This window comes from Camelus bactrianus, chromosome 6, assembly GCF_048773025.1.
Source record: "Camelus bactrianus isolate YW-2024 breed Bactrian camel chromosome 6, ASM4877302v1, whole genome shotgun sequence".
NCBI classification, from domain to species: Eukaryota; Metazoa; Chordata; class Mammalia; order Artiodactyla; family Camelidae; genus Camelus; species Camelus bactrianus.
Genome location: NC_133544.1, coordinates 1,144,914 through 1,265,651, shown reverse-complemented (window position 1 = coordinate 1,265,651; position 120,738 = coordinate 1,144,914). Strand labels below are relative to the sequence as shown.

The 120,738-nt window shown below is 61.8% G+C and overlaps 5 protein-coding genes across 11 annotated transcripts in view; 4 read left to right on the top strand and 1 right to left on the bottom strand.

The window, feature by feature from the left end:
* The first annotated feature begins 1,087 nt into the window (after positions 1 to 1,087).
* On the top strand, positions 1,088 to 19,130 carry ADSS1 (adenylosuccinate synthase 1). 2 transcript variants are annotated; one of them, XM_074364891.1, is made up of 13 exons: positions 1,088 to 1,374; positions 8,191 to 8,293; positions 10,833 to 10,895; positions 11,475 to 11,525; positions 11,769 to 11,835; positions 12,821 to 12,928; positions 13,029 to 13,110; positions 13,725 to 13,851; positions 14,380 to 14,534; positions 15,289 to 15,413; positions 17,098 to 17,195; positions 18,494 to 18,614; positions 18,713 to 19,130. In XM_074364891.1, the coding sequence occupies exons 1-13, from the start codon at positions 1,183 to 1,185 to the stop codon at positions 18,816 to 18,818; spliced, it is 1,398 nt and encodes a 465-aa protein (XP_074220992.1). In that variant the 5' UTR covers positions 1,088 to 1,182; the 3' UTR covers positions 18,819 to 19,130. The 2 variants fall into 2 exon arrangements, with proteins under 2 accessions (XP_074220992.1, XP_074220994.1); XM_074364893.1 differs by having other exon boundaries at positions 1,089 to 1,374; positions 18,494 to 18,643.
* Positions 19,131 to 24,417: 5,287 nt separating this feature from the next.
* Positions 24,418 to 29,555, top strand: SIVA1 (SIVA1 apoptosis inducing factor). Of its 2 annotated transcripts, none has more exons than XM_045505731.2 (4): positions 24,418 to 24,610; positions 26,621 to 26,815; positions 27,514 to 27,661; positions 29,217 to 29,393. In XM_045505731.2, the coding sequence occupies exons 1-4, from the start codon at positions 24,493 to 24,495 to the stop codon at positions 29,296 to 29,298; spliced, it is 543 nt and encodes a 180-aa protein (XP_045361687.2). In that variant the 5' UTR covers positions 24,418 to 24,492; the 3' UTR covers positions 29,299 to 29,393. The 2 variants fall into 2 exon arrangements, with proteins under 2 accessions (XP_045361687.2, XP_010967142.2); XM_010968840.3 differs by lacking the exon at positions 29,217 to 29,393 and adding an exon at positions 29,400 to 29,555 and having other exon boundaries at positions 24,422 to 24,610.
* A 4,837-nt stretch (positions 29,556 to 34,392) lies between these two features.
* On the bottom strand, positions 34,393 to 58,214 carry AKT1 (AKT serine/threonine kinase 1). Of its 2 annotated transcripts, none has more exons than XM_074364895.1 (14): positions 58,018 to 58,214; positions 55,188 to 55,326; positions 43,294 to 43,422; positions 40,515 to 40,626; positions 40,170 to 40,317; positions 39,716 to 39,847; positions 39,578 to 39,643; positions 38,544 to 38,612; positions 38,116 to 38,241; positions 37,915 to 38,043; positions 37,589 to 37,704; positions 37,180 to 37,267; positions 35,623 to 35,725; positions 34,393 to 35,359 (listed from the first exon to the last, which is right to left on the bottom strand). In XM_074364895.1, exons 2-14 carry the CDS (start codon positions 55,231 to 55,233, stop codon positions 35,280 to 35,282), a joined length of 1,344 nt encoding a protein of 447 aa, XP_074220996.1. In that variant the 5' UTR covers positions 55,234 to 55,326; positions 58,018 to 58,214; the 3' UTR covers positions 34,393 to 35,279. The 2 variants fall into 2 exon arrangements, with proteins under 2 accessions (XP_074220996.1, XP_074220995.1); XM_074364894.1 differs by having other exon boundaries at positions 37,589 to 37,803; positions 58,018 to 58,207.
* A 4,560-nt stretch (positions 58,215 to 62,774) lies between these two features.
* On the top strand, positions 62,775 to 67,329 carry ZBTB42 (zinc finger and BTB domain containing 42). The gene is made up of 2 exons (XM_074364882.1): positions 62,775 to 63,327; positions 63,838 to 67,329. Exons 1-2 carry the CDS (start codon positions 62,919 to 62,921, stop codon positions 65,124 to 65,126), a joined length of 1,698 nt encoding a protein of 565 aa, XP_074220983.1. The 5' UTR covers positions 62,775 to 62,918; the 3' UTR covers positions 65,127 to 67,329.
* Positions 67,330 to 97,180: 29,851 nt separating this feature from the next.
* The window catches only part of CEP170B (centrosomal protein 170B), a 25,755-nt gene continuing 2,197 nt past the window's right edge, over positions 97,181 to 120,738 (top strand). Inside the window, exons 1-17 of one of the 4 annotated variants that reach the window (XM_074364878.1) lie at positions 97,181 to 97,356; positions 100,079 to 100,210; positions 106,861 to 106,950; positions 108,900 to 108,980; positions 109,742 to 109,798; positions 110,635 to 110,773; positions 111,614 to 111,715; positions 111,834 to 112,316; positions 112,492 to 113,213; positions 113,295 to 113,465; positions 113,969 to 114,059; positions 114,219 to 115,922; positions 117,370 to 117,607; positions 119,483 to 119,642; positions 119,884 to 120,027; positions 120,143 to 120,231; positions 120,616 to 120,709. In XM_074364878.1, coding sequence (XP_074220979.1) covers positions 100,106 to 100,210; positions 106,861 to 106,950; positions 108,900 to 108,980; positions 109,742 to 109,798; positions 110,635 to 110,773; positions 111,614 to 111,715; positions 111,834 to 112,316; positions 112,492 to 113,213; positions 113,295 to 113,465; positions 113,969 to 114,059; positions 114,219 to 115,922; positions 117,370 to 117,607; positions 119,483 to 119,642; positions 119,884 to 120,027; positions 120,143 to 120,231; positions 120,616 to 120,709 — 4,470 coding nt within the window. In that variant the 5' untranslated portion in view covers positions 97,181 to 97,356; positions 100,079 to 100,105. Of the gene's footprint in view, positions 97,357 to 100,078; positions 100,211 to 106,860; positions 106,951 to 108,899; positions 108,981 to 109,741; positions 109,799 to 110,634; positions 110,774 to 111,613; positions 111,716 to 111,833; positions 112,317 to 112,491; positions 113,214 to 113,294; positions 113,466 to 113,968; positions 114,060 to 114,218; positions 115,923 to 117,369; positions 117,608 to 119,482; positions 119,643 to 119,883; positions 120,028 to 120,142; positions 120,232 to 120,615; positions 120,710 to 120,738 lie in introns of those variants that run through there. The other 3 variants (XM_074364880.1, XM_074364879.1, XM_074364881.1) reach the window with 3 other exon arrangements.

Sequence of the window (120,738 nt, the reverse complement as noted above, 5' to 3'; positions counted from 1 at the left end):
GCTGGGGCTTGATTCAGTCACACACACGAGTATGTGACAAGACCACTGTCCACCCCCTCCCTCCCAGGGAGGGTCTGGTCTCCCTGTGTCTGGCCTGGGAGCCCAAGCAGCTCAGCAGCTCTCTGAGCCTGGGTTGGAAGTCAGCGGGCAGGCACCGGGACCTTCTGCACTGAGAGACCCCCTAGGGAGGGAACAAGGGGCACCGACTCCCAGCCCTGGGGCGGGACCTAATGGGGCACGCCCACCCGGAGGGCTCATCCCTGGTCCCTTCTCCGACCAGTAGGGCTAGCCAAGTCCACACCCAAGTGTACTTAGGTTGTGTCTGGCAGGGTGGGCCAGGCAGTGCACTCAGCTGGGAACTGCAGAGTCCAGCAGACCGCGATACCCCCTCTCTGGGCACCCAGTCCCTCCACAGGCTGGGGCAGGAAAGGTCTGGTATGGGGCCTCTTGGAGACCCCGGCCCTTTGTGGCTGGTGAGCATCCTTGGCTGCTCCCCTGCCCGGCCAGGTGACAGCACTGGTTCCTTCTCCCTGGACTCAGCCCTGAGAACCCGGATGGAACCCTTCTGCTGGGAACCGGCGTGCCCCAGTGCCAGACACTGCCCCAGTGTGTGCGTGAGGGGAGGGAGCAGTGCGAGGTGGGGAGCTGTCCTTTCTGCGGCCACCAGAGGGCGTGCGCGCCAGTCCCGGGGTTCCGCGCGGGGCAGGTGCGCACCCCGAGCCACTGTGCAGACCCTCGCGGCTGGGCGCACAGACGCAGCTCCCCTTTGCCCAACAGCACTCCCGCCAAGAAGGAGACCCCCTCAGCTTCTGGGACCCTGAGGTCCTGGGCGTGGCGGGGCCCGGCGGGGCGGGTTCGCGGCGCCCAGGCCGCGCCTTGGGAAGGGCGAGCGCGGAAGCCCCCATGAGGCTTCCCCGAGCGCCCCGGGTCTGGCCCCGCGGAGGGACCCCGGAGCGCGCCAGCGTCCCGTGCGCCCCGCGGCAGGGCTCGCAGCCCCACTCTGCTCCCGGGTGGCGGCAGGAGGCGGGACCCAGCGGCCCGGAGGTCACCGCGGCGCGTCACGGCGCCCGAGAGCCCGCCCCCGGCCCCGCCCCCCGCCCCGGGCCGGCTCCTTTTAATGGCGCGGCGCGCGGGTGCGGCGGGCTCTCGGGCGGCCCAGCGCAGCGGACGAGCCGAGCCAGCATGTCGGGGACCCGAGCCTCCAACGACCGGCCCCCCGGCGCGGGCGGTGTCAAGCGGGGGCGGCTGCAGCACGAGGCGGCGACGACCGGCTCCCGGGTGACTGTGGTGCTCGGCGCGCAGTGGGGGGACGAGGGCAAAGGCAAGGTGGTGGACCTGCTGGCCACGGACGCCGACATCATCAGCCGCTGCCAGGTGCGGGCCGGGCGCCGGGTCCCTCCCCAACCCGCCCAGCGAGCCCCCGTCCCCTCCCTTCGTACCCAGACGGACCCTGTCCTCCCTGTCCTCCGGCCCTCCCCGTCCTCCGGCCCTCCCCGTCCTCCGGCCCTCCCCGGACACGCCTCCTGGACTCCTTCCCACCCCGACACCCTTCCCAGCCGCCTCCCCCACCCCCTCACCCGCACACACCACCCACTCACACAAGCCCCTGCCACTCAGGGGCGCACACGCTTCCCTCCCCCACTGCCCCCCAGGGACCCGCCTTTCCCAGCAGCCCCACCCCCGGGGCAGTGGGCCAGGGGCAGAGCTATGAATACAAGTCGCTGAGTTGGAGACACCCGATCCTCAGGGGGTGGGGTGTGCCATGCCTGTGACTTTGGGCCCTCCACAGTTCGGGGGGCAGGGACCCGGGCTCCTGGGTGGTTTGAGGGCCCCCAGTTCCTCATTCTGTCTGGTCTGGGATAGAGCTGGCTGATTGCATGGGGTCCGTGCATGCTGAGGAGGCTGAGTGCCCGAGAGCCTAGGGGACGGTGGCCCTGGTGGGGGGGGGGGGGTCAGCCAAGAGGAGGCAGAGGCCGGGGCAGAACAGCAGGCCAGGACCTGAAGGCAGCCGGGCCAGGGACAAGGAGGAGAGGGAGGGGCCTCGGACTTCTGGCCAGGGTGACCCAGTGCCTGGCAGTGCCACCTAGGAAGCCAGACACAGGCTTTGTCCCCTGAGGGCCTGGGGCGGGGCTTCTGCCAGCTGTGGCTGCTCTCAGCACCCCGTCTGTTTTGACCGCCACTGGGTACTCCCTCCGGGGCACTGCCCCCACACGGGCCCCAGGCCACGCTTGCTCCTGTGGGCTGACTTACAGCTCAGAGCACAGAGTGGCCAGCTGTGGGGCGCATGCATTGGGGTCTGCAGCCACACACAGGAATGTTGCCAAAAATGTGGAAGGGATGCCCTCTGAGCTCCTCCTCCCTGGCTCTGTGGCCTCATTCCTGAGCTCCCGCCAGGCGAGCTGGGGCTCCAGCACTCCCAGAGGAGCCCAACGCACTGGGCTCAAGGAAGGTCCACCTGGCCCACTCCTGCCCGACACAGACGGTGGATTCCTAGAAGATGCTTTCTGGGCTGGTGGGAGGTCTCCCATCCTCTCTCTGCCCTAAGCCACAACAAGCCAGCCCGCTCGTCTCCCTGGACCCTGCAGCTGGGCGCATGCTCCATGCCCACTCCTCTCCCTCCCCGGTAGAGGGCGTCCCCTCCTCAGGCCTGTCTGCTCCGGGGACACCCACGGCCCTCCCTCCGTGCAGCCAGCCAGTTCTGGCCAGCCTCGCATGCCCGTCTGTGGCCATCTCGATAACCCTCATCTTGAAGATGCCAGTCTCCCCTGGCTATGGAGATGGTTCTAGAACTAGGCCCTCCCTGCTCTGCCACCTGGACCTGCAGGCCAGGCCCTGGCCACTCCCATAGCTTGTAAGAACCTTTGATGGGAGGAACCAAGGACAGAGCTGGTTGGAACCCCCTCACCAACCACGGGGCCTCCCGGGCACCCTCTCCTCCATACGACTTCTCTAACTGCAATCAGATACAGCTCCACCTTCAGGCCGCAGCTCTCCAGGGTGGTGGGAGGAACTCCAGGCTGCCTTGGGGGCCCACAGTGCCTTCCCTCCTCCAGCCTTTGAACAAACAGGTGAGGCAGGGAAGCAGGCCCAGAGAAGGTGAGGAATTGGGATAAGCAACATGCATGGGCCCTGACATGGGCTGCACCACCTTGTGTCAGCACTGGACATCGAGGGCTGGGCCAGGGAGGGTCCGGCCCTGTGGCCCAGGGAAGGCTGCTTTTAGAATGCCTGTGCTTGAAGCCCACAGTCAGGGCCTTCACACCACGGCCCCAGGAGCTGGGCAGGGCTCGGGACCCAGGCGCTGAGGGAAGCCAGCAGCCAAGTCACGTGCAGTGGACCCAGTGGTGGGGGAGCTGGAGTCCCATCTGGGTGGCTGCCTAGAAAGCTGAAGCCAGCCAGCCCCAGTGACCGGAAGGGTCACCTGGGCCTGGGGCCATCCCGAGTGGCAGCTGTGACCCCCCTCTGGCTGTCCTGGTCCCTACCTGTGGTTTTGCCCCACTGACCCTCCACCACCAACAGGCCTGTCTCTTCCGGTCCCAGCGTCCATACACCGATGAAGCCCCCTCGTGGCCTTCGGCCACCTTGCTGACTGGGACTCACTGCCCACCTGCCCAGGAGTGGTCTGCAGACCCGCCTGCCCATCCAGCAGCGTCCTCGTGGCTTTCCCATCTCAGTGGTTTGGGGCTCGTGGTCAGCGTGCACCCCAGCAGCCGCCCGAGACCTTTCTCACCATCCAGAGATGTCTCAGACCTTGAGTCTCTCCTGCTGTTTTCTGTGCCTCGAGGGCCCATCCCCCGGGCAGCGCCCCCTACAGCCGCTCCCTGAGCGGGTACTGCGCCCGCGCCCTCTCCGCCAGCCCTCCCTCCGCCCCAGGCCTGTCCTCTCTCCCAGGCCACGGCCCTGCTGCGGCTTCACGGCAGGACCCCCGAGACCGTCCTCTTTGCTGCCTTGTGTGGACCCGCGGCCCTCAGGCCGGGGGCTCTGCCCGCCCTTCTGGGAGTCCCTGCACCTCGGCCGGGCTCCCTTCTGTGTCTGCTGAGCGTCCTTCCTGCTCCCCGTGGCCCAGATAGGAGCCTAAGAGCCCACTCACCTGGCCAGGCCATCGTGGCCTCGGGCTCCCCTGCCGCAGGGCCCGCAGTGCCAGCCCTCCCTCTGTGTCCAGGGTTCCTTCGTCAGGCTTTGGGCCCCTGCCCAGGATCCCGAGGCCTCAGCACACACTGGTTAGGATTTAAGGTCCCCCTCCTTCCATCGGCAGTGAGGCGGCTCAGCACAAGGGCGCCGGGCCGGGTTCCCCTCCATATGCAGCATCTGCTCCTGTGTCTCGTCTCCCGCGGCGGCCTCCCTGCAAGAAGGGCCGTGCCCTGTGGCTTGTTGGTGCTCTGGGACCTCTTCTTGGGGCGAAGAGGACCAGGAAATGCCTCACCTTGAACCCCAGGCTGGCCCAGGGGCCTCTGGGGTGGGGAGACCGGAAGTGCTGGGAGTTGCTTCCAGAAGCAGTCTCCCCTCCACGTCTGCACCCTCTGACGGTCACCCAGCAGTGGCTCCAGGGGCAGGGCCCCCTGAGGTTGGCGGCCCCTTGTGGCTGTGGGCGCGTCTGCCCGGGGCAGGAGAGACCTGTGTGCCAGCCTGGGGTGCACGCCCTGCTTCCTCCAGGCCTCACGCCAGTGCCTCAGAGGGCAGAGCAGCTCTGCTTGGGGTGGATGACTGAATGAATGAATGACAGGAACCTGCCGGCTGACATGTAGGAGGTGAGGGCTGCATAGGTGGACTTCGAGGTTTCGCCTGGACCCTGGGCGAGGGTGGGGGTGTGGTCAGAAGCATCTCCGCCCTGAGAGCCAGGCCCCTGGCCGTGTGTTGTGTGAGATCCTGATAAAACCCGCTGCTGCCGCTGCCACTGCCACTGCCGCCCAGAGGCCTCCTACCCCAGCCAGGACCACACCGGGGGCCGGAGCGGCTTCACAGCCTCTGAGACGCTGTGGCCCCGCACTCAGCCTCTCTGCTTGCTACATCCACTCTTCTCTGGTCCCCAGCAGGCTGGGCTGGCCAGACACCTGCGGGAAGGTCCAGGGCTGGTCAGATTCCCAAGTGGGCAAGCCTTGGCCTTGGCCCCGTTCCCATGTCTGTCCACTTTCTTAGATCTCGGCTGTCAGGGAGGCAGCTGACAAGAGCATCCAAGGGGACTTTGAGTGACCGGCCAGGCCGCGGCAGGTGGCTTCAGTGTCCCTGGGGGCTCGGAACTGTGCCCGGCTCCAGGTTCCATCACGGTGGGGAGAAACTGCAGGCAGGCAGAGCCTCAAGAGGCTGACACCCAGGACACCTCTGGGCCCAGTTCCTGCCACCTTGGCCAGTCCCCCACTGGCACAGAAGTGGGATGAGGCCGGCGACAGCTCATTCTGACAGGGTCTGGGATACGGAGCCTCCAGAACCTTCCCACCTGGGGATAGGGAAGCTGAGCGCGGCCCTGGAGCAAAGGCCCTGCAGAGGCAGCCAGGCTGGGCCCGGGGCCCTGGACAAACTTCCCCTCCAAGTAGTTCTCCAAACCAGGTCAAGCCCTGCATGGACTGCTGGCAGAGCTGCTCACCCACCTGACAGCCGCTCACGCAGCTCTCCCTGGGCCCTCAGACAGCAGGCGGCAGCAGGTCTGAGGCTTAGGAGGCCAGGGGAGTGTTCTGCCCCGACTTCAGCGCCTGCCCGCATGTGGCCTGTGGGAGGGCAGTCGAGGGTCTCTCTGGGTCACCTGGACCTCAGCAGAGCTGCTGGGAGGCGTGCCCTGCAGGTCAGCAGGCCCTGGGCTCAGTGTCCAGGGCTGGCTCACACCCCTGGGAGTGGACTGTGGCCTGCTGCCTGGGCCCTGCTACTGGCAGGGGTCATCTGCCACCCACTGGCCCACAACGGCCTGCCTGTGTCTGTTCCTGGGTGCCTGTGTTTACCCCAAACAGAGGCGGGGGTGCGCTCGGGCCAGCTGACTTGGCACTGGGCACTTGGAGGGCAGGGGGGAGGGAGGCGGGGTGTCTGGGCTGTTTGGTCTCTGGCCAGGGCAAGCAGGACACAGCTGTGGGGTGATGCCTGGCATATGGGGAGAGCGTCTGCAGGGAGGCAGTCGGCCTGCCACCCAGTCTAGCCTGGGCTCTGCTGCAGATTCCCTTCTCAGGACCTGTGTTCCGGGCTGTCAGAGGAGGCCGTGCCCCCGGGGCCGCCCCTCCTGCAGTAGCTGTGATTCGGTGTGAGCATAACAGAGGATGGGGTGGGGGGACACACTGCACCTGTACAGAGTTGAGGTCTGAACAAAGACGGGGGTCTCCCAGGGAGCATCGTGACCCCCAAACCCAAGGCCTGTCCGTCATGGCAATTCCTGAGCCCACAGCCTCTCCTCCCCACCACTTCGTCAGCTCCCTTCGCCCCCTTCCCTCCCGCAGCCCCTGTGTCTCCCTCAGCGGCAGCCCACCTGGCCCCCCCAGCACCGCCTCCATCCTGAGCCGCCCCTGACCCAGCTCGTGGGGCACTCCCTCCTTGGCTCCCAGTCCCCTCCACCATCCCCTTTGTCCTGCTCCCCTGTCATTTACTCAGAGCTTGTGGGTCGGTCAGTTCCAACAGCCAGCCACCTGGCTCAGGGCACCTGGGGAGGCAGCAGGCCCGCTGTCGGAGATGGTTGAGCTGTGGGGACAGCACGGTCATGCAGCCGGGCTGCCCAGCAGGATCGTGGTGACCCCAGGAGTCTATTAGAGGCAAAGCTGCCTCAGCCCTGCAGGCCCCCACATCAGGCCAGACAGACCTGCAGATGTGCATTTTATTAGCGGCTCGCTTGGGTGGCTCATGGAATTGGTTTCCAGCAGGGCCATCCGGGGCCTGGGTACAGATCGCAGGGGCTGAGCCCTGGTGAAGGGGAAGTCCAACTCCAGCCCCACTTCTTAGTTTACCCCTGTGTGAAGTGAGGTCCAGGAGGGAGAGCGCCTGGGCCCCCAGCCCCGACCCACCGCCTAGCTTATTTCCATGGAGGAACTGGGAGATGTAAATCTTGTCCAGACCCAGCGTAAGGGGCAGTGCTCCCTGCCGGGAGGAGGCCGCCCTCGTTCAGCCTGCCTGGGTGGGGCAAGGAGAGGCCACGTGTGTAGGGAGACTCACCCTGCCAGGCCCTGTGCAGAGGGGTGAGGCCTTCTGAGCCAGCAGCCCATCACCCCCTCTGCAAGGCAGGAGGACCGTGGGGTGTGGAGGGCAGAAGCCCAGCCATGGAGAGGCCTCACAGATAAGCTTGGGTTTCTGTAGGAGGTTCAAGCCAGAAGCGGGGCTGGCTGGGCTCCAGGACTCTGGGGACGGGGCAGGCCCAGGCACTGGGGTCCAGCCAGCCCACCTCCCAGCCCTACCTCCACCCGGCCCTGGGGCCCACAGTGCCCTCTAGTGGCCAGAACTGGGACTGGAAGGTGGGACCTTTCCCGGGCTCCCCTGACTCACCCCAACCGGCCTCCACCCACGGCAAGTAGTTCAGAAAAAAGGGAAGCTTGTCATCTGGGCATCCCCCAGAACAGTACCGACCTCAGAATGGCTTTTTTTTTTTATTCTTAGATGGTGTGGGGCTGCACAGGACCAGCCCAAGAGGAAGGTGCTGATGGCCCGTGCCGGCACCCTGGCTCCTTACCTGGCCCCAAAACAGTGGTGCTGCCTGGCCCACCCTCTGCCTCCATGGAGCTCAGGCTGTGTGGCAGCTGGGGCCGTGGGGTCCTGAGTTTGTTTCCCAGAGGATTGGGCCCCCTCATTCTTGCATCAGAGGAGGGACACCCCAAGAGGGACTCATGGGCGGGGCAGGGCTTTGAGCGAGTCTGCAGCTTCGGGCCACACTGAACCAGCCTCCCTGGAGAATCAGCACATGCCCCCGAGACAGTCCTGGGCACTGGGACCAGCTTGGGCCAGCCCCAATCTCAGATTCAGTCCCCTGCACCCCACCCAAGAAGCAGGGCCCTGGCCCAGCACCCCAGGCATGCATCAGAGTCAACCACTGGCCCAGACTCCCCAAGTCCAAGCGTGGATGGCATCTCGTGCTCCCTGGGCACAGAACTGCCGCTCCAGGCAGCCTAGAGGCAGCTCCTGAGCGCCTGCCATTAGAGCTGCCTGCAGTGAGGCTGGGCACCTGGCAGGCCCTCCCAGGCAGGGTCCAAGTCCTGGAGCTCCTGGCACTCAGCCAGTCTCTGTTCCCAGGGGGGCAACAACGCTGGCCACACGGTGGTGGTGGACGGCAAGGAGTATGACTTCCACCTGCTGCCCAGTGGCATCATCAACACCAAGGCCGTGTCCTTCATCGGTGAGTGTGCCCCGCCCGGCCCCAGGTCCCAGCGTGTGGGTGGGAAAGGCCTAGGGCGATGTCCATCCTGGGCCCACGTGCGGGCTGGGCCCTGGGCCCTGCCCTGCCCAAGTGCTTGTGTGGGAGTAACCTGCTCACCTGGGGCCTCGGCCCTGGGCCGGGAGGCTCGAGGTACCAGCCCTGAGTCAGGGCCCTGGCAGAGGTGTCTGATCCCCAAGCCCGTCCTCAGAGCCGTGCAGGGCTGGGCCCCAGACGGAGGGAAGGTGCAGGAGGCTCTGCTGAGCTCTCGCACTCCCCGAGCGTGTGGGTGTGCAAGTGTGCACGCGTGCATGTGCCGCGTGAGTGCATCTGGTGAGTGGGTGAGTGTGCGTGTGTATGAGTCCGTACGATGTGTGTAGGTGTCTGCATGCGTGCCTGCCCTGAGTGTGTGTGTGTGGGACGGGCCTGGCTTCCAGCCTCGTGGATGGAGGCGGAGTCTGTGTGGGGAAGCTCTGCTTTTCCTGGCCCCCCCAGATCCCTCTGCAGTCTCCTGCCCCCTGCCCCTTCCCACTGCCCTTCCGCTGCCCCGCCCCCTCTCCAATGTCTCCGTGCCCAGAGAGGTGAGGCCTCCAGAACTGTGGGGATCTCTCCCTCCGTCTCCTCTTTTCTGTCTCCTCTGTCTCTGTCTCTGTCTCCTCCTCTCCCCCCGCTGCCCCCCTCCCTCACTCTCTCCCTGTCTCTGTCAGTCTCTGTCTCTCTCTGTGGCGGGCCCGACGCCCATCCTGCCCCCAGCTCTCGCTCCCAGGCTCCCAGGAGCTCTTCCTGGGCCCCAGGCCTGGCCAGGCCCCGTGGACACGCTCATGGGGCTTCTAGTGCTGTTCTCTCCCATTCTTTCCACGGCCGAGCGGGGCCACACTCATGGCTTTCTGCCCGCGCCCCCTCCTCGGCCGGGAGTAGGGGTGGCCTGGCAGGTGTGTGCCCAGCGGAGGCCCAGTGTGGCCAGCCGTGCGTGAGCAGAGGAAGGAGCGTGTTGGCAGAGAGGCCGTGGGGCTGTGCAGTCAGGCTGAGCGGGAGGAGAGGGTGGCCCAGAGCCTTCTCCGTGGGGGCAGACGTGGCCCGGCAGTGGCTGAGGACAGAGCAGTTCCCCGGGAACCTGTGGCCCAGCTGCTGCGGGAAGCTTCTGAGCACAAGGCTTTTCTGCTGGGTCTGGGGCCCCACTCGGTGGGAAGTGAGGCCAAGGAGGCACTGTTTGACCTGTGCCCTGCCTTGTCTCCAAAGAGGTGGGGTGGGTTGGGGGTGGCGGCCAGAGCCCAGGCTGGCAGTCACCAGCTTGGCCAGATGGCGCCCAGGCAGCCCACTTAGCAAGGGGCAGGACGCGCCGGCGCTCACGTAGCTGCCCCTCAGCCTGCGTCACCCCCCAGGCCTGCCTCGCAGTCATTTCAGGACTCGTGGCATTTAGGTGACCTTTTGTGCTCCGTGTGGCTTGCGTAGTCTCTGAGTCACTCCCATCTGGACCAATGTCCGGTCTCCTTTGGCCAACCCTAGCTGGGCAGCACAGGGGTCAGGCTCCCCAGGAAGGTGGTGGTGGCCCCCAGCCGTCTGCTTTTGGTAGAAGAGGAAGGGGCTAGCGTCGGCTTTAGCCTGGGCCACAGACGCGTGCCTGAGACCTTGAGGAGGTGCCTCCCTTCTCTGGCCTGTGTCTCTGCCTGTGCAGGACATCTCTGCAAACCTCCTTCCGTTTCACGTGGTGCTTGGGTCCTGGGAGCTGGTGGAGGCTGCATTTCCCTGCACCTCCTGCTTTCCCATTTCCACGCCACTTAAATAAAACATAACAGCTTCTTTGAGGTGTAATTTACAAACCATGAAAGTCACTCACGGTGAAGGCACGACTGTACCTCCATCACCACAATTCAGTTCTAGAATATTCCATCCTGAGACGTTCCCCCGGGTCACTTGTTGGTAATCCTCCTTCCCTCCCCAACCCAGCAACTGCTGATCTGCCTTCTGTAAATGCTTCATGGTGGTTTTTGTTTTGTTTTCAACATTTTTTCTTGTGATCAAATCTCCATTACATAAATTCAGCCATTTTTAACTGTACAGTTCCGCAGCCATAAGCACATCCCAGCCGTCACCGCCATCCATCTCCAGAACCTTCTCATCTCCCTAAACAGAAACCCCGTCTGCATTGAGTACTCACTGCCCCTTTCCCTCCCTCAGCCCCTGGCCCCAGCATCCTGCTTTCTGTGTCCGGGAATCCGCCACCTCTAGGGCCTCATGTGAGTGGGAGGAACAGACCCTGTCCTTCAGCGTCTGGCTTATTTCACTTTATATGATGTCCTCAAGCTTCCTGCAGGCTGCAGCCTGTGTCAGCATGTCCTTCCTCGCTAAGGCCGAGTAGCATCCTGCCACGCGGCTGGACTGCGTCTGCTTTGTCCCTTCACGTTGACGGGTGCCTGGGCTGCTTCCCGTCTTAGCCACTGAGCGCTGTGCCATTCCACGCTGTTCTAAACCTAAGTCCCTAAAGTCCATGATCCAGTCCAGTCTCCTGTCTGTGTTGCAGGCAACGGGGTGGTTGTCCACTTACCAGGCTTGTTCGAAGAAGCAGAAAAAAACGAGAAGAAAGGTGTGTCCCCTGGAGACCCACCCGGTCCAGGACGAGCGAGTGTCCCCAGCAGCCGTGCTGGCCAGCGCCTTGCTGTGTGGTCCCTCCCTAGGGCAGCATCAGATGGGCAGACGAGGCGGTTTCCCGCTGGCTCTACCTGTGCAGGAAGCCGGGTCCTTGCTCAGAAGCAGAGAGCGGGCTCTAAACTCTGGCTTCGGGCCACAGCCTCAGTGTTACGGGGGAGTTCTCATGACCCTGGGGACAGCTGGCACTGGGAGATGTAGACTCAGGCAATCCAGGAAGAACCCCTGGACCCTGGAATTTGACAAGGCTCCCAGGGGACCCCAAGGTCCAGCTGACATGGGGGACCAGTGGACCGACCAAGCCTTCAGGGAAGGATGTGGCTCCTGGGGGTTCCTCGGGGGGTGGCGGTGGCAGGCAAGGCAGTGACCGAGGCTACTGGCCAGGTGCCAGGGTCTATGTCCCCCAGGGGAGAGGGCCCAGGACCCTGGCAAAAGGAGAGGCCACAAGGTGAGGGGTGGCGCTGTGCACCTGAAGTGACTGTGTGGCCTGTGGTGACCACGGGCTGTGTGTCCACAGGCCTGAAAGACTGGGAGAAGAGACTCATTATCTCTGACCGCGCCCACCTCGGTGAGTTTCAGGCTGGCCTGCCTGCTGGTGGATGAGTGGCCCTCGCTGTGGCCTGTGGCTCCACCAGGCCCGCTCCAAGGGCTCCCGGGGGCGCTGGGCCGGGCTCACTGCCTCCACTGGCAGATGGGGAACCTGAGTCCCGGGGGGGAGGCCAGCTTGTCCCCAGAGGCCCCAGTGTGTGGTGGGCGAGTCCCTGTGACTGGCCTGTCTCTCCCACTCGCGGCACCCTCCCCTGCTGGGCAGTGTTCGATTTTCACCAGGCAGTGGACGGGCTCCAGGAGGTGCAGCGGCAGGCCCAGGAGGGGAAGAAGTGAGTATCTTCTCCGCTGGCTCGCAGTCTGCCCACCAGGGCACTGGGCGTGTCGGGTGGGGCAGGTGCGTCCTCTCAGAGCCCCTGAGAACGGCGTCTGTTGGTCCACCCCGGGCCTCCCCAGGCCTGAAGCCCAAGTGAGCCGCCTGTCCCGGGACTGCACCGTCGTCCCCAGCTGCCGCCCCAGGAGTACCCGGCTGTCACTTGCCACGTCCACCGCCACTGCTGGAATCGCAGGCCAGCCTTGACCACATGCGCGGCCACAGCGCGGCCACAGTGCCACATCCTGCCCACCAGCACTCAGTGGCCTTTCCCTGGTTCTCCAGAGATACTTATTAGGATGTGCCAGGAACAGGTTCTCACGGAGGGACAGGAGTGAAGCGGACAAGCATCCTCTCACACATGTGTGCACACACGTGTACGCACACGCCCGTGTGCCTGCACCGCACGATTCACACCCCTGCATGTTCATACACGGGTACACACACGCTCACGCGCGTGCGTACACGCACTGCTCGGCCACAGGCAGGTGGCCATGCTGAGCTTCCCCATTCGCTGAGCCTGGGCTGGGCTGCAGGGGGCAGTGGCTACAGGTTGGGCACTGTGGGTGCCAGTCCCAGGGGAGGCAGCGGGCAGCCAGAGCAGTGGCCTCAGTGCCAGGTAAGGGGGAGCCTGGCAGATGGGACAAGGAGGGCACCACCGGGCACTGGGCCTCAGAGTGGGGCCAGGGGGTGGGGGAGGGGTGGGGCTGGGACTAAGAGCATGTGCCACCACGCGGCCCCCGGCCCTGAGCGCTGGCTGTTAGAGGAGTCCGGCGGCTCTCAGGGCCGTCCCAGACTCCTGGGCACTGGTGCTGGGAGGGCGCCTCAGATGTCACCCAGCTCAGCCTCTGATCATAGGGGTGAAAACTGAGGCGCGAGGCGGCTCAGGGTGCCCAGGGCTGGCCAGGGCGTCCCGTGCTGACGGCCCCGCGGCTGTCTTTCAGCATCGGCACCACCAGGAAGGGGATCGGCCCAGCTTACTCATCCAAAGCGGCCCGCACAGGCCTCCGCATCTGCGACCTCCTATCGGACTTTGACGAATTTTCCAGCCGGTACCTGAAACGCCCGCGGCCCAAGGGGGAGACTGGCTCGTGAGGAGGGCGCAGGGATCCAGGCGGGGACGAGGGGTCACAGTCATTGTCACTTCCACAGATTCAAGAACTTGGCCCATCAGCACCAGTGCATGTTCCCCACTTTGGAGATAGACGTGGAAGGTCAACTCAAAAGGCTGAAGGTAGAGTGGGGGCGCCGCGAGGGGGCGGGGCGCCGCAGTGGGCAGGGAGGTCAGGGAGCTGGGGCCCAGTGCCATAGGGCTGTGGGGGAGGGCCGGGGGCGCGGAGCATCTCATCTGATGTCCGTGAACGCTCATGGACCACACTCGTTTCGGGCATTATTATGGGGTGTTCAAGCTTGGGGGTCACGGGCCTCCTGTGTGAGCCCCTGACCAGCCGTGGTCAGGGTGGTCTTCTAGGAGGCCCGGGCTCACCTGCTCGGTCTGACCCTTCCCGTCCTTTCTGGGGAAACAGCCCAGGACTTGCAGGGTGGGACAGAGGCCTACCCCATCTGTCTGGGGCAGGAGGTAAAGCTGGCCCAGCTCACTCTTACGGGGACAGGACAGGCAGGAGACGGGAGGGTGTCACTGCAGAGCCCTTCTGGAAGTTTCCAAAGGTGGGACCTAGCTCCTCCAGCCCTTGTCTGGGGCTGTGAATGTGGACAGGGATGGACGGCTAGCGATAGTTACAGACCAGGCGCCTTGATGGGCAGGAATTTGCTGGAAGGAGGGGCAGTGGGGAGGAGGCCAGAAGTGGGTGGACGCCCGGGTTCCCGCATCCTCACCCCTTCTCCCAGGGCTTTGCCGAGCGGATCCGACCCATGGTCCGAGACGGTGTTTACTTTATGTACGAGGCGCTCCACGGCCCCCCCAAGAAAATTCTCGTGGAAGGTGCCAATGCAGCCCTCCTAGACATTGACTTTGGTATGTCCAGGGCCCAATCCCCATGGACCCTCTCTTTCATGTGTGCTGGGGAGACAGGTGTGGTAGGGCCACCTCCCACAGCCACACTGTCATCCGCACCCAGGAAATGGTCGTACTGCCCTCATTTTCCTAACTTCCAGGAGGGGAAGAGAGAGGCTGAGCTCAAGATGAGGGATGGAGGTTTAGAGGGAACAGCCCGGGGCTGAGGAGCCCCAACTGCCCCATGTGGGCTTTTGTCCATCTGGTCCCCGACCTGGGGACACACCAGCATTGGGGTCACATGGTGGCCACAGGCCAGAAAGATTCCCCCCAACCTTGTCCAAGCCCAAGTGACCTTCTTCCTCCCCTAACCCCCCAGCCTGTACACATAGCACCTTGTGCCAGCTACACCCCCAGGGTGGTCCCTCAGACTGCTGGCCCTGGAAACCCATGGAGGGGACATGGTGGGCTGAACCGCCCTCTGCCGAGAGGCTCCCCTGGGCTGGGGTGATCTGCAGGGATGGTGGCCTGACCAATTCTGTCTCGCAGGGACCTACCCCTTTGTGACGTCATCCAACTGCACAGTGGGAGGCGTGTGCACCGGTCTGGGCATCCCCCCCCAGAACATAGGCGAAGTCTACGGTGTGGTGAAGGCCTACACCACTCGCGTGGGCATCGGGGCCTTCCCCACCGAGCAGATCAACGTGAGTCCCCAGCCCTGGTGGGATCCTGTGGGGCCCACGGCGGGGAGCGGGCAGGCGGGCATCCAGTGGTGGAGCCAGGGGAGATGCCAGAGGCTGCAGGCTCCAGTGGCACCGCATGAGTGTCCATGTCGGGCTCCTCGGCTCAGGGAGGACACGGAGAGCCTCCTCTCGGCCTCATCCTTGGGGGCACAGGCCACCTCTGCCCTTGGGGGGCTTTGGCTGGTCTGGGTTTCAGTCCCAGCCGATACAGCAGGGCTAGAAACAGCCTCATCCAGCAAGCATGCTCTCCAGCCTCACAGGTGTTTCTGGAAGCTCAGGACACCACTGGCCTTCCTCCTTACCTGGCCTTGTGCCCTTGTGTCTGGAGAGGTGTGTGAGGGCTGGAGAGGGAAAGGAAGTGCCTGGAGGCTTTAATGGGGCAGGGTGTACAAGGATAGGGACCCTGAGAAATGAACACACACCTTGCCCAAGGCTGCAGTGCAAGGCCGGGCCCCTCTGCCCTCACCTGCCTGCACGTGTGTGAGCCAGGCTGTGCCTCGTCCTCCAGGCCCAGGAGGAGGCGCTGGTCAGCAAGGCCCTGCCCGGGGGAGAGGCTGCTGGGGCAGCTGCTCCAGGGACGAGGGAGCAGAGAAGCAGGCACGGGGCTCCGCAGGGATGTGGGGGCGGGGGGGGCCGCAGAGAAGCGCTGAGAGTTGGTTGGGCCGGGCACAGGCTCCCTTCCGTGCAGCATCGGGCCTGCTCTGTCTCCACGCAGGAGATCGGGGACCTGCTGCAGAGCCGCGGCCACGAGTGGGGCGTGACCACTGGCCGGAAGAGGCGCTGCGGCTGGTTGGACCTGATGATCCTGAGATACGCCCACATGGTCAACGGATTCACCGCGTAAGCCGCCACTCTGGCACACGTGCTACTGCGCACCCATCTGGGGTCCGTCCACCCCGGGGTCCCGCCCTGACTCCCCGGACCCTGCAGAAGCAAGCAGGGCTGGGCATCAGGCTCAGTGCCACCATCTCCCCACGCAGGGGGCTGTCACCAGAGGTAGACCCTTCCACACTGCGGGGCCACAGTGGGGGTGACGTGGGGGCCCAACCAGGGCACATCAAAGCCAGCCCTGTGGCCTGGCACCATGTCTGGTCCTGAGCACAGGCAGGGAAGGTGACTTCATGAAAGCCAGAGGGTGTCTTGGCACCTGTAGGACGTTAAAATAGTTCATCTGGACCCAGGGTTCAGTGCCCAAAGCAGAGGGCCTACACTTGTCCTCACGGGCCCAACGCCCTCTGCTGAGTGGGCCTCTGGTCTGTTAGGGTGCAGGTCTGGGCCCACAGGGAGGGGAGGGGAGATGCTGTCCCAACACAGCGGGTGACCAAGTGCTAAAGGAGGCCACTCTGAGCTCTGAGACCCCAACAGGCCCACTGGCTGGGGGCACCATCTCCCCGCTGTGCCAGCGCCAAATGCCATCATTCCATTTCCCCTGAACCACCAGGTGACACTGGGCTCGGAAGACAGGTACAACACACACCCCCAGCAGGAAAGGCCGCCCCTGAAGCCCTGAGACCCCTCAGGGTGGCCGCAGTGGGGGCGCGGCTCGGGCTGGACCCAGAGAACAGCCAGCCTGGTTTACAGCCCCACAGCGGGAGCTCCACAGGCCGCCCCCCTCTGCAGCCCTGGTCTGCATGGCTGCGGACAGGATGACCCTGAGGGCCCCGGGAGTGGGAGCGCCCCTCCTCATGTCAGCGGGAATCCCGAAAGTGGTGTCCCAGCTGGGGAGGCGGGGGGCCCCCACGCTGCTTCTGGGACTGACTGGGTAGCCGGGCTTCCTCCTGGTGATGGTCACGGGTCAGGCAACTCAGACCTTCTCATGGGGAGCTTGCTGCTTCCCCCTCATAAAGACGGGCCATGGTTCCAGGTGCACATTTGTTACCAAAATTGTGTGGCACGCAGATAAGCCACAGCCATGCTCAGTGCGTGCAGAGCTGTCCCTCCACAGGAGGCAGAGGGATGAAGTGGCTGAGGACACAGTGTCTGAGGTCCTTGACCCTCAGTCCTTGTGTGCAAAACAGAGAATGCAGCCTCAGGAGGCCACAAGGCCATGGGCGAGCTCCGGACCGGGCAAGGGCACCATGTACACCGGCCCCCATGGGCCGGGAAGCACAGGGACCCCTCCAGAGGTGGCTTTCAGGCCTTGCCGAGCGGCGGGGAGGGGAGGGAAGAAAAGGAACGTACATGACCCCAGCTTCTCCCGGGTGCTGGGTGGATGGCGCGCGGAAGATCCTGCCGTGGGCACCTGTGGTCTGTGCACAGTCACGGGGTCTCCATGGGGCGGAGGGGCATGAATGGGCACTGAGACCCTACACGTGGCCGTGAGGAGGGCAGAAAGGCCAAGGTCATGGGATCAGAGTCCCCATGGGGCGTGAGGTGAGGAGGGCAGGGATGCCTGGCTGTCGGCGGCCTTTTTAACCTTCCTTTTCTGTTCTTGGCAAATAGAGGAGAAGCGAGGGGTGGAGACCAGGCAGAGGAAGCAGCTGCATAGCTGACCACATCTCGGCTTCTCTTTGATTTTGGACAGGCTGGCCTTAACGAAGCTGGACATCCTGGATGCCCTGGACGAGATCAAAGTCGGCATCTCATACAAGCTGAGCGGGAAGCGCATCCCCTACTTCCCAGGTCCGTGCCTGGGCGGCTCTGCTGCCCCTGGGTCGCCTCGCCGCTGGGCTTGGGAGCACACATGGCCCGTGGTTTCTGGTGGCGAGGGGAAGGGTCTGCACGTTGATTCCGAGGGCAGGAGCAGGTCTGGAAGACGTTTGTCACAGGCTCTCGCCCGACGGGAGGCCTGGCCCAGGGCAGCTGCAGGGCTTCCCACAGTTTGGAAAGGGCTCAGAGGGACTTGGAGGGCCACGCCTGACCCCGGGGACTCTGCGAGGCCTTCCGGCACCTGGGGGTCAAGGCCCCCCTCCCGGGAGCCCTGGGGGCTCACCTGAGACAGCAGATGTGGGCTATGGACAATCAGAGCTCTGGGCAAGTGGGAAGATGACTTCTGATTTAAGAAAACATGCGTTTTTTTGGTGAGACTGTTTACAATCTAACTAGAGTTCTACCACCTACACTGTAACTAGATTCCTGTTTCAGGGGGTGGGTAATTAGGTTTATCTATTTATTTTTAGAGGCAGTACTGGGGATTGAACCCAGCACTTTGTGCATGCTAAGCATGCACTCTGCCACTTGAGCTATACCCTCCCCAAAAAGCAAACTTCTTTTAAAAAGCATAAAGGCAGTGCTGTTTTCCTGGATTTCATAGTGACTTGTGCATCTGGACAGGGGTCATATTTTGACCCCACCTCCGTGGGCGGCCATGGGCGAGCTGCCCTTCACCTGCCGCCCCCGCACGTGTGTGGACACCCACCAGCACCACATGGCTGTGGGAGCCCGGTGTGTCCTTTTGGCCGGTGTCCTGCAGCCCAACTGACCCTGACCTTTGAGGGGGCGCAGCAGGAGTGTGGTGTGACCCCAGGGGCGCGTTCAGACTTGGAACACGTCCAGGATTCTTGCAGTGGACAGCTCATTGTGGCATCTTTTGACAACGATGGGTTGTTGGTCTCTGCTGTGAGCCCTGGGGTCCCGGCCAAGTGGCGTCCTGCCCTGGGGAGGAGGGCATAGACCCTTCAGGGTCCTAGATCCCTTAGAACTTCCAAGCAGAGTCCTCAGAGCTCCTTAGCTCAGTCACCCATGGACACCCTAGCAAAGCACGTAGTGAGTCCATGTCCAGGGTGGCTGTGTCCCCTGGTCTTGAAGGGCTGCAGCCAGTGACTGAGAACCACCCCTTGGCCAGCGAGAACCAAGCAGGGCAGCTTGCCTTGCTCGCCACTGACCCCCGGGGCAAGCCAACCCCAGGCAGGGGTCCCGAGGCCGTGACCGAGCGGACGTGTGCAGGACACTGTTCACCCCCACCCCGTGTGCTCCCCCAGCTAACCAGGAGATACTGCAGAAGGTGGAGGTGGAATATGAAACACTGCCTGGGTGGAAGGCAGACACCACGGGCGCCAGGAAGTGGGAAGACCTCCCCCCGCAGGCCCAGAGCTACATCCGGTTCGTGGAGAACCATGTCGGAGTGGCAGGTGGGTGCACCCCGGCCGCCCTCCCTCTCCCCGCCGCGCCCTGGTCTGAACCTCTGCTTTCCCTTTCAGTGAAATGGGTTGGTGTCGGCAAGTCAAGAGATTCGATGATCCAGCTGTTTTAGACGAAGACAGAGCTGAATCCAGCAGGACACAGCAGGTCCCCATTCCCACATAGATGGCCACACTGGTGCCCCTTCCTCGGCTGGCAGAACCAACGCCATAAACAAGGAAACATGAAAATAACATTCTGTACTTTTCTAATTCTCTTTAAGCCTTCAGCTCCACCGCTGCTTTCTACTCTAAGCATCTGAGAGCCAGCATTGTCTACATTTTTAAAAACCCTCCTATTTAAAGTGAGACAGAGGGCTCTGAACAGAGAGCTTTTACGGCACCTGAGTTGTCATGTGGTTGTGTGTCCGACTGGAGGCGTCTGGCAATAAACAAACCCAACAGCCGCTGACAGTAGCGGTCAGTGCCTGTTTTGTTCTGACTGTGTCCTTGTTGTTTCGGCTTTTAAACACTGAAGGGCGCCCCTGACACCTTGCTGCCTCAGCAGCCTGGGCGACACACGGTCTTGGTGCTCCGAAGCCGGGCCGTTGTGTGCTCAGACAACTAAGTGGCACCAGCCCCGGGGAAGAGGGATCACGGGCGTCAAACACGTTTCCCCAAACTGAACACTTCAGCAGATTAGCTCTAGGGGCCTGAGCCCAGACAGCCGCCCTGTCCGTGTTACCAGGACACAGTCTGCCCTCAGCCCTCCAAGTCCCCTGGACTGAGAAGCCACTTCTTCGCTGGCCGAAGCCGCTGAGAACCAGCTGGGGTCTGCTCTCTCCCAGCAACTGTGTAGCTGCCTTCAGCAGCTCTGCCTTCAACAGCAGAGTTTGGAGTAAGTTCAGCAAAGTAACTGGTTTTTTGATGCCAGTTCAGAGAGAGAAGGAATTAGACACACAGAGAGACCCAGCATCCACCAGGCTTAAATCCTCGCTTTTTGGAGCTGAGAACGTCAGCTGGGCTCACTGCAGTCACACAAGGTCCGACTTGGCTTGCTTCCCATTAACTCCGCTGGCCCCAGAAGGTTCCATAGGGTCTGATCTCACCGGCTCACACCGTGGAGTCCTGAACCCATGTGACAGTGTATTGGGTCAGCAGGCCACATACTGGGTGCGTCACTTCACACACACTAGCAAAATTTTCCAAACAGTGCCCAGAACAGCCTTCAGCCCTTTGAAAGAAGTCAGGAGAACACAACGTGGACCAGCTGTGTTGGGTGAGAAACACGAGCAGAAACTGATCTTTGGGTTTCCCGAGAATTCCTTCCTCCCATGATAGAGCAGGAGAGACTGAAGGAGAGAGCCCCAAGGCAGGTGAGTTCCTAGGCAAAGAGCAGCCACCCTCGCAGTGCCACTGGGCCCCAGCTGTCCTCCCTGCCTCCCGGCGGCCTGTGCTTCACCTGGGACCACCAGCTGGACCAGTCTTGCTGCCACAGGAAGATGCAGGCTTTGGGCAGCAAATTAGAGTGTGCATTTTTCAAAAGAGAAACCATTTCATTCTGCATAAAAAGCTACACGCCTGGCTTTGCAAGGTAGACCCACAATTTAAACTAGAAAGCTGCAAAAGAAAAAAAGCCGCTGTGTTTTGTGGAACCTGCTGCATCTCCCACTCAGATGCCCATTGCCTTTACCTTCCGTCTCTGGATGAAAGCTCGGGGAGGCGACCCCAGGCAATGTCTCTGAGTATCTGCTGGTGTTCTATAGGGTGAAAAGACACCAGCGTAGAGGAGAAATAGTTCTCCCCTGCCACCAGCTTCCTCACTCTCCTGTGGCTCAGGGACAGGAGGCTCTGTCCTCTGTGGGGCGGGTTAGGGCAGACAGCCCCCTTGGCCGGAGCGCCAGAGTTGTGAGAGTCTGCGTAATGATAATCAGGGGCTCTCTCTGCTTGGGCCCAGTGACACGGCCCCTGTGCAGATGGAGCATGTTTTCTTCCAAGCACTTTGGAGAGCTGCCAGTTTCCTTAGAAGTTCGCTGTCCACCTACCCTCCCACCAAGCCATTTTACTCCGAGGCACCGATCCAAAACAAATGAGCACAGAAGTCCAGGAAAAGCCTTATGCAAGGCTGCTCAGAGCAGGTGCCTTCACCACAGCAGTGTCCAGTGGCAGGTAAAGAAACTGTGGTCCATCCTCACATGGAATACGTTCAGTAACAGAATGAACGGACCGCTGAGGGGTGCCAGGCGATGGACGGTCTCAGAGTTGGCGTGTGGAGAGGCACAGATGCCGAGGTGCACGTGCAGGATGAGCTGAGCACATGAGGCTCCAGGACAGCAAGGAGGGACACAGGGATGTAAAGCAGAGCAAGTGATGGTCCGTCTGCGAGGGGGGGGGTGCGGTGAAGGGGGGCCCCCCCGCGCAGCTGGGACACAGCGGCAGCGGGTAGGACTTACACTTCGACGACCGTCTGGGCATTCCTCTGGGCTAAATACTCACACCTTCACTCTAAGTAAATTCTACCCCAAGCTAAAAGTTACAAGAAGCAATACAACCACATTCCACAACGGTGGAACAGCTGAGACCATGATTAACCAAAGGTTCACAGCCCTGAGGCAGCTGTGATGGAACACCTTGATGAAGACGTTTCCTGCCAGCGTCTCCTTAAGCATTTGCCGGAAGGGAAGTTTGCTGAGCTTCTCGCTGGAAAACAAAGTGTGTTCCTTCCTCACCCAATGTATATTCACTTCTAGAATGTCCATCTTTCTAAGGTCAAATGATGTTATAACGCAGAAGCTTTCCATGAGTTTGGTGCCTGCCAGCCAGTTTTCCTGGGGATCCCCCCCAGCCCCAGGCAGGGCAGGTCTCCTTACTTTGCTTCCATAGCCCCCTAAACGTCCCCTTTTGTGACATTTGTCTCACCAGAGGGCGAGGACCCTGTTGGCTCTGCTCAACACCATCCCTACGGGCCTAGTGCAGAGCTTTGCACCTACTAAGGCTCAACTGTGTCCCCTTAAAATCGGTATGTTGAAGTCTCAACTCCCAGTACCTCCGAACGTGACTGTATTTGGAGGTAGGGTCTTTAAGGAGGTAATTAACTTTTCCCCAAGGTTTAGTGAGATATAACTGACATAAACATATTGAGAGAGAGTTTACATACAACATAATTGACATAAGATGTACACTTTCATTGTAACTTGTTGGCCTGAAACAGTAAAACAGACCAGCAAAATGGATTTATTTGGGAATAGCAAAGAATTGTAATTTGAGACATGCCATCTAGGGTGAACCACAGCAAGCCTGGAGAACAAAGAGGAAACTCCTTTATAGAGAGAAGGGGGGTGGTTGGGAGGGGCTGTTATAAGCCGAGTCTGTTGGTGGAAACTGGGAGTTAGATGTGGTCTTTCATTGGCGGAGTTGTGGCCGTCTCTCATTGGCTGGGCTGTTGCCAGGCGGAGAGAAATCCCTCCTCCCGCTGGGCAGTGAAGCAACAACCTTCTCTCCGAGATGCAAGGTGCTCTCTTCCTGCTGGGTCTGCAGTTAACTTAGAGGGGTGGGGCCTGATTGCTCCCTCTCCTGGTCTCTTGGCTCCATTTTAAAGGAGGTTTCTGTTTCTTAATGTTTGCAACACTCTGGTGTACAATGTGATGATTTCAAACACACATACATTGCAAAAATGTTTAGCGCAGTCAGGTTAGATAATCTTTGTCTCATATAATCACTATTTTGTTATGGTGAGAGCATTTAAGATCCACTCTTAGCAACTTTCAAGTACACAATACAGGGTTAACTATGGTCACCTATAATGCTGTGCTATAATTAGCTCCCCAGAAGGTATCCACCTTCGCACTGGAAGTTTGTACCCTTTACCAACATCTCCTCATTTCCCCCACCCCCAACCTCTGATAATCACCATCTCTTCTGCTTCTGTGAGTCTGATGACTTTTTTTTTTGTAAGTACTAATCTTTTTCTTTGCAAAGTCAATTTTTATGTTTATTTTTTATTAGTTTTTTTGTTTGACTTCTTTGGTGATAATTAGGTTTATTTATTTATTTATTTTAATATAGGCACTGGGGATTGAACCCAGGACCCTGGACATGCTAGGCATGCACTCTACCACTGGGCTATACCCCCCCCCCCTTATTTTTAAACACCTTTATTGTGGTTTGATTCCTGTACAGTAAACCACGTATTTCAGACGTACAATTTGATGAATTTTGACAGATGTATACATGAGTCTGATGATTTTAGATTGCACATGTAAGTGAGATCATACAGTACTGTATTTGTCTTTCTTTGACTTATTTCACTTAGCATGTCTTCCAGGGTGTCACTGCAATTGGCGGGATGTCCTTTTTTATGGCTGATTGATATCCTATTATGTATTCCATGATATATGTATTCCAAATACATTTTCTTTACCCATTCATCCAGAGATGAACACTTAGGTTATTGTAAACAACGCTGCAGTGAACATTGGGGTGCAGATAGCTCTCCAAGACAATGATTTCCTCTGCACACCCAGAAGCGGGATTGCTAGATCAGATGGTAGTTTTATTTTCAACTGTTTGATGAACAGGGAGGTAGTTAAGTTTTAAAGAGGTCAAATGGGTTTGCCTTAATCCAGTCTGATTGGTGTCCTTACCAGAGGAGGATGTGAGGACAGACTCGCACAGGAACGACCGCGGGAGGACCTGGGGAGGAGGGTGTCTGCAAGCCTAGAGGGGTCCTCTGGAGAAACCAGCCCTGCGGACGCCTCGATCTTGGACTCCCGGCCTCCAGAGCTGCAGCAGAGTAAGTGTCTGGTGTCTGGGCCCCCAGCCTAAGCGCAGTTATGGCAACTCTACAAAACTAACCAACACTTAATGGGCCCTCAACAGACATTTCTTAAATTAAAATTAGATTGAAACAGAAGAGCGGACAAGGGTCTCTTTTAATCATGATGTTTAATTCACTATTTACTGTGTCTTAAAAAGCCCATGGCAGTTTCAAATCTGAACGCAAAGAAATCTTTTAAAACCTCCAACCAAGACCTGTAAGACGAAAACCAGCAGCCCCGAGAGCTTCATCTATTCCCAGGATAAGCACAAATGGCCGCAGAGCCCTAACAGAAGGCCTCGTGCTGGACCGCGCGGGCCTGGCCTCCGGGCCCGGACCCCACGCAGGCGGCGGCGGCGGCGGCGGCGGCGGCGGCGGGCAGGGGCCGAGGAGCGGCCAAGGAGGTGCCGGCGCGCCGTGGCGCCCGGGCCCGGCCTTGGGTCAGGCCCGCCCCGATGACGCAATGGGCCCGGGACTTGTGCCCACGCTCACACGTCACTCCCCGCTTCCTGCGGGCGGGCAACTCCTCCAAGTTAAGAATCACACAAGAGCGAGCCATCCTCCAACCGGGAACGTAACCACCCTCAGGAGCTGTTTGGGGCGCTGAGTCGCCGGCCCCTTCCTTGCCGCCACGCCAAGCCCCGCCCCCAACTCGCCCCCGCCTATCAGACGCCGCGCCTCACACGAGTCCCGCCCCCGACGTCGCCCCCGGCCTATACCGCGGCGCCTGCGCCCCGCCCCGCCCACCCTCTTCCTCCGCCCCGCCCTCTTCCTCCGCCCCCGGCGCTCCCGCTCCGACCCTTGACCTCTCCTGGACTTTCCCGCGCTGCCGAGTCCCGCCTCCCGGCTCGCGAGCCCCGCCCCGCCCTCGGCCTATCCCGTGTCTCCCCGGGCACGAGCCCCGCCCTTCCCTCGCCCTCGGCCTATCCCGCGCCGCGCCGCGCACGAGCCCCGCCTCCGCCCCGCGCGGGGCTAGACGCGCGGCCCTGACGTCACGCGCGACCGAGGCGCGGCGAGGGAGCTGCGCCGCTCTGGGCCAGCGGCCATGCCCAAGCGGGGCTGCCCGTTCGCGGACGCGGCCCCGCTGCAGCTCAAGGTGCGTGTGGGTCCGCGGGAGCTGAGTCGCGGCGTGTGCGCCGAGCGCCTCTCGCGGGAGATCTTCGGTGAGTGCGAGGTTGGGCTTCCTCGCTGCGAAGCGGGGCCTGGGCGGGCGGTCTCCTCAAGCCGCGCCCCCGGCGCCGTCCGGCCGGTTTGGGAGCGGTGAGTAGGGCGTCGGGAGTGCCCCCACCTCCCCTGCGGGGATGTTTGACGAGCTCTAAGAGCCTCCGGGCCCAGTGAGAGGCCAGGGGGTGGGATGTCCCGGGCGGGATAAGCCGCGGAAGTGCCCGTTGTCACCCGAGAGGCGTTTGTGGAGCGCGCCTTCCCTGCGTGGCCCTGCTGCTGCGCGGGAGACCCTGCCTCCGGTCCAGTGGGGGACCCGCAGGAGGAGGGGTCTCCAGAGGTCACCAGAGCAGGCACCGGTCGCCGCAGGACCACTTGCCAGTGCCAGGTCGCGGGGAGGAGCAGTCTAAGCCGAATCCTACAGCGTTAGGCAGGCAGAGAGGGAGCGGAAGGGAACTCCTGGTGGAGGCAGTAGCCTGTGTGAAAACCAGAAAGCCGGAGAGTGCAGTAGGACTCAGGGTGGCTGGATGCCAGGGCCTTCTCATCTGGCTTTGTCATGCAGATTCTAGGTGCACTGATATTACAGGTCGTCATTTTGAGGTGGTTAATACCCCTGAGTGGGGCTTACCTCACCTAGTGGTTGGGGCACAAGGTTTGTGCCCGTGCAGTGGTTAGACAGTGACTTGGGTGTTTGTAATGGAGTGTGCCGCCGTGCAGTGGGGACCTGGGGGAGAGCCCAGCCTGGGGAGACCCTGCTTCTCTTCGTCCTGCTGTTCCTGCACTCCCCACCCCCCGCCCCCAGCTCCCCCCATCAGCACTGCTCAGCCCTTTCTTTTCTCGGACACTCCGGTTGCAAATGCTGATGCTTTCCGAGACCATGCAGGTGATAAAAATGAGTGAAGCCACTTCGTTGGTACATTTCATTGATACTATGGCAAAAGTGCACATGCTCTCCCCCACCAGGAGATTCAAAAAATGTAAACACTGTGCAGACAGAGAGAAGAATTAGTAACAAATGAAGATGGAGTCAGTCCAGCCCTTGGCCTTCTTCCTTGACCATGATGTCCTAGAGCACTTGCCAAGGCTCATCACTTGCAGGACCCCCTCAGGGGGTGGCTGCTGGGCATCTGGAAGGAGGGCCGATGGAATGAGGCCAGTGTGAACTCCTGTAACAAATTCTAAGCCAGAAGCCTGGCCTCTTTATCTTGAAAGAACTGCAAGCCCTTGAAGACAAGCGTTAACCTCACCACATGACCCCCCATTCCTGTCCTACCACGGGGGGTGGGGGAGGGGCTGGGGGAGGTGGGGCTGTCATCAGTTCCCTGGTACCTGTTGCTTCTGTCAATTGCACATAGCGCCAACAGCTCCTAACGTCACCACCCTGGCTCTGTCGGGACAAGGCAGAAAACCGCAATTTCTGGGGCTGGCGCCCAGCATTGACCTTGTGGAAGCCCCAGTTCCCTGATGGAAAGGCACTGTTCTGGGTGCTGAGAAACCGCCTCAGCTCTGGGGTTGGGGTGTTCAGGGCCCACAGAGGTCTGGAAAGTTCTAGGGTACTTTGTCGGGTGCCAGTTGCTGCCATGTCTTTTGCCGGCTGCTCTGCGGTAGGTGAAGGGGTGCATGCTGGCCTGAGGCTTAGCTCCGAGTCTCTGGCTGTGAACTGGTGCACCACAGCGCGGGGGCTTTGCCTGCTGAACAAAGCCAGATTGTGGGTGCTGGGGCGGAGAGCGGCAGCAAGGAGGTGAGGCCACACGGATGGAAAATGAGCAGAGTGACAGGAGAGGGAGCTCAGGTGGGGCTGCAGGGTCCAGAACCTTCTTGGAGTGGGTAGCCACCGAGTCCCGGCAAGGAAGAGCAAGAGGGCAGAGGGAGTGGGACCCAGCTCGCTAGGGAGCAGCCGGTTGGGGTGACGGGATGACGGCTGAGAGGGGACTGAGCACAGCTGGCAGGATGAAGTGCAGGAGCTTCCACGTGGCGGATCTGTAAACGGAGGAACCATCTGTCTTCCCCAGAGAAAACCACACAGCTCCTCTTCCGCGGGGCCCAGACCTACATGGACCACACATGGGAGGAGGTCTGTGCCATCGTCGACACGCCGGAGTCCCCAAAGCCTGGCCCCATGGAAGCCCCTCGCGCTGCACGTGGGCAGATGCTGATCGGACCCGACGGCCGGCTGACCAGGAGCCGAGCCCCGGCCTCTGAAGCCGGTGAGTGAGGCCGACAGCGTACCCTTCCCGGCTGTGTGCGGAGGAGGGGGGCGGCACGCAGGCTTCCCTTTATTCTATGGATCTCTTCCTCCTTGACCAGGCAGGAGCTCTGCCCAGTCTGCCGAACCAGGCAGACGCCAGAAGAGCCAATGTTAGGAGGCTCTGCCCCTACTGACACCCATGCCGGGAGGTGGTGACCGGCTTCTGACTGTTGGGTCAGAAAGAGCAGACCCCTCGGGGTGACCCCCTGTGTGTCCTGCCGGCTTTCCCCCTGCAGCTCCTCAAAAGGGCCCTGTCTGTGGGGAGTGCCTGTTTGGGTCCCTGTGCAGTGTGGCGTGCTTCTCGAACTGTCGCCCATGTCCTGGTTAAAAGCTCTCCCACTCTGGGTCTGGGCGGGGCCCAGGGTGCGGGGATCAGACTTTGAGGTGCAGATGTGAGGCACAGGGGACGAGGGCCTGGAGGGCTCTGGTGCGGACAGTCAGGGGAGCCTGGTCCTTCCAGGACCGGCATCTAGGTGGCGGGAGAAATGGGAGGAGCAGTCAGCGTGGAGTCGCGGAAACCACCTGGGGTCTCCTGTTGAAGCGGGCCTGGGTGCTGTGTGACTCACCCAGTGTCCGGAGGACCCAGTGAGGTGTGGGGAGGCAGTGGCCCCCAGCACTCAGGTCCCCTTTGGGCTGACAGGTGTTTCCTCCTCGCAGACCTGGCCGGGGCAGCCTGCTCGTCGTGCGTGCGAGCTGCAGACGGGAGGGCGGCATGCGGCCAGTGTGAGCGCGCCCTGTGCGGGCGCTGTGTGCGCTCCTGTTGTGGCTGTGGCACCGTGGCCTGCGCCCTGTGCGCCCTCGTGGAGTAAGTGTGGGCCCCACAGGGGGGCGGGAGAGCAGGCCTGTCCAGCGTTGCCCGTGGCCACAGTGATGGCAGTAAATACTTGGCCCTGCTTGAGTTTCTTCTGAAGTCCTCGGGTTGTTTCTGGAGGAAACCCAGGCCTTGCAGATCGCCAGCTCTGTACTGGGCTGTGGTCTGTCCTGGGTGATTCCTGCTCTGGTCCGTTAAGCCCTCGGGTCAGGGAGTCTCATGTGGTGCTTCTGTGTGCTGTGCTCCTTAGCAGAGGATATCTGACGGGGGAGGGCAGGAGACTCGAGCGGGTGCAGCCGCGGGCAGGGGGTCCCGTGTCCCTGCCCAGGAGCCCTTGGCCTGTCCCAGGGGCCACTCTTGGCTGTCGGTGGGACTGGGCCGTGCCCTGTAGGAAAGGGTCTGCAGACCTCAAACTGGCCTAGTCCCAACAGTCCTTAAGACCCGCTGTGGAAAGTTAACATCTGCCAGGAGTGCCTCACTGGCAGCGGGGGGCGTGGGACTCTGGTCTGGGGATTACTTTTCGGGCTACTTACAGACGTGGAATCCTTTCTTTTGTCTTTGCCAGCTTAATTCTTCTTCTTCTCCTGTTTATATGTAAACTGAAAAACGCAGGGCCCTTCCAGCGGCCAGTGCCTTTTCCCTGGAGGGCCACTGACCACACAGAAGGGCAGGCCATGGGGAGAGGTGGGCGCCCGGCAGGTCCTGGGTAGCGGGGAGCTGCCCAGATCCCTCAGCCCGACCCACTGCCGTCCGCGGGGAGTCCCTAGCTGGTCTCTTCCCGCCTCTGCTTTCTATGTCCTCATCCCCAGACGCCCTCAGAGCTCACGCGGAGGTGCCTAGGCAGCCTGCTCTCACCGCGCACGCATTTCTCTGGGCCACGGCCAGGGCAGGGGCTCTGCCCCTTTGATAAACAGATGGCTTGCCTTGGTCACAAGGCTGCAGTGGCACCCCCTTCCCCCCGAAGCCAGGCCTCGGCCTGCTGCACCCACAGCCCCTGCCCGCCCCCTGCCGCCTCAGCCCACACCCAGTCATCCTTCTGGCTCTCAGTATGGCCACGGGCAGGCGGTGCTGGTGGGAGCCGGCCCGGGCTTCTGGTCCACACACCAGGGGGCACGCGGCTCCAACTCCATGCTGATGTGTGTCAGACAGGCAGCATGTTGCCAGTTTCCTGTCCCTTCAGGGTCTCTCCTGGTGAATCAGTTTCCCCGTGATTCACTGAATTGCCTCGTCCTCACCCTGTTTGATGTGCTTCCCATGGGAACCATCAGGGGCCAGTAAACCCTCACCGACCACTTGGAAGGTTTCTGTGGGGGCTTCGGGCCCACTTGAGACCTGGGCTGAGCCACAGGTGGGCTCCTCTGCTGTGTCCGTTGGCGGGGGCGGCCTGAATACAGACACACATCCCACACGGAGCCTGGCTGTCAAGGAGCGGGGCTGACACCCCCAGGGGCTGAAGGAGGTGGTGCTCTGGGCCCAGGGCGCTAGCACACTTGGCCTTCTCTCGAGGTCCTTGGGCCGCCTTCCCTCCACGTGTGTGTCTTTATCTAAGGACACCATCCATGTGGGATTGGGATCCCCACTGCCCGGGACCTCATCCTGATTGCATCTGCAGTGAACGGCCTGTCTCCTGATACAGCCAAGGGCCTGGGGGCAGCACCTCACCCTGTAGCTCCAGGAGCACGACCCTGCCTAATGCCAGCTCCTCTCTCTCCCTGCCCCCGCCGTGTCGCAGCGGCAGTGACGTTCATGAGGAAGTGCTCTGTGCCAGCTGTGCCATGTTCGAGGCCTGAGGGCGGGAGTGGACGCCAGCCCTGCCCGGATGACCTGGTGGTGTCCACGCTGAGGAACTGTGGGGTGGGCGGGGGGGGGGTTCTATTTTGTATTTTGTATTTTGTGCTCCTGACAACAGAAGTGAATAAACCCTTTATATTTGGACGAGGGGACTCACTTGTCAGCAGCCTCTAGGGCGTGTGGCCTGCCCGGCCCTGGAGGGAGCCCAAGGTGGCGGGGGGCAGGCCTGCGCGCCCGCTGTCACCTGGCAGCTCAGTCAGCGCCCTGAGCTCTGGGTAAGGAGCTGCCCCATCACCCTGTTTACAGGTGGGGAAACAAGCCCAGCGTGTGCGGGCCCAGGTTGTCTGACTCCAGTGCACCGTGGGGTGGGGCCGTGTCCCAGGCTGTCCCTGAAATGCCACCGTACACCGTTGTCTGGGTGGCTGAGGTGCTGGGTGACCTGCCCCCAGGAGTGCTGGCCGGCAGGGGTGATGGCCTGGCTCCCTTTGGGGCGGTCTGTGTGGCCTGAAGGGAGGGGAGTGGATGGGAGAGGTGGTGGGGTGGCCTGGAGGACAGCCGAGGGTGAAGGCAGAGTTGCAGGCTACAGGGCCTCCTCACCCGGTGCTGGGGCCCCAGTTCCCACACACCAGGGTCTCTGCAGGGCCCCAGCCTCCCTGAGGAACCGTGGATGAGTGGAGAGGTTCTTTGGGGCGGGGAGCAGGCGGGGCCAGCACGGCATCCCGGGGGCAGTGGGGTCTCTGGACTGTGTGGGAGGGCAGGTGACCTGGGTTCCTAGAGAAAGCTGGGTGGTGGGTGGAGCCGGGCGGGGGTGGGGTTTGCTGCTGCGGGCTGAGTGTGAAGCCACTGAGGCAGGGGCGGGGCTGAGGAGGCCACAGGGGAGCTGGGTCTTGGGAGGGTTGCAAGGGAGAACTTGAGGTCTTCCTGAACTGAGAACTTCCAGAGGCCACCCTGGCCCAGCTGGCGTGAGGGCCTGGCCGTCGGGCCATCTGTGCTCTGGACACGGGCAACAGCGCTCCATTAGCTGTCCTCATCGTGGGGTCTCCTCCTGTCACCTGGCTTCCCGCGGGGGCCTGGCCCTCCTTCCAGCGTTCCCTGCAGACTGCAGCCCCAGTGAGCGCGTGACAAGGTCGATGCTCAGCGTCACCAGGGGACGCAGGTCAGCGTCACAGGGAGGGGCCGCCTCACACCCATCAGGGTGGCTACTTGCTAAAAACAACAGAAAACAAGTGGTGGCAAGGGTGTGGAGCCACTGGAACCGTGTGCGCTGCTGGTGGGGACGGGAAATGGTGCAGCCGCTGTGGAAAACGGCATGGCAGTTCCTCAGAAAGGTAAGCAGAGCTACCCCGTGACCCAGCAGCCCCACTCCTGGGAGAATACCCAGCAGGGATTCAGACACCTGTGTACTGTGTTCGCAGCAATATTATTCACAGTAGTAAAAATGCTCAAACAGACCAAGTGTCCACTGAGGGATGGATGGATAAGCAAAACGTCGTCCATCCACACAATGGATTATTACCCGGCCTTAAAAAAGGAAGGAAATCCTGCCACCTTCTCCAGCATGGCTGGGCCTTGTGTGCGTCATGCTGAGTGAGACAAGACAGTCGCAGGAGGACAAGTTCTGTGTCGTCCCGTTCATGTGAGGTCCCTGGAGCAGCCGGGTTCATAGAGGCCAGGGAGGGGGTGCCAGGGCTGGGGGAGGCAGGAGGAATTCGTGTTTAATGGGAACAGGTCCACTTTGTGAAGATGCAAAGGTCTGGGGACCGATGGTGGTGACGGTGGCACAACCACACAAATGTACTTAGTGCCGCTGAACTGGTCACTTAAAAGTGGTTGAAGGGGTAAATTTGACAGATTTTACCAGTTAAAATATTTTACAGGTTAAAAAGACAATTGACTGTTCAAAGCAAAAATAATAATGTTCTTTGGGGGTTTTGAACTTGTGGAAACAAAAGTTACGACAGTGGCATCGAGACCAGAGATGGAGGTGTCGCTCGCTGCCCTAGGGGTTCACGTGGGAAGCGCTGTCGTTTCAGCTGCCGGTAGACTGACTAAAAGACCGGCACTGAAGCCCTAAAGCAGCCAGGCCGGAGCACAGTCATCCATTCAGCAGAGATTTATTCTAAGTTCTGCACGGAGGGCAGGGTGCAGCTCCCTGGTAGGGCATGTGCTTAGCATGCATGAGGTCCTGGGCTCAATCCGCGGTACGTCAGTTTAAGAAAATACATAAATAAAACAAAAAAACTTCTTAGAATTTTTAAATAAATAAATCCCACACAGAACCCTGGATTGGATCCTGGAACAGAAAAGGAACATCAGTGGAAAAACCGATGAAATCGAAATAAGTCAATAAAAGGGAGAAAATGGGATGTTAAAAAATACTCATTCAGTCCAAAATGAGGCTGACAGAGAAGAAAGAAGGCACAAAGAGCCAGCGGGACACGCAGAACAGCAGGAGGCTGTTGCATCTCCGCCCAGTCTACCTGCGGCCCCACTGGCGGCACCAGGACGGAGGTCCGTCGGAGAGCCCAGGCAGCAGCGCAGAGCACGCCCCCCGCGTCTGCTGTCCGCAGAAGTTCACCTTCCGACTAAAGGCACATAAGAAGTGAAAGGATGGACTACGTAGCTACCGAGAGATGAACCCGCCTGTGAGCAGGCAGCCACTGGGTGGCGGCGTCCTGACCCCAGCGCGAAGCACCCAGCTGCACCCCCCTTGCTGGCTCCTCACCCAGAGCTGCTGACCGGCCCACAGCCCCCAGGGCCTCGTCTGCAGCATGCAGTGCGGTCAGCGCCTCGTTTACGCACACCTGCCGAAATGCGGGCACTCCATGTGCTGAAGGCTCCTCTGTTCCTGACTTCCTGTCCCTCTGGAGGCCGGCCCAGGGCTCAGAAGAGCAGGGTGGGACACGGAAAGGCACCACAGCCTCCCTGCAGCCCAGCTGGTCCTCACTGCCCAGGCCCCTCCCTGTCTGCTCTGGTCTTTTCTCCCCCAGGTGCCCGTCTCCTTGCACCCCCACTGCTCTGCCTGGAAGGTCAGGGTGTTCTCAGGGAGTCCCCCTTCCCTCTTTTCCTCGTGGCCACACCCACCTGGCTGGGACACACAAGATTGTGCTTGTGTCCAGGTCATGACCTTGAAGCCTGTCCGGGGCCACAGGAACGGTCCCTAAGGCCATCACCCAGTCACTCCCACAGCCCAGTCATCCCCCCATCAGCTAAGGGGTCCCGAGGGAAGGAGCAGCTCATGCCCCTCCACCTGGCCAGCTGGGCCCCCCGACGCCCAGCTTCAGCTCCGTTTTCCACAGCACGCCTGCCACGTCAGGGTACCACTTGCTCCAAGTTTGAGGATACACTGCTGTGTTTCCTGGTTTCTACAATACCCTTTTCTTTACTGTGTTAAAACACACGTGACATAAAAGCCCCTGAACCTCTTTCAAGAGCACATTTCTGTAGCGTTGAGTGCATTCACATGGTTGTGCATCCGTCACCACCATCTGTCCCCAGAACCTTCTCATCTTCCCAGACAGAAGCTCTGTCCCTGCTGAACACCACTCCCCTCCCCCAGCCCCGGCCCCCCCACCCTACTTTCTGTCTAAGAATCTGACGGCTCTGGGACCTCAAGTAGGTGGAGTCGCACAGTTTCTGCTCCTTTGTGGCTTCCTCTTCACTCAGCGTGACGTCCGCAGGGCCCATCCGTGTTGGGCAGGTGTCGGAATTTCCTTCTTTCCCCAAGGCCGGATGACATTGCGTCGTGTGGCTGGACCACGTCTTGGTAGCCCCTTCGTGGTCCACGGGCAGTTGGGCTGCATCCACGTTTTGAGGCTACGGTGAAGGGTGCTGCTAGAGGTGCAGGGTTACCTCCTCCAGACCTGCCTGCTCGCGACTCTTCGTGGTGCGTATCCAGAGTGGAATTGTGGGGTCACTGCAAACTCGTTTCTCAAGGACCCTCCCTGCTGTTCTCCATTCCCTCCAGCAGTGCCCAGGGCTCCAACTTGACGCGTATGTTTATGTATCTGAAACCTGAATCCAAAGCATCACTTAATAGGTAACATTTGGTGTGTTTGTGGTTTCCAAAAAAACTGTGTACTGGAGTGAAACCACCAGTTCTGTAAAGGACTGCCCAGAGGAGAACTGGGCTGCTCTGGACACCGCCCCCAGCCGGACTGACCCCCACGACCCCATGCTCCTTGCCGGCACCCCCTCCAGCAGAAGAGGGGTGGCCACCCACCACAAGGAGTGCCTTTTTGTCAGGGCCAACAGTCCAGGAGCCTGGAGAGGCAGGCAGCTCCTGCCCCCTCCCCTAGGCCTGGCTGCCAGGTCCTGTGAACGTCTGGTAGTCGCATCCCTGGCCGCACCCCAGGACAGATGCGGCAGCTGGGGCTCCGCCCACCCCTCCGCGGGCACCTGGGCTGGAGCTGGGCAGCTGACTCCTCTCCACGCCCACAAGGTGGCGCCCGTCTCATGTCCCGCTGGGCTGCTCGGGCTCAGGGCGGGTCCCCCTGTCCATGTGGTCACTGTCCCAGGCTTGCTGTGCCACCCCCAGCAGGTGGCTCTTTGGGGCCTCCTTGGGGCCCAGGGCCTGGCTGTGGTGAGTCTCCACCTTGACCAGCTCTGGGTCCTGCAGGGTCCCACTCCTTCCTGTGGTCAGAGTCTGCCGGGTGGACAGAGCTGGTGGGTAGATGGCCGTGCAGTCTGGGTGGCCTCCTCAGGGGCATGAGGGTGGGGTGAAGCCAGGTGGGGACAGGGATGGCCAGGGTATCTCCCCTCCAGCGAGCCTGGCCGGAGCTGGGTCGCGGGACATCTTCCCTCAAAGGCCATCCCTGAGGCCGCGGGGTGGGCCGACCCCAGCACAGGCCAGGCAGGAAGGATAGGGCGCTCCCCCACAAGCAGGCCAGCCACACGCTCCTTCACCCTTCACCTAGCAAATCAAGCCACAAAGCTGAAAAGCAATTTTTTTATTGAAGAATTTAGGGGGAAGGCTCATAATAGTAAAAATACTAAAGTTGAATATAAAAAAACGCCATGGTGCAGTGCAGCGTCTGGCCGGGAGGCACGGGGGATGCAGCAATGGCCCCTCCAGAGGGCGCTGGGGCGGGGCTGGGGTGACAGCGGGAGAGTGAAGCTTCTACAGGACAAGTGCTACCGGGGAAGCCATCGGGGAGGGCGGTCCCGACAGGACGGGGTGGACAGAGGGCTTTCTTCTAAGATGAACAACCCCCAATATGCACGTGAACAGCATGAGACACAGCAACAGATTCCACCTGGCTCCTCTCATGGGCAAGCCCCAGCCTGACCCCGTCTCAGGGCCGCCTTCCTCCAGGCTCAGCACCAGGGGCTGCCGCGCGGCCCACCCTGAGGGAGAAGGGGCCAGGCCAGCACAGCACGCCCAGGTTGCTTCTGGGGCCCCCAGGTCGGGCCCAGACAGATGCAGCCGGGGACAGCTGGCGAGGGGGACGGAGGGACTGTGGGCAGGGGGCCCACCCTGACCCCGACTGCCCGTGGCTGCAGAAGTCCTCAACAGTTCCCCACATGAATCTAATCTCTCTGAAGGTCGAGGCCACGTCTGGAGAACCGGATGAAATAAATTAAGAAAAACTGCCGACCATTCTCCCCTGGCCCTGGCTGGCCAGGGGGGACGCCGCCCAAGGCAGGCAGCCCTACCCACAGCACGCAACCGGAGCGGCATGGTTCCGCCCAGACGCATCCAGAAATAAAGGGCATTAAATACAGATCACCCCCAGCGAGGCTTCCTCCCGATCCTCGGAAGCCGTCTTCCGGAGCACATGGCTGCCCATGGCAGTGTCCTGAGCGCACCCGGCTGGCCCCCTCAGGCCGTGCCGCTGGCTGAGTAGGAGAACTGGGGGAAGTGAGGCCTCCGCTCACTGTCCATGCCCTCCATGCTGTCATCTGTGGGAGGGCAGGCAGAAAGGGGGGCTCGGAACCTGGGCACCAGGGAATCCGAGGCCGACCCCAGAAGGCTAGCCTCCCCGACGCCACACAGGCTTCAGTGACCCCACGCTCGCAATGCCGGGGCAGGGGGACTGCGGCCTTCCCACCCTGATCACCACCCTCCAAAGGGAACCTTTCCACTAAAACCCTGAACACGGCAGGCTTCCCTGCGGGGAGCAGCCTCTGAGTCCTGTGGCCGGGAGAGGAGGGCCCACCCTCACCTTGGTCAGGCGGCGTGATGGTGATCATCTGGGCTGTGAACTCCTCATCAAAATACCTAGTGTCCGTCTCTGATGTGACCTGCGGCTTGAAGGGCGGACTGAGCTGCAGGAAGGGGGCCTGGGTTAGGCACCTGAGCACCTGGCCCTGGACCGGGCCCCCAGGGAGCCGAGCCCCGGGCTTGGGCCATGCGTCCCGTCTCCAGTGGAGTGTCCCCAGCCAGTACTGACGCCCCGAGAAAAGGGCAAGCAGTCACCTGCCCACAGACAGCGTTCTGGGAAGAGACTTGTGGAGGAAAGGGCAGCGGTCGGGGACCCATGCCCACGTGCCCCTGGCGAAGGGCAGGGCTGGCCGTGCTCACAGCCCCTGCAGGTGACAGGAGTTAGTGCAGCCCGGCTGCGAAGGCCCCCCACCCCAACCCCACACCCTCAGGCAGAAGGGGACAAGCCCACTTTTCTTTCTTTCTACCTTTCTTGTTTTTCTTTCTGCATTTTTTATAAACTTCCCACAGGCCCAGGGAGCAGAAGCTAATGCGAGCCAAATAGAGGAGGGAACGCGGGGAGCAGCCGGCCAGTGCCTGCCCCAGCCAGATGGCCGGTTCTATGAGGGGGACGCTATGCCCAAGCACCGCCGTGATGGGCCCCCCAAGACCTCCTCACCCAGCTCCCCACCCGGAAGATGGGAATGCAACTGGGCCCTCTTCGGCCCACGGCCCCTCTGGAGCCTCACCCTTCAGGGATCCCATCTTCAGGGTCCCCACTGTGGCCCTGTGGCCTCCGGCAGTATTAGGCTGCGAGGCAGGACGTGAGGGCAACAGTAGAGGGATGGAGGGAGCACACAGCCTCGGGAGGAAGCAAGCCTGCCCACACCCCAGACCCCGGCCTGGGGCAGGGCTGCCCCCATGAGCCAGGAGAGCCAGCAGAGTGGGTCTTGGGTCAGCGCTAGGCAGCAGAGCCTCGAGGGCAGGGCCAGGAGGGGACAGGCCTCGGGGCAGGACCCCGGACAAGCTGAGCAGGTGGGGGTGCCCTGTCTCAGGGAGGATGGAGGCCGTGTGGCCATGTGGGGCCTGCAGGGGAGGAGAGGGCTGCAAGTGTGCTCCATGCCTTCCCAAGCCTGCAGGCCACCCCACCAGCCTGGGCTAGGCCTAGGGCTCCCAGGCCCCTCAGATGGTCAAGGATAGGGGCACAGGGGCAGGAAGCAGCTGCCTCGCTCCTGGGAGGCCTCCTCACGTGCTAGAACAGCAGGCGCTATCCCTGCTCCCGCAAGCCCAGAGGGCAGACCTGGGCCCTTCCTGCAGCAGGAAGGATCAAGGTCAGACAACTGGAGGAACTAGGAGAGCAGGGAGGCGGTGCGCTCACCCCACCAGCAGCCTTCAGCACGCAGCATTGCAGAAGGGAACCCTGGTGCCCAAGCCTCACGGGGCACGAGGTGCAGGGAGTCCACATGGAGGAACAAGGACGGCCCTGGACAGCAGTCAGGGGACACAGGCAGGGGAGTGTGCAGGGGTGGGTGTGAGTGGCTGGATGTGTGTGTGCACAGGTGTGCACGGCCCCTCCCACCTTCTTCTCGTACACGTCCTGCCACACGATGCTGGCAAAGAAGCGGTGCTGCATGATCTCCTTGGCGTCCTCGGAGCCCCCGCCGAGCCTGTGGGGGGAGGGAGGCCACGTGACAGTGCCGCCCCCACCCCATCCCACCTGCCCCCTCACCCCGCCAGGCCTCAGGCCCCTCCTCCCACTGGCTGAGGTTGGGTGCAGCACCGGACAGCACGGCCCCGGTCCCTGGCAGGACACCGGTGGGCAGGGGCTGCTGGCAGGGCCGGGTCTCCCTGAGCAGATGAGGGGCTCCTCGGCCTGTGTCAGCCGGGACCAAGGACATCACCCCGGCCATGAGTGGGGACTGCTGGCCAGAGTCTGGGGGTGTCGGGGACAGGCCACTGGCCGCATGCCAGCCCGGGGCGGGGCTCACCGCTGCCTGGGGTCCTTCTTGAGCAGCCCCGAGAGCAGGGACTTGGCCTCGGGGCCGAGCGTGCGCGGGAATCGGATTTCCTCCATGAGGATGAGCTCGAACAGCTTCTCGTGGTCCTGGTTGTAGAAGGGCAGGCGGCCGCACATCATCTCGTACATGACCACGCCCAGCCCCCACCAGTCCACCGCCCGGCCGTAGTCGTTGTCCTCCAGCACCTGGGGGCAAGGGGCACGCTCACGGGGCGCCACCACATGGGCGCCTGGGAGGACAGCGGGGGCGGGCGGGGGCTCGGGGCGCGGGAGTCAGGGGGACGGGCAGGCGCACACCTCGGGGGCCAGGTACTCGGGCGTCCCGCAGAAGGTCTTCATGGTGGCGCCGTCCTTGATGCCCTCCTTGCACAGCCCGAAGTCGGTGATCTTGATGTGCCCGTCCTTGTCCAGCATGAGGTTCTCCAGCTGCGGGAGGCGGCCTCCGTGTCAGCCCGCCCTCCCCGTGCCCCGGCCCCGCCACCCCAGGCCGCGCCGCACCTTGAGGTCCCGGTACACCACGTTCTTCTCCGAGTGCAGGTAGTCCAGTGCCGACACGATCTCAGCGCCATAGAAGCGCGCCCGGTCCTCGGGGAACACCCGCTCCCGGGACAGGTGGAAGAAGAGCTGCAGGACGGGAGCCTGAGCAGGGGCCCTGGGGGCCGGGCCACGGGCAGAGACCCCAGCCCAGCGCGGGGTGGGGGTGGCCGGGGCCCCGGGGGCCAGGCTCATGGGCAGAGACCGCAGCCCAGCGCGGGGTGGGGGGGACCCTGGGGGCCGGGCCACGGGCAGAGACCCCAGCCCAGCGCGGGGTGGGGGGGGGACCCTGGGGGCCAGAGCCACGGGCAGAGACCGCAGCCCAGTGTGGGGGCAGGGACCCTGGGGGCCAGGCTCACGGGAGGAGACCCCAGCCCAGGATGCGGCCCTACCTCACCGCCATTGGCATACTCCATGACGAAGCACAGGCGGTCATGGGTCTGGAAGGAGTACTTCAGGGCCTACGAGGGGAGCAGAGCTGGAACCGCCACCCCGCCACAGGCCAAGGCCAAGGTCTGGGGGTGAGTCAAGGTCTTGGAAGCTGGCAGGTCCCGGTGACCCTGTGAGGCTCCCCTGCAGGGCTGGCCTGGTCACTGGCCCATTCACAGAGACACGCACGAGAGACCATCTGCAGACCTCGGGCCGCGGACCCTCCCCAGCGCTCAGATCCCCTGCCACCCCTGTCCCCACAGAGACCCACACGAGGCTGGACACGGTCGGGCCAGCTGGACGTGCAGAGCTCAACGTGGCGTCTGGGACAGGACCCACTGAAGGGTGCAGGGCCTGCCAGAGCGTGTCTTTTCCTCCCAGTCCAGCCGGACAGACGGAACGAAGGGCAAAACGAGGCAAATGAGCGAGTCTGGGCAGCAAAGGCGCCTGCTCTCAAATACGGCAGACGTCTCTCTTGAGAAACTGTCCTAGGAGCAAGATCGCCCCAAGTGTGACCGCTTCTCTGCTCTGCCCCTGCTTTGGGCCAAGCCGTCCCTTGGAGCGAGGACACTGACCTAAGCAGAGGGGATAGCCCGTTGGGCAGCCCTGGGGACAAGACCCCGGAGGCCAGCCCCAGGTACTCGGGACCCAAGTCCTGACCCTCATCGACCCAACTGCTGACAAGCTGCTCCCACCACCCGGGAGCAGAGCTGGCCGAGCCCGGCAGAGAGGCAGACTGATTCTCGCTAATTCCTTGCTGTTCCACACACCCTGCCTGGGCCAAGGGCCCCCAGGACAGGGACCCTGCTGGCGTGAGCCTCCAAGGGAAAGGGGTGGAAGGCTGTGCAAAGGGCTGGCATGGGGAGCTCCTGGCCCTCTGTGCACCAGCGGCAGCACACACAGCGCCCCCCCCCCCACCGCCGGCCCGAGTTCTGAGCACGCAGGATGGCCGAGCCGCAGAGGCTGGCCCATGTGAGCCCGCCCAGGAGGGACTCACCGTCAGGAAGGGGTGCCGGGAGTTCTGGAGGACACGGTTCTCTGTGAGTGTGTGGGCCACCTCGTCCTGGAGGACAGGGCCCGGTGAGCGGCCCGCTTCCACCCAGGGCCCCCGGCCCCGCCCAGGCCCCGCCCCTACCTTGGCCACAATGACCTCCTTCTTCAAGATCTTCATGGCGTAGTAGCGGCCGGTGGCCTTCTCCTTCACCAGGATCACCTTCCCGAAGGTGCCCTTGCCTAGCAGCTTCAGGTACTCAAACTCATTCATGGTCTGAGGGCAGCAGACAGGCACCAGGTCAGGGGGCAGCGGGGCTGACAGAGGCCCGGGGCCACCATGGCTGGCCTCGGGGCTGAGCACAGGTGGGGCCCGTGGGGGTCTGGGCTCGTAGGAGATCGCAGGGCCACGTGCCCCAACTCGGAGCCCTGGGGTTTGAGGGGATGGTGGGAGTGACAGCACCTGGGCCTCCGGATCTGGTGACCCTCCCTCGCTTCGGCCTGTGCTAGAGTCAGGCAGGGTGGGGACCCAGAAGGCCGAGGTCCTCCTGCGCCAGCCCATGGGGACCCTTGACCGTGGTGAGGGGGACGGGCCTCACCACGCGGTGCTTGGGCTTGGCCAGAGAAACCTCCATGTCCTCAGCCCCCGAGTTCTCGCTGGGCGAGCCCGACCGGAAGTCCATCAGCTCCTCCTCCTGCCTCTTGAGCCCGTCGGCCACTGTCTGGATGGCGGCCGTCCACTCCTCCCTGCAAGGCGGTCAGGTAGGCCCCAGCCTCGCCCAGGTCTGGGGCCTCCCCCTCCACAGCCCCACCTCAGCGGCCCCCGCGAGGGCCTCGGGGAGACCGCTGCCCTGAAGCCTGGGCCCGCCACAGGTGCTCAGGCCCTGCAGAGGGGCCTGAGGAGGCGGGGCCCTCGGGGCTGCGAGGAGGGCGCCAGCTCCTACCGCTCCTCGGGTGTCTCCACGTGGAAGGTGCGCTCGATGACCGTGGTCCACTGCAGGCAGCGGATGATGAAGGTGTTGGGCCGTGGCCGCTCTGTCTTCATCAGCTGGCATTCTGCAGGCAGGGGGCATCCATCTGCACCAGGCCCAGCCCCTCCCGAGCCCGTCTCCAGCCCTCCCCGCCCCAGCTGGGCCTCGGCTCTGAGCTGTGAGGCACTCCGTAGGGGCGTCTGGAGCTGGGTCAGGTTAACCCTCCCTGGCCCTTCCTTCGGTCTCTGGGCCCCCTGTGTACCAGGCCATGGCCCTCAACTGACTGGAGGTTAAGAGGTCCTGGGGAGGGGCCAGCAGAGAGGAGGCCTCGTGGGAAAGCAGCTCCCCCAACCTGAGTAGGAGCAGCCCACCATTTTCCCAACTACACGATGACCAGCGCCCCAACCTCCCCTGCTTGGAGCAGGGCCAGTCCCAGAATGGAGGCTGGTAGTGACTTGCCCTCCGGAGAGGCTGCCTGTCCGCCCTGGGGTCACTGGGCTGTACCCACCCCACGCTGCAGCCCAGGCCCTTGGATGCACATGGGAATATAAACAAGCTAGCACGCCTGGGAGCACACGCACACCTGGGCCATGCACACCCAGAGAACACGCACCAGCACACACACACCTGGGGCACACACACACACCTGGACTGTGCACACCCGTAGAACACACACCAGCATCATGCACACCTGGAGCACACGCACACCTGCTGCTGGGGAACTGTAGGGGTGCCCCAGGCCTGGAGAGAGCCTGGATTCTGGCCCAGCCTGTGCGAGGCGGGAGGGGGACGTGGGGCCAGCACAGGGGCCGCCGACATTCCAACGTCTAAGCGCTGGCAACCGCAAGGGGCCCTGGCCGGGCTCAGCCAAGTGCAAGGGAGTGAGGATCAGTCTGCCAGGCCTGGGGGCCAAGAGGGGGCTTGGGGCCCAGCCCTGTGGGGATGATGCCCTATCCACGGGGCAGGGGAGGGAGGGAAATCTTTGTGGCCAGCCTTCTGGGTCCCCAGCACCCCCTCTTTCTCAGCCCACTGGAGACACCCATCCTAGGGCCTGACTTCTCGGCCCCTCATCCCTGGATCCATCCCAAGAAGAGGCCCTGGTGCAGGAGCCCCCACCCGGCCACCTCCCTTCCCACAGGGCTCTGCTCCTTGGCCCAGAGCTCCTGCTGGCCTAAAGCCTGGTTCAAGGCCCCAGCCCCACCCACTGCTCAGGAAGGCCCTCTGGCTGGTGCCCACCCCTCCATGTGCCTCCTGAGAGCACTCCAGCCCCCCGCATTCAGCGTGGGAAACACTCCCAAGGGGCCTCACCCCCCAGCAAGGCAGCACCCGCCCTGGCCGAGCCTCCTACCCAAGCCCTGAAGCCCCAGCCCCACCAGGGAGGCCCTAGGGAAAGCCTGGCGCCTGCAGCGGGGGCTCCCACACGGCCATGAGGCAGCCAGGAACAGGGTGTCTGCCTCCTAGGCCTCCCTTCATCCCAGGGCTCCTGTTTTATCTGCTGCTTTGCTGAGACTTGAGGAGCCTGGGCTGGGGGCTCAGGGCTCATAGAAACCAGACCCTGCTAAAGCACCCCTCTGAGGGAGCCCCCCCAGTTTGGGGCCTTGTGAGGAAGGGCCCCTGCTGATCACATTAGAAGCCCTCGGGTGGGGAATGCTGGCCGTGCCCCTCCCCCTGCAGCACAGGGCCAGGCACATGGCGGCGGGGGTAGAGGGCGGCGGTGTGTGGACAGGATGGCCCCCACCCCCCACCTCTGGAAATCTGTAGCCACAGAGGCTAGAAGTTCTTCCCCGACAGCCCGAGGACAGGCCACCTCCGCTATGCCCCTTCCCAAGACCCTGGACCCAGAACCCGAGGTCTGGCGGGCTAGGGGGCTGGAGGACCTAGGCTCCCAGGGCGTTTGGCAGGGAGGGTGAGGGGCACAGGAAGGAGGAGCCTGGGGCGGAGCTGGGACTGCTCTGCCTCCCAGGCAGCAGCCTGAGGAGGGCCCGGGGGTCTGCCAGTCAGTGAGCCCATCACTCACCCGCCCACTGGGCCCGTGTCCCGCAGCAGCCCCGGCTGAGCGCTGGGAACGTGGCCCAGGCTGGAAGGCCCGCCTGGTCCAGCATCCCACCAGCTGGCCTGCCTCCACGCCTGGGTCTTCCCAGCCCATGGAGAGGGTCACACCTGTTGCTCCCCCTACCCCACTACCACCTGCAGGTATGGAACGAGGCCACTTGTAACACTTCGTCTAGAAAAAGCACCAGTGTGTTGAGCATTTGGAGATACCCCAGGCCGGCAGTGCTACACTCACCCTTCCACGGGCGGGGCAGCCCCGACCCGCACCCAGTGGAGGGCGGATGCAAAGGCCCAGTGTGGGGTCCGGGGCCTCTGAGACCCAGTGCTGGGGCAACAGAGGCTCCCAGAAGCTGGGTGGCCCTTCCACACTCTCTTCCTGCCTCCTGCCCAGGGGCTTTGTGGAAAGAGGCCTAGTGGCCCCGATGGAAATGGGGCCCCCACCAGCCAGCTGCCCCAGGCCAGGCCCTCTGGCTTCCAGAGCAAGAGTGCTCAGAACAAAACGGACCTCAGCACAGAGACCCTGGCAGCAGAGCCGGCCGCTGCCCAGTCCCCAAGGAGACTCGGAGCCAGCGTGCCCAGCCTGGTCCCCGGCCGGCTGCCGGCCCCAGACAGAGGCCGGGAACCCAGCATGGGGGCGCCCTCCACCCTGCCCACCAGCCCAGCACCCTGGTCCTGACCCGGCAGCCGTGGGCGCACTCACGTGCCACGGAGAAGTTGTTGAGGGGCGACTCGCGCTGCTCCACGTCCTGTGGCCGCTCCTTGTAGCCGGTGAAGGTGCCGTCACTCTTGAGGAGGAAGTACCGGGGCCGCCAGGTTTTGATGTACTCCCCTGAGGGCAAGCGGGCGTCAGGGGCGCGGCTGCTGGGCCCCACGCCCACCCCCATGCCCAGGGCAAACCGCAGCTGTCATGCCGGCACGGCTGCACCCAGGACGCCCTGACTCTGGGGTGCTGACCCTGATTCGCAGGGGGCGGGCCAGAAAGCAGGGCTCACTGCGTGAAAGTGCGCGCCTCTGATGGCGAGCCCACCCCACAACCTGTGCTGGCAAGGGGGTGGGTGGGCACCTGGACATGGGGGCAGGGGTACGACTGGCGGGAGGCCGGCCCAAGCCTGAGGGTCCCCAGCAACAGTGCAGGCACCAGCTACAGCCGGGGGGCTTCAGGGCAGAGAGCACTCCCCGCCCGCCCAGCGTCCTGCCAAGTGGGGGCTACAGCAGTCACTGTGACAATGGCGAGCGGGCTGCCCGCCGCAGCTGGCCCCCGCCCAGAGGATAGAGCCTGGACCCAGCGGTGCGAGGGCTGGCACCACACCCAGACTGGGATGCACAGACTTGCCTGTGACACAAGCCCACCTGGAGCACGTCCCCAGGGTGGGCACGCCGGACAGAGCCCCCTGCCACCCGTGGGACGACACTCACTGCCCAGGGGCCCAGAGCACTGCCGTGGGCTCCGCAGGGAAGCCAGCTCTGGGGGGCAGCTGTGCGGTCCTGGCCCTGCATCCCACCACAGCCACCTCAGAGCCCAGGGAAGTGTCCCCCAAGTTCTGCAGCCTCAGCTGTATACAGGCGCTTGCACTTCGGCACCACGGCAGATGTCCTCTGCGATACGGCAGCGGCTGCCATTTTTCATACTGACACCCAGAAAAAATGTTTCATTTACATTTTGCCGAGCAAGGAGTTTGAACAACAACAACAACGAAGAATTTACTAATTAGGCACCCGCTCCAACAGAGGGCCACCGGGCAGCGGGCGGGGAGCAGGAAGGGGTCCCTGAGCTCCAGGCCAGGCTTTCCTGACAAGCTGGGCCCCAGACACAGGCACCTGGCAAAGGCCCCATCCCAGATGCGCCCCCTCTGTCTGCCCCACCCCCCCATGCAGGACCCAGGGCCTCTGGGGGGATGGATGACCAGGGCTCCAGCCACTACCAGCACCCCTCCCCAGGGAGCCCAGGCAGGGGTCACCACCAACACAAGGAAGACACAAGACTCAGCCAGTCACTGGCCCCCAACCCCAACAGCATTTGGCAGGCCTCCCCCCAGTCCCGCAGAGCCCTCCAAAGCCCTGGGGACACCAGCTGGGAAGGCTGTGTGCGGCCACCTTCAGACACTGGCTCCGCCCCCCAGCCCTGGACCCCTCCAGCACTCACGGGTTCCATGCAGCCTCTCGGGCACCCCTTCCTGGCCAGCACAGCCGCGGCGGGGGTGGGGGCACAAGCGGAGCGGGCTCGCTCCCACCCGCCTGCGTGCCAGTCTGGAGCTGTCGGCGCCTGATGGAGTGCCTCCCATCCTGCCAGCTGCTGCTCCCCAGGACGCTAACTGCACGGGGAGTGATGAGCGCCTCGCGCCGCCCCGAAAATCCATCTTGATTCACCAACTGCTGCTGCCCCCACCGCGCCCAGCACGGCCCCCAGCACCGCACCCGCACAGGCAGTCGGCAAGCTCCGCAGGACCCGCACACCAGGCTGGGCTCAGACCCCGCTGTGGGTAAGGCTGGCAGTTCATCGGGTCCGGGACCCCCCTGGAACGTGGCCCCGCCCCCCGCCACATGACCCCGCACCGACACCCCAGGAGCCTGCCTGGGAAGGTTCTGGAGCCCAGAACCAGGGGAGGGGGCAAACACCCAACACTGTTGAGCCTGTGGGGAGGGGCCACAAGCCTGCTGGGCCCTCCGCCAGCCCCCAGACCCAGGGCCAGCCCCTCACTGTCCCCTGATGCCACCCCACATGAAGGGCACAGGAGCCGAAAGCACACTGTGGGGAGCGATGGCCGGCGGGGAAGGCAGCCTCCCTGGGGCCTCAGCCTCCCTTGGGCCTCCTCCTCAGCAGATTGGCACACGGGCCCCCAGAGGAGGAGCGGGAACCCTGGGGGGCACTGGGGAGGCCAGGGCCAAGACCCTGAGACACACAGCCCCCTTTCTTCAGCCCCTTGGACGCTCCCGCCTGCAGAGGTCCAGCCAGCTGGTCACTTGGGGGCTTCCAGCTGTGACCTGGGCCGTGGCCTGCATCTGAATGAGTTCAGGCCAGACAGGACACCGGGTGGGCAGTCAGCCCAGACAGATGGGGCCTCAGACCCTCCTCACCCCTGGAACTGGGGGTGACACAGGATGGGGGGAGGGGAGCAGGCAGCCACCCCGTGCCCCGCCACAGCTGTGCTCTGTCCTCTGGGCCATACACACCCATGGGCCAGCAAGGGGATGAAGGCAAGACAGATGCACAGTCCATGCTCAGAGTGGGAGCCGCCAAACCTCCGTCTGGGAACAGACAGAGAAGCCCAAGGCTGCCTCTCAGAAAGCTGTTCCCTAAATAGGGCTCCCCACCATTCTCCCAGGCCAGATGCTCACGCACAACTGGGGTGATCTCCCGACAGAGGCCACGTCAAAGGTCAGCAGGTACCCAGCCCCTGCCACTCCACCCAAGCTCAACCCAGTACTTCAGAAGGGCCCCCACCCACCCTGTCCCACCGGGGTGGACACTTCAGACCAGGGCCTGGAGCCCCACATCATGGCTGGTTCAGCAGGCCCCTGTGCCTGCTGCCGGAGCCTGGAGCTGGGGGCAGGCACCGGGAGGAACCTGGGTGCCCACCCCCACCTGGAGGGTCTGTCCTGGGCGGGCAGGCAGGAGGCAGCTGCTCAGCCCCCTTGGGATTCTCTCAGAAGCCCAGCCCCGGGCCAGGGTTGAGGAGGGACCCACAATGCCCCCAGTTCCTACGGCACCACACTTACCCCAGTCCTGACCAGCCACCAGCGAAGGGGACCCATGTCACCCTGAACCCGTGACCCCAAGGCCCACCCGCCTGCAGCAAGGGCTCCAGGCAAGGAAGCAGTTACCCTGGGCAGGCTCTCTGTGTCCCAGGCCTGACACATGTGAGTACCCCCTGCCAGGCGTCTCGGGGTGGGGGTGGGGGGCCTGTAAGCCCCCAGCACACAGCCCACCGGCCGCCACGCCCTGAGCTCCGTGAATACTGAGTCTCCAGCTCTCGGGGAAACTGCTGGATAAACACTTTGCCGCAGCGGTGGTGGCGGTGGCAGGCGGTGGCTGGCAGGGCGCCAGGCGGCGCCAAGCTGTTTCTCCACAGCAAAGCGAGCCCCAGCAGGCCCGGGGAGCAGGCGCCAGCTGACAGCGACGACCGCGCGGTCCCCTGCCGTCGAGACAACCATCGCTTGCCGACAGCGGCAGGGCGCCCACCTCCCTCCTCCAGCGCAGTGAGCAAGCGGCCTGCTGACGGCGGTCCGTCCGCACGGGGCTGGTGCGGGCTCAGGTCATCTCAAAGCCCAGCCTGCTGGGCCTCGGCCTGTGCCCAGACCCCCGTATCCCCACGTCCCTGTCCCACTGGCAAAATGCAAGGTCACGAACAGTCGGCCAAAGCCCTGGGGCCCAGGAACCAGTGTCCAGCGTGGGGCAGGGGGCACACCAGACTCACGGCGAGCCCTGGCCTGTTGGGTGACACATGTAGCCTGCTCCTTGCTTCTCAGGACACGGCCTTTCAGAGGGCAGCACTCCCGGGGTCCTCCCCGGAAGGGCATGAACCACCAGTTTGGAAGAGAGGAGAGCAAGGGGGTGACGTGGAGGAAGACAGGGGTTCCCCCAGCACAGCCCCGAGCCTGGCTGGGCCGGCCCCATGCAGCAGACAGGCAGAGGAGGCGGGATCACCCCACCAACTGGCTCCCCAGGGCACTGAGGCCAGCGTGAAGGGCTCTCAGGTCCCAGGGAGGCATGTGGTGACCAGAGTCCCAGGTCCTGCTGCATGGGCTGGCCTTACTCCTTGACACAAACAGGACTCCTCGCAGGCCTTTGGTCCCTGCCATCAAGCTGGCAGGGCCCCAAGGCCACAGCCCAGTGCACCGGATTCTGGAGGCCGGGGATGGGCTGGGAGGGAGGGAGGGACGCCGTCGGGGGCAGCACAGCCGAAGGCCCTGCGGGCTGCTCTGCTCCCTCCTGCAGCTCCAGGACAGTGCTGGCGCCAGCTTCGGGGCCTCTCACCACCTACTGCCCCCACCCACCCCCCTCAGCTGCAGCCAGCTGCAGACCACCTCGGCCTGGACATCCCTCCTGCCCAGCCATCTCTGAAAACCCTGCCCCCTCCTCGGGCACCACACAGGCCAGAAAAGAGGCCACCCAACCCTAGCCCACCACACACCTGGCCACTGCCAAGCACACTGGAGCGGTGCCCCAGGTTCCTCCTGGATCTGCTCACTTGGCTTGGTCCCCAGGGCCTTTCCTTGGTCTGCTGGGCCCCTGGCCTGCGCCCACCACCTCTAGTCTCCCTGCCCCTGGAGGCCTAGTGACCCTCACCCACATCACTGCCTATTCAGAGACACCCCAGACACGACCACTGCCCTACTGCCCAGGGGCTCCTCCCGTCCCCACCTGCTCCCCCTGCGCTGGACCCAGCGGGCTTTATCCAGCCTCCTGAGCCCCGCGTGGGTGCCTCCCTCAGCCCGTTCCTCGACTCCCTCAGCTGAGCTGGCTGCTAGGGCACCGCCTCGCCTGCCCTCTCCACCTGATGTGCACCTGGCCTCACCACTGCAGGGCTCGGGGGAGCTGGGTTTGAATGACCTGGGCTGGGTCCAGGGTCCAGGGGCAGCCACAGCGACACCTCTGCCTGCAGGGGCATCTGGGGCCTGCACTTTTAGGGGTAGGGGGGACCCAGGAGGTAAAGCGGGCAGCCTCCAGGCCTCTCAGTCCACCAGCATCCCCCCATCCGCTGGCTCCTGGGTCACGGGCTCCAGAAGAAGGGACTCCTGACACCCCCAGTCCTGGCCCAGGCCCGCGGGCAGCCCCTGCCCAAGTCCACATGGCATGCAAGTTCTGGTTTCTAGAACGTTTCCCTAGGGACACACCTCTCACAGCTGTGCCAAGAACCTAGGAGGGACCCAGCCAAACCAAGAGAAGTACCAGGGCTCCCCTGGCAGGGCAGAGGAGGGGAGCGGGCTGGAGTGAACACAGGCAGCACTGGCTCCTGGCGGGCAGGTGGGACGGCAGCCGAGCCATCCCCGTGGACACAGCCTTGGCGGAGACTCATTCCAGGGTGCAGCCTGAGGGGCCAGGACAGCCCACGGTTGCCAGCCTTACCCACACCTCCCTCCCTGCAGAAGCAAGACCCTGGCGTCTAAGTGACCCCCAGCCTCACTGAGCCAGGGCCTCCAGGGATGCGGTGGGGCTCCAAGCACTAAATCTCCCAGGAAAAAGTACACCTGCACAGGGGAGGGGACCACGGAAAGAGGGCCAGGCCAAGAGGGACCCTCCAAAGGGCCTTCCACCTCCCAGCTGCCTGCCTCATTTATTGTTCACTAACTTAGAGCCACATCCGCGGCAGGACAGCCTGGAGGTCAGCGAGGCCTGGCTCTGACAGCGCGCCCTCTCTCAGCCCCCACCGTGAGACGGTGGCAGACCATCCTCCCAGTCCCCAACCCTGTCACCTCATGTCCCTGGCCACTCACCCGGACCTCACCCCCAACACCCCAGCTGAGCTCATCACAGATCCCCCAAACCCGGGCTGGCTGCATGCCCGACGCAGGGCTGGCTGTCCCCCTCCCCCAGCCCGGAGTGGAGCACCAGTCCCTCGCCCGCTGGAGGGCTCCTCCGTGAGGCTGGCCCGCTGTCGGGCTCCTACCCCTGATGGGGAAAACCAGCTGAGGCCTCTGAGCAGGCGGAACCATCAGGAGATGACGGGGCCAGAGGGCTGCGCTCCAGGGCCCGTCCAGGGATCTGTGAGCCCCAATCCAGTGCCCAGGGAATCTGAGCCCAAAGCCTGCACAGTTGGCAGCAAAGAGCCTACACCATCAACTCCAACATCACTGAAACACAAGTCTATCGTGTCCTAAGGTTAAAGAAACACGCGGAGAGCGGGAAGAGAGCAGCACGGGCGTGGCAGAGCGGAGGGCGTGGCAGAGGCAGCGAGGGCGTGGCAGAGTGGAGGGCACGCAGCTCCATGCCCGCCTGGGGCCCCAGGGCCCTCTGCCAACCCGCCCGAGGCCAGGTCCGGGCTGGGGGGCCCTTCTCGCAGGCCGCAGGGCCGGGGCGGTGTGTGATGAGGGGGCGGGAGCAGCAGCCTCCTCCACCCACAGAGACAGCCGCTGGCTCTGGTTACTGGAGGGCCCGCGGGGAGGGCGCTGGCCATGAGCCTGGCCGGGTGTGCCTGGGCAGAGGGGACGCCAGCCGCGGCGAGCCAGTCCCTCCTGCCCCCGCCTTCCCAGGGCACTTCTAGGAACTGGCCTAATGCAACCCAGCCCAGGCCTCTCCTGAGCGCTGGCAGCGGACAGGGGTCTGGGGCTGGGGCTCCAGACTCTGCCCTGGCCTTCCAGCCCCTCCGGTTCCAGGCCTCAGCTTCCCTCCTATCCAGCACACACTATGCTGCTCCCTGGGGCGGCCGGGGTGTCAGCAGAGGCCGTCCGAGGGCCACGGTGGCTGGGTGGGTCCTGTGGCCCGGGTCCCCTTCCCTCCACCTCAGGACCAGGAAGGTGGCGGGAGCACCGCCCACCAAGGCCCAGCAGGCTCAGGCCCAGGAACCCAGGGCGGGGGCGGGCAGTGACCCCTCACCCCTCAGCGCAAGGACGCCCCAACTTCCTCTTTTGTTGTTTGCTTTGAAAGGAAAACTCAACACACTCACAAAACAGGAAACCTGGCCCCACGCCAGCCGGCCAGCCTTGGCCACAGCCACACGCCACAGCCTCGTGCCACCACCAGCGGCCTCAGGAGCACCCCTCCAGAAGCAGGCTCCCTCCGTCCTGGGCACTGTTGTTCAGAGCAGAGGCCCTCAGGCCTGGCCGCCTGCACTGACCTGCCCCCGGGTAGCGCTGGACCCCTGTGGAGGCCAGTGTTGCATGAGCTGCCTCAGTAGACCGAGGGGACCCTCAGACCAAAGCCACATCCACCGCAGCACGTCCTGGACGAGACCTAAGCACCTCTCACCCGACAGCCAGGGAAACTGAGGGGCTGGAGGCCCAGGACAGCCCATCCCCCAGCCCGGGCGCAGGGAGATGGAAGCAGCCCCCCCACCAAATGGTCCTAGGGGCCCCTCACGCCAGCAGAGCAACTAGCAGCATGCACGTGCACACCCTCAGCCCCGCAGGGCCTCCAGGCAGTGCGTGCTCAGAGGGGATCAACAGACCCCCCGCAGGCCTCAGCCCCTGCTGCCGGCCCCTCTATGTTCCCTCCAGGGCCCCCTGCTGTGGCACCCCAGGACTGGGGATGAGTGGAAGCCTGTGTCAGCAAGTGGAACCGCCATCTCTCTATCTCAGAGCCACCTGAAGGGGCAGGTAATGCCTATGGCCGCCCCAGGAAGCAGGATCTAGCCTGGTCTGGGGGTGGGGGAGGAGCCAGGGCCCAGGAACCCACTCCCCCACCAGACACCGGGGACCAGCTCAGCAGGGGTGACAAGGGCCTGCCCACTCTGGCCTGGAGCCGGGGGAGGGTGCGAGCCAGAAATGGGCTCAGGGTGGGGGGCACAGCAAGGCCTGAGATGCACCAGGCACTGGCCCCCAGAGCTCCATGGATACAGGGCCCCGCCAGGCCCGCCACTCCCAGAGGTGAAGTTAAGCTGGGACATACACACATATGTGCACACGCCGGGCAAACCTCGCAGGATCCCAGGGGCGAGAAGATCCTCACACCCACAGGCTGGCTCTCCTCCACCTGCCCCTCAACCCTGGGTTGCCAGATTGTGGCCTGGTGGCTCCTCTGCTGGTCCCTCTTGAGCCCAGGGGTGACCCAGGGCGGCACCCTCCCCCCTACCCAGGCCCTGCTCAGCTGTGCAAGCCTGCAGTCCCTTCCTCCACCCCGGGCCCAGCATCTGGCTAGCCTCCTGCCTTCTCCCAGCCCATCTGGTCCAGCTGGCCCGTCCATGGGTTAGGGACACCCAGGAGGACAGTCACAGGCCTGGCTGGGTGGCCACTACCACACCACAGGCTCCGAGCATGGGACCCTGCACGCAGGGCTTTCCTGGTGAAGGAGCAGCTCTTTACGGGGCTGGGTGGCAGCCCAGGTGATGCACAGCCCAGCAGGCACCAGGGCAAGTGGGCAGGGACCACAGGGCCTTGGGGGCACAGATTCAGGCCTGGGTCCTTGCACACAGAACACAGTCTGCAAACCAGAGGCCTTGGGCCAAGTCCAGCCAGACTTTGACCCTGAAGGAGGGTGGATTTTATAAACTATCAACCTTTAAAAATCAGTGGAGCGCACGTAACAGACCGAATCTTTAACAATGATCTGAGCAGCACCACATCCGCCGGCCCCAGCACCAGGGCTGGAGCAGGGCTGCCCACCACTTGGGGTGTCTGCCCACCACGCGGAACACCTGCCTGTCACGCGGGATGTCCCGCTCTCACTCAAGAAGTCCGCCCGCCTCTGGAGACACCTACTCACAGCTTGGGATGTCCACCTGCCACCCGGGACAACTGCCCCCAGTCCCTGTTGGCCTCACCCGGCCCCACCCTCCTCTTTACTACTTTCTGGGCCTTTAGCAGCCTGACCTCACTCTCCTGGGGACCAGCCCCCTGCTGGACACTCAGGGGCACTAGGGCCCGGAGGACTTGCCTGGGTCCTGCAGGTCAGCACAAGGCTGGGACCAGAGATGCCACACGGGCTGCCCAGCCGGGCTGTCCTCTGCCTCCTTGGCTGCTCTACCCCAGGGAAGTAGCCTGAGCTACTCCCAAGAGATGGGAGCCCATGTCCCCAGGGCTGGGAGGAGGAGCAGGGCCCAGGGGTCTGTCCCCCACCCCGCAACTCTCAACTTAACCCCCAGGCAGCCCCTGAAGGTACCATCACCCCTCATGTGCAGGCCCAAGGCAGGATACCAGGCAGGCGGCAGACTGGGCAGGGGCAGGCCTTTATCCCACAGCAGCCGCCCAGTATTCGGGTAAGAAGGAGCAGGAACAGCAGGGCGTGGGGGTGTGGAGTGGGGGCGCACGGGTCTGTGAGGAGCTGGGTCCTAAAGGACCGTCCTAGCTACCCCCACTCCCACTCAGAATCGGACCCCTGGCCAAAGAAGGGGCTGGGCCAACATGACCCTGCTGGCCACAGATGGGGAGGGGGGCCGAGGAGGGCTGGAGCCCTCTGCCCACTCCCCAGAGCCGCCCCCACAGAGGCTCATCTCCCTCCTCCAGCCATTCCTCCAACTCCTCCTGAGAGGAAGGGGTGGGGACACAGGCAGGGAGGCCTCTTGAGGGGAGCACGTGTGCGGAAGCATCTTCAGACCATCCACCCTCCTGCCCATTAAGTTTATCAACCCACATGTCCACCTGCCTGCGGACCAAGGCCGCCTGATCCTGCCACTGCCCCAGCCAAGAAAATGCACGCTTTCCCCGGGAAACAGCGCCACCATGTACTTCCGGCCCCACGTTGGGGTCGCCCTTGAGTTCCCCAACACCTACCCCAAACCCAGCCTTCTCCCACCCCTCTGCCCCTTCTGCCCAGTCACCCCAACGTCAGGCACGCAGGAGAGGCCCAACCACTTGTGCGGAATAACAGACTCATATAAGGACGGAAGGAGGGACGGATGGGAGACCAGAGAGAATAAGACAGTAGTGGGGGCGGCGGGACACGTCTGCGATGCACAGGGGTCCCCAGGAACCAGGGGCCGGCGGAGGAGGGGGCATCCTCGAGGGCAGGCCTTCCACGGCAAGCAGGGCAAGCAGGGCAAGCAGTGCAGGTGGGACCCGGGGCCTAGGCCTGGAGCCAGGCACCCATCGGGGCAGGAACGTCCCCTCTTGGGCCACAAGAGGGCCAGCGCTGCCCCTGACCGGCCACCCTGCTGCACCACCCTGCCCGGGGTAGCACGAAGGCTGGAGGAAGAGCCCAGGCAGTGGGGGGCTAGGACCCTCTCTCCTGGCCTGAGACTGGGGGCTGGGCAGCAGGGCTGCACCCCGTCCCTGGGGCCTCCCACAAACCATGCCCTCTGCTCCCTCCAGCCTTCCCCCACCTCCACAGAGGAATCAATAGACTTGCCCTTGGAGAAGGACACAGTGACAGGGCGGCCGAATCAGGTTAAAATCCAGCTCCCTGGAAGCCCCACAGGGCCTAATGCCCTGTGCCCCCAGCACCTTCCAAACGTACACCCTGAGTGGCACTCTGAGATGCACCCGGGCGTCAGAGGGCACTCCCTCCTGCCCCTGGCTGCCCAGTGAGTGCCCCAGTAACTGGGACAGGGGCCCTGGCAGCCCTAAGGACCAGGCATCTCCTAGGTTGGTCCTTAATCTAACAGGCAGTCAACAAACATTTGCCAAGGATCAAGAGGTAAGGGTCCCCGGTGTGTTCTTGTGCTGCCACCAGGCAGAGAGGGGAGGATGGGGACTCAGGGAGGGGCTCCCTTATACCAAGAGGACTATGAGATCCAGACAGAGCAAGACCTGATGGAGGGAGCTCCCAGCACAAGAAGAGGTCCTCCTGGCATCAGGAAGACGTAACCATGGGGGGAGGCTGGCAGGTGCAGGAAGTCTTGGGGGACGCCAGGCAGAGGGGCTCACCACCGACCACAGGCGCCCGCAGCCTCCTCGCTTAGGTCTCAAGGCCCAGCACACTGTCCTCCTTGCAGCTGCCAAAATGAGCACTAAACACACACAGCTGACCACATCCTCGATGCCCTGCTCCGAGCCCTCTGCAGCCCCCCTGACGTCTCATCTCCGTCACTGCTTTGCTTCCCATCGCAGCTCCTGCAGTTTCCCAGCCTGCTCTGCTGGGGAGCTCCTATGCATCCCACAAAACCCAGTCTCATGACACTCACTTTTGCCATGCCTGTCTGCTCCATCTGTGTCTCAGGTCCCCCCCACCCAACAGCCTGTGGGATCCTGAGGTGGGGAGGGGGATACCCTCCCTAGAGGGCATGCGTGAGGAGTGACTTGGCTGGTGGCTAGCCAGAGTGGGATCGCCTTGAGGGAACAGGTCTGGAGGAAGAGGAAGTTGGGGAGGGTGGGTGGTGACTGGCCAATCCCCAACCTGGAGCAGGAGGGAGTGACTTGCCCAGGGCCCCTGGCCATGTGGCCCGTCCATCCCCCCAATGCTGACCCCTAAGCATCTGAGGGGAGCAGGGCAGGGGGCCATAGGCAGGGCTAGGAAGTGTGAGGCCAAGGCCCAGGTTCTCGTCCAACCAGCTCCTGGCCCAGCCCTCCCTGGGAACAGGGCCCCGTGAGTGAGGAGAGGGGAGGCCGGGTGGGCACCAGGCTCAGCCACTCTAGCACAAACACACCCTAAGCCAGGGCCCTGGCTGGTGCAGAGCCACCTACCCTCCATGGCCAGGCCTGAGGCTGGCACTGGGCCAGGCCAAGTGGCCCAGCCCTGCCCTCAGGAGCCCTCGGGCAGTGCCCCGGGCCGCCAGTGTGCCAGGCCTTGGACGGGCCCCAGTGTCCTCACCGCCTTCCAGGAAAGCGGGTGGCTCTCCCCGCCCGCAGCCCCGCCAGGCAGCCACTCTACAGGCCACATGCCACCCCAGGGCTCACATCCCTGCCCGGGAGGTCCCATGAGGCTGCGCCCTTCAGGCTGCAGGGACATTGGGCCCCGGACGCTCACCCAGACCAGTCCAGGAGCCCAGGCTGCCCACACCTCGCCACCTGAGGAGCCCAGGCAAGCTGGGGACCCCCAGCCCAGGCCACCTCACACACACTAACCTCGTTTGTGCAGCCAGCCCTCCTTCACGATGGCCACGTCATTCATGGTGCCGAGGCTCCTGTGGGCCGACACAGCCCAGACCACGCTCACACTCCTTTCAGCAGGGTCCTCCCCGAGCCCAACCACCACCTACGGCCTCTGGAAGAAGCAAAGGGAAGTGTAAGGCTGTGCTGGGCTTGGGGACACTCCTCATACCCCCAGGGGAGCCTTCAGAGACACTGCCACCCCCAGCACTGCCTTCCTGCCACAGAACCTGATAGAGTTCATGTCACTCACATGGCTCCTTAGGCCAAGGCCTCCCCTCCACCTGGGTTTCAAGTCCCTTGCAACCACCTCTCCTGGACCCCCAAGCCCTCAGAGCTCACTGTCCCCCCTTATTGCCCTCATTCCCACCTCCTGGCCTTTGTACAAATCACTCCCTCCCCAAAAAGGCCCTCCTGGTATATCCTGGCTTCCTTAACCTGCTGACCCAGCAGAAGCCAACTCTTCCAGGTAGACCCCCCTGACTGCTTCGGCCCACACCACTCAGCCTCCCCAATCCTCTGGTGAGGGTGCCCAGTTCTCCCTGTCCATGGTGTTCCTGCCCTCAGGCTGGGGTTCCCAGGTAAGACACAGGGCTCCTCCTCCCTGCCCCAGACTGGGAGAGGAGAGAAATTCAAACATGAAGAAGTCAGGGCCAGGAGTGCAGGCGGCTAGTGCAAACGAGAGCCCGGGGCCCTCCAGGGTGACATGAACCCCCCCCCCATCCACCCCAAAGAAACCCCAAGCCCCTCCTAAACCACAGCGCCCCTGCCAGTCTGAATCTGGTTCATTCATTCGGCCCACATGTACCCAGTATCTTTGGTTTTGCCAGGCTCAGCACTGGGCGATGCGGACAAAGAGAGGTTCAGATGAGCCCTGTCTGTAACGAGCACCCAGTCCAGGGTGGTTACAGACCCATAATCACAGCATTCAGGAAGCAACAAATGGGGGGGGGGTGCCTGCACAAATGCAGAGGCACTGGCACCGCCCTGCAGTGGCCCACCAGCAGCCTTGGACACTCTGGTCATTGATCTTGCACAGCCCTCCCCATGGCTCCGCCACTAGATGAACTCCTAGGCATCCCTCAAAACCCAGTTCCCACGTCACTGGTTCCAGGCATCCTGCGAGAGGACACTCTTCCCGTGAACAGTCCTCTGCTACCCCTCCTGATGGGCAATCCTGAGGGCAGGCCAGGAAAGACTCCTCCCTGGGACCCCCCCAGGCCAGGCAGAGACCCTGAGTACTCTGGAACAGATCCCTCTCAATGTGGGTCTTCCTACAGCCGCCTAGACACTCTCCTGCAGCCCAGCTTATTGGCCTCCTGAGGCATGGGCTGGGCATCCAGAGAAGGTCGCTGTGCACTGATGATCTTAGGCTAAATTTGGAAGGACAGGAAGACCCCACTCACTGCCCCGTGTCTGACACAAGGAGAGGAAAGATGCTCTTTGCCTGAAGAAAGTGCAGGCCCACAGGCAGGAATGGCGACACTGGAGGAAGACCCCGGAGGAAGACCCCACCAAGGACAGGGCTCTGAGCTCCACAGGGCATATAGGTACAGGGGACTCTGGTCACACTTGGGTGGGCGTGGCCTGGAGGCAGAGGGCGGGACTCAAAGACCTCTGGACTTCCCCCCACCCCGAATTGGGAGTGAGCAAGGCCTGCCGCTGACAGAGTCAGACAGCTGCCGAGAGCCCCGTATGTAAAAGTGTATCTGCGCACACACACAGGGCAGTGTGCATCTGCACAGAAATGCGCACACCAAGCCAGCGCCAGGGCTGCCTCTGGGCACAGGGCGGGAGGCACGGAGGGGCCCTCTGTTTCCCGCTGCTTCTGTACTGGGGGTGCCTGCACCATACAGGTGTACTACTGCTATTGTTACTTAAGTCACAACTTTAAAAAAATAATCATCATCTATGCTCTGAAGGGGCCCTCTGCCTCTGCCTCCAAAACACTGTTTTATGATCTGTTATGTCTGGCTAGGTGGCAGGGAACCAAGCCTCCACCAGTGTACCCCGATCCTTACTTAGACCAGGGGCTCAGAACGGTCAGGGCTGGTCTGGAGCTAGGTGGGAGGGGGCCAGGAGTGAATGCCGCGGCCCGTGGCCCCAGCTCTGTCCACCACGGCCATACTTAGGAACCAGTCCCACCCACTGACAAGTTCACCAGCTGCCCCGGGATACCCCAGGTCGGGCCACAGGGCCCAGCCGCCCTCCAGGCCCCAAGCCTCTGGGGTGGGTGGAGAGCACTCCAGAACCCACCCAGGTCAGGAACCAGTTTCTGGGCCCAGGAGGGTTGTAGTCCTTTGTGGGCTGGCCTGGGCACCTAGCCACCATGTACAACTTTCTGTCTACGGGAAAACGAGGTCTCCTTCCAGGGCCCACCCACAAACTTGAACGAGGGCCGGGGCGAGCCTTTTCCTCAGCCCCCCGAGCACCTCCTGTGCGCCGCGCCCCGCTGGCCTGGCGCCCGGAGAGCCCCCGGCCGCAAGGGTGTCCCAGCCTCCGGCCCTCGGCGCCCGGCCGCACCCCTCCGCCGCGGCCCGGGCCTCGCCCGGCGGAGCCGCTTCCCCAAGGTCATGAGGGAGGCAGGGGCCGGCGGCCCGCACCCCCGGCGGCGGCCCGGCCCGCGCCCTCCCCGCCCAGGCCGCGCTCGGCCACTTCCTGCTCCCGCTCCTCCATTCCGGCTGCGCGCGGCCCGCGCCCGGGCCCCGCCGGCCGCGAACAAAGCGGCCCGGCCGCGGGGAGGAAATCCGGGCCCGGGCGGCGGGCGGCGGCGGGCAGGCGGGCAGGCGGGCGGGCGGGGACTCACCGGGCGCCGCGTCCGGCGCGAGCGCGGGCCTAGCCGGGCCGCGGCCTCCGGCGCCCGCCGCTCCGCATCCCCGCGGGCCGGCCGGCCGGGGCCGGGCTGGAGGCCGCGGCGGGCGTTGCTCGGGCGGGCCTCGCGCGCCGCCGGACCCGGAGCTCGTGCGCGGCCGCCGGGTCGCTCCTCCGGGCTGCGCTGGCTGCCCTGGCTGCGCTGGGCCGGCCGCCCGCCCGCCCGCCCGCCGCGCTCGGTCCCGCCGGCCCGCCCTCTCCCCGCCCCGCGCCCGCCCCGCCCGGCCGCCCGCCCACATCCGCCTCCGCCGCCCGCCCGGGGCGCCCCCACCGCGGGCCGGGAGCTCGCGAAGGGGGCCAGGGCCGAGCGGCTAGCTGAGCCCGGCCGGCCGCCGCCCCGCTGCTGGGGCCTGTCCCCAGGCCACGTCCTCTCTGGCCTCAGTTTCCCAGTTTGTCCAGTGAGCCCGCACTTCTCGGCCCAGTTCTATTCACGGCCTTGTTAAAAGGGCTGGTCTGGGACGACTTCTGGGCTTCTGCCTCCAATGAGTGGGGGTCGGGAGGGGGTCAGGTTAGTCCGACTTTCAGAATGCACCCTGAGTGGGTAGCTCCAAGATGGTGAGCTGGGGGCTCCAGGGGCCAAGACTGTCCTAAAATACCCATCCAAGGCCCCTGCGGAGCAAGGGCAGATCCCCCTTAGGGCGTGCAGGAGGCTGGCTGGAAGGTGGACACCGGAAGTTCTGGGGCCAATGGGTCATCTATGTGCTGAACACCTACTGTGGATCTGGCCCTGGGCTGGGCCCTGGAGTAACAAGGAGTCTGAGCCTTCCATCCCTGGAGAGGTCTTCCCCCACCCCCACCCCACCCCCACCCCCACCCCCAAGGAAGGTACTGACAGCTGGCAGCTACAAATGTAGGTGGGGACTCCATGCGGTGATGGAGGGAGAAGAGGGCCACAGAGACCGGTGGAAGGGCATCCACCTGTCACTGGCTTCATTCAGCACATCTGGCCTGGAGTGGCCACCCTGAGCTGGGTGCAGACACCCAGAGGGGATGCCGGGAGCCAGGGCAGAGGCAGACCCAAGAGGAGCTGTGACAGCTGAGGCTGCCCAGTATCGGCCCTCGTGTCCACTGGGGGACAGCTAAGGGGCCAGCGAGGGGGAGGGACTCCAGCCTTCTCCTCCTACAGATTCACAGGACACTGCAGACAGCTTTGGCCCCGACCCCTCCCGGGGCCCCTGCAGAAAGTCTCTCCGACAGCTGCCCCTCCCCCCAACCCGGAGGGAGGCCTCCAAGTTGACGGTAATCCTTCTGTAAAAGGAAGCCTCGTGAGCTACCTTTCCAGGGTTGATATGTATTTGGTGGGAAGGAGGGCATTTTTGTTCTTCATCCAGGGTCAGAGTTCAGCCTGGGGAGTACAGACACTTCATCTGGGTCAGAGGTAGGAGCAGCTAGGCACTCAGGACAGCGTCCACAGCTGAAACTGGGGCTCCGTGCCTGCCTCCTGGGGCTGTCCTAGAGAAGGACACTCCCCAGGGAAGGACTGTCTCCCCTGTTCAGGGTGACACGCTCCTCGGGACAAGGACTCCCAGTTCCTGGTCTCTCTCCTTGGCACGCCAACCTTGTGACCCCAAACAGCTGTTCCAGCTCTGAACGTGCACCCCCAGGCCCTGCGTCCAGGGGGCTGAGGGAGAGGCCTGACCAGTCCATGCTGCTGGGGCCAGACACCTGACCTGAGAGTCACCCCCAGGTGTCAGACAGCTGACCATCGCTCATCTCCCAAACCCTCCCTGTGGGCCCTCAGGGGACAGGCCCTCTGGGACTTTCCCATCCACTCACTGCTCTCCCAGGAGGGGTTTCCGCACCCTCTCCCATCCTGGGCTGGTGAGGATAAGAACAGATGGGGCCACTGGTGAGGGGCGGGGCATAGCAGTGGGAGGGCGCCCTCTCGTGGACAATATAGTGACTCCTAGGGCCTGCTGGCCATTTAAAGAACATTTTGGCCAGGAGGCGGCGTCTCAGTGGTCCAAAGCCTCCCGGCTTCCTCTCCGCTGGCCATCTCCAGGAGGCCTCCCTGCCCGGTCTGCCCGCCGAGCGCCTGTGACCTGCTGTGAGCCCCACTCCCCATCCTGCGCGGCGCCCTTCGGTGCTGGTGTGAGCCTGCCGTGCGGCTGGGGCATCTCTGCGGGTGGGGCTAGTGCCCTCCTCTGACCTGTGGAGGGAAAACAGAGCCCCTCTCCTCAAGAACACCTCCCACCCACCTGCCCCCCAGGAATGGAATGTCAGGGGGAGGACCCAGCCCCACACGCCCACCTTGACCGGGGACGGGGGCCCTTGGCCAGGTGTTTGCAACAGAAATGGCTGCATGGGGCCCCGGGGAGGATGATCTGTCACCTTCTGCAGCTGCTGGCTGTCGGGCAGGACTCAGGGACCAGCGAGCTGGGCTGCCTGGTCTCTACAGCAGCTGCAGGACAGGGCCTCGGTGCAGCTCCCAGGCCAGATGGCCGCCTGGCCGCCTGGCCACTGCATTCGGGGCACCTCTGCTCCCACCACTGCGACGGCCTCCTGTCATCCTTGGGCCTGCGACTGTGCCAGGCCAAAGAGGGATCTGAGGGCTGAGGGGCGGACAGCACACCCGAGACTTCACTCCAGGAGGACTCAGTGCAGACCTTCTGACCTGAACAGCCCCGAGGCGCCTCTCCCACTGTCCCCTCCCCAGTCACGTTCCTCCTTCTCCTCCAGACACCCCTACTGGCCTCCCCAACCCCAGCCTCTTGCTGGGAGTGTCCTGACCTGCTCTGACCCGTCCCCATGCCCCACAGCTTCTATCAGGGCCCCAAGGAGCCAGGCAGGGAAGGCTGGGACACTCTGCCTGCCTAGGGTCTCACTCTGGAGCCCCCGGGGGCCTGTCTCCCCTCCCTGCCTCTGGGCTCAGGGCTGGCCTGTGGAGGCAGGGCTGCAGAGTTGGCAGAGCAGAGCAGTCAGGGTCAGGATGGCGGTATCCCACAAACACCATCACTGTGCTTTCGCTGAAGATTACTCAATTACTCCCTTGCTTTGTGTCCCCCCAACTTCTTGGCACCAGGGACACCGTGGAGAGTGTGGACTAGCAAGGTCACGTGACCTGGGGAGTTGAGGGGGAGCTTAGCCGGTGTGCTCAGGAAAGGCCACTCCTGGGGGTGCTGCCGGAGCAGACGGGAACAGGGAGGAGCCAGGGAAGGGCTCGCCGGGGAAACACATGTGGAACCTGAGTGGCTGGCCATGAAAGGCCCTGGGGTCCGGCCAGGCCCTGCAGTTAATCTTCCCATTTTGCAGATGAGACTACTAAGATCCTCAGAGGTGAAGTGTCATACTGTCATACCCAAGTCTGGGACAGGGCAGGGGCAGTGCTCGGACCCAGGCAAGACCCAAGGTGGCAGTCCCATCTGGCTTCACCCTCATCAGACTGGAACTCAGCTGCTCCCACTGGGGGCTGGGGCAGAGCCGGTGGTGGGGGTGGTTTAGCCCTCCTCAGGAAGAGTCCCCAGAGAGCAAGGGCCAGGGGAGCCAGGGTGGTTTCAGTGGCTCTGAGTGCAGGGCAAATCCAGGGTTCCAAACTGTGACTGCCGAATTTAGGAAATTAAAAAATGCAAGCTGTCCAGGCAAATCTGAATTTCAGATAAACAAGGAATAATTTTTTCAGTGTAAGAATGTGGCTTTCCTTCCCACAGACTTTCGATCCTAACTGCAGTGGGTCCCCAGGCCTCTGGCCACTCCTCTGCCCTCCAAAACACCGTGGTTTGAATAGAATCCCTGGGCGGCCACCCCCGACCCCCATCTCACAGCAGGTACTCCCTCCTCCCAGGGGTCCTGCATCCCATGGGCACGGCTGGAAGGTTCCCCACACCTCACCTCTTTCAGCTTCCTCTGCCCTTGTAGACCTGGCCAGCTGGGGGTCCCATCCTCTGTCATCCAGCCCCTCCCCCAACACCACCCCCACTTCTAGTCAAGGCCTCCTTTCTGCCCCTCCGCTGAACCCTACTCCACCCATCCTCCATCCCCCACCCCCACCCCAGGCTGCTGGGCTGTGCAGGTGGAAATTCAGAAGGACACTGCAAGATTTGAATCCTTGTTCAACAATCTACTGCCTGCTGTGTGGCCATGGGCTCCTTACCTAACCCCCACCAAACGGGTGTGATAATCAGAGCACCCAGCTAACGGGACTGTGGTGGAGAGCTGAACTGTGCTACACGGTGCCTCAATCCTGCTCCGGCAAGAGCGGCTGGGAAAAGACACCGAGCCAACAGTAAGTCCACCTCACCCCGGTGCCCCAACCTCTCCAAAGTCACTGCTATTGTTCTCGGCCTTTTTCCTTCCCTGGGGCCCTCTCGCAGCTTCACAGTGCTCTTCCACCTGAAAAACTGTGACCCTGGGGTGCCAACCCAGCCCCTTAGAGGTGTGTCTGCTCCCTGAATCCTTTCCCACTGGCTCTGGGCTCTGGGTGCGTCTCCCCTCTCTTCATCACCGCCATGGTCCCCTCACCCTATCGTGTCTTCTGGAACGTGCCCTGTCCCCCAGGCTTTCCCCACACACAGCTCAGTGCGCCTGGCTCCCAGCAGAGGCTGTCCTAGGGCCCTCTGAGAGGATGAGAGTTCTCCGTTCTGGACTCCAATGTCCAGATCCCGCCTGAGTGTTTGGATGAGGATCCCAGCTAACATGACTTAGGCTCTCAACGAAAAAGGGGGTGTCATCTTCTCAAAATGTACTAACTCCCCCTTCTCCATCCCCCAGCAGGCGCCCTGTGAGGTGGCAGGGGGCCAGGGTCCCGGCTCTGCCTTCGGGTGACTGCCAAAGCGCCGGCCAGGCGAGGAGCTGGTCCTCGGAAGGGGTCCCTTAACAGACGGGCACAGTTGGGACCCCATGTGGGGGGACACCAAGGCCGAGGCAGCAAGTATCGCGAGAGAGCCCCCTCTCTCGCCGCGCCCCGCGTTCCCTCCCACCCCAGCGCCCCAGATGGCGGCGCGCGGGGCCCGACCGGGCGGGGCGGACAGGGAAGGGGCGGCGAGGGTGACCTCAGCGGTTCCGCCGCTCCGGGAAGTCGCCTCGGCCCGCCCCCTCCAGCCCCCGCCCCGAGTTTCGCTCTCTCCGGGGCGGGGCGAGCGGCGGGTGGTGCTGGGCCAGCCAAGTTGGAGCGCGCCCCGCCCGGCACACTCCCCGTCCCCGCGCCCTCCCCGCCGGGGCGCTGCCCGCAGCTCCGCACGCGCCGGAGTGGCACCGGGGAGGGCGCGCGGCGCGGGCAGCGGCCGGCGAGGAGCTCGGGGCGGCGGAGGTGAGCGCGAGGGGCGGGCGCCTGGCTCTGCCCGCCCCGCCCGCCGGCCCGCTCCCCGCGGCCGCACTGCCATAAATGGGGCCCGCGGCGGCGGCGGCGGCGGCATCTGGCGGGCCGGGCGGCAGCTGGAGGCGGCGTGGAGGCGCGGCGGGCCGGGGCGGCGGCGGCGGCACGGCAACTCCGGCGTCGGGGGGCGCGGCGGGCGGCCGCCGAGGAGTGAAGTTCAGGGCGCCCTGGCGGGGGAGGGCGCACCGAGCGGGGACTCGGGCAGGTTCGCGCGGCTCTGGCCCCCTCCGCCCGCGCCCCGGGACCCGCCCCCGCGACGGAGCGGCTTCTGTTTACTTTCGATCGAGTTTTTCCTGCTCGGGGCAGGTGCCCAGGGCGGCTCCCGGCGGGCAGTTACGCGCGGCGCCCCTCTTCCCGCGTTGCTTGCACCCGGGAAGGGCTCGTCGGACGGCCAGGGGCCAGCGGCGTCCCCAGGCGCGCTCACGGCGTCCCGTTTGTGCCCAGGTGATGACCGCGGCGACATGGAGTTCCCGGAGCACGGCGGGCGGTTGCTGGGCCGCCTGAGGCAGCAGCGCGAGCTGGGCTTCCTGTGCGACTGCACCGTGCTGGTGGGCGACGCGCGCTTCCCGGCCCACCGCGCCGTGCTGGCCGCGTGCAGCGTCTACTTCCATCTCTTCTACAGGGACCGGCCCGCCGGGAGCCGCGACACCGTGCGGCTCAACGGCGACATCGTCACGGCACCCGCCTTCGGTCGTCTGCTGGACTTCATGTACGAGGGCCGCCTGGACCTGCGCAGCCTGCCCGTCGAGGACGTCCTGGCGGCGGCCAGCTACCTGCACATGAACGACATCGTCAAGGTCTGCAAGGGCAGCCTCAGGGAGAAGGGCCGCGTGCCGCCCCCGGAGACCCCGGCCCCCGGCGCGGAGCCGCCTGGCCGGTCCCCGCGCCCCCTGCCTGCCTGGGCCCCCGAGCTCTGTCCAGCCGCCCGGAAGGCCAGGCTTCCTCTGGCCAGGGTCAAGTTCACCCGCCCTCCACCAGCACTGGGGCCTCCTCCCTGGCAGGTCCCAGCAGAATCGGGCGGGGCGCTGGACCTGTCGCTGAAGCGTGGCCCGGGGCAGGAGCCAGTCCGCCCACCCTGCGTCCTCCAGGTAGCCCCCTGCAGCCGGAGGAAGCAAGGGCCCCAGGATCTAGTGAAGGATGAGCCGGACTCACTGTCGGAACAGGAGGACTGCGGCGCCCCTCGAAGCCCCCCCAGTCCCCTGCAGCCGCCCCGTATTCCTGCCGCCACGCGCCTGGCAGGGGGCTTGGAGCCGCTGCAGCTCAGCGAGGTGGGCAGTGGGGAACTGGAGCTGGATACGGCGCGCGGGGCAATGGAGGATGAGCTGGGGCCCGGCGGGCACCTCTGCATCTGCCCACTGTGCAGCAAGCTGTTCCCCAGCGCCCACGTGCTGCAGCTGCACCTCAGCGCCCACTTCCGTGAACGGGATGGCAGCCGTGCCCGGCTCTCGCCCGACGGTACCGTGCCCACCTGCCCGCTCTGCCGAAAGACGTTCTCCTGCACGTACACGCTGAAGAGGCACGAGCGCACGCACTCGGGCGAGAAGCCCTACACGTGTGAGCAGTGCGGCAAGAGCTTCCAGTACTCCCACAACCTGAGCCGCCACGCCGTGGTACACACGCGGGAGAAGCCGCACGCCTGCCGCTGGTGTGAGCGCCGCTTCACGCAGTCGGGGGACCTCTACCGCCACGTCCGCAAGTTTCACTGTGGACTGGTCAAGTCCCTGCTGGTGTGACGCGTCCCTGCAGGGGTGAGGGTGGAAGGAAGGAGCAGGACCTCTCAGATGGGACACTGGGATGGAGGCTGAGGGGCCAGAACTCAGCAGATGGAAGCCCTGGAGGCTGGCCTGCCCAGCAGAGAGCCCTGCTGTCCCTGGAACGTAGCGTCGGACTTGCCTTGCCTCTCTGCCCCAACTCACTCCTGCTCCCAGAGACACAGTCCTCCTCTCCATCTCCTCCAGCCAGTCCTAAGGGGCGTCTGAAGGGCTCCTCTGCCTGGGCCCAGGCTCCCCACGGGAGGAGGCATGTTTACCCTCCATCCACGCTCCCCTGACCACCATGCTGGCATGCTTGGGGTGCCCTCAGCAAGCCTGGCACCACGCTTGGTGAAGGATGCAAGTGCCACAGATGCTGTCAGTGTGAGTCCCTGACAGGGAGCTCAGATGAAACAGGCCATTCCTGGTGGGTGGCAGCGGGAGCCCCCGCAGGAGAGACCTTGGGCACCATGAGAGCCAGCTGGGGCCATCCAGGCACAGCTGATGTTGCAGGGGTGCAGGCCCCAACAGAGACCCCAGGGCGGCAGGAGCAGAGCCCGCCAAAAGCTTAGTGGCCCTGGAGTTAAAGGCGCGGGCGGGGAGGTGGGTGATCAGAGCCTTCGGTCCTGACCACGCTGTAAGTCAGGGTAGCGGAAGCTGGGATTTGGAAGTGATTCTCTGTAGATGCAGAAAGAGCCTCTGGGGCTGCCAGCTGTCTGCCTGTGGGCGACGGGGCATGCCGCGCCCCCGCCTGATCACAGGGTCCCAGGCACCTCTCAGCATCCCTGGGGTGGAGTCGAGGAGGGCTGGGAGCACAGCCACCCACCTTGAGTGTCGCAGGTCGTGGCAGGGCTGGCCCTGAAGTTCTCTTGTCTGCCTGTTTGGGGTCTCCCTGGAGCTGCTGGTCATTTCCAGAGCACTGGGCAGGGGGCCCAAAGGCTGCTTATGAGGAGCAGTGTTTGCTGGGTTTCCCTTCCCTGCAGGGGGTTGTGGGTGAAAGCGGCTCTGGAGGGCAGGGGCGAGGGGATGTCAGCCGGCCACTGGGCTGGGGCCCCAGCCCCCTCCCCACGCACAGCCTGGAGAGGCTGATGTTCCTGGGACTTCAAAGGCCACCGCAGTCCTGTCCGGTAGGGGGCACCCCATCTGCTCACCAGGCAGATCTTGCTCCCAGAACCTAAGAGGTCCTGCGGGCGACAGAGCCACCTGGACTCTGGTTTCCCCGACCATGTGGGCTCCTTCCGCCGTGACTGAAAGTGGTGCTGAGGTTAGAGTTCAAGTTTAAATTATTTTTTTGGCTCCTGACAACACTTGATGTCATATCTATTCGTCTGCCTGGCCTGGAGTGAGAGGACCATTGGCCTTTGCAGCAGGTGGCCAGGCGGGGTTGGTTCCCCTCGGCAGGCCCTGGGCTCTCGTGGTGCATGGGCTGTGTGGGCGGCTGGCCTGCAGACCAGAGAGGGAGCTGGGGGAAGGAGAACCGGGCTTCTGATTGCCCTGGCCTCCCGCCTTCCACCTCCAGAAGGGCTGGTGGGACCTCACATGCGGCACGATGTGCTCCATGGTCGGTTTCCTTGTGCGTGTGCGTGCATGCATGTGTGTGTCCGTCTGTCTTGTGTGGGCATGTAGGTCCAGCAAGGCGGGGCCCGAGCCCACCAGCAGTGGTAGGCAGCCACCCCGCGACCCCAGCAGGCAGCTGAGAGACAGGCAGCGGTCCTGGTTTTCCCCAAGGGGTTTCCACCGGGGAAGAAATTGACTTTCCTGGGGCAGGAAGCCGGCCCCGAGTTATCAACACTGGATTCATTGTCTTCCACAGTTACTGTGAAGTTCATGTACGGAGAAGTGGTCAGTTTTAAATTTAGTAACTGACACAGTTCAGATGAAATACACACACACACACACACACACACACACACACACATTTAAGACACTAATTGTGTGGGATTGTGTAGCAGAGGTGTGTGTAGAGGCGTTTGGGTGGAGCCTGCTGTGTGGGGCCCCCCCGGGTGGCCCAGCCTCCTGCCCACTGCTCTGCCCCTGAGGAGTGGCTCCAGGCCCGGAGGCCAGTCGCTGGGTGGGAGGGTGTCTGCTCACGCCCCCTGCCGTGACAGTCTGGAAATGAGTGCTGCCTTCCTGTGTGCGCATCATCGTCTCAATGACAGTGGTAATAAAGCCCACCCCCGGTGGAGACTGCTGTGATTCTTCCTGGGGACAGGATTGCGTGCAGGAGGTGTGGGCCCTGCTGGTCTTGGGGTGGGGGGCACTCTGGGAGCCCTGTCCTGGGTGCCACTGGCTGTGTCCCACTGGGGGCAGTGAGCTGGGGCACGGCTGTGGACAGGTGACAGACCCTCCTTTTCCAGATTTGTATCCCTCCCATTTAGTCCCAGGGGAGCAGGATGCAGCCTGAGACCTGGCCAAGAGGCCTTGTGGCTTCTGCCTTGGTGGTGGGGGGCCTTCTGAGCAGCCACAGGCTTGGAGCTCAGATCTGAGGCTCCTGACCCTGGAGTCCTGGGTCCTCCTGACCCCCTGCCCTCCAGAGGCAACCCCAACTCATTGCCCTCTTCTCATCTACCTTCCCCTCCCCCCACACCTCATTTGTACCCATCTCCTCAGGGCAGGGTGGGCTGTCCTGGGTCTGGGCAAATAGTAGGCAAGGCTTGGGAGGGGATTGTGTCCCTCCTGCCCCCGCCCCCACCCTGTGGAGCCCTGCCTGATCTCTAGAGGGCCCGAATGAAGTCGGGACCCCTGAGCCAGGCCAGGCTGGTGGGGGCTGATGGGTGGGTGTGTTCCCTCCCCTCTTCGCACGGGGGCGGGAAGCTGATGGATCCCTGAGCCTCCTACGAGCTGTGCCTTCCTCCCCTGGCCCCGGGAAGATGGGCAGGTGTATCCCAAGGCTAGTCCTAGCCAAAGCAGGCTTCCTCTAGGAAGAGCCAGAACAGACCCCAGGGCAGGGCAGGGGGACCTCGCTCATCAAAAGGTCCTCAGAGACTGCGCCAAGCTGAACTGGTGCCAGAAGGGCTGCTGGGTTTGGGGCCAAGCTTTGAGGTGTTCCCAGTCCTTACCCCAAGTGCAAGTCCTTGCTTCTAGGGGGTGGGCCTGGTACATCCTCCTGCTACCCAGCCTGCCTCCCACGGAGACTTCCTCCTGGACCAGAGCCACTGTCCCGCAGGGAGGTCCTGTCGTGTTCCAAGTTCGCCCAAGGTTCAGCCCAGGCCTCCCCAGAACCCGGGAGGAGGTTGTTGCCATGCCAACCAGGCAGGGTTGGAGGGCTGTTAGAAGGTACCTGGGGGGATGGAGCTAGCTGGGGAGGGGCTTCCCGGACCCCTTCCCCCAGCCCCGCTCTGCCAGGCTGTGCTCACACTCAGCGCACTGCCAAGGCCTTCACGGAGCTGTTGGCCCCATTTCCCCTGAGTGGAGGCCACACAGCTCATCCCCTGGGCTGGATGGTAAACAGAGGCACATGGAAAGGCCCAACTGGCTGGTGGGTGGCAAACCCAGGAGTTCCCTCCCCAGACTTGAGGAGCTGCCCCAGCAGTGCTGGGCACAGGCCCCCAAAGCTGTCTGGCCTGGGTCCCCTGTTGGCTTGGTGACACTCAGGGCAGTAAACAGAAGCCCACAGACGGTACAGAGGGCGGGACTTCCTTGCAGGGTGGGTGCTCAGGCACCAGCAGGTGGACAGCATGGAGGTAGGCGCTCAGGCAGAGGGCCGGCTGCTGCAATGGTGGCAGAGGGAGAGGTCACATGTGAGCAGGTTTGGGTGTGTGACGGCTGGCGGGGGCCCTAGGGAAGCCAGGAGAGGTCAGAGCAGTCCTGGCCCGGCTCAGGCCTCCCTCCCCAACTTGCTCTGCCCCTTGCCCTGGGGTCAGCCAGTTGCCCACCCGACCCACACCTGGTCTCGCCCCTTTCCTGGACTCATAAATGGCACCGCAACCTCCACTGGTGAGGGAGGGCGGTCCCCAGACACCCCAAGGAGACTTAGGACAGACACGCAGGATGCAGGTGTGACCCCGTCTCTGCCTCCTGGCTTGGAGGGGACACCAGCCACCCCGCCTCTGCCTGGCCCCCTGCCATGCTTTGCTCCTGCGTAGATAGTCCAGACCCCACAGGCCATTGTCCTCTACCTCCCTCCCCCTCCATATCCACGATCACCTCCACCGCCACTACCTTTATGGTAGAACCCCGCAGAGACTGACCCCGAAATCTAGGCGTTTCCCGGTTGAGAACTTGGTGCTCGGTTATCTGCCAGCTGAGACACGGCAGGAGCCACACAGGGGTGGACGTCCGCCCGGCGGTGCTGCAGCGCCTGCTGCTGCCCCTCCCAAGCCCTCCAGTCACTGGGCCACTCCTGTACCAAAGAAGGCGAGGTAGTCGGTGCCTTCCCCGCCCAACGCGAGCACAGAGGGAAGTCCTCCTTGGTCGGCTACTCAGCCCCTGTCCCCCAGTCACCTGTCCTTGTCCTTTATGCCCGGCTCACTTCCTGTCCTCTCTTGAATGGGCACCGTGGCAGACAGCTGCCGAGAGGTGCCTGGGGCCCTGTCCAGTGGGCACCCAGGCAGTGCCACCGCTGCTGATGCCGGGTGTACCATGGCCCACGTCAGAGGGGCCGACCCAGGGGCAGAGGGCAGACTGCAGTGCCCCTCACCCCGGGAGCGCCAGCTGTACTGGGCTGTGCGCGATGTGACAGCAGTTTCTGGAGCATCGCTGTCGGGCCCTAGGCCTCCTTCGGCCACTTGCCCCCCGCTCGTCCTCCCTCCCGCCCACTCCTGCGGCTGGCCCTCCCAGCCCCCAGCAGTCCAAAGGGTGAACGGCAGTGGGTGCACTCCAGGAGCTGCAGAGGAGTCTGCAGACAGCTGGCTGGAGGGCTGGGGCTGGGGCCAGGCAGGGTCAGTTCAGAGAGGACGCCCGCTGGGCTGACATAGTGTCTGGGCCCCCCTCCCAGCCCAGCTCCAGCCTGGCTAGCAGCAGCTCCAGAGAGAAGCCAGTGGGTCTGAGGGATCCTGGGAAATCTGGGGGCCAGGGGTGCTCACTTCCTGAGTTGGACCCAAATGGGTTTGTTTTCACCAGTTTGAACAGAAATCTGTGTCAAGAGAAACCCATTCTCTTGCCTTCTTCAGCAGATGGCTGGGGCTTTGAAAATTAGGTTTTGGACCCGATTCCACTGTATGTGTCTGTTTGTGTCTGTGTGTGGGGGTGGTTGGGAGGGTTTGCCATCCCTCCCAACAAACAATTCTTTAGCACCAGCTGGGTGTCCTACAATTCAATTCATTTCTGACACTATCCATCCAGCTATAGCTCAGACCCCACGGTTAAGGTCTCAGTCCTATGAGCCTGCTCTCCCAATTTCGATGGCAGTCACAAGCCCAGGTTGTCCCCTGTGTTTCTGACCCGTGGGTTACAGGTCGGAGGTCCCCCCATGACCCCTTTGTTGGGTTAGACTGATTTGCTGCAGCGGCTCCCAGAACTCAGGAACACAGTTTATCAGATCACTGGTTTATTAAAAAAAAAGATGTAACAGGAACAGCCAGATGGGAGGGACACACAGGACAAGGTGTGGGGAAGGGTCAGGGGGGCTTCCAAGTTCCCTCTGAACGGGCCACTCTCTCTGAATCTCCACAGGCTCACCAGCCAGGAGGCTCTCTGAACCTTGCCCTTTTGGGTTCTTACGGAGGCTTCATTGCGTGGATGTGACTGATTCAATCACTGACCAACGATGACTGACTCAACCCCCAGCCCCTCTCCCCTCCTCAAGGCCTGGGCAGGGGGGACGGAAGTTCCAGCCATGTAATCACGTGGCTGGTTCTCCTGGCCACCAGCCCCCGCCCTTAGGTGCTCCCAAAAGTCACATCATTCACGGAACAGAAGACACCTTGACTGCTCTCTTCATTTAGGAAATGCCAAGGGTGTTAGGAGCCCTGTGCCAGCAGAGGGCTGAAGACTAAAAGTCTCCATCTTCCTGTTACACCTGTTGCTTGCTGCTTTGTTGGCTGCAGGGCTCCACTGCCCGGCACCACAGGCTGGGGGCTTAGACAGCAGGCACTACCGTCTCCCTACCTGGAGCCAGCCGTCCCAGGTCCAGGAGTCGCAGGGCTGGCCTCCCCTGAGGCCTCTCTCCTGGGCCGGCAGACGGCTGTCTTCCCCCCGTGTCCTTTGTGTGTGTGTGTCCTCGTCACCTCCTTTTACAAGGACATCAGGCAGACTGGACTGGGACCCTAGGGACCTCATTCTAACTTAATTACCTTTGTAAAGACTCTATTTTCAAGTGCAGTCCCATTCTGGGGTCCTGGGGGTTAGGGCTTCAACCTGTGGATTTGAGGGGACGCAGTCCAACCCACACCTTTCAGAAGGGCAAGGAGGCCGGAGGACCCCAGGAGCCGGGAGGTCCAGGTCCCAGCCTGGCTCTGCCCAGGTCCGGGCCAGCCCACGCAGTTCGCTTGTCGGTAAAGCCTGTTGACATTTCCACGTTTGTCCTCCACCCGAGGACAGTGGGCCAGCTGCTATTCGGAGCCACAGCTCTGGGGTCATTGCCCTCCTCAGGAGCCCCCAGGCATGATCCTGTTCCATCCACACCCACCACAGGGCCCACCATCACCCAGGCCCCGTCCCTCACTCTGTCCAAGAGCAGACTCCTGGGGATGTAGTGCACACACTCCCCGTGGGCTCACCATTCCCAGAGTGGCCCCTCAGCTCGTCCCACCTGGCTGCCCCTCACAGACCCTGCTTCCCCTGGAAAGGGTCACAGACAAGCCCTTTCAACCATCAGCCCCCACCAACTGGGGCTAGGAAGGGAGGCACATCTCTGTGCCCCACTGCCTCTCGCTTCTGCTGGCCCCTCTCACAAAACCCCCGCTCTCTTGAGGCTCATGCTGTCCAGGTAACCCACCATCCCTTCCTTGCTCCCCTGGGCTCCCCGTCCCCCGCCCCATCTCCCAGGATGTAACTGGGGTGGACAGACACGTCCTGAGGAGAGTTATACACGTAAACGTTTGAGCAGCACATGAAAGAGTGTGAAATAAAACCATGGTGAGCCGTCGCCACACACCTGGCCTGCAATTCAGAGACCGACACCACCAGGTGTCGGTGGGACGTGGAGCCACGGGAACTTTCACATGCCGAGTGGGAAAGGGAGCACCGGCTTTTCCCGAAGGTAAACGTACACCTGTCATTTGACCCACAGCCCCACTCCTAGGCATTAACCAGGGGAAATCACACACGTGTCCCAAGGGGGACCTTACTTGAATGTTCACAGTAGCTTTTCCATGTGGTCCAGAAACTAGAAACAGCCCAAATGTCTGTCAACTGGAGAACCAGCAAACTGACCGCAGAACATGCCATGGGGCCGAACCCACACAGAGGGACCAAGCCGGCGAGGCACAACGTGGGCAGAAGTCACCGTCCTGAGGGGAGGCGGGCGGATGGACAGCCACACGGTAGGAGGAGCAGATGCCCCTAGTCAGAAAGTAGTCGTCTCTGGGGAAGAATGAGGACAGCTGAGGGAACTTTGGGGTGATGGATGTTTCTAGAGTTTTACAGGGCACCGCGCTACGTAGCTGTGGGCTAAATGCAGGGAAGCTTGGCGCATGTCCGTGCACGCGGCGTAAAGACCGAGACGCAGGAGAGCCAGAGTCGACGAAGGTCTAGGGTGAGGAGAGGGCAGCTGTCGAAACTGGTGATAGCTGTGAGGGGCTTACTGTACTTAAAAACACTTGTGTGCTTGAAACTTTCCGTAATAAATGTTTAGGGTTAAAAAAAAAAAAAACCCAGATACATTGTGCATCAGAGTGGCAGACAGCAGCCTGGCATCATCCTTTACTGAGGAGGCCGTGAGCAACAGCACACTCATCGGGGCAGGGTGCAGGCCGGCACGGAGCTGACTCCGAGGGCAGTGTGATGACTCTGTCCCCGACACAAGGGCACAGACGCTTTGACCCAGGAGTTCTAGGACTCTCCCCTACAGATGAGCTGGCACATGTGCAAAATGACTTACATGTAAGGCACTCATCAGACTATTACTGGAAAAGGCTTAAATGCCCAGGGGCGGGGAATCAGCTAACTACACCAAGGTCCACGTGTTGATAGGATGGACACCGTGGAAGTGCAGGCCCTCAGTCTGTGTGCAGTGCAGGATGAACGCCTTACTAGGAAGAGAAGTCAGGAAGGCTGTGCAGGAAGAGGGGTCGTTTCCATGTGCAGGACTTGTGCAGGTATAAAATCTTTCCGGAAGGACACTAACGAAATAATAAAATTCTTGAAATAGTGAATAACTTGGAATTCTGACCACTTAGGGGGAGGGAGATTGGTGGCTGGTGTGGAAAGACAGGGGACCTTTTAAAAATCCTGGATCATGTTACCAATCATTAGTTCCCGATTCCAACGAGTTACTTAAAATTTAAAGCCTCTTCCTTTACCCCGCGTGGGCATCTGCTGACATTTTTCTGCTCTTCCCAGCAAGACTTTTCATGTGAGTTGTTAATTCTGTGTACTATTTCCCTTTTTCCCTAAGAATTATGTTTCCAACTTTATTCTTTGTCACTAAGACACACGTTGGAGCACCCCACTCCGTACACCCCCACCTTCACATTACCACCAGTACTCGTTTCCTGCGCATTCACCAATGGCTTTGTAAATACAAATAGTTTTTACTCCCATTATCACCCGAAGAGGTGCCACACTATATATTCTGTTCTGCATGTTGCTTTTTTTTTTAAACTTATAAAAAGACCATAGAGATCTTCCCACATCAGCACATAGGGACTTCCTTGACTGCTTCGCTTCTACTCGGCTGCACGGTGTTCCTTGGTCTGGCTGTACCACCGTACATTTGGTTTCCTAGAGACGGACACCTGGGTGGTTCCCAAACGCTTGTGTTACAAGCAGGGCTCCAGCAAGCCACCTAGGTCGTACATCTTTCCATACCGGGGTGTTTGGTGTGCATTCCCAGTGGGCAGTAACACCTGCAATCCTCCAGGGGCCAGACTGACTCGGGGGTGGGTGCACCTACCGCCACTCCCCGCGCCTGCTCCCCTACAACTCTGCCCCCACAGTGCTGTCAAACTTTGGGACTTTAAAACCTCTGACAGGTGAGAAACAGCCTCTTGGTATCACCTCCATTTGCCTTTAGCTCGTCATAGGTGAGGTTCCAGCCTTTCCTGTGCACATGGCCTTTGGTGTCGTTTCATTCGGGCTGACTGTGCCCAGGCCCTCTGCCCACCCTCCCACAGCCATGTCCGCTCCGATGCTAAGGAATTCGCCAGGCTTCTTCTAGCCTTTTTATAGCTTCACTTCTTCTACATTTACATTATGTATCTTTTTGTTTTCATATTTATATCTCTGGTCGATGTTTTCGTTCTAAATGGTATATGGTCAAGCTGTGGACTTAACTTTACTGTTATTCAGATGAGCAACACTATAGTCCTTGTGGGCAGGGGTTAGCTCAGTGGCAGAGTTCTGGCTTAGCATGCATGAGGGCCTGGGTTTAATCCTCAGTACCTCTATTAAAAAAAAAAAGTAAGTAAAATAAAATAAATGCCCACCTTCGCCTTCACAGACTGGAGGGCGGCCTTCCGCACACGTGAACCCCCGGGTGTGTCCAGGCCCGTCTCCCCTCACCGCCCCTCCAGTCCCCCTGCAGCCGTCTGTGCTCCGTGGCTGGATGGAATGGACCTTCTAACACGTTTTGCTCTCTGGTGGGGCAAGCGGTTCTCACTCTTTTTTTCTGAGAGGTTGTGGTGTTTTGTTTTGTTTTGTTTTTTGGACTATTTTTGCTTGTTCATTTTGCATGTGAACGCTAGCGTCAGCACATCGAGTTCAAGGGGAAAAGCTATTTACTCTGCAATACACTCCTATCAGCTTCTCGCCAAACTCCAGGCCACCAAATCAAAGAGGCTTTCTTGTCATCATGTTCTGGATCCGTTTCTCAGCAGCATTCGCTCAGAGGGCGGTCCCCCTTCAAACACTCCTCCCTGGGAGCTCCCAGGTTTCCTTCTACCTCGCTGGCCTCTCTTGACTCCTCCCTGACCTCTCCCTGTCAGGACCTCCCCTCAAAGCCTGGCCACACGTCTCCTGAGTGGTTTCCAGGAACACGGACTGAGATCCGGACTTCCCCTCAGCAGACCGGCTCCTCACCCAGCTGCCCCCATCCGGCGAATCAGGGCATCAGCGAGCCGGCCGGCCAAGCTGGGGGCCTGGATGTCATCCCGGGTCCTTCCTCTGCCTCACTCCGCGGTCTCCCTACAGCCTGCTGCAGAACAGGTGCTAGTCCGAGTATAAACAGCCCCCGCCCAGCTACCCCGGGGCGTGGAGTCCCGCACGGGAAGCACGCCCAGCCTCCTTCCTCGCCCGACCTCGCTTCCCAGCACCGTCCTGAGCCTCCCCTGGCGGGGAGGGCTGCCCTCGCAGCGGCGCACGGGGCGGCCGGGACCGGGGAGCGGGCGTCCCGGGCCTCCTGCCCCTCCTCGCCCCGCGGGTCCCCCGTTGCACGCCGCCGCCTCACGCCATGCCCAACGGCTGCCTCTGCTGCCGGACGCCACCCGCGGAGGCTCTGGAGGGGCGCCTGCAGCTCGACGGGCGGCGACGGAAGGCGGGCTGCAGGGGACGGCGCCGGGCCGCCGCACGGAGGAGGGCGGGCGCGGCCCGCCTGTGCTCACTGCCGCGTCCCGCGCGCTCGCGGGCCACGCGGGGCGGTATGCAACCAGACGGCTCCGGGGCGGCCCCGGCAACGCGGGCGGGTCGCGCGTTGCTCACGGATGGTCCGTCTGCCCCAGTGTGTGATCTGCTGACCCGCGTCCGCAGGGCTCCCGCCGGCCCAACGCGTCCTGCCCGCACACCGGGTGTGAGCGACTGCGTGATGAAGGCCTGAGGACCGAGACCCTGCCTTCCTTGGTGTGTCCATTGGTGCCCGGCACTGTCACTCCATACTGGGCGCGTGAATCAGGAGACACGGTAGGTGGGTTATGCACATGCCCGCTACAGCCACCCCGTGTGACAGCAGGACCTGAGGCCAGGCCAGTGTCTGTCCCCGGTGGCTGGAGGAGAGCCTGAAAGCATACACACTGATGGTGTCTGCTGAGTCTGGGGCTTTATTCAGGCCTCACACACCTGCTGAGCCCTCCTGCTTACCCAATGCAGCTCCAACCAAGATGAGTAGCCACGGTATGGTCCCGCTACTCCGTGCTCAGCCCTGGGTCTTGTGGGCAGGGATGCTCTGTCCTGACCCTCCGCAAGGCAGCCTGCATTTCTTACTAAGCTCTCTAGAAAGAAACCCTTCCACAACCTGAGTGGACCCAACTTGGGGGAGACGTCTTGGTTTTATCCCCGGTTGGCCTCACTTGGGGCCTCACCAGGCGGAGGCTGGATAGAAGGGGGGGGGGCGGCAGTATGCGACCAGATGGCATGAAGCTCAGGGGGAGCCTGCATTTCCCCCAGTGGGGGGAGGAATGTTAGCGGCAGCAGTGGGACGGAGGGGAATTCTGGCACATCTCCAAAGGCTGAGCTGCGTGGGCTCTGGGAGAAAAGCCTCCCCTACTTTAGAGGGCTACAGTGCAAGTGGTATCCTCACTGGAGAGCTTGGTTTTGTACAAATCTAGGAACCGGAAACTTTCCGTTTCCCTAATCCTCCTGCTAACAGTACGCATTTTGCTACAGATGACATCTCTGGAGTGAACTCCATCTCCATTCCCACATCTATCTTCCGGTTGGTTTCTGTGCCTCCTGTCTCCTCCAAGTCTCTCTAAAAAGCGAGCTTAACTTGCTTTTTAAACTTGCTCAAGTAAATTTAAACAAATGTCCCTCATTAACTCTAGGTAGGTGGAAGAATGGTTGGATATGTTAACCTAAAGCAATAAAATAGCCAGTTATTTTAGCAGCAAAACAAGTTCATTTGGGAGCAGTAAAGAATTGAAGTTTGGGACATTCAACTGCGGCAAACCATGTGAGACCTGGAGAAGCAAAGAAGACGAAGCCCTTTTATAGAGGAGAAGAGGGAGTTGGAAGGGGCTGTTATAAGCAAAAAGTCCACTGGAAGAAACTGGGAGATTGTGGAGTGTATTGGCTCTTCATTGGCTGAGTTGTGACAGCCTCTCACTGGCTGGGCTGTTGCCAGTCGATGAGAAAATCTTTCTGCCTCCTGCTGGTGGTAGTAAAGCAGGGTCACTTCCTGCCAGGGATATAAAGTACCTCCCTTCCTGTTGGAATCTGTATTGGTGTCAGTGGTACCTGCATGAGAGGTCTCCCTCCTGACCTCCCGACTCCACTTTGGTGAGGTTTCCCTTATTCATTTTCACAGATAAATGGATGGATAGTTGGATGAATGGATGGCTAGTGTATCAGTTAGAAGCACTTTTGGCTTCAAGTAGCAGAAATTCTGACAAGTGCAGTGGTTTGAACCAGTAGGGTTTTATTTTTCTTCCATAACAAGAATCCTGGAGGCAGGCAAGTCTGCTTTAGTTCAGCAGCCCATTCATGTCAGACCAGCATCTCTGCAATCATATGGGGCTTTTCCTCGTGGTCACAGAGGGTTGCCACAGCTCCAGACACCACACCTATGTTCCAGACTGGACAAAGGTGGGAAAAGAGATAGCTAGCTCTTTTATCATGGAAACAAAGTTCTCAGAAGCTCCCCAGCAGGATTCTGGCCACATCCCACTGGCCAGAACAATGTCACATCGCCAACATGACTGCAGCACAGCTCGGGGAGAGGACACTAAGCTTTCCCAGTGTTTAGAGTGGAAGAGAGAAGGGGAAAAGGGTGTGGAGTTCACGACGTGGTGGACATCTGTCATTGTGGCAGCTCAGCATCTTCTGAGTATCCTCCTGCAGTTTGACAGTCCCCACATTGTGCATCCTTCCTGTCCCTCTTAGACTCCAAACAGCGGCCACCAGGGTAGACGTCTGACCTGACCTGTGAGGGGCTGCTGGGGCCACGGTTTTGCTGGGCCAGTATATTTCTGGGCCGGGAGGGGGCGGTGTAGGCTTCCTGCTGCTGCAGAGACGGCTCTGGGCTTGGTGGGGGCAGCAGGGCGCTTACCCAGGCCAGGTCTGGCAGGAGTTCCGGGCACGGTTCCCGGAAGCTTAGCCATCTCACAGCTCCTTATAAATCCGTGTCTGCTTAGACAAGCTGGAGTGGATTCTTTTATCCACAACTGTTACAGGTTGGATTGTGTCCCCTCCAATGCTATGCTGAAGTCCTAATCCCTGGTACCTGCCAGTGTGACCTTATTTGGAAATAGGGTCTTGAGAGATGTGGTCAAGTTACTGAGAGGTTATTAGGGCAGCCTTAACCCAGTGTGCTGGTGTCCGTGTAAGAAGAGGGAAGTCTGGACACAGACACAGGGGAGAAGCCGTGTGATGGCAGAGGCAGACACTGAGGTGCTGCAGCTCTGAGCCAAGGAAGGCCAGACTGACAGCCGCCCCAGAAGCTGGAGGAGGCGGGAAGGAGCCGCCCCTGGAACCTTCAGAGGAGGCACAGCTCTGACCACACCTTACCGTTGGACTTCCAGAGTGTGAGAGAATGCGCCACCTGATCTGTGGTGCTTGGCCACGGCAGTCCCAGGGATCTCCCCCAATGACAGAGTCTGGGTGCGTGGACGGGGGCGAGGAACGTGTAACCAAATATGAGGGTGGGTCTGCTTAGTGATGAGGCTTCCGCGTCCTGAAGAGAGATGGAGCAATCAGCCCAGACTTCTCTCCCTGTTCTTCCGGAGAAAGTTCCATGAGAGCTGCCAGCTGGCATGTCTTTGTGCAGCACTGCACCCGCTCTGGTCCTGACTGGTGAGGGAGCTCCGTGGGGTCTTTTACAAGAACACTAATCCCATTCATGGGGGCTCCACCCTCATGACCCAATCACCCCAGAAGGCCCCTAATGCATCACAAGGGGGATTAAGTTTTAATACTGGAATGTGGGGGACAGAAACATCAGCCCACAGCACTAGGAGCACGAGCGGGGTGCCCTGCACACCTGAGGAGGGCAGGGCTGGGAGCCACCCAGGCAGGAAAGGTGCAGCCCTGAGAGGACCAGTCCCTGACTCTTCCCCAAGGGGAGGGACCCGCTGTGCTCTACCTGTGGCCAGGAAGCTGGCCGGTCCCCAGGGGTGGGGCCACATGGTGGCTCCGACTCTGTCTCTGCTGGTGGTTAGACAAGGGTCTCCGCTTGTGCAGGGACAGCAGTGACTTGGTGAGGACGTGGCCGAGGCTGCAGAAGATACCGTTCTGTCTACCTGATTTTTTGAGAGTCTCCTCATCAGGGGATGCTTCTGGGAGCACTTCCACGGAACACACACATCTTCACCTCTGCCTGTTTCCAGTGGCTCTTAGAATACCTCACCCGAAGCCTCCACTCCCCCAACCACCCCAGCTTATATTTTTTTCCTTTCTTTTTTAGCTTTAAAAATTTTTTTTGAAGTATAGTCAATTTACAATGTTCTGTCAACCAGCTTTTTTTTTTTTTGAATGGTGATGGGGGGACTTAACCCAGGACCTCGTGCATGCTAAGCATGTGCTCTACCATGGAGCTGTGCCCCCCACCCCCAGCAGCTTGTTTCTGCCGAGTCACTCTACCTGTGACCTCTCCGATGATGGCTTCACCTCACTGTCCCACTGAGGGGACTGGGACTGTTGGGCGGGGGCGTCCCAAATCACCCTCAGGCCACACGTGGCCGACCCTGCATTGTCGCTCTGCGCGGAGACGCGCCAGCCTGGAACAGGTGTCTGCGTGGAGAGACGCCTTTCCTCCGGCACTCAGGCTCTCTCAGCGTCTGGAAGGGGGGGGTGTCTCAGCATCGGGGGCGCTCTCGGCATCCCAGGGTGCTGTCAGCATCCCGGGGCGCCTCGCCTCCCGCGACTAGAGCGCCACCTGGCGACGCCGCAACCGAAATAGCGCCCCGCGAGGGCCTCCACGCTTTCCCGGCTGCGCTAAAGGGCTTCTCCGCGGAAACCCCCACGGCACCGCAGGGCAGAACTGTGGAATCTGGGTTCCCGCCCCGCGGCGGGTAGGGGCGCAGGATCGGGGGGTGGAGCCCTGGGGCGCCCGGGGTCCGTCCGCACTGGACAAGAGGGGCGGGAGAGGGCGGCAAGGGTCTGCGGGGGGAAGGCGAGCCCTCCGGGAAGGGGCGGGCTTTGTGGTGGCGGTGGCCGCACGTGCAGAGACTCGGCAGCCGGTACGCCCAGTCCAGTGGCGACCGGGGCGTAGCTGCAGCCCTGGGGCTGCGGGGAACAGGAGAGCAGCGGGATGAATAGGGGCTAAATTGGGGGGTGGGGTTCCTAGGAGAAATAGGGAAACATGGGGGATTTAAGCAGGCGCGACAGGGGCCGGTTTGCACGCAGGAGGGCTGCTTTGTGTATAGAGCAGATAATGGTTGGGAGACCTGAGGGTGGCTGCCCTGGTCCAGGGTCTTCCTATGGGATCTTTGGAGTGGGACGCCCACCATACGCCTTCCGGTGCCCAAGGCCTTGTCTCGGAGGCCCCAGGTGCTGTCGGAATTCCTGGGAGTGGGGGGAATTGCCCGCAGCGTCTACTGGGGCGCGGTCCTTGCAGCTGGCGCTGCGTAGGGGTGCGGGGAGGCCGGCGTAGGTGGGCGTGGCGGCGTAGGTGGGCGTGGCGCGGTGGACAGTCGACCACGAAGACTGCTGTCTCCTTCTTGCGCCGGGGCAGCCGCGGAAGGGAGCGCGCTGGGGACTCGGGGGAGGTCGGAGGAGAGTTCGGGGACTCGGGGCCACGAGAAGTTCGGGGAGAGAGAGAGAGAGGCCAGGCCAGGCAGGTGCGCGCGCCCAGACTCGGAGAGAGAGGCGGGGAGCAGGGCCTCAGTGGCCGCAGAGACAGGGCAGTGCCCCTTGGTTCACACCGCTGCCTCCTCCTGCATCATTTTGCCCTGGCCCCTCCCGGGGTCCCTCGCAGGATAACGTGTTCATGTTCTTTAAAAAATTCTTTAAGCTTGTTTCCTGTGTTTAAACTTACATGAATAACAATGTATTAAAAAGGATGCTGTAGGGGGAAGGTGTAGCTCAGTGGTGAGAGCACATGCTTAGCATGCCCGGGGTCCTGGGTTCACTCCCCAACACCTCTGTTTAAAAAAAAATCCATTTTTATTCACTCATTCATGAAACTTTTATTCAGAAAATGCCAAAAGCGGGTTTCACTAATATGACCCTGGATAGGTAGGAGGCATCCGATAACACACAGTCCAGTTCCACCAGAAGCCTAACGGGCAAAACAGACTGGACATAAACAACTGTCCTGCCTCTCTAGGATTGGAAATGCGAACAATTTTCCATTTAAAAGTGGAATCTGGTTTCCATAAGGTTTGGAGAAGAGTCCTACTTTTAAGCAGCAGACCCTCAGGTATTCTAGCTATGCGGTGCGAGGCGCCTAGGGCAAGGGACAGTGTAACCCTGGTCATATGAGCCATTCTGATGAGCTCCTCACATTTAAAACCAAATTATAGGTCTTGACCATAAATTCCATCATTTCATCACTGAGAGTTTCTTCATGTGTTTTGGAAAAAACTGGCAGGCCCCTGCTTTCCTTACAGCTGGTGTGTCAGTTAGATGTACATTGCCCTGTGTTCTGTTTTGGTTTTTCCTGTAAGTTTCAGATTTTAAAAAAATTTTTTTCTATTGAAGTACAGTCAGTTACAATGCGTCAACTTCTGGTGTACAGCAAAGTGTCCCAGTCATGCATATACATACATAAATTCATTTTTGTATTCTCTTTCATTAAAAGTTATTACCCAATGTTGAACTGTATTCTATATTCCTGTGCTTTGATCACAGTTTAATGTAGGGTTGTGCATTTGTATTAACAAATCCTTTGCAGTGGATGTCTTCTTAATATTTCTTATTAACAATAACCATTTTGTCACTAATTCTTCCATAATCATGTGAGTCTCACCCCTGGAGTCCCTTAGGCCTCCACGTTACCCGCCACGTGAGTATGTTTCTCTAGTCCCCAGTTTTAAGAGTTCCTTGTGAATTGAGTAGTATCTTCCCTCAAACGTAGAACCTTTCACTCTTCTGCTTCGTCTTCATCTGTTTTGCCTTTGAGATGGATCTTTACCTGGACGCAGGTTCCAGAGAGGTGCTAAAGTAGTTTCTAGACTTTCTATGTTATAAAGCTAACTTTACCTTTAATTGTTTGTTTTACCATGTCTTCGTTGGGTTGTCCTTCTAACTTCTAGTGTTCCCTGACCATGTGTTAGAGTGAGCCTTTCCCTTCCGTGGGTCTCTGCCGAGCACAACTGTCTTGTGCTTCTTTATTGGTTGCCTCATACCTTTTGCTGTTATTAATTTCTTCCTTTTTTGGCAGAGGAGGTAATTAGGTTTTTTTTTTTATTTTTTAATGGAGGTACTGGCGACTGAACCCAGGACCTGGTGCCTGCTAACCAGGCACTCCACCACTGAGCTACACCCTCCTTCCTTCCTTTTATTAAATTGAAGTATAATTGGGTATAATTTACACGTAGTGACAGGCACAGGTCTCTGCTGCAGAGTGCACATGGAGTATTGGCTGTTGTCCAATGCCTCTTATGCCTCCCTTTTCATTCTCTTTCTTTTTAAGAAATTTAAACTGAGAGCTAATTCGTATACTGTAAAATACACCCTTTAAATTGTATAATTCAGTGGCTCTCAGTATCTTCAGAGTTGTGCCACCATCAACCATCACCAGGATTTAATTCCAGAACATTTCCTCCCCTCCGAAAGAAACCCTTGACCCTGTAAACCATTGCTCATCGGCCGTTTGTGTGTCTTCACTGGAGAAATGTCAACTCAGACCCTCCACCCATGTTTCCGTCAGGTTCCTTGTCACTTCACGACCATCGAGGTGTGTGAGAGCCTGTGCAGACTCCGGTCAATAGGCCTATCACATAGGAGAGCTGCGCGTATTGTCTCACTTTTTGTGAGTTCTCATTTCTTTTGCTTTTTGCTGTACATTTAGTAGCTTGGGGTTTTCTTTTTGTTGTTTAAAAATTTTGTTTTACTTGAAGTACAGTACACAATGTTGTGTTTCAGGTATACAGGAAAGTGACTCAGTTTTACATATATATATAATATTCTTTTTCAGGTTGGACTGTAGTTTGCTGCAGCTGCTATGAAAAACAGTATGGAGATTCCTCAAAAAACTAAATATGGACTTACCATACGATTCAGCAATCCCACTCCTGGACATGTGTCCAGAGGGAACTTTAACTTGAAAAGATGCACACACCCCAAAGTTCACAGCAGCACTATTTACAATGTCCAAGACATGGAAACGCCTGAATGTCCATCAACAGATGACTGGATAAAGAAGCTGTGGTATATTTATACAATGGAATACTACTCAGCCATAAAAAGAATTAAAATGCCCATTTGCAGCAACATGGATGGACCTAGAGATTGTCATTCTAAGTGAAGTAAGCCATAAAGAGAAAGAAAAATACCACATGATATCGCTTATATGTGGAATCTAAAAAAAAAAAAAAGACAAATGAACTTATCCACAAAATAGAAACAGACTCACAGACATAGAAAACAAACTTATGGTTACCCAGGGGGAAAGGGGTGGGAAGGGATAAACTGGGGAGTTTGAGTTTTGCAGATACTGACTACTATGTATAAAATAGATAAGTTTCTACTGTGTAACACAGGGAACTATATTCAATATCTTGCAGTAATCTGTAATGAAAAAGAACATGAAAAGGAATACATGTATATCTATGTGCGACTGAACTATTATACTGCACACCAGAAGGTGCCACAACACTGTGAACTGACTAGGCTTCAGTTAAGAACATGTCAGTGGTCTCTTTCAGAGTCTTGCCTGTTGCTGGGCACCTATCCCCCATGTGAGCTTTAAGATGATCTGAGCCGCTGCGAAGGCTTCCTGGGAGGCCTGCTTGGTACTCCTTTCCTTTGTTCAGGTCTCGCTTTATCCTGCTGTGTGAGATTTCACAGCTGTGTGCGTAGAAGTCCTGTGCATTCCTTAGTGTAATCGGGTTTTTTATTTATTTATTTTTGTTTCATTCATTTATTTTTTGGTAGGGGGAGGGGGTGATTAGGTCTGCCTATTTATTTGTTTTTAGAGGAGGTACTGGGGTTGGAACCCAGGACCTCCTGCTTGCTAAGCATGTGCTCTGCCACTCCAGCTGTACCCTCCCCTTCTGAGTGGTCTTATTTTATTTTTCTTTGCTAGTGTAGTGAATGAAATGGACTTCCCATTTCTAGAAGTTCATTATTGGAATAGAAAAAACTGGTTGATTATTCTGTAGTCTTCTTGCCAACTTACCAAGTTACTCTATTAACGCCAGTAGCTTTTACTAGAGTATCTTAGATTGTCCGGGTGTCCAAACATATCATCCTCAACAAGGACTGGCCTTTAATTCTTCTTTTCCCAGGTTTATGCCAGTTCTCTCATTTTTATCCATATTCATAAGTGGGAGGGCTACCTTCTCTCTTTTTTTTATACCATCTGTTATCAGCTGTGGAGGGTGGTCCTGCCTACCCTGCAGGATGGAGTGCTGTCAGCACGCAGAACTGTCTGCTCTCTAAAGGCCAGACGAGGCCTGCTCGTTCTGCACGCCCAGCCTCCTTTGCTCCTGGCCTGCTCTGGGCCCCTGCAGGACACGCCGGCTGCTCCTGTGACTCCCGGCCACCCTCCCGCTCATCAGGGAAGGTTTTGAGGACAGTTCCTGACCTCCTGAAGCCAGGGATCTTTTAGCTGGTGGCTCCTCTCAGCATGGGGTGTAGCTGTCAGCCCACACCGTGTAGGCTTGGGGGCCGAGGGGGAGAAGCCTGGAGCTTTCCACCCCGGGGGGCCCATGGAGGGCCCAGGCCAGCCCCGCTGCTGGGCATGCTGTCAGCCCTGCTGTCACCCTGGGGTCACAGAGACTTCCCCGCCCAGTCCACCTGTAAGTGGAGGTGGTGTGTGACACCCCAGGGGGACAGGGCAAGGCCAGACATCCCAGGGACAGGCATACAGCCGTGCTCAATCCTGGAGGTGTCCCTCCCTCCCGTCTGGGGCGGAGTGCCACCTTTCCCTGCCCGAGGGCGGCCTGGCCCCTGGCCTCCCTCCACCCTTCCTACGGCTCCCAGCACCTGCACCGTCCCTACTATGTCCTTCACCGCAGGCTCCCCATCCTGAAAAGGGCATGAAACCAAGCGAAGTCTGTCCCCTCACCCCCGACCACCCCGAGCCACCTCACCGTAGCGACCTCCAGCCTCCCCTCCCCGGGCTCCCCGCGGACCAGACCCCATCCCGCCTTCTTTGGCGGGTGCTCTTCCGCGGCCGGGAGGCGGGGAGGGGCGGGGAGGGGCGGGGAGGCGGGGGGCTCCTGTACCCGACGCCGAGTCAGCGCTGCCCCCGTCTTCCGGGGGCCGCGCCCCCATCGTGCACGCTGCAGGAGGGACTCTCGGGTCGCAGACCCAGCGGAGCGCGGAGGGTTGCGGGAGAGTCGCGGGCTGGGGTCCAGCCGGCCCGGGGTCCTGCTTCTGAGGGAACAAAGCGGCCGCCGGCTTGGCTCAGAGCTGCCCAGGCCGCGTCCTCCTGCCTCCTCGTGACTCCCCGCGTCCTCCCCTCCCTTGGGACCCCCGTCCCAGCGCGGCGGGACACTCACCGTCCGCACCCAGCGCTCTCCCCGGCCCTCCCTGCACTCCAGTCCCGGGCTCGGATTCTAGAAAACCCTTCTCTCTGAGCACCGGCGACTGAAGGGGAGAAGCGCGGTGGCTCTGGGACTCGGGTCCCCGCCGCGGTGCCGCAGCTCTTCCCCCGCGTCCCTCCGCAGGGTGCGGGCGCATCTCAGAGGAGAGTCTGCCGCCCTCTCTCAAAGGAAAGGAGCCCACGGTTGGCACCTCATCTGTCTTTCCCTTCCTTGGCCAGTCTTCCCCGTTCCCCTCTTAGGGTCTCCCAGCTCCCCCCTCTGCTCCAGGGGCTTCAGCCCTGCAGCCTCCAGGCCGCCCTTCCTCTGCATGGCCAGCACCTGGTACGGTGGTGCCTCGTGACAGCCACGGTTCCAGGCCTCTCCTGGGGCTGCGGCTCCGCGGGCTCGGCCGCCGGTTCACCCGCTCCTCCCCCAGCCACGCCCACCACCAGGGTTTAAAGTTCGGTTGAGGAAGTATTGCCGGTGCAGGGGCTGCAGGAGCGAAGAGCAGGGACAGACCAAGGGCGGGAGGCGGAGGGGTGTGGGGGAGGGGTGGGGCGGGGGTCAGCCAGGCCTCCTGGGGGAAGAGACAGGTAAGTGTCTGGGAGGAAGGGCATGGGGGACACAGCCCTTGAAGGATAGGGAACAACAGTGAAACAGCATGCACAGAAGCTCAGAGTCAGGAAGTGTGGTGGCCTAGAGCTTAAAGACAGGTGGACCTTAAGGAAGGTGAGGGGCTGGCTCAGGTGGGTCTCTTAAGGGGCTCAGGTATGCAGTGTGACCCTGAGGGCCACCCGGAGCCAGTTTGTGTTTTGGGATGGCTACTCTCTGTTGGGCAGAGATAGGAGCCGGGGCACAGGCCTGAAAAAAGGGGTGAAGGAGGCCCCCAGGATCTGGAAGATAAACTGCTGCCCTTGGAATGACCTCAGAGGAGGGGAGGCAGTGGGGAGTCCTGGAGAAAGCAGGGGCTGGCCCTCCACCCCAGCACTGCCCTCCCCTGGAGCTGCCTCCCCTCCCACAGCTCAGACCTGTTCAGACCCTGGTATGCTCACCTCACCTGCAGCTCAGCAGCGGTGTTCCCCAGCCCACCTGCTCGAGGCTAGGGGTACACCGGGTCTGCAGAGTGTCCCCAAAGCAGACCCTGAGATGGGGACCAGCATGCACATGGAGAAGGGGGCAGTGGGGCAGATGGGGGTCGGGAAGCAGCCCAAGCGGCAACTGGAACCCAAATTCCCCAGTAACCATAAGATTGTTTACTGTGTCTGCGAGTCTATTTCTGTTTTGTACATGAGTTCATAGTGTTCTTTTCTCTCTCTCTCTCTTTTTAGATTCTACATATAAGTGGTCTCATATGATATTTTTCTTTCTCTTTCTGGCTTACTTCACTTAGAGTGACGATCTCAATGTCCATCCATGTTGCTGCAAATGGCATTGTTTTATTCTTTTTTATGGCTGAGTAGTATTCCACTATGTAAATATACCACAACTTCTTTATCCAGTCATCTGTTGTTGGACATTTAGGTGCTTCCTCTCTTGGCTGTTGTAAAAAGTCCTATTTTACAATCACTTATCTTTACTTGGAAGATTTCTAATTTATGCTTATTTGATTAAAGTCCAGTTGCTACTTTTTTTTTCCTCTTAGGAGAAATAAAAAAGGAAAGAAAAAATGTAAAGAAAGTCATAAGAAATTCACATGCAGCTAATAAACATAAAAAATTCCAAGCATATGTGCACAAAAATCCCCAAAGCAATTTCATAGATTTCTAAAATTCTGCATCATAGAAAAGACAGCATTATAACACACTAATATTAAAGTCTGCTGCTGTATTTTCATTATTCTTTTTCATACATAGTGTTTATACAGCCTGTCTCCTACAAATTACAATGCTCTATTAAAGACGCTTACACAAAAAGTGGCTCCAATGCTGGTTTAAAATAATTTTTTATTTCCCAGGATATATTTTTCCTTGTGTCATTCCCCCAACTTTTTGTTTGTTTGTTTTCTTCTTTTTTTCTTTTATAACTATAAATTCAACCTTAAGGAAGCTTGCCTTTTTCTTGAAAAACAGAACAACAAAGCTTTTATATCATTTGCTAACCTGATCTGGTTTTAAGAGAGAGTGGAGAGTTATCTTGCAAGAGTTAAGTTTATCAAAAAAGAAAAAAAAAAGAGAGAGAGAGTTAAATGTATCCTGTGAATGATGGATCTTGCTATGTTTTAATACTTTCCTATTCGAGCCGTAGAACCAGGAGAAACATGTTTGCAGCGTGCATGCATTTGATGAGCAAGAAACATTGGAGGGCATCAGGGTATGTGCTGACAATAAAGCAAGTCACCTGGGGGGAGGGTGTAACTCAGCGGCAGAGCATATACAAGGTTCTGGGTTCAACCCCCAGTACCTCCTCCAGAAATAAAGAAACACATAAAACTGATTACCTCCCTCCCAAAAAAAGTTAAAAAAAAAAACCAAAAAACAGGAAACTCAACCCAAACTAAAGCAACGTGCCTGGAGCAGCAGGCAGGCAGGACTGCGGATGCTGCGGGACAGCAGACACAGCAGATGCCGGGCTCCGGCCAGCGTGCGTGTGTGCGCGTGGGACTCCCAGGTAGGTCGTGCATAACAACGTCTAGAAATGCTGTTGTGCCTTTTAAAAATATGTTGACTTTTATTAAAATGTTACAGCCGGACACAGAGCATGTGTGTGAGTTAAAATACACAGAGGAAATACATGTAGAGAGTGAAAAAAAAATCTGAGATGTGAAGCCAAAAATTCCTTTCTGTAATCAAAATAAAAAGGCACTTCGGGGATAAAGGGTGTAGCTCAGTGGTAGAGTGTATGCTTAGCATGCACAAGATCCTGGGTTCAATCTCCAGTACCTCCATTAAAAGAATAAATAAATAAACAAATAAAAAATTTTAAGAAGGCATTTTGCTTAATGAAAAGTGGCATTTCAATATATCAAGAAGTCTTTGGTTAGGGCTCTAGCAGAAGCTTTTTCTGCCGCAGTTCATCCGGGGTCGGCGTCAGCCTTGCTGACCACGGAGGCACCGGGCACCGCTTCCCTAGCCGGCTCGGGCTCCACGTCTGAGGGTTGTCCGCTGAATCCTTCCTTGTTAGTTGTTCAGCACATCACTCACGGATGTCACCATTCAAATTCCAACGGGGAGAGCCCGTCTCCAGCCATTGTCTTCCTCCAGTGACTCAATGAGAGCCTTTCACATTTGACTGCAGCAGTGACCATCCTCCCAGGGGTGGCTCCCATGGTCCCACTTCAGATGCAGAATTCAGGTGGCCACCAGGAAGGCCACTGGGCTATCCGAGTGCCACCCTCTCTCAAGTGTTCTGACCCGCTGGGAGTCTGCTTTCTTCCGCTGCTTCCTGAGATAAAATTCAGAGACCCCTGAGCTATCTCAGTCCTGGCAGGGGTGGGTGATATGACGGGGGGCATCTGGCCAAACCCCCCCAGGAGGAGAGCTTTGAGAAGGTCACCTCTGCTAATAAAATTGCAGTGGTCACCACTGTCACCAACAGGGTCATCAACCAGGGGTGGTTGGTTGCACAGGGCATTTGCAAGAATTAACACCTGATGGAAAACTGCCAAACAAGCCTATCAAAATAGGAGGGGAGGAAGAAGCTGTGGTGTGTGTGTGTGTGTATGTATGTATATTACTCAGCCATAAAAAGGAATGAAATCATGACATTTGCATCAACATGGATGAACCTATAGATGATCATACTAAGTGCAGTAAATCAGAGAAAGACAAACATCAAATGATATCACTTATATGTGGAATCTAAAAAAATAGATACAAATGAACTTATTTACTAAACAGAAAGAGACTCACAGACATAAAACAAATTTATGTTACCAAAGGGGAAAGCAGGGGAGGGGTAAATTAGGAGTTTGGGATTAGCTGATACTAAACACTGTATATAAAACAGACAAACAAGGTCCTACTGTACAGCACAGGGAGCCACATTCAGTGTCTTGTAATAGCCTGTAATGAGAAAGAAAACGAAAAAGAATGTGTATGTGTATAACTGAATCACTCTGCTGCTCGTCAGAAACTAACACAACGCTGCAAATCAACTAGACCTCAGTTTACGAAAACAGGGGGCAAGGGGTCGGGGTGCTGCCCGCCATTTCCTACGTGTCGTGGTGTCTCCACTCACATCTCACTCACATCTCGCAGGGATGTTCCAAATTCGAGGCCAAAGGGGCCGAGGAAACAGGATGTCCACCTGATGCTGGAAGTACTCTCTGCCTTTCCTTCCTAGGGCTGCCGGGCCGAGGGGGGTGTCAGCTCCTGGGAGGGACAGCACACGAGGACTCTGCAGAGACTGGGCGCCAGCCAGGGCCCTCCAGCTCTCCTGGCGGTGGTTCTTCCTGAGCAGGTCCACCGGACCCTCTCTTCAATGTCCTTGTCCCTAAGGAGAAGGGACCTCATCAGTGGCTTCCAGGTGGTCGCGGGGAGCAAGGGCTAAGTTCAGGGGTTGCGTCCTGGCAGGCGGGGCCGGGAGTGTGTGTGTGCAGGATAATACATCTTTATTTTAAAAAATAGATCACCAAAATTGATTTTTCCCATAAATCTGTGTATTACTAACATTCCAAGGAACAGCTGGAGAAAGCCAGTTTAAGTGTATCAGGCCACATTGATGTCTGGGCTGCAGTTAACAGAATATTCAACCCAAAGTAGCTTAAAAGGCAGTGGGGCTTTTTGTTCATTTGCCTTAATAAGAATAAGGAGTCTGTTCTGGGTCTGGTTCGGCAACAGCAAGGAGTGGAACTGGCCTCGCAGCTCAGCTCCTGGTCTTCTCCTTTTGGTCATGCAATGGCTGCTGCAGCTCCAAGCATCACAGCCTCACCCAGCAAAGGCAGTGAGCAGATGGCAATGTCTCATCTCACCTCATCTGTTACATGCGGAGGAACAGCATTCCTGGGAGCTCCCTCCATGCCCCCCTGTGGCGGGCAGCCCTGGTGCCTGTGGTGGCGGAGGGCTGCGTCTGCAGGTGAGCAAAGACATCCCTTGTTCTCTGGGGAACCCCTGAGAAAGGGTCGCACTGAGGCAGGAGGAAGTGACTGACTTCTTTAGCCCTTCCTCACCCATCTTGTCTGTCCCAGGAACTGCAGGGTTGTGTGTGTGTGTGTGTGTGTGGAGGGGGGGTGTATAAGGAGCCTGGACCTGGGGTGGAGATGGGCCCTGCACTCCAGCCTGAGGGCTTCGTGACCTGGGCCTTCTCCGGCCTCGTCACCGGCCTACTCTGTCCCACAGCACTGGAGAGCCGTCCTCAAAGCCTGGGGCCGGGGACAGTGGGGTGTGAATGGGGCGAGGGGGCAAGAATTCCGTGCAGCACAGCCACCACCCTGCCCACGCTCGGGCTCCCTCTGTCGGGCGACTGACTTCTATGTGGGGTGCAGGCGGGCACCGTGACCATGCCCTTCAGGAGGGAGGCCCAGGGGTAGGGGGACACTGCCTGGCAGCCCCTCCAGGTTAGCGGTCCTGGAGCTAAACCGTCCCACCACAGGCCAGCATCTGTGCTCCCAGGCCAGCCCTGGAAGGATGGCAGCCCCTTCCCCGGAGCGGTGCGGTGCCCCCTCAGCTGCTGGGTCTCAGCCCAGCCGCAGAATTAAACAGGGACACAAGGCGGCTCAGGCTTTAAGGACCCAACCCTCCTGCTGTCTGCGGGTAATTACCTCAGCCAACAGACCGAGCCCAGAGGACTGGGTCCTAGACTGGGAGGCCAGCAGACCTGGGCAAGCAGCCAGGGGCCTCCACGCCGCTGATGTTGGGTGAGGTGTGGGGGTGCTGTCTGGGCCACCTGCCTCCTGGCCCTGAGCAGGGCCCTGCCCCAGCTGCCCCGACGATGCAGATAAACCCCACTGGGCGCTCGCAGCTGGGGACCCGGGGGGCCCAAGCTTGCAGGCAATTCCTGCTGTCCCGGGCTGGGCAGGTCCACACGGACCTGGGTAGCCACGCAGCGGACATTTACAAAATGGGAAGCTAGCTCACTCACAGCCAAGGCGGCACTTGGCCTCGCCTTTGGGAAGGCCCAGCCCCTGGCTGCAGCTGACCTTGGGCCCTGGGCGCCAGCAGGGGCACGTGAGGCCACGCAGACAACTGGGAAGGAATAAAAGGGCCCTGGGCCTGATTCTCGGAAAGGAAACTGCGTTCTCTCTGCCGGGATGTGTGTCTGTCAGCTTTGTGCCATGTTACTGGCTAGTGGGGAGGAGACAGCGCAGCGGTAGAGCGCGTGCTTAGCACAAGGTCCTGGGTTTGATTCCCAGTACCTCCTTTAAAAATAAATGAAATAAATAAATAAACCTAATTACCTCCCCTCTCCCCACAAAACTTTACCCGCCTGCAGTGAGGTTTTTCTGCCACTAGCAGGAAATGAACATGAAACTAACAACCAAATGCAAAACTCCAGAGGCAGAGGGACAGTTGAGGTCCCACAGTCCCTGACCACGGAGGACAAGGTGGCTTGGCTTCTATGAATTTGATCAGATCCCCGGCCTAAATCGGAGAGCCGCGTATGGGGTTCAGGAGGAGGCTGAGGGAATGTGGGCCGACCTGAGGTTGGTTCCAGCTCCAGCCCCACCTGGAGGCTGTTGAGCCCAGTGGCTTCAAAGGGCGGCAGGGCCCTGGGGCTGGAGCCGGGCTGGGAGGAGGAGGGGAGGTCTCTGCCCCTACAGCAACCTCTGCTTTTTTTAAAAATTTTATTTTTCATTGAAGTGTAGTTGATTTACAATGATAGCTTCAGGTGTACAGCAAAGTGATTCAGCTATATATATACATACATATATACATATATTTTTCAGATTCTTTTCCATTACATGTTGTTATGAGAAATTGAATATAGTTTCCTGTGCTATACAGTAGGTTCTTGTTGTTTATCTATTTTGTTTACAGTAGTGTGTATATGTTAATCTCAGACTTTTAATTTATCTCTCCCCCCCTTCTCCTCTCGTTTATCCCCTGGCTTCACTCCCACTTGAAGGCGGTCTGCATGCCTACCTCAAGCCCCAGGCTCTGCCTCAGACCCCTGCCTGGCCCTGGAGCCACGAGCCCACAGGATGTGTGGGACAATCCCTTGACACCCCGCCCCATTCTGCAGGGGAGACCCCCGATGACCGCCTAAAGAAACCAGCAACTCTCATCATCATTAATACAGCTTCCTGGTTTAAAAAGTTCAGGCAGTACCAAGGGAAAAGGTGGAACAAGGTCTCCCCATCCCCCGTTCTCACGTGCAGAGGCCACCCCGTGCAGAGGAGGGAGCGGGGGCTGTGGGTTCACTGAGAACACTGAGGAGCTGGTTGGTTCTGTGCCCACCCAGGGAGCTGATGCGTGGTCCCCAAGGCTGCACAGCATCCGGCATCCCCACCCATGCCCTCGCATGGACAGAGGCCCCTCTGTTTATAGCTTTGCTTTAGGTGCAGAGCAGCGATGAAAATCTTGCCTGGGCTGGGTGCACACGTGCGAATATTCCCGCAAGACAGGGGAAGCACAGGCTGGCTGGACATGGGCTTTTGTAAAGTCGATGGACACTGTCTCCTAACCTCCAACCTCAGATTCACACATCAGCTGAGAGCCCATCTCCCCACCACTCCTGTCTCGTCCCTCTGCAAAACCTCCAATGTCTGCCCATCTGCAGGTGAAAAATATGAACTCCAGGTCATACGAGCTTGCATTTCTCTGATTGTGAGTGAAAAGCATCTTTCAGCCAGCAACCATGTGAGCTTCCTTTTGCACGTGTCCAGGCTGCCGGCTGACTTCCGGCGAGACTTGCAGCCCCGCCCTTGCTCAGAAGGGCTCTGTTGGGATGTGAGTTAGCAACAACTTTTCCCAGTGTGTGGCACATCCTTTGACTTGAAAGGTTATATCCATGGCAAATGTTGCAATTTGGGCTTTAATTAAATTTATCAAAAAATTTTTTGTGACTTTGGCTTTTGTCACACTGGGAAAAGCCTTTCTCATCATGAGCCTCTTCAGCCATCTCCAGTCCCCTGCGTTTTCTTCAGATGCTTTTGGGGGTTTGTTTTTGGCATTTATATTTCTGGTCCATAGGGAATTTATTTTGGAGTGAGACAGGAGTCTAATGTCATATTTCTTTCCAACAGCAGCCCAGTTTTCCCAATGCCCTTTATTAAAGACTGCCCTTTTCCTCGTGGATTCTAAATACCAAATAATTGTATGCTAAATGATCACACAGACCTCTGATCGGTGTGCTCAGTCAACCGCCTGTAACAGAATGTTCTGGTCAGTTTTGTGACAGATTCTACCCTCTGGCAGGACTGGAACCTTCTTTTTCAGAATTTACAGGCGTGTGTGTGTTAGGACACATCCAACATAAAATTCACCATTTTAACCATTTTTAAATGTACAGTTCAGTGGCTCATTTGTGCATAAGTACATAAGTACATTTGTGTCATCATGCAACCATCATCACCCTCCACTTCTTAACTTCTTGCATCTTCCTAAATCTGAACCTTTGTCTTCATTCCACACTAACCCCCATCCCCTGGCAACCACTATCCTACTTTCTGTCTGTCTGTAATATATTTGATTACTCTAGGGACCTCATAGAAGTGGAATCAGAAAGAATTTGCTTTTTGTGACTGGCTAATTTCACGTGGCATAATGTCTTCAAGGTTCATCCATGTTCCTTCCTTTTTAAGGCCAAATAATATTCCACTGTATGGATGGACCACATTTCACTTTTCCGTTCATCCATCAGTGGACATTTGCGATGCAGCCATCTTTTGGCTGTGGTCAATAATGCTGCGATGAACAAGGGTATACAAGTGTCTATTCGAGTCCCTGTTCTCACTGCTTTGGGCCTGTGCTCAGAAGTAGAGTGGCTGGATGGAACAGTAGCTCTACTTTTAATTTTTTGAGGAAGTGCCATCCTATTTTCCATAGAGTCCGCATCAATCACATTCCCAGCAACAACACCCAGGATTCTAATTCTCCACGTAGACCCTCGCCAACATTGGTATTTCCTGTTTTTCATTTTGACAGTAGCCAGCCTAACAGCTGCTAAGCGTGTCTCACTGCACTAGCTCGTGCACCTCCCCAGTGACCATGATGCTAAGCCTTTTCCCACGTGCTTGCCAGCCCTTTGTGTGTCTTCTTTGAAGACAAGTCCACTCCAGTCCTTCCAGGCTATTTATTCTTGCCCTTCAGAATTGGTTCACAGAGGCTAAAAAACAAACATCCTTTAGCTACTCTTATTGGGCTGCATCCAACGTGTGGATCAGCTTGGGGGGACAGTGGCTTCACCCCTCCCTGGGCTTCCTTTCCAGTCTTCACAATGAATTCCTGCCTCAGTCTACCTCGTTCTTTCTACCCCCTCCCTGTGGCTCCAAGTTATCACCCACACCTGATGACCTAAAGCTGCCCCGAGCTCTGAGCTCTGTCCTAAACTCCCAGATGCTCCTGGACAGCTCACCTGAATGTCCTCAGGTCTCTCCATCCCCATCCCTCTGTGACAAATTCTCAACTGCTGACCCCTGCACAACTGCTCTCCTGGCCTGTTCACCTGTTTCCTGGTGACAGCAGGGGTCTAGGTGACACTGGGCATCGTCCTTGCCTTTGCTCTCCCTCGCCTTGGAGGGAGGCAGGGTCCTGGCAAAGGAGAAAGATGCAAAGAGAGAAAAGGACTTTCCTAAAGGTCCATCTGCCAAGGTATGGGCAAGGGATAGCTGAACCCAACAGGGTGGTGAAGGCCTGAGTGGGGGCTGGTCCCAGAGCCCTGCAAGTGTAGGAAGGGCCTCAGGGCAGGAGCTGGGGCCTCAGGGAGAGGACCTCAGGGAGAGGACAGGTCTGTGACCATCAGGGAGAGAGCTGGGGAAATTCCCCAATCTCTGGGCCCAAGTCCAAACTTACCCAAAAGACAGTGGAGAGTGGGGGAGGGGGCCCAGATCACCGGGCAGTGAGGGGGCAGGGAGGAGCAGGGAGGAAGGTGGGTCTGGGGGGCAAAGCAGGAATACGCAGCCCACTTCTCAGACCCCACCTCTTCATTCCAGGGCCTCTGGTTGGACGCCTGGCCTTTCCCCCACCTCCTAGTCCTGTTCTGCTGCTGCCCACTCCCTTTGGCACCCGGAGCTCTCTGAAACCCTCATTTGAGCAGGTCTCAGCTGGCATCAAACGCTCCTTGGGCGCCACGTTGTCCTGGGGATGAAGTCCAAACTCCTTGATCACCAGGCTACAGGGTTGCTTCCCAGGCTTGCCCCCCACCCCCATCTCCATCCCTCTGGTCCCATCTCGGGTTCTTCCGTGAGCCCAGCACAGGTGCTCCGCCCACTGCCTGGCATACACCGTGCACTCTCCTAGCTCTTTCCTCTGCAGTGGCTTTGCACTCGCATAGTTGGTGCGGGGCTCCACGCTCCAGAGTATGGGACCCCCTCCGTGCTCCCGTCCCCCAGGTCAGGGCCTGGCTCTGTCCGGGCCTAGTGACTTTGGTAGCAGATTATGGAGTGCCGCCGCGGGGCGGAAGCAGGCCCAGGTGCTCCAGGTGCAGGGCAGGGTGGGCCCCGTCGCAGCCGGTGAACGCTCAGCGGCTTCAGCTGCCCACTCCAGAAAGCCCAGGTAACTTGGCACACGCCCTCCTCAACCCCATCTCCTAGGACTTCCCTTCACTTTTGCTGCGCACCTGCTTGCCTTTGTCAAGGCCAACCCCCACCGGTAATGCCTACAGGGGAACCCCTCCACCAAGGCACCTCCCACAGCGCCCCCCGCCCCCGGGGTTAATCCCTTTCCCCCTCTCCCCCGCCGGATAGCTCCACAGTAGCGCCTGGAACGGAGCGGGCAGCCCGTGAGAACTTACTCCAGGAACCACCCCGCCGCCCACCCCCCGGCCCCTCGGCAGGGTCTGGCTCACAGTCGGCGTCCAGGTAGGACGGCGTCGACACCCACGACCCACCGTCCCCCAGCCCCGCCAAGAACGCCCGGGGTAGGAGCGCAGGGTCACGGGAGCGCGGGGCGGGCCTCTGGGACTCGCAACAGCTCCTTCGCCTTCCACCCGTCTTTGCGGCGGGCGGGACCAAAGGTTAGGGGCACGGGGTGCGGCTCGAGCTTCGGGCTCCCGGAGCTTGGTTAAGCGTTAACCGCGGGCTCCGAGCCAGGTCGCGGAGCTGCTGTGGGCACCGGGTTGCGCCCGGCACGCAGGGGCGGGTCCCCAAGCCGGGGCGGGACGGAGACGGGGAGGGGAGGGGAGGGGTCTGGGGGTAGGTGAGGGGAGAGTGGGGGAGGCTGGCTGGGCCTGGGCGGTGGGGGCAGTTCTGGGGCGCGGGGGCCGGGCCGGCTGCGCCGCCGGGGGACTGGACCCGCGCTCACCTTGCGCCCCGGGCCCGCCCTAACCTGGATTTCCGGGTGACGGGGGCGGGGCCGGGACGGGGGCGGGGCGGGGCGGGGCGGGGCGGGGCTCCCGCAGACGTCAGGGACCCACCGCGCGAGGCCCGGGCAGCCGCTCTGCCCGTGGGCTCGCCGGGCTCCCGCGAGCGTGCGGGCCGCGCCGGGCATGTCCTAGGCGGGGGCCCCGCCCAGCGCTCGGCCGGCCGGGCGGGAGGGCTGGGGCCGAGCCGGGGCTGAGCTGGAACCGAGCTGCAGGTAAGACGCGCCGCTCTGCGCCCGAGGCGGCCGGGCCTCCCTCCGCCCGCACCTGCGCGCCTACGGGCAGTGGGCAGGGGGCCGGGAAGCGGAGCCCGGCGGGCCGGACAAAGGCGCGGGGGTGGCGGCTGCCGGCGCACCTGGGCAGGCCGGTCCCCGCCGCGGCGGAGGCGGCCCAGGTCTGCGCCAGGCCGGGAGGGGCCGCGCGGCTCGCGTCTATGCGGCCCGGAGAGGGGGCGCAGGCCGGGGCGCTGGGGTCCCCGCCCAGGCACCGGCTTGGCCATGGCCGCCCCCGGCGAGCGCTGATTCAGGAGAAGGCGCCGCTCCCTCCCCCTCCGGGCCCGGCACTCCCGCCCGGCCGCCTCCCGGCCTGGTCTCTCCTCCCGCGATCCCTCCCTCCTTCTTCCTCCTCCTCCTCCCTCTCTCCTCGTTTCCCTTCGCCGCCGCCTCTCCGCTGTCCCTGCCTCCTCTCCCGGCCTGTCCCCGGCCTCCGTTCCGTCTGCCTCTTCCAGCCGCCTGTCCGCCCGCAGCCCCGCCGTCGCTCCCTGCCCCTCCCAGCCCCTGCCTCCATCCCTTCCCTTTCCCCAAGCTGGCGGCTCCCAGCTCCTGCCCCGGGCGACTCCACCTCCCCTCACCTCCAGGCGGGTGGCCCTTCTGGCTGGGGCGGCCGAGAGGACAAGTTTCGGGTATTTATTGTTCTCCGTCCTGGCAACCAGGGCCAGCCCAGCCCCGGCCCGGCCGCAGGCTGCTTGGGAGCGTCCACGACTCTAGGCCTGGGCCTTTTCCGGATGGGCTGGCGGTGGCAGGGGCCGCCTGGCTCTGGCACAGCCGCATAACCAGGCTCTGGGGGTTTGGCCTCTCTCAGCCGCAAGCAGAGGCTGTGGCCTCCTCTGGGTGGGGTCTCCAACTGCTCTTCAAGACCTGGGGACAGGTGATGGCAGAGGGTGGGACGTGGGGTCTGGGCTGGAGGTTGTAAGGGGGCTGGGGAGCACGATGGTGGGGTGGGGGCTCTCCTCCAGCTGCCCTGATGCGGCCTCCGAGGGAAGGCCCCGCCCCCTCAGCCTCCCGTGCCTGCCCTTCTGGCTGGAGGCAGGGCGGGGGTCCCAGGATGAGGGGGTTCTGTCCCGCTGGGGCTGTCTTCTGGGTGGATTTTTCCCATCTTCCCACCTGCTTGCTTGTGTCTGCCATGGGTTACATGGGCCTTCCCAGATGGGTGGGGCCTGGAGTTGGCCTCGCCCACTGGTCACCCAGAAGGGATTTGAGACCTGGGCTAAGAGGCCTCTAGGTGCGGGCACTGCAGGGACAGGGCCTGGGGCTGCCCCACATCCTCTCTGGCCAGGGTGCCCACACCTGTGTCTCTGCCTGGTTATCATCTCGCCACTTGTCTCCAGCCTGGCTTCCTGTCTGTTTGGATGCTGAGCCAGATCATCACCTCAGGACCTCCAGGGCCGGCCTCCGGGGTGTGTGACACACCCAGCCCTGCCCTCAGACCCTGAGCCGACTTCAGCGCATTGCTCCTTGTGAAATCCCTCATCCTTTTGGAACAAGTGCCCTGCGTTTTCCTCCTTCACTCAGCCCCTCAGTGGTGCAGCCTGGCCTGGGCCCTCCAGAGCCTCCCGTCTCTCTCCTGGGTGGCTCAGTGTCTTGGCAATGGCTGTTCCCTCTGCTTGGAGTGTGGCCCCGGCTGTTCACGTGCCCACCTCCACCCGCACCCCCTCCCAGGAAATCTTCCCTGGCCACCCTCCTTAATCAGACCCCTCCTGGCAGAGCTCAGGACATGGTTTACCATGTGTGTGCGCATGCACACATGCAAAGCAGCCAGGGCACTTGTAGGTGATAGGTGTATGGGGATGCTGTGTGCATATGTGTGTGGCACAGGTGTGCCCACACACTTGGTGCCTGCACACCTGTGCTGACGTAGTGACACAGCTCTGAGTGACAGGGCACCTGTGAGACCACATGCACACTGGCTCCATGGGGCCTCAGGCTGCCCCAGGGCCTGCTCTCGGCGTGACATCGGCCCTTGTTGTCACTCCAGTTGCCCCCACTGCACCACGGTGCTCCTCTGCCCATCCTGACCATATCAGCCTCTCAGAAACCAAAGTGCCACCTCCCTCGTGGGCCCTGGAGGGGCTGCCTGATTCCCTGACCACCCGGCATTGTCCTGGCCTGGGGGCGTCTGTGGGGCGGTCGTGGTGGCCACCAAAGGATGTTTGGTCTCCTCTCAGCAGTAGGCTTGTCGATGGTTCCTGGCTCTGGTCTCCGACTGCTCCCTCCCTGTCCTCCTGCTGAGGCCCACCTGGGGTGTCCAGCTGAGGGAAGGGGTCCTCTGGTTTGGAATCTGTCTTGGGTCATGGACCTGGCCTTGGGGGACCCTGATGGGTCAAGCTAAGTCCCACGTGGGAGGTGTTCCTGGTCAGGTCACGGGGACATGGGTGGGTCCACGCATCTAACCCTGGCACCCGGAAGAGAGAAGAGGTTACGTGTGGGCCTGGAGCATAAGGGGGACCAGGCGACCTTGGCCTAGGATGGGGTCCATGGTTGACAGGTATACTCAGGGAAGGGCTGGCCTGGAGCCCAGCATCTCTAGAAGCAGCCACTGCAGTGGGGCCCTGAAGGTGCTTGGACCCCAAAGGGACAGAACCCGTGCTGGGCCTTCAGTGTGTCCAGGCTCCCAGGCCCAGGCAGGGGAGTCCTGCTCTGATGACTCCTTCCCCTGCAGGGCCAGACAGACCTCGCCAGCGCCAAGATGAGTGTCACCTCCTGGTTCCTGGTGAGCAGCAGTGGCACCCGCCACCGGCTCCCACGGGAGCTCATCTTTGTGGGGCGCGAGGACTGTGAACTCATGCTGCAGGTGAGTGTGGGGGCAGGGCGGGGGCAGGGTTGGGACTGGGTGGGAAGGTGCCCACCCCACTTGCTGCGGGACCCATGGCAGGCTTGGGGGCCTTGGGTGGGTGTGCACTCGGGAGTGAGGGTCTGGCCTCTGCATATGGGACATTTTCTGATGGGAGGATGCTATCAGATTGTCAAGGTGTTGGGAGCCCTCCTTTGGAAAGTGCCAGAAATTGGATCTGTCCATATTCTGGTTGTCTGGGAGCCCCAACCAGGCTGTGAGTTGGGGACCATAAGTGGCCAGGAGATGGCTAGTTCCCAGGGGTCAGGGACAGGGGCCTTTCTTGGGCTCCAGAGGCTGGCAGGACACGAAGGGCCGGGACACCAGGCACCTGGCAGTCAGGAGTTTCCCTCTGGCCCTGAGTTTGAGTTGAGACAACCTTACCCTCCAAGAGGCTCACACACCTGGCTCCTAGGCACAAGGAGGGAAGGGAGAGGGCGGGGGACTTGACCCTGTAGGGTCCACCTGGGTTTCCCCACCCTCAAGGGTGTGGTCGAGTGGGGTCCCTGCAACCCTGGCCCCTCCCCAGCGTGGCATACAGGCCCCTGTCTCCAAGCGCCCCAAGCTCTCCCCCCACTGTGGGGCTGTCTGGAGGTGTCCTAGGTGGGCCACACTGCCTGGTCTGGCCACGGGGCCCACTCGGGTGCAGGGTGAGGTCGCGCTTGGACCCCTGTTCCATGTGCAGCCCTGGCTGCTGCCACCCACTCCCTGGGGTGTGTGGGGCTTGGGCTGCAGCCGGAGTCCCAACCACGAGCACGTCCACTTGGGCAGCAAATGCAAGTCCTGTCCATTTCCAGAACCCTGTTCTCCCCACATGTCCTCTGATTTGCCTGACTCCAGACCTGTCAAGGCCCCCCTTGCTGTGTGTGGCTGTTTGGTCTTTACTGAAGTGCCTTCGGTCTAGAGCAGCGGCTCCTGTGTTCTCTTTGCTTCTTGCCTTTGGAAGTTGGAGAGGCCGAGTCGGCGGCTCTGTACAGGGCTGGGCGAATGTTCTCTGTAAAAGTCTGGCTAGATATCTGAGGCCTTGCGGGCCACATGCCTCTGTCACAGCCACTTAGCGCTGCTGTTGTCGCAAAGAACTGTGCATAAACCAACGGGCATGGCTGCGCTGGTACAACTCTGTTTCTTTGTTGAAATGTCAGTTTCGTGTCATTTTCTCCTGTGGTGAAAGTCTTCTGATGTTTTTAGACCACGTAAAGTGTGAAGACTGGTCTCAGGCCTCATGAAACCAGCAGAGGTTGTAGGCTGTGGCCCTGGCCCCCATGGGGTGGCTGATGGGAGAGTGCGATGTGGCCGGCGGCTCCCCGATGCTGTCGTATGACATGACCCCTGTTCTCTGTCCATTGGAAAGAGCCCTGAAGGGGTCACCACATTAGGCCCTGACCCCTGGCAGGGAGCTGTGTGTTCCCTGCTGTGCCTGTGTGGCCTGTTGGTGGCCCAGCCTTTCTACCCATGGGCCAGGAGGGCCTCTTGGAGGAGGTGGCATCTGGTGGGAGTCTGTGGGGGAGCCAGAGTAAGCCCACAGTGGCCTGTGGCTGCTGGGGGCCCAGAGTGGTTGCTCTCCCCGCCCCTGGCTCTGCCCTCCCGTCCCAGGCCCTCACTCCCAGGTGGTGGGGGGAGGCTGCTGGGGCAGGGAGTGGTCAGGGTGCTCAAGGTGAGTCTGTGGTCTGATTCCTAGTTTCTGGGCCAGTCTGAGCAGGGCAGGGCGATGGGGGCCTCTCAGGCCTCTGGACTGGGTGCACCTGCGTTTCTGCCCCTTCCTGGGCAGCATGGCTGTGTCTCCATCAGAGAGGTCATGTGGGTGTAGAGTGAGTGTGGGAAGGCTGCCTCCCGCCCAGCGCCTCCCGCCCCAGCCCACCTGCCCCCTGCTTAGGGTGCCCCAGCCTCTCGTGTCCTGGGGGCTGTGCTCTCCTGCTGGCCCCCCTCACCCCTGCTCTTCTGTGGAGCCCCTGCTAGGGAGTTCCTCACCTGCACACCACCACCCAGCCCCTAGTCCACCCTCTGCCACCAGGCTGCGAGTGCCTGCCCCCCGCCCAGCCTGAGTTCCTGCCCTTCACCCAGACACCATCCCCTATGGCAGTTCCAGGCCTCCCCATCTCTCCCCTCCCACGTGGCCGCCCCTGCGGCTTTCCCTCGGGCTGGGCTCTGAGTGCACCAGGCCTGTCATCTGCCTGCCCTCTCCTTGGAGGGTCTGTCCACACCCAGAGCCTCGGTTTCCACCTCTGCTCATATGATTCACAGGGTGTCTCTCGCCACCCTGTCCCCAGCCTCCTGCGTTCATCAGCTGCCTGGGGGCATCTCAGAGGCAGCCAGACCCCCGCCAGAGTCCCGGGTGGTGAATGTCCCCGCCAGGTGTGCGGGGGCCAACCCTGACCGTCCCTCTCCCTCATTCATGCCGTGGGCACCCCCGAGGGCCACTTGCACCCAGCCCGGCTGCTGGGACAGCCACCCCCACCTGCTAGGCCTCTGCTCTCCCCAGCTGCCCTGGCTCTGCGGGGCCCAGCACACCATCCCAGCCCCTGCAGTCAGGCACCTGTGCCCGCCCTGACCTCGCCAGCCAGCTTGTCCTCCCCGCCCCATGCTGTGCTCCCGCAGGGCTTGGGCCTGCCCTCTGCACGTCCTTGCGTTCATTCCCATGGGTGTCACTCAGCAGTCACTGTGCTCCGTGTTAGAGACCCTGCCTCCTGGGGTCTCCATTCCAGGGAGGGGCTGGGCTGGCCACAAACATGTAAGCAGGACCAGATGATCCCCCAGGAGACAAACCTGAAGGTGGCACTAGGGGTGGGACCGGGGCCGTGGGCCCGACTGGGCACGGTGATGTGGTGAGAGCCAGGGCAAAGGGGCAGCGTTGGGGGTGCTAGCAGAGGCACCAGGCCGAAGGTGGGCTGCCTCTGTTCAGGGAGAGGAGGAGGCAGGGCTCTGGTGCATGGCATGCGTGGCTGTGTGCACCAGCAGACTTGTGCACATGCGTGCACACAGACACACAGGTGCGCATGTGCACGTGTGCGCATGTGTGGGAGTTGCACACATGCACCTGTGTGTGCACGGTGTGTATGTTTGTGGTGAGGTGTCCTCTGCTTCTGCCCAGTTTGCCCTGGGCAGGCATGTGACAGCTGGGACTCATTTGACCGCACCCTCACCCGGAAACCACTGCCCTGAGAGGCCCAGCTTGGCCACCCCTGTGCACACTCGGGCTGAGCCCACCTGCTGCGTGTGCTGTGGCCCTGCCGGGTGGCGCTGGGTGTGAGCTGCAGGAGGGATGCTCAGAGCCCTAGGCATTGGGGTCCCAGGCAGGCTCTCACCCGTGGAGGGCATCAGACACGTTTTGGAAGCACATGCCTATTTCGTTTAAAAGTGAGTGCAAACAACTGGATCCTTTTCCAAAACATCCCTGTGTTTGGAGCTTCTTAGGACCATTTTACACATCTGTTTCACCCACTCGTCTTCCTGTGTGGCCGGACCGCTTTCCATGGGGCCTGGTCTATGTCCTTTTAAGTCTTGAGACCCGGGCCGAGGGGCTGCCTCCACATCCCTTGAGTGGGCTTCCAGGCTCAGATCACCTAGGCTCAGCGGGGTTGAGGTCTGCTTCTGGGCTGGGAGGGAGTTGCCTGGAGGTGGGGCTTCTCCCCGCCTGTTTCCAGCAAGCCCTGGTGCTGTCTGCAGTCTAGGGAGGGCTGTGCTGGGAGTGGGCAGGGCAGCCCAGGCTCTGGGTACAAATGGGGGCGGGGTGCCGTACCAAGTCCAGGGAGTCAGGAGGTGGGTGGGGTGGGCAGGGTGGGGCATCTTGCTGGGAGAGGGAAGATGGGCACAGGGCTGGGGGGTGGTTCTGGGCAGAGAACCAAGGTCCAGGAGAGGGCACAGCACCTCCAAAGCCTGTGAAGCGGTCTGGCCAGAGGGCCGGCTGGTGCAGTCAGTGGAGGGGGGTTTGGAGAGGGCCTGTGGCTCATGTGACACGACCAGGGAGCCCCAGCAGATTTCAGCAGAGGAGGGAGGGGCAGGGCCAGGTGGGGGCTGGGAGGACAGGAGAGGGGAGCCGTGGTTAAGGAGGTGGGCTGGGGAAGGAGGCGGGCGGATTTATGGGGGGTTTGGGGGTGTGGAGGAGGAAGGCCAGTGAGACTTACTGCCTGGGGCTGAGGAGTGTGGCTGGAGCAGCTGGGGGCTTGGCCGGAGGTCTTCCCAGAAGGAGGCGTGGGGCCAGGTGGGCAGGGAGGGAGGGGCTGGTTTGACCAAGCTGGGCTTGAGCTGCTGGAAGGCAGCCAGGGCTGTTTGCAGGAGCCGGGGGTCGGAGGCTTAGAGAGGGAGTGGAGTTGTTCCTGCTGGAAGGGCCAATGCAGAAGCCCCTTTGGGGGGCTGCTCCTCAGCGAAGGAGGCGTCCACATCTGAGGGATGGGGCGCCCTTGTGCTCGCACCCTGTCCGCCTTGGGCTGGGCAGAGCCTGGGGCCGGCCTGCGTCCCGCTGCATCCTGGTGTGCGGCGCCCCGTGCGGCCTTCTCAACGCCGTTTCAGGTCCGCATTCCAGGAGGTTCGATTCCTGGCGGGGGTTTGGGGGATCCCTTTGGCCCAGCGGCATCCAGGTGTCAGGCAGGGCTGAGCTACGCAACTGGCTGTGCACAGAGAGGGCGCGGAAAGCGGTGAGCTCCTGTCCTCCCAGCTGCCTGGCTGGACTCTCAGGAATGCCTGATCCACGGGGCCGGGGCAGGGCCGCCAAGGAGCCAGTTACCTGGCCTGAGGTGGGGCGAGCCAGAGCACGCGGGCCCCCTGGAGAGTGGCTGATTCTTGTCTGTGCCCTGGGGCTGAGTTCTGGGGAAGCTCCTCCAGCGCCTGCAGCTAGGAGCCCAAGGCCCAGAGAAGGGGGTGCAGTTTCCCCCAGTGTGCCCGCCCAACCCTGCCTGGGCCAGGGCCAGTGGGAGAGGCTGCAGCTGAAGGTCACTGGCTGGCTTCTGGAGGAGGTGAGTGCTGGGCAGGCCTGCATCGAGAACAGGAGGGGAGTCCAGTAGAGGAGGTGGTACCTGGTGTCTGGGGCTCAGGTTGCAGTCAGGGTGGCCAGGAGCTGTCCAGCTGTGGGTGCCAACTCTGGATGAGGAATTCAGGACGGGGGCAGTCAGTCTCAGGGTCTGACTTACCTCGCCAGAGACCCATCACTTTGGAGGCAGGTGGGTTGGTGCCAGGAGCCCCACCAGGACCAGTTCTGGGAACTTCACAGGCAGGGAAGAGGCCCTACACATCCCTGGGCCCATGCGGGTGGCACCAGGGCAGGTGGCTCCAGGTGGGCCTCTGTGTCAGGGAAGCCCTGGCTGGTCCTGCAGACTCTGCACTGCCCTGGAAGCTGCCCCTGCAGCCCTGGTCCCTTCCAGAGGACCAAAGGTCCATGGCAGGATGAGCTGTGGGCCCTGCCACCCCCCCCCCAGCACCCCCACTGTAGCAGCAGCAGTGCGTCCAGCCAGCCACCTCAGGCCAAGGGCTGCAGCCTCCCAGGAGCCCTGCCCACAGCAGTCTCCTTTCCAGGTCCTGCCTGGTGCCTTGGCCAAGTAAAGTGACCTTGGGTAGGGGCAGGGCTGGGCCAGAGCCCATGTCCACCCCCACCCCTACCCTGTTGTGCACTCTGGTCTCATGGAGGGAGGGGGCCCACCCCTGGGAGACTCCAGTCCTTGGGGGCAGGTACTGGGGCCTCCCCTAGAAACTGGTCATTTCTGGATGGTGCTGGAGGGGGTGGGCAGGTGGAGAGAATCAGAGAGATGGCGGTGGTGACGTGCTCTGTGCTGGGACACAGGCATCTTGGCGGGGTGAGGCGGCCGTGCTGACGATACCTCAGCAAGCGGAACGTGGCCCTCCAGCTTGACCGTGTGCAAGAGTGACCATCCTTGGGGTGGGGTCCCCGGTAGGCTGGTGGCCAGAGCGGAGCTGGAAGAGGTCAGGGTGGAAGTACCCACATGTGAGCACATGTGTGTGACAGCTGGGTGGCAGGGCGTGCTCAGGGCGTGCTCAGGACGTATGAGCCCTGTGCATGCGCGTGTTAGGCAGTGGGGCCTGAGGCACATCACGCATGCGTATGTGTGTATGTGTCCATCACTCCAAGAGGCTGTGTGTGCTGTGCGGCTGGCTGGGCGGGGAGGCCTCCCCCAGAGCATCCCAGCCCTTTGAGCCTCCCTCTGGGCTCTGCCAACTCTGCAAGGCCACCCGTGCCTGCCCTTGGGAGTGAACAGTGTGTCCCAGATGACCAGAGGGTAGCCAGCCCCTTCCACAGCTGACCCAGGAGCTGTGGCTGGGATGGGAGGGGGTACTGGCCTATTGGTGCAGTGGAGGGCTAGTCACAAAGGGAGGGGCCCTGGTGGCAGCCTGGGACAGAAGGAACTGGCCCTGGGATCTTGGCGAATCCCTGCAGCCTGTGTGGCTGGGTCGGGTCGGGTCGGCTGGCAGGATCAGCCGTGCTTCCTGGGGCACATGCACATGCACTCGAGATGTGGAGCCGTGGGTGGGACCTCGTGGGTGTTAGGCCTGGTGTTGGTCTTGTGGTCTTATTGGGTGGGATGGGAGAGAGTGTGGGCGGGGCCTCCTGGGGGTGCCTCTGCTTCCTGGGCCACTAGCCAGCATGGCACCTCTGTGTCTCCCAGTCGCGCAGTGTGGACAAGCAGCACGCCGTCATCAACTACGACCAGGACAGGGACGAGCACTGGGTGAAGGACCTGGGGAGCCTGAACGGGGTGAGCGCTCTAGCCGCGTGCTGGCCCAGGCCCCTGCCTACTCAGCTCTGCAGGGGCCCCACCCCTCCTCCTGCTCCTTTCCGTGACCCCGTGCTCTGTGCTGGCTCCCCTCCTCAACGGCCCCTCCCTCTATGCTGCCTCACCCTATGGCCCCACCCCTTTGATGGCCCTACCCCTCCATGACCCCGCCCTCTGTGCTGGCCCCGCACCAGCTCCATCCCCACTCCGGCTCTGCCCACCTGTGGCTCCGCCCCTTCTATGATCTTCCCCTCTGCTTTGCCCTTACCTAGCTCCCTCCAGGACCTCCTGCTCCCGTGGCCTCCTTGGGAGGGCTCCTGCTGAGCAGGGCCTCTGGATGGTGGGGCTGCTTTCTGGGTGGTCAGGGGAGGCACTGGGACCACCTGCAGGCTGGAACTGGGGCTCCTGAGATGGGTGGGGCTGTGCTGGGTACTCTGTCCTAGGGGCGCATGTGAGCTCTTTTGTGAGTTGGGGGCGGCAGGCACAGGGAGGTGACCAGAAGGTGGTCCTGGCTGCAGGAGCAGAGAGGGATCAGATGAGAGGAACCTCATGTTTGAGGTGGAGACTGGCCAGGAAGGACGGGGAGCATCCTCTCCAGCGACCAGGGTCTGTCTCGGTGTCTTGTTCTTTCTGTGTTTGGTCCCCTGCCCCAGGACGTTGTTTCAGGAAGAAGACAAACCGCCAGGCTCCAGCCCCTTTAACTGGGCTGAGGAGGGCCCTTCCGTGTCCCTCCCCGCCGATGCAGTCTGGCCACCCCCACCATTCCTGAGCAGGGGTCCCACAGCAGTGTCAGGCCAGCCCTGCTTCTGCAGTGAGAGCGCTCCACCAACTACTGGACCCCATCTGACGGGTCCCCATCAGGGTGCCCCCAGCTGAGGGTCTCAGGCTCTGCTGGGCTCTGCCCCCTGAGCCCCCTTCTCCCTCAGCACGCCCCTGTCAGAGGAAGCAACCCTGCCCAAATGGGGCTGCAAGGGAGCGGGCCTCCCCTCTGCCACACGGGGTGCACCTCGACCCTGTGGGGCCAGTTCCTCAGAGACCTGTGATGTGCCCAGGGCAGGGCCCACTCCTGCCGGCCCACGTGACCCCAAGTTCAGCCACACAGCTGTCCCCATGTCAGGACTGCTGTCCTCTGCTCCTTGCTCAGAGCCCAGACTCCTACTTTACATCCAGCGTGTCCAAACCGAGCTTGCAGTCCCCGGCTCTCCCAGCCCCGCTCTGCTCCACACCCATCTCTGCGTGCGCAGGCCCCTGGCTGCGGCGCCTCCCCGGGAAGCCGCCCTCCTCCTCGGCAGCCAGAGACCCTCCTGTGACAAGGCCCCTTCCTCTGTCCTGTGACGAGTCCTCATGCTTCTTGTTCCTTCTGCCAGACTCTGGGCACAGCTGCCTTGCTGAGCCACACTCGTCTCCCCTGTCACCCTGGCTGCCCAGAGGCTCTCAGCGTGCTGGGGCCTTGCACTCATCTGACCACAGTGTGGTGTCTTCAGCTGGCTGACAGGAACGCCCTGATGGGGGAAATGGGGCTTCCAGGGGCTGGCGCTTCGATGCCCCTTTGAGCAGGCAGCCTGCGTGGGGGTCGACGTCAGAGCCTCGCACAGCCTGAGCAGCCGTGCCCCGGGGCCACCCTGCGTGCTGCTCCCGTGGGCATGGCGGGGCCAGCACCAGTCTCTGTGAGGATGAGAGAAAGAGTCCGTTTCACCAGGGCATCCGTGGTTCTGTGCTTGAGGGGCTCTGTCGGGCCCCTGGGTGCCAGGGGGTCTTTCAGCGGCCGTCTGTCCTGTGGTCGCCTTGGGGCATGGGGCAGGGTGCACGCATGCTGGAGGGATGGTGCTGGGCCCAGCGCAGCACAGGAGGGCCCGCTGGCCCGCTGTGGGGGCTCCAGAGTGGTTGTCCCGCCCGCGCCAGCTCAGCCGCACCACCTGCTTCCCCCACAGACGTTTGTGAACGACGTGCGCATCCCAGACCAGAAGTACGTCACATTGAAGCTCAATGACGTCATCCGGTTCGGATATGATATCCTTTCCTGGTGGCGTGCGACCCGTCCTCGGAAGCGGGTGGGGCCTTGTGGGCACAGCTGGGGCCCGAGGGCACGAGAGGTGGTGAGGGTGAACCTGGGCTCCGCTCCTGCCGCCTGCCCCCCCCCGCCAAGGCCCCAGCTTCGGCACCTTCTGCCTGCCCGCTGGTCCGAGGAGCTAAAGAGCCCTCCTGGGACCGGGAGTATCAGCGCTTCTGGGGCTGCCCAGGTGTGGTGTTCTGCACTCAGAACGCAGCTGCGAGGGGCCTGAGCCTCTGCCCTGGGCCGCCGCAGACCCGCACGCATGGCTGCAGAGCATCTTCTCCTCTGTCCGCCTGGACCCGCGCTCGCCTTGGCACGGCCAGACCCAGCCACTGGCTGAGGCCCTCCCCACCCCTGGAAACCTGTGGGCCAGGGCTGTGGGGTGCTCTGGGATGGGAGGCAGAGCTGGGCTCCCTGGCTGTGAGTGGGGTGGACAGTGCACCCCAGCCCTGGGGCACTTGTGTGCTGTGACCTGGATCAGCCTGTGTCCTGCCCCTGAGTGGGGGCCGCACGGCCTACAGACTGTCCCTACAGTCTGGACATGTGCCGGTGCACACGTGGCTGTGTGTGGCCAGCACGGTATCTGCCCCCCGACCCCTGGCCATGTTCCCTCTTCATCAGCCACGCCTGGGAGTGGTCCTTTCATCTCCGGCTGAGGCCGCTGTCCGAGGGCCCCGCCTGGCTCCCCCACCTCCTGTTCTCCTTGACACACTGTCACATTCCAACATGTATGTGCTGGAGCGCGTGCAGCACCGTGTCCCCGAGGAGGCACTCAGGGTCAGTGCTGGTGCTCAGCTGGGGGCCCCTGGCATCTTGTCCCCACAGCCCTCTGCTTCCTGCTGCCTGTTTGCCCCTGGCCTGGCTGTGGTGCCGTGAGTCAGCCCGCTCTGGCCTGCCTCACCGGATGGCCCGGTCGGGCAGGTGGGGAAGATAGTCACCCCCCCACCCCCCAGGCTGATGCAGCCACGGACTGGGCGCGGCTGGAGCCCCAGAGGAGGCTGCTGTGCCCAGCAGGAAGGGGGGCCGAGAGGGCCTAGCTGGCATCAGGCCACCATGGGTTGGGGTGGCCAGCAGCAGGCAGGAGGGCCTGTTTGGAGGCCGGCAGTGGGTAGCCTTTGGGGCCAGCCTCGTGGGAGGTCCTGGGTGAGGGGTGCCCTAGAGTGCCCTTCCTTCAGCTGGGTGGCTTGAGGGTCCCAGTGGGGGGGGGTCACAGCTGGTGGGGTGTCTCCTCTCCCCTTGCTCTATTGTGCGGGAGTCATGGAGCACTTGGGGGACCCTGCCAGAGCATTTCCCAGGAGCCCTGTAGGGGATAGCCATAGCCCCTTTTCCCAAAGTAACTGTGGGCAACATGGAGCATGGTGGGGCTGCCCAGAGTCACACGCCAGTGAGGGGCAGGGCCAGTGTGAGCCCTGCTCTGCTGACTGCGACCTCAGCCAGGGGCCCCAGCATGCACATGGACACACGTGCACGCACACGGACACACGTGCATGCACGGACAGACGTGCACATACAATGCTGGGTCCACTCCAGATGGAGCGGGGAGGAGAGGCAGGCACCCCGGGTGGGGGTGTTCTCCCCAGGCAGCCCCCCTCACCCTGGCCCACTGCCCACAGCACGAGAAGTACACCAGCCAGCTGCAGGTGAGCGTCAAGAGCCCGGCGCCCAAGAGGGGCGAGGCCTTGCCAGGGCACACGCCGCACTGTGAGTCCTCAGCCCCCAGGCCTGAGCGGGGGGACCGGAGACCCGGAGCAGGTAGGATGGCACTGCCGTGGCCCCGAGCACACACAGGCCCCCCGCCCCACGTGGCCCCCACACCCCACGTCCAGCAATCCTTTCGCCCTCACCCCCCAACACACACCTCCCCCCCCCCGCACAACCCAGCCCCACCCCACCCCACTCCATGGCAGCCGCAGCACAGACCTGCTTGTGTGTGAGTTCAGGGACCTGCACGCCCCTGTGCCCCCCACCCCTGTGGGTACCCCCACCCGTGTACCCGCACTCCTGTAGAAATATCTACCTTACATGTCCTACACCTGTCTTATCTCTGTAGACACACTCACCTGTGTGTGCCCACAGCCCTGCATGCCTGTAGGAATAGTCACCCACACACACCGCCTGTGTGCTCCAGTCAGACTGCAGTGGCACTCAGCCCCCAGGTCACCCATTTGTGGCCTGAACCGTTTGCAGAGCCTTGGAGAGAGGCCAGCCCTGGGCTGGGCTCACTGCTGTCCTTCTGTCCTTCCATTGGGCAGGCCTTGTGGGCAGAGGCCTGGGCAGGATGGAAGGGGTGGCTTGCCCCAGGACCGGGGCGCCGAGGATGGTGCTGCCCCAGGGACGAGTTTCCCCTGCAACAGCCACCCCATGGGGAGGCCCAGGCGGGGATGGAAGAGGCAATTCTGCAGCTGTCTCCTGCCGTGGATGCAGGAACAGGACCAGAGCAGTTGGCAACTGGCCAGGGGTGGCTGGGTGGCTGCAGGTTCCAGCCAGGAGGTGACACCTGGGCCACCTCCAGACCCCAGCATCTTCCTCAGCTCTGGTCCCCCTGCTGTCTGTGTTGGGGCCAGTGACCCAGGGTCAAAATTCCTTCTGCAGAGGCAGCAGCCTACCGCACCCCCCTGTACGGGCAGCCCTCCTGGTGGGGTGAGGATGAGGGTACCCTGCCCGAGTACCCGCGCCAGGAGGAGCCCTGCATGGGTAAGCCCTGGAGGGCAGCCTGGTCTGGAGGGAGACGGAGCCGGTGGTCCTGGCGGAGGTGGGTGGGGTGCGGGTCCCACACGTGGCCCCACCTGACCATGTGTTCCCCACTCCCCAGAGCGGCCTAAGGAGCTGGCACAGAAGGATGGGGATCTCACAGGGACAGTGGCCGGCTTCCGGGCCCCCGCGGAACCTCAGGGCTACTCGTTCCGGCGGGAGCCCAGCTACTTCGAGATCCCCACCAAGGAGACCCCACCACCACGGCCCCTGGAGGTGCCGGTGCACGAGGCACCCCCCAGGGACGTGGAAGCGGGCGGGGGAGGGGCGGCCCCCGTGGTGCAGAGCCATGCGTGCTTCACCATCGAGTTTGACGACGGCAGCCCCGGTAAGGTGAAGATCAGGGACCACGTCACCAAGTTCTCCCTGCGCCAGCGGCGGCCCCCCGGCAAGGAGGCCGCGCCCTCCGAGGTGGTCTCCGCAGAGACCAAGGTGGCTGACTGGCTGGTGCAGAATGACCCCAGCCTGCTGCACCGGGCTGGCCTCGGCGACGACCGGCACAGCACCAAGAGTGACCTGCCCGTGCACACCCGCACCCTGAAGGGTGAGTGCGCCCGGCCCACCTAGCCGCCTGGGGGCCCGTGGCACGATGCTGGGGGGCGTCCAGCGAGCTGGGCCTCATGTGTTGTTCCCGGTGGGGCGCCGTGTACCCTACCACCTGACCCTGTGGTTGTGTGTCCACCTTCAGCCTTACAAGTTGCGTTCCCTGCCCCCTCCAGGCCACAAGCATGAGGATGGTACCCAGAGCGACTCGGAGGACCCCGCGGCCGGGGCGGCTGGGGCCCCCGGGGAAGCCAGCGGGGAGCAGGTGCGGCTGCAGAGGCAGATCAAGCGGGACCCCCAGGAGCTGCTGCACAACCAGCAGGCCTTCGTCATCGAGTTCTTCGACGAGGACACGCCCCGCAAGAAGCGCTCCCAGTCCTTCACGCACACACCGCCCGGGGACCCCAGGCCTGACCGGCGCCGCGGCCCGGGGCCGGCTGACAGGGACCGCCCGGCGGCCCCCGCCCCGGCCCCCACCCTGGCCCGGGGGGCGGGCAGCGGCTCAGGGCCACAGAGGGCCGGCTCCCTCAAGCGGGAGAAGGCAGAGGAGCGGCTGGGCAGCCCCGCCCCCGCCCCCCGGGCCTCCGCCCGTCCCTTCGGCAGCGTGGGGCGCCGCTCCCGCCTGGCCCAGGACTTCATGGCTCAGTGCCTGCAGGACAGCTCCCCTGCCCAGCGGCCGGGCCCTGAGAAGGCGACCCCCGCACTGCCCGCCCCCCTGACGCCCCGCGGGGCCAGCCCCGTGGCCCCCTCGACCCTGCCACCACCCTCTACCGACCCCCAAGTGACGAAGGCGCGCAAACAGGAGGAGGACGACAGCCTCAGCGACGCGGGGACCTACACCATCGAGACGGAGGCGCAGGACCAGGAGGTGGAGGAGGCCCGCAAGATGATTGACCAGGTGCCCATTTAGGGGGGAGGCCTGGGCGCCTGGCTTTGGGCGTGCTGCTCTGACCCGCTGCCCCGCCATTCCTCCTGGCAGGTCTTTGGGGTGCTCGAGGCCCCTGAGCTCTCCAGGGCGTCCTCGGCCACCTTCCGCCCAGTCATCAGAGGAGACAGAGATGAGCCTGGTGACGGGGTGGCCCAGCGGATGGCCCTGCTGCAGGAGTTTGCCTCCCGCCCAGTGGGCGTGCCCCCACAGGTGGAGCTTCAGGTGTGTGGGACAGAGCCCTGACGCCATCCTTGGAAGGGGCTGGGCGGGGAGGGGCCGGCATCTGGGCCGGGGCCCAGGTCACAGGGTGCCATATGCCCTCAAAGGCTCCGATCCTGGCTGAGCTGTGGGCTCCAGGCTGCAGACACACAGGGCAGGACCTTTCAGAGGAGCATGCCCACCTGGCAGGCAGGCTGGGGCCCTGTGCAGAGCTGTCAAGGACAGGCCTAGAGGCCCCGAGTCAATTGGGTTCCTGGGTGCGTGTGCCCATGGGCAGGGCTGGGCTGAGTCTGAGGGGCGGGACACAGCCACAGCCACTGACCTCCGAGCCACTGAACCAGCTGAGACGTGGGGAGTTGCGCAGGGTTCTGCAGGCTGCTTCTGCTGGGGGAGCAGGTGGCAGGCACAGGGATGGCCACCTTGCCACCTGCTCCCGCTCCCAGCACCTCCCCGTGGGGCTCCTGCCTCTCCTTGCTGCAGACACACCCCTGCCCTCCTCTCTGTAGGGCCTCCCGGTGCCAGGCTCCCCTGGGGGTCAGAAGTGGGTGTCTCGCTGGGCCAGCCTGGCTGACAGCTACTCGGACCCAGGCCTGTCAGGTAAGTGGCTCCAGCGCTGTAGTGGGGAGAGGGCAGCCTCTGGCCACCGACTGGACAGCTAGGAGCTCATGTCCCCATACCTGGAGCAGGGCCAGCTCCCTGAGCAGGTGGAGGGCCTGGGGGCAGCGGCCGCTCTAACCCGCTCCCTTGTCTCCGCAGAGGATGGCCCTGGGCGCAGAACTGGGGAGCTGGAGGGGGCCCTGCCTGTGCGCCAGCGGCGACTACTCCCGCAGCTGCCCAGCGACAGAGCGGACAGCCCCGCAGGCCCCGAGGCTGCCAGGAAGAGTGGGCCTGGGCCGCCGGAGCTAGGCAGCGAGCAGGCTGGCCTCCTCTTGGGGCAGGAGGACCTAGAGCCCGACAGCCTCAGTGATGCCAGTGGGTCGGATGGCGGGCGAGGCCCTGAGCCAAGTAGGGGCCCACAGGAGGGGCAGGCGTGGACGAGGGGCCGGCGCTCACCAAGAGGCCCTGGGGAGCCAGCCCCCACCACTTTCTTCATCGGGGACCAGAACGGGGAGGCAGCCTTGCCCAAGAAGCCACCTGTAGCCCCCAGGGAGGCAGAGGGCCCAGGGCGGGTGGCCCAGCCCAGCCCCCCAGCGAGGGACGGCATGTATGTCAGCACCAGCGGGAGGATGGTCATCCAGCTGCGGACAGAACGGTCCCCAGAGCCCGAGAGCTCCTGCCCGGCGCCCCCCAAGGAGGCCCTGGCCTTTGTCCGGCAAGACAGCTTCACCAAGGAGCCCACCAGTGGCTCTGCAGCGCCCGGTCAACTCCCGCACATCCCCAGCCACCCACTCCTGCAGGACCTGGCTGCAGCCCGGGCCTCGTGCGTGGACCTTCACTCCCAGGACACTCATCTGATTCTGAAGGAGACAGAGACAGCGCTGGCTGCCTTGGAGGCCCGACTGCTCTCCAAGTCCGTGGAGGGGCCAGAGGGCGAGATGGGCAGTGCCCCCCGGCCTCCTGAAGACTCTCTGTCTGGGGACTCTGACGTGGACACGTCCAGCACCGTCAGTCTGCTCAGTGGCAAGAACGGGCCCAGCCCAACCGGCCCCCAGCCCACAGGGCTGCGGAAGGAGAAGGCACCGTCCCCGCCAGCAGTGCAGGACCCGGGGACTGTCGCCTTGAGCAGCGCCCGTGAACGGCTCTCAGAGAAGCAGCGTCACCCACTGGGCCTGCCAGATGTGGGCCGTGGAGAGCCGACAAGGCGCCCGGTCATGCGGCGCAGCCACGGGCCCCAGGGTTCCAGGGACTGGCCTGAAGAGGAACAAGGCTCCAGCCTTGCCCACCTGCCCAGTGCAGACATGGTCACCTCTGACCACGAGACCCCCACGGCCACTGGGGCAGGGCGGCCAGGGCCTCGCCGGAAACCCATGGCCCCCCCGCCACCCCCTGCCGCTGCCCGGGAAGAGCAGCCCCGCAGCTCAGCCAGCGTCCAGAAGGGGCAGCAAGCACTGACCCGCTCCAACAGCCTGTCCACCCCGCGGCCCACGCGGGCCTCCCGGCTGAGACGGGCCCGGCTGGGGGATGCCTCGGACACAGAGGCCGCAGACAGTGAGCGGGGGCCCCCGGTCAACCCCGAGCCAGTGGGGCGACCACCTCTCGAGCAGGCCAAGAGGCTGTCCCGCCTGGACATCCTGGCCATGCCCCGGAAGCGGGCCGGCTCCTTCACCGGCCCCGGCGACTCAGAGGCCACCCCAACCCGTGCTGGCTTCTCCGGCCGCAGCGTCGAGTTGTACTGCACCGGCCGCAAGCCCACCGTGGCCGAGGCTCGGGCCACTGCCAGGAAGGCCACCAACACTGCCGCGGTCTCCCACCAGCCCTTCAGCAGGGCCCGCCCAGGCAGCGCCCGCTACTCCTCATCCAGTGAGTGCCGGGGGGGGGGGCAGGCAGCTTTCTGGGCGTCAGCCTAGCTCTGGGCTGTGGGGCCCCTGTCCCCTGGAGGAGCCCCCTTTCCCATCGGCGGGTGCGTCTCCACACACACGTGCACTCAGGTGTGCACAGCAGCGGGCCTCCCGCAGCCCCCGGGCCATCCTGGTGTGAGGGCAGAACCCCGACCCTCTCCGGGATGAGGGTGCTGCCTCTGACTCCCAGGTGGGCCTGGGGGCTGTAGACGGAGGGCTGGGTCTGCCCACTCTTACCTGGAGTTCCGGGTCCAGGTGGGACCCCAGTGGCTCGTGAGGCACATGTGGAGGCCCAAGCTGTCCCCTGTGGGGCTGGGGGCTTAGGGGCCTGGGGAGGGTGCGCTGCCCTAGGCGGTGGTGGGTGTGTGAGTCTGGGAGGGCCCCCTGTGGCCGGGGGAGGCCTGTGGCAGTCCCACCAGCACACCACAAGCAGAGGCTCCTGCAGCCCACGGTCCCTGTGTGCAGCGAGGAGGGACGGGCTGCTGTGGCCCCGGGGCTGGCTCCCGCCGGGGATGGATGTCCACGTCCATGCAGCCATGCTCGCCGTGCTGGGGGCTGAGCCTCCGAGAGAACTGGTTTGGAGGTGTCGGCACTTCTCCCAGCTCCGTGCTGCTGCTGTTGCTCTCGCCCGATACCAGACCCTGCCTGCGCTCTGGCTGGGCCTCCTCCCAGACTCACAGCCACAGAGTTAGGGCCCCTCCCTGGCTGCTGGGTCTGCTGGGGGGCCGAGGTGGAGTCTGCTCCGTGGCTGGGGGCTGAGGAGTGCTGAGGGACAGGGTTCACTGGAGGAAGGGACGGAGTAGGGACAGGATGGTTTTGGGCTGAGGACCACACCTGCTTGGTGGGAGCCCCCCACCCGTGCTCCTTGTCACCCTGAGCATGTTCGCAGCTGCGGTGGGGGTGGGGGCTCTGAGCAGGGGTGGGCTAGGGGTCAGGTCTGAGAAGACCAGGTGGGCACAGGGAGGGGCTGCAGGGGCTGAGCCCTGTGTGGTCCAGCCCAGGGCCACGGCCAATGCACGTGGGGAGGTTTACTGCCGTCTAGGGTGTCTGGGCACCACAGCCCTGCCACCAAGGGTGCCGGTTCTCAGCTGACAGGCACAGACCCACCCCCAGGACATGGCCCCTGCCCGCTGGCTGGCCAGCTGCCCCCTGGGCTGCTCCGCAAGGGCCCGCGGACGCGCCAGGCTGCCCATCCCTGCTTGCACCTCCGGGCTGGCGGCGGCCTTGCCGGCCCTGGACCCCAGCAGCGGCTCGTGCTTCAGCTGAAGGGCTTCTGTGTGTAGGGTACCAGCTGCAACGCAGCTTGTCCTGCGGCGCCAGGCCCTTACCCGGAGGGGCCCGGGCTGCCTCGTGGTGCTGAGTGCTGCTCTGTTCTGTTCTTGCTTTTGGAACCAATTCACTCACCCGAGACACGCGTCGCCGGCAGCAGGGTTCAGATTGCACGTCCACATCTGAGGAGGAGTACGGCTCCCACCATGGCTCCCCCAAACACACACGCTCCCATGCCTCAACAGCCACGCAGACCCCACGGGCTAGCGGCTCCGGCCGGGCCCGCCCCTGGGCCCCTGGCCACCGGGACACGGACGAGGAGGAGGAGGACCCCTGCGGTTTCCTTGTGCAGACATCTGACATCGCTGAGATCGCCAGGTGAGCAGTGCCGGCACACAGCATGAGCTGTTGCCCCCTGGGTGCCTCTCCTTGGGACCATCCTGGGCTTTACTTCCTGAGTGGGCATGGGAAGTGCTTGTCAGATGGAAGGGTACATGAGTGAGTGGATGATGGATAGATGGATGGTGGATGTTTGGAAGGATGGAGGAATGATGGACGAGTAGACGGATGGATGATGGATGGATGGTTGGATGGGTGGCTGAGTGGCTGGATGTGTGGATGCAGATCTGTCCAGGAGGAGGGGGGAACCTCTGGTTCAAGGAAGACCTTCATTAAAATTTTTTATTAAAAACGAGTTTCTTCATGTAGCCGTTCAGTGGAAGGCTCGCCCCTAAGCCAGGTGCTGAGAAGAAGGGTGCAGAGGGGGCAGGGGATGAAGCACGGTCCTTCACTGAGCGGAGGTCAGGGCCCCGGGGGCTGGGCCCTGCAGGGCTGTGGGAGCGGGAGGGGAATGGCTGGAGCTGGAGTCGGTGAGGCACCTGGAGGGGAGGCAGGTGGACCAGAGGCTGCTGGCGAGACAAGAGCCCACGTGGGGGGAGGAGGCACGGGCATCATCAGCACAAAGATGCTGACGGGGCTGTGGGTGGCGTGAGGCTGTGCGGAGAGGCCCGGGAGAGTACGAAGCGAAGCAGGCCAGAGACCGAGATGCCTGCGGGGCAGAGGGTGGGGGGTCACCTGCAGGTGGTGCTGGGGAGGGGTGGTGGGGCTCCCGGGGTGGGGATCTGGAAGGAGGCATGGCATCTGGGCCAGGTGAGCGGGGCACAGGTGGGAGGGCCCCATGGGCTTCCCAAGGTCTCTGCTTTCAGGGTGGGTGCCGGTTCAGAGGCCTGGGTGGGCAGGGGACTGGCCCTGAGGCAGGGGCACAGGTCACCAGGCCCCTGGGGAGCAGCCTTTGTATTTTTTTGACCGGTGGGGGGCCCTTCTCTGGAGGCGCCTCGGGCAGGCTGCTGGGGAGGCAGAGGTGCCCAGGGGAGTTGTCTCCAGCAGTGTTTATTGTCTGTTGGGCGGGGCAGAGCTTGGTGGCTGTGCTGGAGTTGCCACTCAGTGGGTGGGCCCTGAGGGCCAGCTGTGGAGGGACCCTGAGTAGAGCTAGGACAGCTGGTTGAGGGTGGGGCATCCCTTGGGTGACTGCAGGCATGAAGTGCTGAGAGGGCCGGGGGCCAGAGCCCATTCCCCCTGGGAGAGACGGACCCCTCTCCCCAAGCCTGGCCAGGGGCTCACGTGGTGCAGAACGTGCTGGCTGTGGGCCTGAGGTGCTCAGAGGGCAGGCGACGGAGGCTGTGGGCTGCAGCCCAGGGAGCCTCTCAGGGAAGCATGTGTGGCCTGTGGCCCTTGTGGTGGAGAGGGTCTACCCTGGCACTGGAGGCTGGGCCTCCCTGCCCTGTGGGGAGGTCCCTGGCCTCTCTGGGGCTGCATGACTCTGCCCCTTGTCAGGGACCCTGCCCCACCCTTCAATTCCCCGCCCATGGAGCAGGGTTTGTGTGGCCCTGGCTGTTCTGTGACAGCCCTGATGTCAGTCCTGGTGGCCAGAGGAGGTACGGCCGGGAGCCAGAGGGTGACTGTCCACCCTTCCTCCCAAGGCCCTGCCCCAGCCCCCCAAGTGGGGCCCTGTCCTTCCTGGAATTGCCAGTGGCTGGAGGGATATAGTTTGGGTCAGGCTGGAGGCTGCACCCCCCGGCCTTGCCCCTCACCCAGTGGCTGCCCCCCGGAGGGACTCCCACCTAGGGTGGGATTTCTGCTTGTGCAGGGTAACTCACGTCCCATCTGGCTCCTGTCCCCAACCTCCCCTACACTGGATCCCCACCCAGCCTAGAGCAACCGCACAGGATCTGCCTTGTCTCCCGCTGGCTGCAGGCTGAGTCAGACACTGGTGAAGGACGTGGCCATCCTGGCCCGGGAGATCCATGACGTGGCGGGGGATGGGGACTCGCTGGGCTCCCCGGGGTCTGCCCGCAGCCTCTCCATCAACAATGTGCCCAGCACCCCTGCCTCCACCATCTCCGCCCGTGAGGAGGTGAGCCCCCCTGCCCCACTTGGGGGTGTTGGTGAGGGGTCATGGCCGTGAGCCCTCACTGAGTTCCCGCCATGCACCTGCGCTCAGCTCCCCAACAGCCACCCTGTGTCAGGGACCTGCGTCCATTGTTGGAGGGCGCCCGGGGACCCTGAGCTGATGGGGCTTGGGTCAACCCTGTCCACCTTCTGTGCCAGACACCCCATCCCTGGGCTGACGCTGCCCCTGCTCCCCATTTCCGCAGCTGGTTCAGCGCATCCCCGAGGCCAGCCTCAACTTCCAGAAGGTGCCGCCTGGCTCCCTGAGCTCTCGAGACCTGGACCAGAACATGAATGACCGCTGTGAGGACCCCCTGGCCAACAGGATGCGGCCTCGGAACCGTGAGGAGGCAGGCAACCCCCCACCCCCGCCCTTGGGAGCTGGCCAGTGGCTGGCTCTCTGTGCGGAGGGAGCAGGGCTTTCTAGGGGTTCTGGGCGCCACGCTGATGCATGGGTCTCTGCAGGTGATCTTTGATAACCTGATGCTGAACCCCGTGTCCCAGCTGTCCCACGCCATCCGTGAGAACACGGAGCACCTTGCTGAGAAGATGAAGTGAGTGGGCCCTGCTGGCCAGTGGGAGCCCCTCGGGGAGGAGCTGGGAGCCACACAGCGAGATGCCCTGACGTGGGTAGAAACCCGAGCATGTGAACTGGGACTGTGCCCCACATCCACACACACCCATACTTGGTTTGGCAATCGGACCCTGAGTCTGGGGAGGCTAGAGCCCCAGGGTGCCCCCCTCCCTCCCTCCCTCCCTGCTCCCCTCTTCCTCTCAGCCCTCCCTGTGTAGGGCACAGAGACAGGGACCCTGGTACCAGGCCTGTTTCCCCTTGGGCCCAGGAGGTGGTGGCTAGGGGGGTGGTCTGGGCAGGGCCGTGCCTGGGTTCCTGGGTCATCATCCTCTGCCCGCTCCCTCCCCCAACCCCTGGGGGATAGGATCCTCTTCCAGAACACTGGGCGTGCGTGGGAGGACCTGGAAGCCAGGATCAATGCTGAGAATGAGGTGCCCATCCTGAAGACGTCCAACAAGGTGAGGGCTGGCGGGGGCCATGCCCGCCC

Coding starts and splice junctions, on each gene's coding strand:
- ADSS1 (XM_074364891.1), top strand. CDS start 1,183: ATGTCGGGGACCCGAGCCTCCAACGACCGGCCCCCCGGCGCGGGCGGT. Junction 8,294..10,832: donor CAAGGCCGTGTCCTTCATCG/GTGAGTGTGCCC, acceptor TCTGTGTTGCAG/GCAACGGGGTGGTTGTCCAC. Junction 10,896..11,474: donor AGAAAAAAACGAGAAGAAAG/GTGTGTCCCCTG, acceptor GTGTGTCCACAG/GCCTGAAAGACTGGGAGAAG.
- SIVA1 (XM_045505731.2), top strand. CDS start 24,493: ATGCCCAAGCGGGGCTGCCCGTTCGCGGACGCGGCCCCGCTGCAGCTC. Junction 24,611..26,620: donor CCTCTCGCGGGAGATCTTCG/GTGAGTGCGAGG, acceptor TGTCTTCCCCAG/AGAAAACCACACAGCTCCTC. Junction 26,816..27,513: donor AGCCCCGGCCTCTGAAGCCG/GTGAGTGAGGCC, acceptor TCCTCCTCGCAG/ACCTGGCCGGGGCAGCCTGC.
- AKT1 (XM_074364894.1), bottom strand. CDS start 55,233: ATGAATGACGTGGCCATCGTGAAGGAGGGCTGGCTGCACAAACGAG. Junction 37,804..37,914: donor CCGAGTACCTGGCCCCCGAG/GTGTGCGCCTGC, acceptor CCTTGCCCCCAG/GTGCTGGAGGACAACGACTA. Junction 35,726..37,179: donor AGGACGTGTACGAGAAGAAG/GTGGGAGGGGCC, acceptor CCCTTCCTGCAG/CTCAGTCCGCCCTTCAAGCC.
- ZBTB42 (XM_074364882.1), top strand. CDS start 62,919: ATGTGGGGGGACACCAAGGCCGAGGCAGCAAGTATCGCGAGAGAGCCC. Junction 63,328..63,837: donor AGGAGCTCGGGGCGGCGGAG/GTGAGCGCGAGG, acceptor GTTTGTGCCCAG/GTGATGACCGCGGCGACATG.